The 144179-nt window shown below is 34.6% G+C and overlaps 1 protein-coding gene and 4 non-coding genes across 5 annotated transcripts; 3 read left to right on the forward strand and 2 right to left on the reverse strand.

Annotated features, from left to right (window-relative positions):
- Positions 1-1801: 1801 nt before the first annotated feature.
- On the reverse strand, positions 1802-69482 carry LOC120631713. The gene is made up of 4 exons (XM_039901394.1): positions 69000-69482; positions 5719-5778; positions 4229-4303; positions 1802-4061 (listed from the first exon to the last, which is right to left on the reverse strand). Exons 1-4 carry the CDS (start codon positions 69129-69131, stop codon positions 3075-3077), a joined length of 1254 nt encoding a protein of 417 aa, XP_039757328.1. The 5' UTR covers positions 69132-69482; the 3' UTR covers positions 1802-3074.
- Positions 69483-97720: 28238 nt separating this feature from the next.
- Trnam-cau lies at positions 97721-97792 on the forward strand. Its single transcript has one exon. It is a non-coding gene; the product is annotated as a tRNA-Met (tRNA).
- A 2955-nt stretch (positions 97793-100747) lies between these two features.
- Positions 100748-100819, reverse strand: Trnam-cau. Its single transcript has one exon. It is a non-coding gene; the product is annotated as a tRNA-Met (tRNA).
- Positions 100820-102729: 1910 nt separating this feature from the next.
- Positions 102730-102801, forward strand: Trnam-cau. The gene has a single exon. It is a non-coding gene; the product is annotated as a tRNA-Met (tRNA).
- A 279-nt stretch (positions 102802-103080) lies between these two features.
- On the forward strand, positions 103081-103152 carry Trnam-cau. Its single transcript has one exon. It is a non-coding gene; the product is annotated as a tRNA-Met (tRNA).
- Positions 103153-144179: the final 41027 nt, after the last annotated feature.

Raw genomic sequence — 144179 nt, forward strand, 5'->3', positions numbered from 1 at the left:
CGCATTCAATCTGTGGTTCATATTTATTTAAGGGCTTTCTCAGAATTATTGCTTTCATTGAACCCATCCATGCAAAAAATTCCTACAAATTGACGACTTTTGTTCTAATATTCTTGTGTTAGATTAATACACTAAATATTTCAATATGGCTATTACACAAGTCAACATTATTATATTATTGCCTTCGATTACAACATTGGGGTAGGTTTTTTAGTCAACTGTGTTAATCTTCATATGTTTGGAGTAATTACAGTTAAATCAATATTCCCAGTTAGAAAGCATTACAACTATTTTAATAAAGAGATGGCCCACCCGGTTTGAAATAGAAAACCGTCGCCTATAAACAGAGCAACATATTGCAGGACATGCAAATGTTTTAGCGGTTGCCCACCTAGATGACCTATGCTACGCCATAAACATGTTGTGACGTCACTACAAGATTCATTAATATATAATTGCTTTACTAGTTCTATTTTGCTTTATATATTTCATAATAATACTTATCTAAATATTTAATGTTTCACCAAATATAATAATCCCTACTAATATTATAAATGTGAATGTAAGTTTGTTTGTTACGCTTTCACGCATAAACTACTGAACCGATCTTCATGGAACTTTTGATACATATTGTTGGAGGTATTAGAAATAACATAGTATACTTTTCATTGAATAAAACAAATTACGTAAGATAAAATTTTTTTTGTGAAAAATCTCAAATCTTATATATGACTACCGGTGTAGACTATGTAGCAAGCAGTACGATCTTAAAATTACGCGAGCGAAGCGCAGGTATCTAGTAAATATATATTTTGTGAAATAACATACCGTAAACTAATATCCTAAAATATTATTATTGGTTCGTTTTGTTGTTAACATTGTAAACGGTACCTGAGCCGTATAAAAGTAGAAGCATTATCTTCTCAAGCATTCATTCTGTATCAAGTAATTGTAGGGGGGAACTCTGCCCGATTATATGTCAAATGTAATAAGTGAAAACTAGTATTATTCCAAGACCTATCCCCACGGTCTCCAACACAAGGAAACAAATTACAAAGTGCTACCTTGTATCTATCACTCTGGGGCCATGGCATTCGACCGGAAAACAGCAATGCTGCTGGCGGCAAAGATATGTATAGTGGTAGTAGGTAGGTACTTTCCCGGAAGAGCTCTGTCAATTTAGTTGAGGTTATGGAATTCGACGGCCGATTGGCGCAGTGGGCAGCGACCCTGCTTTCTGAGCCCAGGCCGTGGGTTCGATTCCCACTACTGGAAAATGGTTGTGTGATGAGCTTGAATGTTTTTCAGTGTCTAGGTGTTTATCTATATATTATACGTATTTATGTATATCATTCATAAAAATTATTCATCAGTTATCTTAGTACCCATAACACAAGCTACGCTTACTTTGGGACTAGATGGCGATGTGTGTATTGTCGTAGTATATTTATTTATTTATTTATTTATTTAATTAGGTAGATTTGATATACGAACAAAATTAGAAAAGAGGACGCATTATTATTTTATCACAAAATTTATGGTGAACCAAGAGGTGGAATTAAATAAATCAACTTGTAAGGATAACTTTTTTCCATCTACATAAGTTAGCCCTTGGCTGCAATGTTTAATGTTTTGTAATCTACCAGCAAAATATATTCGAGGTCTCGTCGGAAAGATTCTTGAGTCGTTATTCCTGTCCTATTAATATTTGAAACTTCAAACATAATAAAACGTTAATTAATTATTTTAATTAATATAAATAACTAACACTGTTGTACTTCTTGAAATAAAACTCATTATAATTTGGCAGACATATTTATTCATACTTGTTAAAGTTTAGCTGCGTCAATATAGCAAGTAATATTTATTTACAAATTCGAGTGAAGGTACGAAATTAATCACAAAAAATAAATAAATTTAACTAAGCACTTAACTTATACTATTTTCAAATTTGGTCATCAAAAACCAAAATATATTTGTTAAGAGCACAAAGTCATTTTGGCCTTTTTATGTTATGCCCTACGAGAAACTAAAGTTTTAATTACATTGTTTAAAGCTAAACATCAACTCCAAACAAATTTGACTACACCATGATTCAACAATAATTACAGTAAGTAGTAATTTAATGTTCGCTTGACTAACACCTAATTTAAAACAGAACCCATGTAGATTTCGAATAAAAATACCATTCAATTTATCCATTTCATATCATAACATTTAGAAATATGTATTTATGTTTACGTCCAAGAAAAATATAACGCCTCTGTCAGTTTTTACAATAAATGCTTCAAATATTTACAAATACATACATACTTTTTATTGCTGAAGAAATCCTAAGTTTCTAGAATAAGTAAGATTCGCCATTTAGATTAAAATATAAAGTATCTAATAGCTATTAAAAATGATAAGGACTAGCTGTAAAAATATTTTTATTAATTTATAAGTCTATAGAATGTGTTTCCAACTGTAGAAATGAAAGAAAAGTGACAAGTTGTCATGACTGGTTACTATGAAACACTTCTAGATTATATTCTTGTGACGAAAATTAAATTATTGGGAATTATTACTTAAAAGGGATAAAATACCTAATCGTAAATTGATAGAAATCGATCTTATCACACTAATAATATTATATTTACAGTACATTTAAAACAATGAATATTTAGAAAATTATGGTTTACCATGTCGTCATAATATTTACAATGCTAAGTTTTCTGGTGTTAATCTTACTGTGAATCATAAATACACTTATAAGTACCTTTTTCAATTTACAATTTGCCTAAGTCTACGTACCGAAAATTATAATATAGGTAATTTCTTTATATGGTTATATACCATGACTTCGAGAGTTCATAATAGATATAACAAAAATCACGAAATATAATAATTGCTCTTAAAGACACCTTTCGCCATATTTCATTCACTGGCTCAACTTATATAACTGTATCACATTCTTAAATCCATTTGTTCACTACACTTCACTCAAAGCGATCGTATATATGCGAAAACTTCGTCCAATAATTTTAGGAACTGAAAACGCGGTCTTCAAATGACAGCATGTCAAAACTATGACGTCACACAACGACATCCCTGGAAGCTGTCCCGTTGCTAGGAGTTCCTGGAGTCAGTACAGGTTGAAAACAGTGTGGTGCAGGGACGAAGTCTTCAACCAACTTTCGCTTTAACACAGAAGAAGAACCAACGTACACGTTAGTCCCAGGAAAGGTTCCTCGTCGTCTTCGCCTCCATACGATAGCAGCAAGTACTGCTAACCCAAAAGCAACCATAGCTGATAGGCAACCTAATACTAATTCTGAATCTGGAGCACGTTCTGATACACGCTCGCCTCTCATTGAACTAACCAGAACCGACATGAGCCGATCGCCTTCACTTACTTCAACATCCTGAACGCTTTCAGTTGAAACTCGTTGGGCATGGCTTGTGTCTATGGTCATAGTTTCAGATTTCTCATTATCTACACCTGGAGTCCTTGAGACTAATTCTACTTGAATATGGTATATTGTATCGGGCCATAATGACAAAGTCACTCTAGTTGAATCGGTAAACAGATTTCCTTTTAGACCACCACCATCGACTTCCCAAGTCACAAGGTACACACCGCGCGTTATCCTTGGTTCCCAGGCAATTTCGCCTATTACCAATACCTTCTGATGGATGAGTGATATTTCTTTGAGAATCCACCTGTGCTCGTCATGGTTTGATGTATTAGTATCATGTGCAACCCATGTCTCGTCTGGACTATAAATGGTGATAAGACCTTGTGGGTCGACGACTAGTACTCGGAGTAAAGCACCTTCGTTGTTAGAAGGAACTCTTGTAGCTAAAGCTTGGGTTTGTATAATCTGTCGCCAAGGGCCTTCAGCTGCACGTCTCATGACGACGTAGACTAAAGGCGCGGGGCGAGATGCTGGAGGAGGCCAGCGTGCCAGGGCTCCACTGACCCTCATAACCCCTTCGCCTTTGGTGTGGATTACCGGTTGAGTCTGAGATGCTCGGGCCGCTTCTGTATGAAATTCACAAGCAACTTTGCAGCCGGGAAACTGTAACAAACAAATAAAATATTAATACTCAATCTTTTAATCTATATAAAATAAAAAGCTGGAACATTTTTTTATAATGACCTTTGATTTCCAAAAATAATACTGTATTTTTTTATTTTAAACAATAGGTACATAAGTTTATAGTAGATAGTAAATAGAACACTTACACAAATGTCTTTTTCGTCACACACTGCACCCCATATTTGATAGTTAGATTGGAGAAGCTCACAGTTTTCCCAACACTGCAACAAAAATAATATTAAATGCAATTAACATATAACAATCATACAGTAGGTAGAAAAGTAATAATAAATAGACTAATGCCCATTGTCACTAGGAAACTAGGATCACTTAGTGGTTTTGGTGATTTCTAGACTATAAAAACGTTTCACGAACTCTCATGAGATGTTGTACGACGTCTCCGCCTAAAATTACAAATCCGATTCGGCTGATTGTTGAGTTTAGAAGACTCGTAAACTGACACTTGACAGATGAAAACATATAAATTAGCTTATTTTTTAATAACCTACAATCCATTCGATAAATGAAATATATGATGATACCACACCTTTTGGCGGGAACCATAGACAAGTTAGGATATATAATTAGCCTAGTGAAAATCGATTAAGAAACGAAAGTGTATGTGTAGTATGTCTAGGAATCTTCTTTGATCAGGCGTTAGTTTTTAGTCATTGCTTTGTCCGTCGTTAGTGAAAATGGGAAAAAGACTAACCCACATATTAACCTTAAATATTTATAGGCTATCACTTCTTAACCATATCACCACCGTTTTCTCATCAGGAGTTCTATAGAAATATCAAATGGAATTTCGAATGTCATTCTTGTAACGATAAATAAACCTAAAACTGCTACATAACAATGATCAAACAAATCTTTAGAACTGACGTTCCTGGACAAATCTGTTTAGCGACTAACTCAAATGCAGCATTTGTCATCCAAAACACTCATTAGTTGGAGTTGACGTTAACTTGACTCCCACTCGACTCAGTAAGCTTTAATAATTATGAGCCGCGGTTATTAATTACCGGTATTGACAAAATGTCCTGTCGTCTGGAATACGCGGCACCTTTCAAGTGGTAAGTTTATTGATTTTGAGCTGTATTTTCATTAGTACTTTATGGTTTCACGGCCTAGTGCGAGCCAGTATGATAACTTTGACATGTCATTATTACCAAGCTATAACCTAGTGTCTTGAATTTACAGTTATAGTGTGACCTTACAATGTTAGGTTCTTTTGATTCAATGCATACATGCCAATGCTGGCTTGGAAGCAAATAAATAAACATCTTTATCTAGTTTCACAAATATAATATAGACAAAAGTTTCAGTACTGGCAAAATGCAGTTTTTCTTGATTCCCTTTTATTATTTATTTAAGGATAAGAAGTTTAGGTTTATTAATTTACATTTTGGTAATAATTAAGGTCGCCATCGTCGCCTTTTTGAAACAATTAAGCTTTATACCTAACCAATTATTATTTATGTTTTATATTATAAAGTAACTATTCATTAAGACTAAGATATTTTAATTAAAAATATTGTGGTTGAAAATCACAATCGATTTATATGAATATAAATCATCACAATAAATTGTTAATTTCAAACTGAATTATATAAAAAAAATGTAGCGTCCTCACCATAAAACAGTCGGGGCCCTGCAAACACGAAGACTCCCCGCCAGGTCGAGGTGCTGCAAACTGTGAACAAAAAAGTCGATAAGCAAACTTTAATTTATACACACTTGTAAATAAGATATGGCGATCCACAAATTCCAATAGCAATGCATGATGGTTATAGCGCTGTTTGGAATAATCTTCCTTTTAACATAATATTTCAGAATATTCATTTGTAATATTTTTCTCAGCTTCATTATATGGCGGAGTGACTACTTTTTTTTGCATAATATTGCTAAATGACCTATTTCTCAGTTGGATGGACTCCTAAGTTTTAGTGATCTAAATAGGATTATTTATAACAGTAAGTAAGAATTTATTATAAGTGACAGCTTTGCCTACACTTAGTTATTACTATAATAATGTAAACGTTTCGCAATATTTATTTTGCAACGAAAAAAAAAATTAAAAAAAATCATGTGACGCTGTTAAGGAGAATAACGTCTAGGTAGTAAGAAATCAAATGATTCGATTTATACATATGCATAGTAAATAAACTCGGCAATCAGACAATTGACAAGACAAACACTTCAACTAGCTAGCGTAAGGTCAGTGGATGTTCATCATAAGACGAGATTTATATAACAAAGACGCTAACAGATAAATGGTACATAAAACAGATGGACTGTTTACGACTCCTACGCAGACGTATGGAGTTTGTTTGTTATACAATCACTTACGATCTGTCACTCATAATTATAGCCAGGAGGCCATAATGTAATACTAATGATAATAATGTTTTAATTATTGGATGTTCATTCATCAGTGAAACTTAAATTACATACTCGTAATAGTTTGACACATTTGGCCTTCCAAACGATAAAAGATAGTTAATAAAAATAAAAAAAACATAGAACAACAACAACCATTGAAATTTAAGCTCAAATTCTAATGCATTTCCTCAAACTTCATAGAGTAATGAAGGAACATAATGTTAAAATGTAAACAAACAGACAGACGGCAATAAACAGACTTCACACACAGTAGTAGTCTAGGATATAATTTCGCAACTAGGAGCGGTTCTAACCACAAAGCGCTACTAAAGTTAGCCTTTAGCTCTATTCTGTGGTTTTATGCCGCTCAGGAGGATGGAAATTCATTCTTACATAAAATGGCCTCCTCTTAAGGCCTTTGGCCGTCTTCATGAGAAAACCGGATCATTAAATGCGCAGTAAGGCATAAAAGATCTTTCAAGGGTCCACATTTTTCCCCTGAAATATGAAGTCCAACGGGAAACTCGATTTTCTACGAGAAACATTTTTACCTTTTTCACTGTGCATATAATTACGAAACTAAAAATCTGGTGGAATTATCCCAACAGATTGAATCTTTGAGTATGATACTAAAATTTTAAATAATAAAATTTTGAAAGGATACAAATACTATAATGAAGTATATTCAATAATTAACTATAGGCTATGTGATAGCCTGGTCGGCAGGACCTCGGCTTTACTTTCGGGGGGCCAAGTTTGAATCCCGGCACGTATATCTAACATTTCAAAGTTATGTGCGTTTTAAGAATTAAATATTATTTAACGTTGAAGGAAAACATCGTGAGGAAATCTGCGTTAATGTTCTCCAAGACGTGTGAAGACCACCAATCCGCACTTGGCCAGCGTGGTGTGAACTACGGCCAAAACTCTTCTCAGTGAGAGTAGACCCACGTAGTGGGACTGTAATGGGTGATTCATCATATTGATGGTGATAATTGCAAATTTTAAAAATTTGGGTTAAATATACATACAATGTATATTTAGCCCAAATGTTTCATGTGCAATAACGAGTGAAAAAAAAACTAAACTTAAAATACCAAATTATTATTAAAAACCTTGTTCAAATAAAACAAAATAAATGCACAAAATCTCCACCACAAAAGAGGCTACAAAACTTTTTGCCTGTAATTCGACATGCAATGGACCGGTTTTTTGTAATGATATATGCCCGATACGAAGACCTTTTTTGGAATCGTAATGAACATTCGAATTCTTAATTAGCGCATCGCACTGTAATAATCGATGTAAATGTAAAAATGGACTTTTAATTATTCCCCAGAAGCCAACGCATTATGCTTATCTAAGTCAGGAGAAGGTTTTATGTGAACAGAACGAAAAACAAAACGTCTGGAGTGCTCAGTTTAATGTATTTGATAAGGTGACGGCATGCGGCATCTACTGTTGATTGTGGGTCCATTTTAATTGCATGATATGGCAAAAGGGACAGCTCTCGGAATCAACGGGTGCACACAGTGGCACGAACACGTCAAATCCTTCGTGACTTGACGAAGGGTTGTCAAAAGTTAAGGTCACAATGATTGACGACTTTTTTCGAAGATTAAAAAAGAAAATTGAATTTACTTTTTTTTTCGTATTGGTCCTTTGTTGCAAAGTTGATGAACCGTAAAAGCAAATGCAAAGTGGTTTTTGCAATTATATTTTAAATTGTTGTTATTATTGCTTATTTGTATTCGTACTTACTCAATTACATTCAGCCCGTACCCAGAGGCTTTAATTTAAATTGTTCTTTATTTAAATTGTGACTATCAAAAATGTTTTTAATTAATATACATTACTTCTCTTATAAAAAACTGAATGATAATATAATAAACAGGAAATGTTTATTCAGTCAGTTCTAAAAAACATTGTAAGCATTACATAGTCTTTAGTGGTTTTAATCTCACAGATAAGTGCATGTACACTTATGCATATTATTATTTTACAGTATACTAAGTAATATCTGTTAATGGACTCAGTATCTGAAGCGATAGCGAAACGTCTCATTACTTTTAGTGCCGTCGGATATTAAAATGCAATAAAATAAGTTATTTATTAATAAGATAACGTTAAAGCTTTGACTTTTCAATGTGTAAAAATAACATTTGCATACAATTTCTATCTACATGATTCGTATTTCTCATATCGCAGGAATACAAAACAGTCTATATTTTATTGAATGTTCCCGTAGGTAGAGTAATAAATACTATATCTGTCTCTGTCTCTCTAGGTCACCGGCATTGCAGCTAATGATGCCAATCTGACAGTGGCCATCAAACAACTCCGACTACCATTATTAGATGTAATCATCGTAATTTTTTTACACAATTTATTTTTTTGGTTCACGATACAACGCAGAAGTGTTATTTCACGTCAACTAATGGCAACAAAAAATGTATGCGAGAGTGCTTCGCTTCGCGTTTGATACAAAAAACTTAGTTTATTTATCCAATGAGTCATAAATCATAGCATGCTGTCTAAATTGCTATTGAGGAACATGATAATAAATGTACATAGCTGATTAAATACAAACGATTGTTAAATGAAATTATCTAACTGGTTCAAAAGTCAACAACGTTTTAAGAAAAGCAAACCAATCTAGCCTCTCCTCAAATAATCCAAGAACTTTTAACCAATTCAATCATTTCAAGCATTGTATCGCCTGACTTTCCCGAGGAGTTTGAAATATGAAAGTTAAACAAAACACAACGGGCGAATACACTTCGGCAAATGCAAAGGAAGTGAGTGAATAATGAATGGTGATTGAAATCAGGTCGACGAGTGGTTCGTATTTGTGTTAGATGCCGCCACAGATTACTCTTTTGTTAATCAAACAACGCTTATTGAATATTATTTAATTAATCTCTCGTATTTGACTTCGAACGCCGTATAGAAAGCGGAAGAAAAATGGATTGTCGAGAGCGAAAGCTAGTTGTCGGCTTTTGAGTTATATAATCACCTAAAATATTTGGTTCTGACAACGGGACTTATAACGGTCCCGTCAGAGTTATTGCTCCAAGTCATCTATTAGTGTCGAAAAAAGGACTACATTTTAAACGATAGGATATCATAAGCCAACACTTAAAGTTTTTGGAAGCCATTAAACATAATCGTTTATAAGCGGGGTCTGGAGCTCCGCTTGGCCAGGAACTAATCGATTGATGGACACACACAGCCGCTTACAATCAATCCATCAGCGTTTATTTAACCATAACTACCAATGATCTTCATTTATCATTTTGTTTATATAATGTAAGCAGATTACTAAGGTTAGATATAAGAAGATGTACAAAGTAAATGATTTCAACAACAAGAACCCTTTTATTGTACGATTTGTAATAATGCAATGGAATGGTACACAACGTTTCTTATTTTACTCTATTTAAAATACGGCATGGCAGTCGTCCAATGTCGCAAGGTTATCTAACAAAATAAAAGAGAGCCAATATCTTTATCTGTAGAAGTAAAATCTCAGAGTTCCATCACATGAACGATATCAAATGTAGCGATCTAACGGAGTTTAATAAACAATAGTAAGTACGACAGTTACAGGGAATGGAGATGGGAGTGGAGACCTTAAACACCTAGCAATATTCTTTAGAGAAAGGAGCAAAACAGCATGAATTATGATTACACATAAAGATAAAACACAATCTAAGTTAGCGCGCCAAATGGCGAGAAAAAATGTAATTTTCTCGGAGGAAAAACGACCGCGACGAACAAACAAAAGGAGAACGAATGCGAAGGCAAAGTTTACTCCATAGTAAAAGATAGTTGTTATTCAAAAAAGATTTTATGTACTTACTGTTCAAAAATTTATGAAATAAAGCCGAGAGTGTTTGAGATTTTGTTCTAGATGGGGTAAAACCCGCCAGAATAATATTTATTTTTAGAAAGACTATTATTATTATTTTTAGAACACTATAAAACTACTTGGTGCAGAATTATGTATATTAAATGTCCAACAAGACTACAAAAACAGAGAACATAACTTCTTTTTCCATAAGTTATATATATGCAACTCAAATTTTGCCTCTTACTCGCATCGCGTTCGTTAAACAGTATCTTTGTTTGATTACAATAGCTTTAAATGATGCTAGACTCGGTGGTATTCAAAATGATAATTTAATAATCTAAATGCAAATGAAATTATAAATGTTGAAGGGTCTATTTTCCTTTAAAATTACATTTAACAGCTTTATTCTCAGGTGTTTTAATTTTAAAATAATATTATGCAGTGGGATATTTAATTGGAAATTCGGACCAAAATTCAGGGCTTTCTCATCTTAGAGGAATCAAGTTTAGTGAATATGAATATTATATGACTCATAATATGAAGGTGAGTTTCACATGAAGTAGAGATAAATTGAGAGGAAAAAACATGTACACGTTTGAAAGACCAATCTGAACCTTTCGTTCTTACAAATCTTATTTTTGCTTTTAACGCGTGAAATTATGCTTAATAAGTACATTATCCTTTCTTATTTTGCTCTACTAAACCCTTCTTTTTCTGAAAGAAGTGCCCTGTAGTGAGCCAGCATTGGGTTGATTTGATTGTGATTAAAACACTACAGTTAAATCAGTTGTCATCTTCGTCGAATATTACTTTATATAAATTAAAAAGAAACATTTATTTTAATAGAAGTAACGAATACTATTGTAATAATTTATTTCATTTTTCAAATAATAATAATTATCGCAGTACATATACATTACTGTTAAATATATTACAAAATATCGGTAAACAAATAACGTAAAGTTTTGAAACAAAAAACATTTAAGGAAATAAAAACTTAGCTTAAAGCAAAAAGGAACTATTAAATTCGTGAAGTATCTCCAATACGTTAGTTGTTATTTTATTTGATCTGAAGGTAAACTCTATTACCGGTTTTTACAAGTCAAAATTCAATTTCCAGCATTCACCGTGTTCTTAGGTGAAACTGAGAAACTGGTGAACTGGTGAAACTGAAGACAGAAATAAACGGAACTCATTTATGTAGGTATATTTGGGAACAAAATAAACATACAAACTTTATTTTGTTTACCCTATCTTTAGAGTTTAGTTAACTTGTTCTTGTTCCACTAATCTGTACTGTAATCTGTAAGTATTCTGTAAAATTGAGATGGCCTCGTTCATCTAAATTTTTCATTCGCATATTTTTGGTGGCTTGTGCAGCAAATGTGTTCTGTGGCCAGATCTGTATCTCACTTTTAGTTCAGGTTATTTTGGGTATTTACAATGTCTACTTTAACTCCGGTATAGTCTTATAGTCTAGTCTTTGGCCCAACTTAGTTACTTCCCAATCAGCAAATACGTACCGACATATAACTTTGCATGATGAAAAACCTGATGTTTAACAGAAGACGTCTATAATTGGAGATAATTATGATGACGAATCAAATTTTCGGGATTTTATCTTAGACTGCACCACCTTGCATCAGGTATAATTGCAGAAAAGCTATAGTTGCCATCAAATAAACTAAATTACAACAGATAAATAAAATGAGCGTGTCAACATTCGGAATAAACGATTAATGAAAGATATATCCCCGTCGGCAATAAAGATGGCATCGCCATCATTAGGGCGCGGCCATGGTATGAATTTTTCATGAAATATGAACTCGTACGGTGTTTATTGCCCAGTACATACAACGCACAGTGCTCTCAACCTTATTGTACGCAATTTTTTATCTTAAAATGACTTTTTTCACTGGATAGATCTTAACATTTTTATCTCGTTGGAAACAGGACCTATAAAATGAAACACGAAACCTTGTTTGGTCAGTTCAGATTATTGATTTTAATTATTTGGTCTTTTACTTTATTTTTATTGTTGATAAGGCAGGTGAAAGAATATTATTCTTGTAAGAAAGTGTAAATAATGTAACATAAAATGATTCTATATGTGAATTTTTGTGTGCTTTTATTGGTGCTTCATCATGACTCATGAATCATTTATAAAAATGAATTGCCGTACGTGTCTCGTAAACGGTTTGAAATGATATCTTGGATTTATTATTATTATTTTTCTATTAATTTATTGTTTATTTTGAAGAATTAAGTAAACTTAAAAAAAATTAAAATCTAAAAGGCTCAATTGGTAATTTTGTAAGGGAGTAAGTGTGAGGCCGCCGATTCGCGAGATGCGTTGATTAGATTTACCAAAATTATTTAATATGTAAGTACCTACTCAAAATTTTAGACAAGCGAAATCATGCCATTAATAAAAATAATTATGAGTTTCATAATTTTTTAATCTACTTTATTTTCCTTTCACGAAGTCCGTTTGTTTTGAAGGTGGTCCGTTTTGCTTTATGCGGACACGATGACAATGTCTTTGGCATACGCAAGTTCGAATTCTTTTAATACGCGTGGTATTCACTGGTGTTAATACCACCAACTCATCACTACCATCTAGGTGAAACAATCTTTAGATAGAATGACAATAGATTATATTTTACTTATTATTTCTTCCCTTCATTTATTGCGTACTAAGCTATAAAATGACTCTTGATCGAACGGAGAAACGTGAGTTGAAATTAATGAGATACTGGTAATAAAAGTACCTATTGAAGTACCTATTTTTAATAATTTAATGACTGATAACTCTCCCACCCGCACTAGACCAGCGCGAAGAAGCTGTACTCCGAATTATGTCTGCTCAGAGTGTCTTCCTCTCTTAGCAAACATAATGTCCAATAGTAGGAATTGACGGGCTCATCAGTTCGGTACATTGTCATTTCTTCTGCATTTATAAAGAGATTGAAACATGCTACACAATGTTTTTTTTTTTCGAGCAAACTCGTAAAATGGCTTTTGATAGAATGAAGACACGTGAGATAAAATTGATGAGTTACTCGGTATAAAATGGCCATAATGTTTAGCTCAAGCTTATGCCTTTCTAAATATGAAAAAGAAGCTAAAAAACAATACTTTGTTTGCAGTACAATAACCTTGCTTACAATGGAATGACGTGTTACAGAATATTTATAACGTATTGATTACAGAGCAGCAATGGAGATGATATTAAAGTAATATATCTATCTACCTTTAGCTTTTTTAAAGGGATAAGTATAGGGTATAAACAAACAACCAGGCAGTCAGGCAAAACTGGTTTTTAGTACGCTATCCTTCAATTAATTACTGATATCTAATCTATAGCAAATAAAACCAAATCACATACAGACATTTACGTTTATTATGTTTAACATGGCATATTCTATTTATAAATGCAGTAAGAATGATTTTATATAAATATTACTGACAACGATTGACTAAACTTACCTTTTTTTTATTTAAAATAATAATAATGCCTAGGAACTAACTTGCGCGCTTGCCTAGAAACTAACTTAATTAGCTGCAATATACTTTATTGCAGAAGCTAATTAAGTTATACATGGCTATAGAACTGAATACTGGGCTAATTTCTTATTACCCGTAAGGGGAAAGGTGTCCTTGATGCTTAACTACAATAACATAATGTGTTATTAATTGAACTTAATTTCAATATAACGAGTGTTTTTGTAAACTACCGCCGACCGGGCGGAATGTTGACCCATTTTCTTATCCTGCCAATTTACTTTATTGATAGAACATTAAAGCATCATTTAGTTTTTATAACTATTACCCTACCAACCGTCCCACTGTAATTACCACGATATCAAGCTATTCTAAAATTGCTCTACAACGTTCTAAAAATCTATTTTAGTAATAAAAGGATAATGGGCATGCGCTAAGGTCCACAATGACTTGATTGGCACCTTCGGAGTAATAAATAACCGCGTGGCTTTATAGAGGAATTATTTAGTGATTACGTATGGAAATAAATAACTATTGAATGCTTTAATAAACTCTGATAATACGGTTACGAAAAAGCTTAAACGTTTAGTCAACATATTAGAATTGTCTTGATAACAAGTAGGGGAAAAAAATATCTTTAACCACAGAGAGTGACCTAAAATTCTAGTTAATCTTTATTGCAGCTTCATTTTATTTGTTTGACAATTTAGAAAACATTGTTTTCAAATTAACCACGAGTTGAAGATGTCCTTGGGTTCCACGCGTCAACATTTTGATTAAAAGCCGTATAAATTTAATGGAAACACAATAAGGGATTAAATAACAGCTTCATTCCGCCTCCCATATGACCGTGAGTTTCTATCCACGCGAGAAAAGCGATAATTCGCCCTCCGCTCTACCGATAGTTGAAAGTTGCAACACTCTGGGTTTTAAATGAGAAACCGCTATTAAACATTGGAATACCAAGTTTTTATCTCATGCCTAAGTCATCCTTCTAGCATTCTAATATCCTCGGCTTGTATTGACTGTGGGATGTAAGCTGTTTCAAGATTGCTTCAAATGTCTAGTTGATACCTATGTCATATTAGTGGAAGGAAGAAGAAGGTGGCATATGAATCGTCTTTCTTGTCTTACTACTTTAATCCATCTGTCGTATCTGCTACTAAATATATGGAGTTTAAATATTTATTTACGGTGTAGGTGCCTAACCATATTATATTGTGGCACAATGTGCGACTCGGCGACCGCATATAAATGCGCTGAGAGCAAATAAAACGGTGCTATAATTTCAAATCATACGGACAGAGAATGGGTGTGGACGGCGCTCTCATTGTGTGGAAATGATGTAACCGCTATTAAAAGTGTGGGTTGTATCCCCTGAATATTTCTTGCAACGAAGACGTCGTTGGGTCATATCGGTATTTTATATCTCGCCGGAGACAATAGCATACATTTCCAATAAGAAAACTGGCTTTACGTTAAGTGGTTATGGACTCGCATTTCAGAATCAACGTCAAACCTCCAGCAGATTGCCGTTCGTAAATGTGAATTGGAACGGAATAAAATCAAATGAATTCTGTTAACTTTCAAATTTCAAGTGGAAAAGTGGTTTTGATACTTAATGAAAAAAAATATAATTTTCTTAAAAGATTTATTTTGTTAACGTTTTAATTTAGTAGAAATATATTAAAAAAAACAACAAAACGGTTGCAAAATTACCAGAATCCAGAGAGGATTACAATTACCAATTTCAGAGGATACCAAAGATATTTGTGTAATATCACACAAATATCTTTGATCTGCACATTTACCAGAAGATTACCGATAACGATTATTACTTCTTCGGAATCCGGTAAGAGTTTCTGGGAAGTGTCTCAAATAAACCAACCTAATAATATCGAGCCGGGTTGTAAATATAAAAAACTTTGTTATACTTATGGATGGCTCATAATTATTATTTTTTATATGAAAACTTTTTGTCAAACTGAAACGAAAGATCATAATCCAAGCATCCTTTATAATTTTAAAAATTCTACATTATATATAGCTTACTTATAAATTCCTATTAATGTAAGTTTTTTCGAACCGAACATAAATCTTCCGAATCCATCGAAGTTGAAGGACAGTTGTACCCCCGTTAGGGATTAATTTATTCTGGCTCCTTCCCGCTTGGACTTGCACTAATGCTATACGGCTGTCTCACTCTCGCTGGCCTCGTCACTTTTTGTAAGTCTCAGAAGTTCTGTGGACCATACGACAGATGTGCGCATGGATGCGGCCCCTAACGATGCGTATTTCAATTGGGATAATCAATCAAATCTTTGATTGTTTGACCGGTGAGCAGATCTTTGATTTCGAAAGTCATATCTGATTACGCCCGGATGAAATTTTTCATTGCTAATGCATCGATTGTTTAAATCTATTGAGTGATTAATTCTTTGCCTCTGTTAAAGAAACGTCTCGAGGTTGCTGTTTTTGTTTGTGAATGAGTAACATTGATTGTAAATAGAAAACCATCGCCTATGAACTGAGAAACACTTCCCAGGGCATGTAAAGAACACGTCCTATATAGTACCACACAGTATTCATGAACCTGAGGCGCATGCGTTAAGCACCATGCTGAATGGAACCAGCAATGCTGTTTGATGGCAGAAAAAAGCAAGGTGGTAGTACTTCGACGGCCGATTGGCGCAGTTTGCAAAGACCCTACTTTCTGAGCCCAAGGCCGTGGGTTCGATTCCCACTACTGGAAAATGTTTGTGTGATGATTTTGAATGTTTTTTTTTCAGTGTCTAGGTGTTTATATATATTTTCTAAGTATTTATGTGTATTATTTATAAAAATATTCATCAGGCATCTTAGTACCCATAACACAAGCTACGATTACTTTGGGCTAGATGGCGATGTGTGTATTGTCGTAGTATATTTATTTACTTCCCCGGTAATTCCCCTAAAACGAGCTCTATCACAAATAGCTCTACTACTGCTCAAATTATAATCATCATAATCATCCCATTTGTGGCCCAATTATTTTGAGCACACGCACCATCTATTATAGTAGAATGGTAGACCATCACGTTGCATTAATGTGGGTCGGAAGACAATTATTATATGTGATAATATCTATTGAGACTGTTTATTGCGAAAGCTCAACGTCCTCTCCGAACCCCGGGTAGATACAACCTATTCTTAAGTACCTGTTGGTACTGAGAATCTCTCCTTAAAATTCCACCACTTACACAAACGAATGTTTGCCCAGCTGTAGAACAAGAATGAATGAATTAAATAAGTTCACATCAATAATTAACCATTGGGTAGTGATCTAATAATTGAAACGTCCTTTTAATTGTGTATAATTTTAAAATAAGGTGAAATTAGGGTGAAATTAACCATTCAGAAATGGGAAAAGTACACATATATTTTATTTTCCAGTGGGTAATAAAACTAATTGGCGTTTTTGCAACCACAGTACATTCTATTTCGTCAACTTTGTTTAATATAGCCTTTTATTAGAGCAGCCTTTAACTAACTGGGGGTTGGTAAGTTAAGTATAACTTAAACGGGAAATTGAAATTAATGAGTATTTGTAACAGAATTTGCTGAGTTCATATAGCAAAATAGTTTTCTATCTATCTATTAGAAAGTTGGCCCCATTCAAACCCCAGATCCTAATACAAGTAGGCGCACCGTACATTGAATATCATATCTTATTCAAGATATTAGATATCGTCATTGCAACCACGTTACAAGCCTAAAGGAAATATGTAGAATGCAGCTAGATACGAAGACCGTTACGAAGCGTTATCGACACCGAATCCGATGGCTGCAATGCGAAAATTATCCACAGTCACTCTATACAATTGGGTATTTCTAGTACAAAGGTAGCTATGCTTGCTTGTAGCTTGAAAAGACATACCGTTTCCTACGGAAGGTTAAACGCTAAGTTTAATTTTTATTAAACTATGTATAACTGGGATTACAATTACTAGTTAAGGATATAAAAATTAGTATAGAAAGCATCAAGATAATTTCATTCTCACCATCATCATCGGCCTATCAAAGGTTCACACAGCTGGGCATCTTATTGAACAGAGAGTTTTAAAGCAGCTACCCACCACGCTGCTCCAATTAAGATTTGTCCACTTCAACTATTATTATTATACGTTTGTTTGCCGCGTGGTGACGTCAGATCAGAATACCCGTTCTCTTCCCGCGGGCGTAGTAAGAGGCGAGTAAGGCGAGTAAGGCATTGATTGGGCAGTGACGTTATCTACTACTACTTACCATCTGCTGCGATCACCAAGTCCTCCCGTTGAGATAGGTATTTAGGCCAGCAGAGGACTGTCTTAGGTTATAATCATCACATGTAATAATAACAAGGGTCGACAACTAAACGTACTCCTAGAGGCACGGGCGTGGATACAGCCAATTTACTAACTCCAAAATTGAGACTTTGAACAAAACATTATTGACCCGACCCGGGATTAGACGCAGGAGTTATACTGAAATGACAAAAATATGTTTACGTATGACCTTACACAATAAAACATTTTTTTTAAATTTAAAAACGTGAAACTGGGGCTCAGCTAGATGAAGTTACAAACATAAGTATAGAAAGCATCAAGACTATTTAGTGCAAGTATATCATGTTGCTGTGACAACATGCACATTGTTCAAATTACAATGGCGCGCACAGAACACCCTGTTCGTTCACAGCTTAGCTCGAAGGCGTAAAGACGACATCGAAATGGTTATGTTCCTCTATGTATCTGATTTAAGCTGTGGCACGTCGTTTATTCTGCTTACGGTTTCATGAAAGCTTAGATTTGATTCGATATATCGTTTTGAATTCTACGGTCATGTTGGTTTAACTTGAACTTCTAACGAACGCTCTGAGTGCGCTGTTGCTTTGTACGTTTTGGGTTCGATTTTCGGTGAGACTCGTTATTACGAGTTAGTCAAGAAATTCTCACCTCGTTATACTAAACTCCCACTGCATAGGCCTCTAGCAGGCGTTACTTTGCGGAAATCCATAATATATTATGAAAATTAAGTTTAATTTGCTACAATCCGCGAACAGCAGCAATAACCAATATATAATATCTAATAACCAAAATATGGTGTAAAGTATAATTACTTCAATCCGTATACTCCACACTTAACAATTATTCACTGTAAAGTCAACATCTCCTGAGGATGCGAAACGTGCGTAGAGGTACATTGCCGAGGATCTGTTTGGTGTGGAGTATACGGATTGAAGTAATTATAAATTACACCATACATATTCTGCTGCTGTTCGCAGAGTAGGTATAGCAAATTAAGCTTAATTTCATAAACTTCAAATTGTTTATTGGAAAAAAAGCGATAAACAATCGTCGATATAACACAACCCTTACATCGTAGATTTTTTTATGAAAGAGCTCGTCTGGGGAAGTCTACCGCCATGCGTTACCGTTACTGCATACATTTTCTAACTTATTTCCTACAATTATAATTTTATACAAAAGCTATTTATTTAATTTCAACGCTTTTAAGCGCCTGATAAACAACTAAGACACCGGGAGGTATCGTTTCGCATCGTTCGAGTCCATGTAGGACGGAGGTGCATCGATAATGCAGTCGTATTTATATCAAAATGCCCACCAACTCAATGTCATGAACATAAATATCTGGCGAATAAGAATTTATAGTTATCAAAAGTTTAATTATTTACCAGCTTTATAAATTGACTGTAACACGCGCGTTAAATAAACGACCGCATGTATCTTAGGTAATGTTAGACGACCTATAAAACGACAAGTGTCTAGTCAACGATCATTGTTCCAAGCTATCATTACACAAATTATATAAACAGTTGAAATCAGTTCCAGGTAGCAAGCTATTATGTACAGCTATCTCACAACCGAACGGTGTCATGCTTCAAGACTTATTCAATACACCTTATTTGTGATTTCCGTTACTAGCTACTGAGCCATCATTCCTATATCAATGGGATACCATTGATATAGGAATGATTCCCATGATTATGCCTTGCATTAGCATCTAAAAGTATGAACTGATATAAGAATGGCTAAAATTTAAAATTAAAGTTTGTCATCTAGGCATACAGAATGTGACTAATTTAAATTTGAATTAGGTGTTAAATTGGTTTACCTTTTGATGTAGATACAGTAAAAAAAAAAACAAAATCATACGAAGGAGTCCTAAGATGTCCAATTGCTTTGTGAGTCCAAGGCCGTGGATTGGATTGATCCCACAACTGGAAAATGTTTTTGTGATGAACATTAATGTTTCTCAGTGTCTGGGTGTTTATCTGTATATTATAAGTATTTGTTTATGCTATTCATAAAAATATTCATCAGTCATCTAAGTACCCATAACACAAGCTACGCTTACTTTCGGGCTAGATGGCGATATGTGTATTGCGGTAGTATGTTTATTTTTTTTTTTTTTTAATTACATTAAATTACTGAATATAGATTGAGGAAACTTTACATGTTTTTAAGATATATCTTCTATGCATAACTATATAAAGTTAATTTTAAGTTAATTTTTTTTTAGTTATCAACTTAAACTATATTTATCTGTTCAACATTCATATTATAGATGACTTATTTCCTTTAATTTTCTTAGTAATTCTTCCTTAAAAAAATATTGAAATTCTATTGCAATCCGTTGTTCGTAGCATGTGGTAATCAGCAACAATAGAACTGACAATGACCCAAAAAAAAACTATCAACATCATCATGCATGCATCTGAAACTTTCTAAAAAAGGCCTATGTCCATCGGTGTACGTTAATCTGTATAAGTTATGAATGTACGAGAAACTTTGTACGGATACTTATATCGATCACATTTCTTCACAATTGTGTATGTATGTTTTATGTATATCAATGGCCCATCTATCTAAAACGTGAACAATGATATCATAAGCCGAATGTATTATATAGACACTCATACCGTACTGTTGCACGAAGCACTTATATCGATCTCGGGAGGCATTTCCTTGATCGAAATCGATGAGAAACGATAGGCGACCCACATCAAACTGAGCTTCATAATTCGAATGATGTCGAATATTACATTTATTTTTGAAACTACTGATATGCCGCGGCCTCTGCTTTATGATTACAACGTACACGTATTTGACTGCATGTAACTACGTAATACTGAATATTAAAAAGGTTCAACTTTGATCGTGTACGTGTCTCGCAAAAAATCTAAAATGGCTCGACCAATAAAAAGCTTTCAGTGTTTCGCTTTAATACTGTAGAAGTTAAACAAAAAGGTCAATTAGAAAAATCCAAAGTAACAGCTGAAAAGTAGAAAAAAATAGAAAATGGTAATTTTGTTTGGGGATGGCCATTTATCTTTCCGAAGATGGCGTTGTGGATTTATAATAGTGTATGAATGGTTACAGTAAATCGATTTTAAGTGGTGGGAAGTTTACCGGTCACTTTACATTTTACAGTTGCAATAGTTATCTTTACAGAATCTAACGAGAGTTGGAACTGATTTAATGAAAATTATTTTAAGTTCTCCAGCATATGCATCGGAATCGCGTGGATTTTTCTTTCCTATTATGAAGGCAGGCGACTAGTGTCGACGCGTGGGTCCTTAATATTTAGGATAATGAAGTTGATAAAAAGAACATACAAACAACTTCAATAATTATAACGCTCAATAGCTCAAAGGTTTAGAGGTCAGCTGTTTAAGGAACTCAATTTGAGAAATCGTGAATCCTAGTACGTACCTACTTTTAGAATTAAAAGGGAATGGACTTCACTACAGAGCTATGAAATTAGGCAACTAGATAAGTAGGTTCAAGTAATTAACAACAGACAGCCTCAGTGAGTTAAATGCGGTATACCTACCATCGTTACTCGGCAATTTTTTACTACACCTGTTACAATTTCAAATTCATTTATCAGTAACATTTTTGATAATATTGTTTATTTATTTATTTAACTAGCGATTGTCTCATCGGTTGAGACAAAGATGTTAACGACACCATAAACATAAAACTTCAGACCCGTAAAATCTGTACAGGCTAAACAAACAGACATAGAAGTTAGATTTTATGTATATAATATGTGTAGTATAAAGAGTATAATCTGGAGCGTTCATTTTTTACGAGCACGTTTACGATCGCGGCGGCTTAATTTTATCACGGCAGTATTTCAAAAGTATAAAATAAGAAGAGCAATTAAAGGGTTCATAACCGAGAAAGTAAATGGCCGCATTCTCTTACAAATATTTATATAGGCGAGCGAGCAAACAGTAGCGTTAAAAGCAAAGACATGCGTTTAATCCAAGACAAACAGGCTGAAAGAATTACACAAGCGGGACACAAACACCATAAAGGCCTTGCGTTCCCCGAGGGCAAACAGGAGAGAGGAGCGAAGTGAGGTAATCCCTCCTAGTTCAGACCGTAGTACGGCTTTAAGGCGAAGCACCGCAGTTCAAAATGTAAATGACTTGCTTAGAAACTCTCAACTGGATTAAGATGTAATCTGCATATGTATGATATCATAAACTGTTACGTACTCGGGAATACTTTCGGGAGGTTGCTGTTAAATAAAAACATTACGTACACACACGTCTCTGGAGACTGTAATACATTAGTTATTATGATCACATTTTTATATTCAGCAATATGATAACTGAACACATTTTTGTGTACTCTCGGGCAATATGGGTAATACTTACCCCCGTAAAGCTAGTTGTAGACATAAGTCAAACACGAAGACGCTTTGCAGAAGAATTACTCATATGATCGTTTTCACAAAACATAGGAAAAACGTAAATCGGATGCCTAATGATTTAGGTTATGCAGAGAATAAAAACGTTTCGCTTATTCTTAGAAGTTACGAGACTGATACGGCGGTTCTAACGTTTAGGGAACTCGTAAACTAATACTTGAAAGATTAAAAAAAAAAGTTTTTTTTAATAACCTTGAATTACTACGAAAGATGAAAAATATGATAATGCAAACCGAAAATACCACACCTTGAAGCAAGAGTCATAATCAAGTTAGGTTATGTGAGTTAAGGTACCTAAGATTTACCAAGTACTCTTTATGAGGGCAGAAAGTCTAAAGCGCGCACTACAAGCTTTAAGTATGTCTGTATTTATATAATGTTTTGCTAGCTATATGTATTAGTATATTAGTAATTAATGGTTATTGGGTATTGGGTAACCCCTTAATTTATGTAATTCCTCATCATCATAACTCTTCTGCAAAACCACTGACATAATAATAAATACGTCAGTGTGCTAGGCATATGTCTTCGCTCCCATAGAAGAGAGGAAGTTAAATAGAGACTATAGTCTCAAATACACTAAATTATTTGACAAAGCTGAATACCTTAAAACATTGTAGGATAAATACAAAAAAAAAATACAAGAACTGGTGCGCTGCATACCGCCTTAATGACACAGCCATCTTGCGAAATGTAAAAATGGGCATACATCAGACACTTTATGCAACAGTCCTGCCGCTAATTGTGACTCTACCTTGTGTTCAGTTAGCTACCCTTACATGAGGAGTGCGAGTAAAATAAGAATGTGCAATTTGCGTCATTGTACCTACGCTCGTATATACATTGTGTATATTCGTATTCGTGTTCTACCCACAGGGAAAATGAGAGGGGTAAATTATAATGTGCTATTTTGTGCTGTATACCATTTAAACCTTAACTTACCTAGATACATAACTACAGCATGCGGTTTCGAAATTGCTAACCACCTTGTTTTTATATGAAGTAATGTTTTCTATTATTTTTACAGGTAAGCCCTTGACAGCATCACCACCAGGAAGGTTATGATGTAGTTTAAGATGGTAGCGGGCTTTCCTGTTAGGGTACATGGACATACACGGACGAAGCCTCCCACTAGATCAGACAAGTGAGATCAAACCCGAAACGTCCGCTTGTAAGACCAAAACGCTCACCAATACGCCAAGGAGGTCGTCAAAAATACTGTTTATATATTATGAGTGACTTTGTTCCACCGTAATTTCTGAGTTTTATATACAAAAATCTGTATAAAAAATATATATAAAAATCTGTTAAGACACTGATTTTTATATATTTTTATTTATAGTATAGTTAAAACCCTTCATAATCATGAGTGGCATTAGCTATAACTTTGAGAAAAATAATCAGAATTACCGCTGTATAGCGCCATTTTTAAATGTGAAAATTCTCGCAGAGTGCGGCAGTCGTGTTTTTTAATTATATAATTTTGCAAATGAATAATTAAAGAGCGGAGAGCAACACAGGCTATTATTATTTAAGGCAGTTAAAATTAGAGTTAGTAGTAAGTACCTACTCGTATATCCACATGTAACTTTTAACAGTAGGTAGTTATATACAGGGCTTGGTTTGGTTTCTTCTCAGAACAGGGCGCATTGAGAACCTTCATAGCTTTAAGATTAATCATAAAGCCTTAAAATATATTTGTTACATAGTATTTACCGGTTACATATTATTCAGTAGGTAAAATAAACAAGCATGATAATTAAAAGTTTGTACACAGGTTAGCTGTGATAATTTACTTACTTATATTGCATTACTTAGAGTACCTAAGACCAACTTCGTATTGTGGCTTGCACTCGCATGTCAGGTCTGGCTTACAGGAACGTAATTGGCTATAAATTAACTTCGTACGAGTTGTTTAGCTCCTGACTTCAGTGCACTTACTTCGGTTAGATAAGGTTGCAGAGATAGTGGAGAAATTTACATCGGTCAACTTGTAGGTTACTATGTTGTCGATAACTTTTATATGAGTGCGCGAGCTCACCTCTACGGTGTCGCAGCGCACTAAAGTTTAAACTTACCTTTAGTTCAACTTAATTGATTTTGTCACAGTAATATTTGTCGGCACAGAATTGCGACAATGCTGTGCCGACAAATATTAGTAGTAGTACTTCCCCGAACGATATCTGTCACGAAAACATCTACTATGTACTTTTTAAATTTAATGTTCTTATTGCATTATTGTAGATGCGCGAGAATATGATTAAGTATCGCTTTGTTTTACACAACACTAGAAAATTCATATTAGTGAAATCTGTTACAGATTCATTAATAGATCCTTCGACATAGGAAAGCCACCATCTATTAAGTTTGTTAGTGTACTTTCCCGTTATAAATTTATATAAAGGTATATATATATATTACACATAACATATACAATATTCACTTAGTATAATATAGTTATTATTTGTGCTATAGCCGATAATATGGTCGATATGAGTAAACTTGTTGCACTTTATTATAGTTCAGAACGTGGTCTGATAGTGGGTAACGACTGTGTGGACTGTAGGCAGTAGTGGTCAGAACTCACCAGTTTCCATTGCCAAGCACTGGTTGAATTTCTTTCGATCTTTTCTTTAGAAGTTTTTTATCCAAACATTATTAAAAGCCATTGTGTTGCAGATCATTTAGATCATCGTCCATGTAAAAACTTTTTATGTTAAAAGTACTCGTAGTACTTGCATTCTCCATAGATGCGTAATGATATAAAGAAATTCTAGTAATTTAAAGAATTCCTTTGTCCTCCTCTTCATAAAATTAACATAACTTTAGTTATAAATAACACTTGCATAATTAATATGTCTTAATTTAAGTGCTAGGTAAATTCCGAGTAAGTATAATATAAGTCGTGGAATGGTACTAATTAGCTAGATGATTGTTTGCTACAAAAACGAGTCAGTCATCTTGTCGCCTGTAGCAATCTAGTAATTATGTTTGTCGCAGACAAGTAGGTACTTGAATCAAATTTATTAAATTTTAAACTTCTGTAAAAAAAAAACTATGCGTTGATAGCCCAGTGGTTATGACTTCAGCCTCCATTTAAGGGGAAATTCGATCCCCAGTACGTACATCTAAATTTTCAGACTTGTGTGTAAACCTGAATGACTAAAAGTTCTTCATTATATTCGATGATATTCTCAAAAATGTGATTTCTACCAATCCGTACTTAGCCAAATTAGAAAGGTTTAGAACGTTCTCAACGTACGTACGTGAGAGGAGACAAATCTTTTCCTAGTGGGCCTAAAACAGGTTGATAATGATAATGATATAATATCTATCGAGCCAATGCGCAGAGGCCTTACTTTTATCAGTTAAAACAGTATTGTATTAATATTTTTGACGCTTTTGTTTGAGCGTTATATTCCTTATTAAAGCAATTAGCTTATTAAAATAAACTCATCAAACTGCTTGTTGAAATTGAGCTTTTCAATACAAAGCAATTCATTTATAAATAAGAGAAAATGACTTTAGCAGGAATGCTATAACTATTTACTGTAGTGTAAGTCGAAGCACTCCTATTTGTAAGTAAACAACTTAAATTTGGCTCTGCCAAGCAAACAATTATCTCTATTGGCTCTTTTGTAAAACACTTCCTCCAGTCAATCTTACTTCATCAATAAATCTAATTGCTTTTAAGTTCGTACTTAGCCTTATTAATGCTGTTAAACCACAACAAAGACTTTTGCGAACGACACCAAAATGAGCCGTCACCGTAAATTTCCGCCTTACGCTTCCTCTGAAGTCTTCTATTGATTTACAGCTTTGTTTTAAAGGCGAACTTTTTTACAAAGCAACTTGGTACCAGTTGTTGCCAACTGTCTGCGGCATCTGGCTTCTTCACTCTGAGTTTTTGGCCATTAGGGAAACTTGTCGTTTTAAAACAAGCGCTTAGAGTGTCATATAAACTTTATAATATCTCTGTTACGTTTAAGATCCTTTAAAAGGTGTATTTTTATGTTTAGAGAAGATCGTAATTTTAAGTAGCTTCGTAAGATAATGCATCGACCGATTGCTTTCCTCGGATATTATTGACCGAATTTAGCTGTTGGCTATCGAAATTGGATAGTTATACGTTCTCCTAAATTTTGATATAGGCACCAATTTTTCCTAAATTCAGGGTAATTTATAAATGTTATCTGCTTAAAAAAAATTAGCTTTGGTAACCTTATTACTACTTGAGATAGTTTTTATTCCGAAATTGTATTTGAATTCCGCGTTGCTGAAACTAGCATAGTTGTGGTAGTCTATACTTATTTAATATTAATCATTTACTAGAGTTCCTAAGTGGAGAACATTTCCTGGTTTTGATATTAAACAGCGGTAGTATACAAAGTTAAGAAAATTGCCATAAACCTGGGCTTAATTGAAAGAGATGGACGTATGAATTGTAAGCCTCTACTTACATTCAGACATAATGGCATTGATGAGTCAATAGAAAGTTTCCTTCGCTTTCCAACATAAATCCTTATTAATCCTCATTTGGTAGTCCTATCTGTAGCAGTAATGAAAGACGATTCGTCCAATGCTGTTATTTGTTATTCACTGCTTTTCAGCTTTCATTCAAATAATACGGTTCTGCTTTTATGCGGCAGTGGAACATTCAATTTATTTATATTTAACCCATAGTACGATACGCTGACTTTTTTACATTCTATACTTTTTACCCTCTTCCTCGTTTAAAGCAAATTTTAATAATGGCTACGACTTTTACCTCTAGAATTTCTGGTTCAGAGGAACCTCAAATATATCCGTAATACGGCGACCCGTTTGCTGAAAAGGGGCTGTTATCCCCGCTCTGGGGATTACCCGGACCAAACTTTGTCCCTCGCTAAACAGCGTGGCAACGCTGCCAGTCTGATTGGCACTTTTGGTCATTGAGTAACCATAGCTGGGGCTTTTGTAAGAGGCGTAAGCCTATTCTACTTTTTTATTATTATTATTATTATTATTGTTCATGAAATAAACGAATTAATTAAAAAAAAGGTTTCAAGGTTCAAGGTACTGTTTTATTCAACTATAAGATAATTTATTGATAAAATATCTATTACACGACTAGACTTTATAGTTATCATTATTTCGATTACCGGCTTACTACGGGTCTCCTCTGAGAATGACAAGAGATAGACCGTATTCCTCCGCACTAGACAAACGCGGATGAGTATACTACACACGCCTTTGAAAACATTTAGGAACAGAAGAACTGTCAGGTGTGCAGATTTCCTCCATATGTTTTTCTTCACCGTTAAAGCAAGTGATATTTAATCATAGCTTCAACTTAATAGTAAAGATGTGAATAGGGCGAAGCTTTTTGACTTTGTTCAAGTACATCTCGTAAGACACATTGCAAAACTTTCTCAAAAACTCGAGGATTCATGTATTTCTGTTCTGTGACCGAAATGAACTTTTATTAATAATGCACACGATTGTGTTTAAAGTGAAACTATGCTGTACTTATCGGAGTTCATTGTTTCAAAACTGTTCACAAAAATCGTTTTTGTTATCGAAAAAACATAAATTATAACAACACAGTTCTTTTTAATCAACTCATAATATTTTTTCATTTGTGCGATCAGAAGATAAGACGCGAGGAGGCTCTATTGTGTACACAAAATTACGTAAAGATATCAAAGAAAGGGTTACTTTTTTGTTAGATAAAATCGTTACGCTTCGATCGGTATCCAATTTACTTAGAAGAGGCCACCGTATGATATAGGGTTGTCACCTTGTGTTCGTTGGATATTAATAGTAGTCTACGTAGTATAAGCAAACAGTAAAGCAACTTTTACGTCTAATACATCCATCGATTCATCTAATACTTCAAATACCCATCAATATGTTGAGACCTAAAAGAGTAACAAATACAGTTTTTAAAAAAGATATGTCAAAATGCATTTAGAACTGTTTATAACAAGGAATGTATATTGTTAAATGTCAAAACAAAAAATATTTTCATTTTCTTTCGTTTAATCTTAACTTTATTCTTGCTGGACAAATTAAATTTTACCTAAATATTTTGTTATGAACCTCGGAATTCCCTATATGACAACCCTAAACTGATACCTAACGCATTGTCGCATGGTCACGCCCGCATTGACGTCCGTTTGTACACGTAATAGACTCTTATTTGAGTACTTTCTAATTAAAATATCTCAGCCATAAAAAAACGCTATTAGTCCACTTTGATGAAAGTAAATTGGATTGGATGGAACCTTTTGACTTTGTAGAACTGTCAGGTGGTAATGGAAAAGTCAGTTTACATATTATATTAACAATATCAAAAATAAGATAGCGACAAACAGATAACGTAGGTATTCAACCTACCATAAGTTTTGACAATTTCGGAATTAATCTTGAACAGACAAGTCGCCCGAACAAAGTCAGTTTAGAATATACATGTTTGTTGACGCTCTTTTGAAAACGATGATAATATATATTATGTATTTGACTATAATTTACAAAACGTAAAACTGCGAAAGTTTCAGTACTTTACACGTCTTACTCGTCTAGGTATGTATATCCTGGTTTCGAAAGCTGTTCAAACTCTGTCCAAATCCCAAAAAATTAAATAAACTAATTATTCATATTTCTGAGCTTTCACAGACGAAGCACTTAAAAATATGATAATCTAAAGAAATCTCGAGAATCATGAGAGTGCAAGCGAGAAAAAATCACGGGGTACTTATTTAAACTCCAAACAATCAAGGGCTTTGAATAGCCTCTTGAGAATGTGAAGCAAAAAGTAGCATTAACATAGTTACCGAGTCCGACTAGCCACTTCAAGAAACACTGCATAACACAGCAAAAACAATGGAGTAAGTAAACGGTGGACTGCTACTTAGTACTACTTGCCTACTTATCTGAGCTACTTTGCCGGCTTTGCCAGTTTATACGGTCTTGCTTTAACACGAATTGTCTTGGTTGCTTGTATTTATATTCAAACTAACTGGCGCAGCGGTGTAAGCTGTGGCTTTTGAATTCGTTGCCGAATTTTTTTTTCTTTGGTTATTTAACTAATCTTATATCTTTAAACATATATATAATTTTTATATATAATATCTTTATATATAGATATATAATTGGAATCTGGGAATCGGTTCCAACGATTTTCATGAAATTTAGTATACCCCCTGTATACGGTTTCGGGGGCGATCCATCGATCTAGCTACGATTCAGTTTTAGAAAATGTTACTTCATTCGTGTTTAATACTTGGAATTACTATATTTACATAATTGGAATCTCGAAATCGCCTCCAACGATTTTAATGAAATTTAGTATAGGTTGGTTGTTTCAGGGGCGATAAATCGATCTAGCTAGGATTCATTTGTATTGGAATCTCGAAAAAACTGCAAAAAATATACTTTTTGAGAGATTATGATGCGTGCGATGCGTGAACGGTAAACGTTACGCCAAACGACGGAAGTATATAGTAAGTATATTGGAATTGTTGTTTAATTAAACAATCCGCGACAACATACGAATATTTTTTTAAGTCGGCTCATTCGCGGACGAAGTCGCACGTGTCCTCTAGTATATTAGTTTCTAAATAAGTTTACACTTACTTTTGACGAAACTTTTGACATTTGATAGACGTCCTGTCATTTGCGATGAGAAGGTAACCTAAATGCAATTGCATTCGTTTGAGTTGAAAGGTTGTTATAATGAATTAGTCTTACGATATCTTGAAATAAAATTCTGGCAAATGATTTTCTTTACTGTTCAAAATGGATATTTTATCTGGAATGATCTATTTGAGTTGCTTTAAGATAAGACAATAAATACGAAACGATAAACAAGCAAATTGAAAACTTGGCATGTAAATATGCAGTTGTAACTTATCTTTAGTTGAAGCGAAATAACATCTGGCATTTTTATTTCCAATCAGTTTATTCCTCTTCGAATACTCAGCGTCGAGTCAGTATTCAGCAGATACGATGCAATCTAAATTCCGCATCCTTAGATAAGACTAAATGCAGTTCAACTTGACAAATGGCTGCTATCTGAGGTCATGATTATATCGACGACAAAATTCTACATTCCAGTTGAAATTTAAAACAAACTAGTCTCAGTAAGTAATATTATAACAAGCTTAAACATTCTATTATTACCATGTACAACTATGATGCCCTTGTTGATTCTGGCAATCATTAGGAGGGACCGAGTTTGATCTCCGGCATGCATAGCTAACTTTTCGGCGTTATGTGCGTTTTTAATTTTAAGCAATTCCTATATCACTCATTTTAACAGAGGTTAAACAGCGATGATATTTGCACTCCTGAGAGTTCTCAAAGGCGTATGAAGTCTTCCAATTCGAACTTTGCCTCTTATACATTTAAAACTAAAAGGAATTTGTTTATCTCTAATGATTTGGGCGATGGGAAGACTTTTTCAGTAAATATTATTTTTAATATTCGGCTAAAATGTTGTACTAAACAGAACAGCGTTCTAAGATAAAGCTCAATGCAGCCAAACTTGATAAATGATTGCGTCTATGACGTCAGACAATAGATACCTACTACTGCGCAGAATCCTAAAAGAATTGCAAGAAAGGTTATGCTTATAAAATAAAAAAAAATATAGCACAGTTTTAACCTAATTTAATTCAATACCAAGTTATTATCTACTATTGGTAAGTTATAACTTTTTTTTTTAAACAAAACTTTACTTTTTATTACTTGTTGCTTGCGCGCAGTTTCACCTTAGATATTAATGCTCAAAATATATTATACAGACATACATACAAGCTTTTCAATTTTCAATATTCAGCATCCTCATCAGTTTATTTTAAAGCTGTCGGCTTCAGGCGTCCTCTCTACTAAGGCTGATGGTTTTAGAGCCATGATGACCCGCCATGCTGCTCCAATGATTGCTCTCAGGTTATATTCGGGTCAAAAGACTTTATTTAAACTACCCAACTTCCCGGACCGTTATACTTTCAATTGTTTTGACATAAGTAGATACAAACTGAACTTACAATTTATATCTGGACCTGGAATCGAACGTAGGACCTCGTGATCTGTATTGAAATATGCTTATCACTGGAACAACTAGGCAGTTAAACGCTTTCCTTTTTACTCCGTTCAAATAGAGACGCATATCTACTATCAAGCATAATACAAACGACAGTGGAGCATCATCATTTTCACGACGATCACGACCACGAGTGCACGTTGTGCTAGAGAAAAGTGTGCATTTACTTTGTGACTGCAGTGTAATTGACTCGAGTTGTAATCAAGATAGATGACAGACTATGAAGTCTATACCAAATCAAATTGAATTTTCCCCTTCTTTACAAAGTTTGCGGGACGGTTATCGCAAGTCATCTAATATTCGCTCTTGAGCGCTTGCAAAGGTCGGATGGCGGTTGCTTTAAAACGATCCAGAATAACTATGTCAAAATAGAATTTGGTAGTAGGTAGATTAATGCCCGTTTTTACAAACGAAGGATGAGGCTACGCCTAAGTAAGTAACGCTTAATCAAAGAAGATTCCCAGCCATACAGTTATCTTCTACTTATCCATTTTCACTAGACAGCTCATAGATTCTACCTTTTCTATGGTTCTTGCCACAAGGTGTAGTAATTTGTGTTTGTATTATCACATTTTTCATTTTTCGTATGGAATTAAGATTATTAAAAAAAAACGTATTAATATTTTTTTCATCTGTCAAGTGTCAGTTTAAGAGTTCCCTTAACTTCACGATCCGCCTTATCGGTATCGTAACTTTAGACGCCACCTAACGTTCTTAGGCGTTATATTAGAGTTCGTGAAACGTTTTTTCTCTACTAATCATCTAAATAACTAGGCATCTGATTAAGGCGATTCCTAGGTTTAGTGAAAACGGTAATAAGTTCTATATAAGGCTTCTATTAAAGATATGGCTCTAAACATTATATCAGAAAAAAATAAGTATTTCGAAAAAATATTAGAAATGAGTAGTAGTTGTAGAGTATGTCGAAAAACCTTTAGTAGAACTGCATCAAAAATTTTTTCTTATAGGAGTTTTTTAGGATATCTGCCAAACATATTCACGGGTCAAGACATCTAATGAGTGAAAAATGAACCCTTGTATTTACAAGACACTGACGCCCTCCCTGGAGCAACGGTGAGCGCTGAGAATTTAAGTAGGAGTTCCAGGGTTCCATTCCCGGCAGGGGCAAATTTGGAATTTATAATTTCTGAATTTTCTCTGGTCTGGTCTGGTGGGAGGCTTCCGCCGTGTCTAGTTACCGCCCTAACGACAAAGACGTGCCGCTAAGCGATTTAGTGTTCCGGTGCGATGTCGAATAAAAACCTATCAGGGGTATGACTACCATGCTCCCTAACAGGTTGGCCCGCTACCGTCTTAGACTGCATCATCACTCACCACCAAATGCAGACTGCAGCCAAGGGCTAACTTATAGAGGAATAAAAAAAAAACAAATAGTAAAGCAGTACTCGCCCACTGCAGAATTTGGAAGCAAATTAATTGACGGGCCCCTTTCAACCACGACCTCTGACCTTTTTTACTCTAAATAAAATCTGTGATGACGTGTTCCATCTTTTAATAGACCTGGCTAGAACCGTTACACTGGCGCCCAACGTGGGGCAAAATAAACTACATCGTCCTACGCTACTTACTCAAACGCAAATTTTAACGTTACATTTGACAATCTAGCTTTCCTAACAATTTCAAATGAAAGTTTTCAAGTCAGAATGCTGTTAGGATGCCTAACATAGGTATTTTAGAACAGATAATTATCACTTCGTGTCCATTGACAACTTATAACAAGCGGGAAGCTAATACTGGTTTCTCGTGCAATGTTTTCCCAAGGTACATTGCTGGTATAAGGTACCAGGGTACACGACAAGGCTATGTTAGCGTAACCCGTTTGACCTCGGTATATTTCGTATTTCAATTCATTAGCAAGCCCGAACAGCGGGAGCTACTTCCGAAACAGATAGTAATCTTTTCGGTCATATTTGTAATATTGGCTTATATCAAAGGTGACTATTTTTTATACTAATATTAATACTGTTGCCCTTAAATCTTTCGGGTTTGTTTTAATTTTTGAAGTATCCAACAGATAACTGTTTGTTTTTTTCGAAACAAACAATTCTCTGTTGAAACAAAAAAAAAATACGTCTTTGTCCAGAATACAAGCATAGTAGCATTCATCGAGAGTCATCGATCCTAACATAGCTAACAAATATATATTTGTCGTAAGTTTAAGCAATGTGTTATTACAATAACACATTTTTATTTAATAAATTGGAGACCAGTTACTACTAATATAATACAACTAATAATAATATGCAAAAAGGATTTTTAAGCCCAGCCGTGCGTTGGTTAATAAACTGATGATGACGATAATGGAAATGATGATGAGAGATAGAAGTATTATAGGTATAATATGTCGATTTGCAATTTGCAATCAGCACGATAGAATTATATTGATTGTTAAGTTGTTGAATGATATTTGAAAAAGTTTTTTGTATCAATAGAAATGAGACAAAAGGTATATACCAACTTATTAATAGTAAAAGATTTTTCATTGTATTGACGAACAATACTTGCATGGGCCAAAACTTAGTATGTACGACAATTGTTAAATGTCCCGTAGTTTCCTTCCATCAACTCACTGGAGTTGGAAGCAGCGACACCAACTTTAAAGTTCAAAACTAGAACCGCGCTTCAGTATAAGTATTCTCTATTCTATGCAAACTTCCACGTAGATGTACCTGCATTTCATATTAAACTAGGTTTAATATGAAATGCAAATCTTTTAAAACTCTATGTTGGTAGTTGATAATATTATGGTATGGTTGCGTTAGTGTATTAAACTTATAGACAAAGATTCATAAGTTAAATTTGTATCGTTTCAGAGAACTCTGGTTCGGGTTAGGCAACCCTTGCTTGACTACACTAAACTGTTCTCATTTGTTGCTTATATTATCCTATTTTTTGTCCCAAATACGAAATGCGATTTGGCGCTCCGTTACTATCTGGTTTAATGTTACCTATCTTAGGACTGCATCATCAATTTTAATTTGCACAACCTAGTTCGATAGCATAAAACTTTGTAACAAATTATGAGTCCCTGCAAGTACAAAGTAGGTTCTTTCAAGATGGACTTTACAACTAATCACAGGTATAAAATTTCACATAAACATGGGTTATATCCGCCTATAAATCAACATCCTAAATACCGCATGGCCTTTACACTCAGTTGCAAAAGTCATTTAGAAAAAAGCGTATCCAACACGCGCCCGCCACAATGGCCGCTCGCGTTCCATTCCCCGCACAATGAACAAATTATAAACAGTCCACTTGCTTCAATACACGAACTCGCATCACTTCCTGTGGCACCCATTGTCAGCTTTCAATACAATAACTTTTATTGAAATGATCCTAGAACGTGGCGGTTGGCATCAGAATAGGAGGCGGCCATTTTATTTTGTGGATTCGTGCGACATTGTCGTACCCAATTTCAATTACGTCGATTTCCGTTCGGTATCAAAAGAACGGTACGGATGTCGGCGAAAATATGTTTGCGAATGCTTTCATTACAAGCTGAACACAATACTAAAGCAGTTTACAATCGATTATGTCGTGACAAATTTATGCCAGTTCACAATAATAGTATACATATAATCGTGTGGTTACCTTATCCCCCGTTTGTTACATTAGCAGGGGAAGTTGTCCATAGAAATATGTATGTAAGTACCTGTAACAAAAAAATATATTATTAGTCGTAAAAAAACTAAATTAAAAATAATTGAAGTTTACTACACCCGTAATAAAACTAAAACAAATTTCTTCGTTAAGGAATTTGTAAGCAGATGATCAAACTAATTTACAATTGGAATATTTTTTATGATGCATACAACGACCATAATAATTATTGGTTGAATTGATTCGCCGTCGCATCGCACCACTGGCACTTGATATAGGATGCTTTCTATACACGAAACTATGAATTTAATGTAATATTTTGTTTACCTCTGAATAGAAAGTACCCAAGTATTGGACATATTAAATGATCTGTTGTTGTATGATAAAAAAAAGTCAATGTTTATGTAATAGGTACCTATTGGATGCTGGTTTGCAAATAGTAAAAATAATTTCACTCATAAATAAAGAACAATAGCCAAAGTTCGCATTAGTCGTGCTCTAGAGTTGCCAGTTTATCGACAAATAATTAACATGCATGCCTCGCAAGTACTTAGGAAGTCGTTACGACCCATAACTTCGTGTTGGTACGGTCGTCCGATCATTATACTATGTAATGACAATTGCTGTTCATTCACAGCTGTGATACGAGGTCACCGAACTTCGAGTACCGTTATCAAAGGCCAGGTAGGTACTGTTTTTGCACGTATGACAATTAGAATGTGCAAACACAATGTGCAGTTATTCTGTTTTACACAAAAGTCTATACTGAACTACACTGACCGGTCACGACCACGTTTACTGTAGAAAAGGATGGCATTATTTTGAGATAAAAATTAGGTGTGTGTACATACAGCAGAAACGACACAAATTCGTTAAAAGTATTTAGTTGTCTAACTGCAAGTAATGCAGGTCAGGACTATTTTGATTCTTTGACAGCCAATCAAACTTGAAAAATGGGTTATAGTTACTAAGGTAACGTTTCTTTTTGGTACAGGTACTTACATACATATTTCTATGGACAACTTCCCGTGCTAATGTAGCAAACGTTAACTTAGCAGTAAGACTTACTGTTATAACCAAAATGGTGATAGTAAGTCTGATAGCTCTAATTTAGCTCGATGAGAGTTTACTAAGTATCCTATATGTATGTCCATTGCATTATACAAATACAAAATCATAAATTTAAAGTTTAAACTTAAATTTTAAGTGACTCGACAATCATGAAATATTATTTCGATCGAATGAATAAACTCAGTTCAGTTCAATACACAATAATTTTACAACCGATGGTATTACTGATGACCTACTTGCTTATCTAAGATGGAACACCTTGTGACCTAATTCTCAATCTATTAACAGCTACTTGGGTATTATTTTAATCATTATGATCACACTTTTAATATCCCACTTCTGAACACAGGCCTTCATACCAGAGGGTGATCTCCATAACGTAATAACAAATACGTAATTATAAATAAATAAAAAAAATTAAAGTCAGGAAGAACAATTCAATATGGTGTCATGTTGCCACCATTTTAACCTTCTATCAGAAAATTAAAGTCAGTTACACTCGGGATGATACTTACATGAACCCCTACAACAACTCTATTTTTGTGTAATAAGTAGTTCTTGATATATTATCAAAATTAAGCTTAATTTGCTATAGGTACTCCGCGAAAAGCAGGAGAATCTGTGTGGTGTAATTTGACGTGCCTAGAGGGTATATTGCCGAAGATCTGTTTGGTGTGGGGTATAAGGATTGAAGAAATTATAAATTACACCACACAGATTCTCCAGCTTTTCGCGGAGTATAGCAAATTAAGCTTAATTTTGATAATATATCATGGATTTCCGCAAAGTAACGCCTGCTTCTATCCAACAGTTCTTGATAGATTAATTACATCATCATTATCCAGGGCACGGGTCTCTTCTCAGAATAAGCAGGGCTTAGGCGTTAGACCAACGCCAATGCGGGTTGGTAGACTTTGCATGCCTATGAAAACGTTAGGGAACGTTAACGTCAAGCATGCAGGTTTCCTCACATTGACGTGGTGGTATTTTAATTGCTTAAATTATAAAGATTACTTGGAAAATGCCGATTCGCAATGTGATCATTGTTGATAACATTGTTTCAACAAAACAATGATATAAGATATATGAATGTTGTATATTTTAAACTTTTTTGTGCATATAACTTACAAAGATGTGTAGAATGTTGGTTAGTGATAGATAATTAGTAGTTATAACTTGTCGTTGTGAGGAAATATGCGAAGCACGCGTTTCGCTTGAGCGTGATGAGCATAATGATCGGCTTATTTAGTTTTGCAGATCCATGATTGCGCGTTTCTATTTATAACTATATATTTGATATAACACTAGGTATTGTGCCCTACCTCGTCTGCATCTTTTTAATTTTTTCTTCACTCTACGGGGCCGTTGTTCGAACTAAAAATAAATCATATAATATAGATGATTTATTTTGATTGTTTACGGCCATTTCAGGTAACAAATATTCAAACCGATTTCATATTGCTCTGAATTTACTTACATTTGAATGAGGCTTTTAAAAAGTAGTTATAAGAATAAAAAACCATTGCCACTTTCTAAAATTAAAACTTTTATTACCACATTGGTGTATTGTGATTTGACCTAAAGATACCATTCAAACATAAATAAATTAACTAGAAACTTAACTAGCACATTGATCTTGTCCAAAACCGTAAGCCAAACGTTAAGTTAATATATTAAGCCGGTCGCGTTTAGAGTATGTGTTCCGAATTAGGCGACAAATTACGGAGCTTGTTCTAAACTGGTCAGCTGGGCACTTTGATCATCCGGCACTGGACGTAAAACGTAATGGATGCCATCAATTTGGATAAAACTCCAACCTTTTTAATAAAGCCCCTATTTGCCCGACGTGGCGTATAACAGAAAGATTAATAAAGTAAATCATTGTAAGCCGGTCAAATTAAACAAACCTACTCATACTAAACCCGGCAATTTAAGTCCTTAATTAAAATAAAACCTTCGTATAATTTATGCAATGCTGCGCAACAATGAAAATAATTAATTCATTCTGAACTAAACGTCACATAAAGTCGTGGGCCAAGGGACCGAAATAAAAAACTCCTTTTTAAAGAGAACAGACAATGAACAAACACAGCTGGTGGAATGCAAAACGATGTAAGAGAAGGAACCCACATGTAGGGAGCAAATACTTTAAAGTGAAACATGCTTTCTTAAGGCATGCACACTACCGAATTTCCAGTGTTAGTTTATATGTTTTAACCAGAGTTTATCCCGAATAATTTGTTTTTATTGTTTTGATCCCACTGCCTTGTTTTTCTAGCCGTTGACATGTTTCACATCGTGTTCTGTAAAGAGTGTGTCTGTGGATATAGTGAAAACATGTTACGGTTTATATCTTATAATTTCAGTACCTACTAAGTTCTAGGAAATTGATGATGTCCAACTCCCGTGCATCGAAGTACACTTGATCGCTGATAACCTGAATTTGCAGTGTCTGTTAACGACTGTGCTGGTATTTTGGTGTGGCTGGTGTTCAGTGTCACTGCACTTAAATCGGTTAAGGGTGATGATAAGTATCTATATAAACAAGAACACGTGTAGTAAATTTTTTACAAAAATTTTGCAGATGGAGGATTTAAAAACTTCCCACAATTATAGTTTATTTAAAGAAGAAGTGCAGAGTGCTATTCTGATTTAAATCATTCATAAAAATACATTAAATCAATAAAAAAAAAACATTACACACGCTATTATGTATTTAACACACGCGCATATATACTCTTTTTCAGTAGTGAAATAAGATAAATTAACAATGAAGCCTTGGCGAAATATGTGAGTCTAGAAGTACAATCTTTGACAACAGAACCTTAATAATAATTAACTATTTTATTGTATACCACAACATTAACATACACCAACACAAAATTAAAACAGAAACATGAAGAAAGAAGTAGAATAGAGAGGCGACCTTTGAATTAGGAAAAAAGAAGAAGAGAATAGGCTGCTAATAATTAAAATTAATTAGGCGACGAGTAAGTTTAATGCTATCAAAATTTTAAACTACCTTACAGTAACCACTTCCTGTTGGTGATTAGTGGACTGGACTATTAATTTATATTTTTTAATAAGCCTTATTCATCTCAAACTACCATTGTTTGTTCTGCTAGCAAAATAAACAGCAACGTAACGGACGACAATCCGATTGCACCGATACCAGTTGCAATATCAGATAAGTTATCTCAAGCTTGGAAAGGAAACGCACTGCTCAAGACGTATTATTGTTGTGACTATTGCCAACCATAAACATTGGTCACGAGTCCTTAATTAACAACAAACGGAAATGTATTGGGCATTATCCTTTGACGAGAGTGGCTCTTACTGAGAGGGTAACGTTATATGAACATGGAAATAGCGGGAATAAGTATTATAACGTTAAAAGGTACGTAATAAACACTGAACGTGAAATGACGTCTGGAAATATCTTATCAATGATTTCAAATTTATGAATTCTTGCAAAAGTTGGTTTCATATGGCCAAAGATTATGACAGGCGTATCCAATGCTATATACTTTTTCTACTGATGACTGCTGTAGCTGTAATTGGTAGCTTCAGTAGCGTAATGCGTGCAACTGGCGATCCTTGGGGTACAGTCAAACCTGGGTAAGTGAGAACTGGATAAGTGAGAAAACTCTATAAGTGAGAGTAATAGCCAGGACCCGTGATTTTAAGCTCCCAAAACCTCTATTAGCGAGAAACAGAAACCTTTGTAAGAGAGAGTCGTTTTTCCCTCACGGACCTCCGTAAGTGAGACTGCTACTTATCTATACCTCTATAAGCGACAGTCGAGCAAGCAATATTCGACAAAATTTATGAGTTAGAGAAAAACATTCAAAATACAAAAACAGAAACCCAAACGAAATTCACGGATTTTTATAAATGTAAATAAGTTCTAAATAAAATAAAATTACATAGTGCATGAATATGTCTTGTTATTGCTGCGTACCTAGACAAACGCTACCCATGTACCTGCATTAGCGAGAAACTCGGGTTAGTGAGAAACCTCTATAAGCGAGAATGAGATTGTGCTCCCTTGAACTCTCGCTTATCCAGGTTTGCGCTGTAATGTGCAATCAAATTTCACAAAGCCTTAGGTTTTTTTTTGTTTTTAGAATTAACATTAAGTTAAGCCAAATAATAAAAAAAATAACTTTAACAATATAAAGTAATTTAAATTATTGTTTTGAAATTCGAGCTTATAATATCATCATCATAATGTAACGTATACCCAGTGGCGTGCACTTCATACATGCACAAAAGCTCTGCATACCCTAAAATTTTTGTATAACCCATTAATGCGAAGGATTGTTCCATTTTATGGCATCTGCCTTCTTTATGCATACCCTGGTCAATAACTCTGTGCACGCCACTGCGTATACCCATAACCGGCCCAATACAGGACACGCTGGCCCACCACGGATTGGTGGACTCTACACACCTTAGAGAATATTAAGGGAAATCACAGGCATGCAGGTTTCCTTGCGATGTTTTCCTTCACCGTTGAAGCAAGTGATATTTTTATTGCTTAAAACGCATAAATAATAAATGTTAATGGTTCATGCTGAGATTCGAACTCTGTCCCCCCAAATCGAAGTCCTATCTTCTGGGCTATCGCTTCAACGTTTCTAACAATCATTAGATTAATATGAGCTTTTACCTCTACAAATCATAAATAACGTACTATAAGTATTTTTCAAGCGGTGTATTTTCCATAAAGATACACGTTAAGAAAAAAACAGAAGGAATATAATATCGAGTTGAACGAAACGAACGTTAAAAGCAAATAACCAAATTGAATTCGAGTTACATGTATAAACGCTTTTCAATGAAATAGTTGAGGTATTCAATTGTTGGATTACAGACATACGTTCCGACTCTTGAGTGCAGACGTCGCGTCGCATTATATTTATAGAGTTTTGTCCGCTTTACTTTCCGCACCCGCTTACGCCGCCTCAGTGATCTTGCTCTCCAATAAATATGTCCGATTAACGCGATTAACGGCCGAAAGAACAATATTTAAGAGTCAATTATACATAAACATGTAGAGACGCCCGGCGTAGCTCGCATAAAGTGGAGCTAATAGCCGTTTAGATGGCAACACTTGCCAGCAGGAAGTCTTGTTGGGACTCTGCGGTATTCACGCCGCGGGCATCCAACTTGGGCGTGTTTACGACACCACGGCTGTTACTAGTGATTGAATCGAATACAAATTAAAACGCTTATCGACCGATATTTCTAATCCCTACTTCCCTACTAATATTATAAATGTGAATGTAAGTTTGTGTGTTACGCTTTCACGCAAAAACTACTGATCATGAAAATGAAACTTTGGAAACATATTCTTGGAGGTAATAGAAGTAAAGGGTACTTTTTATCCCGAAATTAAGCTCAGTTCCTTTGGAAGAGGTGATGAAAAAGTTTGACGATTTTACACAAGGACTACATAAAAAATGATAGAAATGTTCTTCGTTAACAAACTAACAATGCGATTTCGATTTGTCCTATACGATTACTATCTTTTGTAAGTGACGGAGTTTTGGAGGAGCTGAGACTGGTCAGACAATTCTTTTCAGATATTGTTTATGCGAATATATTTTTTTAAAAGAATACACAACTTAAAAATTTCAGTACCACTACACCTAAATTGAATGTCCATGTGTCTCAAAAAACAAGTCGGTTCAAGTTAAACGGTTTGTAGAAATATAATACATCTTTAAAGCTTAACATGCCATGACTTTATAATGTACATGTTATGGCAGTACCATGCTACATGAATGAGCAGTGTTTTATACCTTGGAGTGCTATTCAAAACGTATTTAATAGTGTCTACTACATTATAAAAGACTAGGCAGTTGTGTAGACATTTTAAACTTTGCAAAGTATCTCAAAAAATACAGTTTTGCACCGATTTATTGCGCTATAATAATAATATTTTGAGCAAGTTTATTGTGATTTGCGTTTCATACCCGACACTACATTTTAAAGTTGTGACTTACTAATATAATAGCATTGCGAACTCATCTATACACTAGCTCAATGACTAAATCACTCACTGTCTTCATATATACAAAATGCTTTAACATTCATGGAGAAAAAAAGCTTTAAGTCTTGTCTTATGTTCGTCTTCAGGATACAAGTTATCTCTGTGCCGTACTAGGTGAATTAGTTCATCCAAAAAAGTTTAAAAACGAACGAACAGACCTTTTTGTAATATTTTCCGTTTCCGTTGTGCTAGTCCTGCTGTTCGTTTTCCTTATTTTATAATACATTATGCCTATTTGTAGTTCTAGTAATAGGTTAAGTTAATATGTTCGGAAAATCCATTAATTATTTTGTATTATGTTTGTAAAGTTGATGTGTGGGAGGTCTTATTATTTTGTTCCAGGAACAAATAACTCCATGCCTTGTGCAATATTACCGCTTCGTATAAATTACAAGTAAATTGTAACAATGGGAGAAATAGAGGGTTAATTTCAAATGAAAAGATATCAGCAGCTATTGTGTAACGTGATATTTTTACGACTTAAGAAGCCGTATGAATCCGACAATGCATTGAGGTGTCGCCTTTAAAACTGCGAACAATACGTAAAATCTGCTGCGGTGAGTCATTTATACGAATGACTGCGTCTGCCCGTATAAATTGTATTTTATCCACCTACGACACACCTTTAATTAACTACACCAAAAAAAGGAGATGAGTTGGTACCAAATTGTAAGAAATTTTACTGTACGGGTCAATGTTTTTTGTTCGACATTTGTTTTGGTTCGCAAGCAGTCTCAGGTTAAAATACTCGTAATATGTAAATATATCCCGTTCAACGTATATTTTCCCCGAGATAAAAATAACAGCATATAAAATCAGACAAATTCGACTCAACAATCTCACCGAGCGCAAGTTGTCTCGTAAATATTTAAAAAAGCCTCAAAAGACGTGTCAAATCATGGAGCGGGACTCCCCTTCAAAGAGCGTATACGAACACGTCAATTTGTTTACGAATTACGCATAAATTCGTCCACGAAGACAAGACATCTCGTGCGGCGATCGTTGTTGCGACGTTTCAATAAAATTTACGATTGTGACTTAAATGGTGTGTTCGATGAACAAAAAATGTACCGACATATCCCGCTTTTATTTCAGTTGTAACTCGACTTCGTTAAAATAACCAACGGAAGATAATAAACCTGTCTATGCTTCGCGACTAAACAGCAATGAAATGGATGAATTATTGATATGGCCACGGATAATTAAATGTTTGAGTAATGATTGTAAAGTTTATTCATATTTGATTTACGTCTATTGCACACTAGGGATGTAAAGTAAAGACTTTCTTTTCTCATCCGATTATTGTATGTTGTAGGAGTTTCTCATTAAAATTATTACACTATCAGGTTTCGATTTTTAATGAAATCTCTTCGTTTAACTTTACACGTAATTATTTAAATTACTACACACGTTATATTGACATCATAAAGTTGTTTTTTCGGTCTATTTATAAGTGCCTGGACGCCAAAAAACTAATTTAAAGTTTTATTCTTGTTTGGCCGCGTGGGATCCTATTTTATCGCATCGTTATTTTTGAAACAAAACGTGATTATCATAAAAAGTGACCTTCGTAAATTCTTAAAAGACCCATTGCAGATAAAAAAGGTTTTTTTTTTCGTCAAACTTAAACCCATTGCGATCTATATATTAAACACCTCGTAGCTTTTAGTTGTGATGTGTGATTGCAAGGCATGTTCGGTGGCAGGTCACGAGTTCCTAGGTTCGATCCCCGGGTCGAGTGGATTAGTAGTATTCACCGGCCGGTAAATAGTATTTTGCTTTTCTATCCAGAAATGATTTTCCCGTGCCTCGGAGAGAAAGAACTATAGACTATCTATAACAGATAGATTATCTGACCAATGGATTTCGTTACTTAATACCTTGCCCAAACTGTTAACCGGTTACAGTTAACTTATACTCGAAAAAACCTCCATTATTATTTACTTCCTCGAACGGAAAGTTCGAAAAGTAAACTGATTTTTAAGTCCTACTTTCTATCTTAGTTTGGATTAGATAGTGAATTCCATAGCTACTTAAACCAACGTAGCATGTTTAGTCTCACAATAATAATAATTGTAGCTATTAGCTAGTTGGCGGTACCAAAATTAGTTTGTGGAGTGGCGTGGCCAAATGCACGCTACATTGATATGTGTTATTGGCCATGACAGTAGTCTTCGAAACATCGCCGGGCACCCTCATTGGTATTTTTGTCACACTATTAACGTAGACTGTCTTACTTGTTTACTCAGATGAGACCAAATATCTAATTTGGATATATTATTGCTGCCGCTTGGAAAGCTAACACATTGGGAACGAAACTCTAATTAAAAACGATTTATACGAAATGTAACTTCGTGGTAGAACGCAAACGAGTAGGAGAAGAAGATTGAAATAGAGACGAATTTGAAAAAGGAGAATGGAAAAAGAAAACGAGACTGACATTGCGCTATACCTAAAATAATAACAGTAACCAAGAGAATCAAAATAACAGTCTACACCGATTCGGAAATCCCAAAATTTTGACGATCGACTTAAATTGGTTTCCACATAGGCTATATCAAATTTATAAGTTTTTGTTTTATAGGTTCTTAGAGTCGCTGGATCCAAATCAGTTCCGAAAAATTTTATGTGCATTTAAACTTATAAATTAAATATTGCTTTTCCAGCCCAATGCTGATTTTTTTTTAACAATTAGGCGTTATCTTATAATAAAAATTTAGCTATTGGGGATTTTTAAGCATGTCACGCCTCTAACAATTTAAAATCAATTTCTTCCGTATGTGGTAATAAAGGTGTCTAAAATCCTTAACTTGTATAGTTGCCTAGTTGTGATACCATTATTATTTTTTTACCGTAATACTGATAAGATTAATTAATGACATAATGTGTACGACATGTACCGTAAATAACAAAAAAATTTCATATGCAAATACCATCAAATTTTTATTTAACAAAATTTACCTTTCAATTTAAAAACAACGCATCTAAATTTTGGTCTTTACTGCCGTCTTCATTTTAAATACAACACTTAAAACTCTCAGCGTTTAACATAAAAAAAGGCTATAAAAAGGCATATTTCATTATTTTTCCCACTAAAACAACAGGGTGCCTTCGCGTTTTTGTATAAAGAATACCAACTGTGTCACGGCCCACGCAACTCCCCTATGATCGTTCACACTTTAAGTGGCTGTGCAGTAGTGATATATACATACTTGAGCTATTATTGGAACTTCTAAGAAGGCGGAGACCCTATAAAAAACTGTTACTCCTAAAGACGTGGCATAATACGCTCGTATTAAACTTTTAAACCTCATTACTTGTAGCGCCTCGGTTCAAGTCTCGTTCAAATTACATTTGAATTAATAAGACGTTCAAGTTAATACTTTGCTCTCGTCAAAGGTTAAAAAGTAAGTGATTATAAATTGAAATAACGATCGTTCAAGTCTGTGACATACCTTTGCTCTGTATTGACACCTCTAGGAATTTTGATCGTGAGATTTGAGAGCTCGATAAGTGAAGGTCCCCCATTAATTTCGTACAAAATATTTGGTAAGATCCGAAGATTTGTTTTTATGGGTTTTAAAAGATTAATGCGGAGATAAAAAGATTTGGGCCGTCTAAGAAAAGGAATTTAACGGGGACAATAAATTTTGACACCTTATTTGCTTTGTGTAAAAATAAAACGCCCGCGTCCTGCGGGAATCGTTTTTTTGTTTTATGGCGTTCTAGATGTGGGATGATTAATTGGTCAGAAAATAAAGTCTCCCCACTTATGTTCATTTGCCCACCCCTTTATTATTATCAACTGGCATGGTGCGTATACGCACTTAGCCCCGCCTATCCACGGACGTCCTACTGTGCTTTGTTTAAAATTACTAAATTGCCCATCCGTGAAGCTCGTTTTACCTTACCCAAGGGCCGAGACACATATTATAAAGCTTTTAAAATTATGCATATTACAATGTACACATGTAAAGTTAGTTTTCCATAAAAAAAATTTCCTTACCTTAATTAGGATTATTTAATAACGTACAGACGCAATACATTTTGACGACCTCCATGGCGTAGTGGTATTTTAAGAGAGTACTGGGATCGATCCACGGAGTTGGCAATTAATTTTTGATTTTATTTCTGGTCTGCTGTGAATGCTTTGGCTTAGAAAGCTTTGGTCGAGGCAACCACCCTACCGGCAAAGACATGCCGTAAGTTCCGGTATGATGCCATGTAAACACCATAGTGTGGTGTGGATTTAATATTACTATCATCCCTTTAACAGGTTATGCTGCTGCCATGTTAGACTGCACCATCAGGTCAGATTGCAGATTGAAAGGCTAACTTACACTGGATTATAAAAAATACAAATTTGAGTATGGATCACTAATTTCAAATTCCAGAACAGGCATGAGTCTATTACGTAGATACAACCTATATGGTTTTCTTGCCAAAAAAATAGTTCTAGGAGCTACGAAGTAATAGACTTAAAGCAGCCGTTCCTGGTTAAAACTCAATGCCCGTTTTCACTAACGACGATCAAGGCCAGAATAAGAAACGCCTAAACTTACGAGATTCCTAGGCATACATCAACCGTTCACCAATAGTTATCACCTAAGAGTTGGTGAAACATTTTTTTAATCGACATCGCCTAAATCTTTAGGCAATCGATTTAGGAGATTCCTAGGTTTAGTGGAAACGGGTATTAATCTGTCAATCCTATATAGGATAAGGAATGCACCCATAATTTTGACATGTTGAAGATGACTACATAGCTTGTGCATATAATATACCTAACACAAAACCGTTAGCGTTTTACTTTAGGTTGCTAGCGGCGGAGCGTAATTATTTGTTCGGAAATTTCAGTAACGAAGTTAGCCAAACATTCAAACGAGACCGATTAGTTGATCGAGCTCTCGACTCTCAAAACAAAATTTACGAGCATTAAAACTATCTCTATTCCAACGTCCAGGGCTTACTCCAGGGCAGCTGTTTTTAATCGAATCCCAATCAACTCTAAAATGATATCAAATAGTTTACTAGAGTATTAAATATGTAATCAAAATGCCGCCGCATTCACAAAATTGTTACTTTAGACCATATTTTCGTAATATAATGCTTTCGAAATTTCCTCATCAGCGCTTAACGAAGCTTTATTATTTTCACAGTTTTGATGTGAAAGTGTTATTATTATTGATATGTAGGTACATGTTTAAGAAATTGTAATTTTGTGCTACATAATATTTAAAAAAGCGGTGATAGCTTAGCGGATAAGACATCAGCCTCTCTTTCGGGGGGCTCTAGTTCGAGCTTACGCATCGTTTCAGAGTTATTTCCATTTTAGGCTATTAATTATAAATTTAACTTGTTTTAACGGTATCGTAAAACATCGTGAGAAAAAATTATACAGTGATGATACAGCTTGATCAAAGATACAAGGTCCTACAAGGAAATAGGTTCCTTAGTACAAAGGTAGGTATGTTAAGAGAACAGGTATACATTCCCTTCAAAAATTCTGCAATCCAAACATCAGACAGCCGATGGGCGCAGTGGGCAGCGACCCTGCTTTCTGAGTCCAAGGCCGTGGGTTCGATTCTCACAACAGGAAAATGCTTGTGTGATGAACATGAATGTTTTACAGTGTCTGGGTGTTTATCTGTATATTATAAGTATTTATGTGTATTATATTCATAAAAATATTCATCAGGCATCTTAATACCCTTAACACAAGCTACGCTTACTTTGGGGCTAGATGGCGATGTGTATATAGTCGTAGGATATTTATTTATTTATTATTGTATTTGTTATTGAGTTATTCACTTACTTTAAATATAAGACCTGATTAATGGAATACCTTTTATTTTATTCCACTGCTCGTTAGCCCTTGACTGCAATCTAAGATGTCAACGGGCTAAACTGTTAGGGGTATGACAGTTATATTAACCCCATACCCGTTTCAACGCCTCCCACCAGACAAAATATAATAATCAACATTTAATATTTAAGATCAAGTCTCTCACGGGTTTGTCAAATTCCAGCACGCAAGCTTTAAAGTCTCTGTCCCTTATTTAAAGATCAATATTAAAATTTAAGACATCTTTATAATATATTATTTTTGGCCAGACCGGCCAAGATAAGATACAGTTAAAGATTAAAATTTAATAATCTAACATTGAAAGAGTTTTATTATCAGTATTTAAGATTATTTATGGAAATTGATAAAAGATTTAACACTCGATGTCACATTCCAAACAGATCAAGTGTGATACGAAGTGACGGATGGTAATTTTTTAAAAGTCACAAAACACGTCTCATAAATTAAGCGACGCTCGGAACAATGTGATGGCCGTACCCCGATTTGATAAAGTCGTAGATTTTATTAGTATTAAAACGGCCCTATAAACGATAAGGTAAAACGACCTATCATTAGATATAGGTAGGTAGATTGATCGTTAGTCAAGATAAGGAGGAGAGGTCCATTAATTTGTTATTAAGGTCATACGCACATTAACGGGCACGGAGGGGCAAAGGTTTTTAATCTCGCACATATCGTGCATGATGTTTGCCTATAACATAAAACATTTGAAACCTACTTGTAGTTTAGGTTCTTTTTTTTGTATTAATAGCGGGCAAACGAGCAACCTGATGTTAAGAGATGACCGCCGCCCTTAAATATATGCAAAACCAGAGGAGCCAATGCGTTGCTGGCTTTTAAGGAGTTTGTTTATCCGGTCTCAGTTATCTATTTCTACCTAAGTATAGGACGTCTAGTTATAGGAATTTTCAAGGGTTAATCAAAGATTACTTTAAATCGCTAACAACGGCAAATAGCTTCCTTCTGCTGTACTGCTTGGTCCAGACCTCTCTGCCATATTCAGATTAGGGGTGGTATTCAGAGCATAGACTCACCATGCTTTAGTTTCTACGGGAACGGGAATTAATATCAGACGTTTAGTTATAGTTAGTTTTTCATGAACATACATGTAAGAGAAAATAGTGTTTTACATCGAAATTGTCAAGTTTGGTTACACTTTTCTGTAGACTAAACCATGTTGTTTGTGCTTGCCTTTATAACTCGTAGGTGTCGTCGAGTTGGCTATGAAAAAAATTGGTCAACCCAATGGTGTTTAGGATTAAAAGCGAAACTGTGTACCAGTAGCGTAGCCATCATTTATCAAAACAAGCCTTCTGTCGAATACAAATGTCGGAACGTCAAATTATTATTATACTAGCTGGCTCCTGCAACTTCACCCGTGTTGGTTTCGGTTATTGAAAAAAACCAGCTAAAAGTATAGGTTTCGGTTATTTAAATATCCCGATGGAAGTTTTTTGCTGTTAGAATGTATTCTATTTTTCCATTATGCAAGCTATCTATATGCAAAATTTTGTCAAGAGGGGGTTTATGGTTATGTCATCTGTATGTAGGTAACAAAGGCACTTTTTTTAAACCACGGGAACAATTCTGGGGTGCTATTTGGCGAGAAATTTTTATTTCCAATAACCATCTATAGGTTTCAATCTGTATATTATGCGCCATACCCCATCAAGACCGGATCATTGTGGAAACGAACATAGGTGACCCGAAAACAAATAAAAAAAATCGTATATTTTAAAATGTTAGTGAAGGTCATATAAAAAAATTAAGTGTGTTTTTAATAGAATCTTTCCTAATAAGCATTAAAAAAAGGCGAAGGCATAACCCAAAACGAAATATATTTTAATGAGAAAGAATCTCTTACCAAGAACATTTTTGGTTGTCTTATTTTGAAAATACGTAATATTAGTAGCAGTTCACCTAATTGTGGTAGGAATACCTGGAACTAATACCTACTTCGTAACGCAGTTTTACAACTAAAGGTAAGAATAAGTTTTTAAATTTTATTTTTAGGCTATTTGGTATTCCATTTAAATATAAATCACTCGTTTAACTACAGAATGTTAATTTCATTAAGCTATTTAGATCAAACTGTTTTGTGATCAACCATCTAAATTTGTTACCTACGATAAATCGTCAGTAATCAAAGTTGAAGTTACTTTCTTTCCTATTTTGGTAATAAAGGAACTCTCAGAAAAGGAGTGACGGACGAATCCAGCCAAATAAACCCGGAGACTCCACTTCGCTCGATCATTTAGGCATAACATCGTTTGGTATGTAGGTAGATAGGTATAAATCTAAATCTTGTTATGGTTATTTAAATTTTATTTTAATTTATTTAGTGTTAATCCAATTTATGTGTTATGGAAACAGTGGTTTTTAATACCGGATAGCGGTACAATTATTGTGCGCAATGTTGAGGTTTAAAAGCAAAGTTATGTTCCAGTATCGGAGGCATCATTTATCAGGACACAGGTACTTTCCATCAAATTTGTATATTGGGAATTTTTAATAAGATCCCGTTATTTATGCGTGTCTGGTTGCTGGTTTATAAACTTCGTCAAGGAGGTAAAAATATTCTCATTATATGCTGAATAGGTACATACATAGTTTTAGATAACGTGCTATTAATTTATTTTAGGAATATTGAGAAAATAGAATTATTGAAAATACTTATTTCACAAATATTTACTTTGATGATGAAGATAATGATAGAATAATTTATGCTAAGAAATAGATGATATATATTTTTTTAAGTTTTTTAAATGCATAATCATTATAAATCGCGCTATTTTTTTATTTCCTATGATAAAATATGGCATGATCTGAGACTATATCAGAATTTTCCGCTTTTTCTTTTATCAGGGCGTCACAATAAAACTTAAACACGGTTTGATTAACTAGGAACGCCCACCTTTAACTAGTGGGGCTACAATCATGAAAACAAAAAATATATATATACGTATGTATGATGTAAGAATATTAAACTTAAATCTAGGTATGTACAAAAAGGTGGTCTTATCGCTAAAGAGCGATCCCCTCCAGACACCTAAGTATATGCAAAATTAAACAAAATAAAAAAAAATACCTTTTACAAACTCAGTGTAGTAGACATAGCACAAAGCTTAGTTATTATATTGATTATCACCACTTCACTTTACAATGTTAAGCGCATAAATGTAAACAAAGTCAATGCCCCGTCATGTGTAGGTTTTATCATTAATGTTTAAATATTGTCTCTGCTTTAAAATAAGGCGCGACTGTGGTCAAGCACCAACCTGTTACCGTAAATAAAGAACTGGCGAAGTTAATTTTGCTTTTGCACCTAATATTTTAAGTGCATTAATACTTTCAATTTGTTAAAATTAAAATTATATTGTAAAATTAAATTGTTGAAACTCATAATTTAAAATTTAACGTGTATTTTTGGTATTTTTTCTTAATTTTCTATTAACCCCCAATCATAATTCTAAATATTTTTTATTATAGATCAAGTTTCGAAAAACTATTAATACTGTCATATTATGTAAGAATACTCGATTTTTTTCTCATTTATAGCTTGCACATTAGCACTTCTCGTAACACATAAAAGAGATATTTTGCATAAAAGATATTCATCATAATATAATACGACATAATCGTCCAAAATCATTCAACAATACGGGCTTTGGTAATGCTTTCGAATACCTTATAATAATAAGGTACAGGCTTTATCGCCGTATCGCGTGTCATGAGATACTATTTTAAGCTTTGAACTAACTGTACGTCATGTAATTTCCAGTAACGATGTGTTTTTTTTATTGTCAACCTCCGAATCGCTAACTGTATCCAATAAGTCATATTCACGTGACATTTGGATTAAAATATCACCTCGTTCAAATTTCTTTTATAGCTATTATATGCAAGCATAAACATTGAATATCTGATCAACATATGAAACTGTTTAATAAATAGGATTGTCATAATTAATACACATATATATATATATATATATATATTGTCATATATGTGACATATATATGTATTGTTATATTGTCATTGTTGCTAGTTAGCCTACAATCGTAGACTAAGTCTTCCAAATAATAAAGCGATATTAGATATATTACGACAGTGTAGTCGGCTACAAGCTGGTACAATACTACGTTGCCGATTTCTGTGATATTTTAAGAGGTCCTAAGTTCATTCCCCGGCAGGAGCGTTTTAGAAGTTTAATTTCTGAATTTCCTCTAGTCTAGTCTCATGGGAGGCTCTTAGGCCGTGGCTAGTTCATGGCCGTGGCTAATACCCTACTGACAAAAAAGGGCCGTGAAGGTTAGCCCTGTAACATCTTACTGACTGACTTGTAACTTATCATATCAGGTAATATTGCAGTGAAGGCTAACTTCTAGTGGATTAATAAAAATACTTTCTTGGCAGGTTTACCAATAGTATTTTCCTAAAGCGGACGATAATTATAGTCTACATTTTTTGTTGATATGTTATATTACAGTAATACATTAACCCCGAATCCCTTGTAAGCATTTGAGCTGTAGCATAGTATTGACTCTGTAATAGACAAACAAAGGACGCTCAAATAAGACCCGTCGATACGGATCGACTTGTTACTACTTCACACCAAATCCGATTGTAACATCAGCTTATTACCACGAGACAAATAAATTCCATCACCTACGTTATCGGCAATCTTTAGGAGAAATCCGAAACCGTATACATGCGCTGAGCATACAGTGTTAACTATTCATTCGGTGTCTCTGGAGAATATATTGAACAAAAGACGGGCTCAGCATCCGACTACACTATTTCTCACTACTTCGGTGCGATGTAATCAGAGAAGACGACGTGTCGCGTTTATTTATGTATGAACGGGGCGCGGGCGAGGGTGGGCCAGGCGCGGGATACAAACAGAATAATATTGATGACACTACGCTACGAGGGGTCATGAATCATTAATCGTCCGCTCTCGTCTACGGCTCTATTACGACTACCTTGTCGGATAAGCCACCCCTCATGAGGTGCGCTGTAAGATACGTACGCTTGCCTTTTCCATAAATTACGGCTTCGCGTTTTATGGCGCGGTCGCGGTCCGCGGAGGCAGCTATGATTTATAAGCTTTTCTAAAGTTAATATTGAAAATAATGATCAATAGTCTCTACAAAGTATCGATGCTTTTATTAGCACGCAATTTTTTTAACAAAATGGATCGATAGGTGTATTCCCAAGAGTTTAGTGCATACCAAACTTTCTGATTACTTAACTGATTTCGATAAGGTTATTGCATTAATTAGATATCCTGGCATATGTATGAAATCATCGGTTTTATAATGTTTTTAAAGTAGGTATTACTAAATCTACCAAGAACTATGAGCGGACCATTTTGAATTTTTTTTACTCAATGAACTTCACGCGCAACGTTTTTAGTCCTTTTAAAATATTAATTTACATTTCTAATATGTCCAGTAGACCAATTACTTTTTTTCAACCGACACCAACTGTTAAGTTATGACCACAAAACGAGCACAAAGCAATATTCTTATACACAAAAAGGGAAGGCAATTTAAGTTAATTCAGTAACCAACAGACATGGCTACTTCCAAATGAACTCAAACGTAACAAAAACGAAAACAAATCGTGAACAAAAACGCAGGTCATTTCGGTTTGGACTCTGGTTTATTTTTTTCAACCGAGGACGTGCATCCGAACCTTGAGGTGATTTTTTATTTGACTTGGCTTCAAACAAAAATGTTTACCCATTTTGTATAAAAGCGGACGGCAATTATAGACAGAGAGGCAGAAGAGTGAAGTCAGCGACCACATTACTTTACGAACAATAGGACACGATGATGATACAATATAAATATTATGTTTTACGATAAAACATGATCATCATCATCCGCAGCCAATTAATGTCACACTTGCTGGGCACCGGCCTTCTCTCTGATAGGAAAGACGGCTTTAGAGTATAGACCCATCACACTGTTCTGATGCGGCACTTACGACAATACAGACATCACCAAATCTAGCTCCAAAGTAAGCGTAGCTTGTGTTATGGGTAATAAGATAACTGATTAATATTTATGAACAAAATACATAAATGCGTATAATATACAGATAAACACCCACGCACTCGAAAACATCACACAAACATTTACTATTTTTGGTAATTGAACTCATAGACTTGGATTCTAAAAAGCAGGAAACTGCCCACTACGCCCGCCAATCAGCCATCGAAGACATCTATTTACAGAGTGTGATAGCTATTATAATAAATACATTTTTGTTTTTACCAAATAAAAAATGTGCTAGCGTTGACTAGATAATTATTACTCTCTCACTCACCCTTTGGCTATTTGGAGTAGCCGTATAAATTAATTTGTACTATTTGAATTCAAAATTATGCTAACGTCTCTTAAACTACAATGCTCAGATCGATAGAATGGATTTGACCGTAAGAGAATATCGGACCGTTCCTAAAATTATAACCGGGATTTTGTTTTTCGATCATCTAGCCTGTTTTTATGGTTTCATTTTTTACGTGGGATTTTTGGTTTCAAGGTAAAATAGCTATTAGACTTTTAAGAAAATTTGCATAATCTGAGAGTTTGTGAAGATTTATATCGACTATTAAACATTTATTAGTGTACAGTTTAGTCGCTTTTCCTTGGCTGGTGTCCAGTTTTATATTAATGGTATTTTCTTTATTATAATAGCTATAATATTTTTGTTTTTTTTGGGACTAGGGGAGCCTCATAGTGAATTAATGGCATTATTAACATTAAAATTTTAATTTTATTTACACAATAATTTTTAATTTAAGTATTACTATATATTTTCTCTACGGATGACAAGGTATCAATAAAAATCTTAGTAGGGAGTTGCCGGGAGTTAGGAAATTGGCAGTGTCCACTACCATGTCTCGGAGAGCACGTAGAATTACTTATACTTATTACGTTAAAGTCTACTATATCGCATTTGAGCAGCTAGGTGGGTCCATGCTCTAAAACCCATTTCTCTTTTCTAAACCCCAAGTGTACCAGCAGTGGGTCATAAATAAGTTGATGATGTTATCTAGAGTTTTGTGATATTATATTGAGTTTTGGGATGTTATTTTGAGTTTTGTTATATTATTAGGAGTAGAAATACTCAGCTAGTTTAGTCAGAAAAGAATAACAAAACAAAAGGAAAAACACATTGAAAATAGAAATAGTACTTAGTGCAAAGGCGGCTTTATCACTAAAAGTTGATATTGTAAAAGCAACCTGAGAGTGCGAAGCCGATAAAAATGTGGAAGGTGACTGGTGTCTAATACTGTCAGGTACCTAATAACTACCTACGTCCGTTAATGGACAGTACAAAAGAATAATTTAAATAACTAAGTAGCCGAAGAATAGAAGCTTGAAACCTTTTCACCTCCAAATACATAGTTTATGTTTTACATGACAAGTCACTTATGAACTTAAAAGGCCAACCATAACAGTTTTTATCAGTTTCGGAACTTACAGGGTAAGTACAGTCAGCACCAGATATAAATGTACTAAATGTGAAAAAATACCCTTTTTTTTTTGAGGTGTAAATTCATCGGAGATTGACTATTCGGTATTTTTTTAAATTAAATTTTAAAATTAAAATTTTTAAGGTAATTTTTGACACATTTTGATACAACTCCTATCGGCGGTTGGCAACCATTAAGGACTTAGGACTTAGGACGCAACTGCACGAAACAAAGATCGGGTACTTTTCCCCAACCTATGGCGTTAATTTTTAAGCCACGATGTTCTTCGGCTAGGTGGTCTTTTGCCTGCTATTTTCACCTGAATAAAGGGCTGAACGAGTTCATATTTATTGTTTCTCATAATATGAGCAAAATACTCTAACTTTCTTTTCTCAGTAGTTTTAAGTATTTCCAGATTCTTGCCTAGTCTCTGTAATACTTTCAAAGCATCTTTTCCATTTTTCGGTAGGCTGCACGATACTACTTAGAGAAGAAGAACACACGACATTGCATGAACGTGAAGATACCGATACAAAATTATATTGCTCTTTCTGTCCGACCTACGCACATACGTATAATATTGATAACACAATTTAAATGTTAGTCTTTAGCTTAATTTGCTTTGATGAAAACTATTCTAAAAGTGTTTGTTAAAATCGTTGAATTTTTAAAACCTCTTTTAACTTAAGAATATTTCCAAAACAATAAACTATGTTTTCTACACATTTTTGCCATCAGCGTTGTCAAAAAAAAGTTACTAAAACTTTTAGACCGATTTAAAAAAAGGTGTTTTTCTCATTTTGCCAGAATATATTTTTCAAAGTCATGTTTACTCGTACATGGACCACATTATTTCGGAATACTAGATAGTTAACACGGTATGTTATGCCGACTGTACCTTCAATTTAAAATTCATCACATGTACACAAAAGTCCGCGTACTCATCCACAGAGGCACGCTTTTAAAAAAATAAGATAAAAAACCAGTCAAGCGTGAAAGGAACCTGGGTGGTTAAATTTTGCTCGACGGCTTAACGGAAAAAGATCAAAGCAACGGACTTTAATTGGTCTACATTAGGATATTTTTGACTGTAGATTATAGAAGAAAGATGGATTATAAAAGAGGTGAGCTATTTAAAATAAAAACGTTTCGTCGTTGGTATTAAAAAATGGACTTCGGTTGGTCTTACCTATTTCCATTGCAATTACATTTTGTGTATACATGCATGTTAATTACGGCGTTATCGATAATTTTTGATAGGGGTCCGTAGCCGCAGGATGCCAACAGGATCCTAATTTTAAATCTACGCTATCCATCTGTCCATCAGTTTGTCCGTCCATCAGTTTAGGTCCAACCGTAATAGGTACAGAGTCGAAATTTTCATATAATTGCTCAAATATGTTTTTCGGACGTAGCAGATAGGAATTTAGAGCTTAAAGTCACCATGCTGTTTAATGTAGGTAAACGGGCTTTCAATGATTATAATATTAGTAATAAAACCCTGGATAGCCTAACGTGCTAACACTGTGGAACACCAATATCTTAATAGCTATGAGCCATTATATCTTACTATCTAATACTTACGGCATATCTTACTACTGTAATATTAAACATTTGTAACAATCAAAAAAACTAATAATAATTTCTGTGACCTAACCTGGGAATTGAACTCAGGACCTTTCAATAAATATGTATACCCATTTGCAATAGTAATCAGTTAACCATTCCAGCATTGAACCCTGAAGTGTAGAAAGGAAAAATACAACTCGATATAGTATTTAAAAAGGACGCAGGGACAATGCGTACAATAGAAAAAATAGTTTCTGGCGACAACGTACGACAATAACACAATGTGGCCCCACATTTTTTGGTTTCGGTCTTTTTTTCGTCTTGCCTAAATGAATATTTTAAGGGCCGAGGTACGTACATATTGCTGTCTTTTTTTTAATGAAAATGTAAATACGTAGTATAGCCCTTTCATTACCTCGTTGGCTTATTGGTAAGTATGCTAGGTCCGAGGTTTGACTCTAAAGATTTAAATTTTTAGCGGCGTTGTTATGTCAAGATTTTTTTAGTGCTTTTTATGTAGCTACAAGCTAGCCCTTCACCGCAATCTCGCGTGGTGGTGAGCAAGGCTGGCTTTAGGGGTAGGTATAGCAGTTATATTAATAATCTAATCCTATTCCATACTCCACTCATCCTAATCGGTTTCTATATGATATCGAATCGCAATACTAAATCGCTTGGCAGCACATCTTTGTCGGTAGGGTTGGACATCGCCGAAGTCTTCCACCAGACCAGACCAGTGTTTAAAATAGCAGTACATGGACGACCGAGCTTATTTTTTTGATAAGTAAAAAAAAACCGACGAAAAAACGATAATCATCTTGACTCGTACTCTTATTATATTGTAGCAGTTATTAATCGACTGAAAACACGGATAAAATAAAACCTTGGAGCCGATTCAGATTATATAGCTACATACAGCTATATATATACACAAGAATTGCTTCTTTAAAGATATTAGATAGATAACATGAAGTGGCCACTATGCCTTTTTTATAGAAAACGGTTTCTATGTCTTACATTACGAAGTTTCTACCACAATCCCAATACTATTATCTCTCGAATCGGAGAACAGCACGCTAAGATTGATTGTACCACTTACGAATTAAGTTACAAAACTTTTATCAACTTTTAATCTCTAAATTAATTACTCACTCAAAATGTAAGCTAATTAAATTAAATAAACGATAGCAATAATATTGAAAAACGGCTCTACATAATATTTTTATCACAAAATATGGTTGATGTAATAGTTTGTTTGATATTTTATTTATATTTTAAGATACGATACGGTACGCTTATTGTAGCTCAGTTCAAATATAAATATTCCCATGACTTATCATCATAACTTGTCCTCATAAAAGCTTATCTTGTATTTAAAGAGGAAATACACAGACGAGTATAAACTTTCCTATACTGATGTAAATGTAATTTTACCAGACAATCGAAAAAGATACCCGCCATCTCGTTTTGTATAAGTGTTTGTGGGTTAAAGTTCTATATGTAGCCCAGTATCTAATTGAGTCTGACGGTTTCTAATTTCTGAATACTTAACCGATCACGACAAAGGTCTTTTAGTAAGTAAGAAGAGGACTTTACAAGGAGTACATTGGCTACTTAATATCTAGTTTAAGATAATGTCGTTAAATACTTTTACTTTAATAATAATTATTTACTTTGGTAACTAGATAAAAGAGAAAGATAAAAAATCCCTGTTCCTAATTTATCTCCATAATGATAAAGCGACACCAAATTCCTTACGTACATTATCGTACATCCATTCTTCAGGCTCTTAAAGATCCGAAGATAATTTGTGTATTTCCTGACGGCGCGGCGCACTAATAGCGAGTATAAAAGGTGCCCTATCCTTCCGCCCCTGGAAACATCACGGGCGTCCCTTCAAAATAAAATAAAAAAACCTAATGCCGAGCTCATTGTGTTGATCTTAGAAGCAGGTAGATCGGACAAAACCGGCAACTAACACTAAGGCTAGGACTACACGCTCCGATTTCTTTTTTTTTTTTTTTTTCGTAAAAGGTAAAATCACCTTGGATGCTATGGACAGTTCAGACTTAATTTGGAATGTAAACGGATTAAAATCCCTTATTCTGCTGCTGCACATCATCTAGGACAGAACTGTTTTTTTAAGTAGGTGATTTCTCTCTCACACTGTTTTTTTACACATTCTTCAATCATTTCTGGCAACATTTACGCGCATGCTTCCTACTGATGTTTGCCTGCTTGCAATCAGAAAATGAGCTGGCTTGTTGTAATGAGCTTTTTGTCTTATTGATCGTTGGAAATTATAATTTCTAAGTTCTGTTCTACAGTATGTATTCTTCTTCGCAGTACATACATGACTCGCTTGGTGTTTTATATAGTATGTATCTATATATGTAGGTATAGGCCACGCAATTAATGCTTAAAGCTGCCCTTGGCCATTTGAAGCTTGGGTTGTTTTTTTGTACGCCTCCGGTTGTTCTCCGGTTCCATAGGTAGGTACGAGAGCTTATGACAGACACGATTTAGGAGCAGAATAGGACCTGAGCTTGTAGTCCCAGCCTAAAAGTGAAGGCGTTACGCAAAAAGTATTTAAAAAAACAACAACAAAAAAGTGTGCGTGATCGTAGCGAATAGTTTGGATTATCACCAGATGTCGATGTTTGTAATAACTGCCTTGTGATGTGCATGATATGGGGCCTATTGTTTGCGATTTACCAAATACGACGTTTAATAGATCGGCTATATCGATAACATTTGTAAGAAAAACAAAAAAAAAACCCGGACTAAATTGTATTGTTATATTTCAATCAGTCACGTGGTAGGTGTTAGTAACATTGTAAGCTGATGCTCTGACTTAATATAAACGATATTTCTTTTAAGTTATTCGATCCGATATCGTTATGTTGCCTCGATCCGATGTTAACCGTGTGCGAAATATTTCTATCTATATATATATATGTTATTTCAAAGCGTTAATAGCCTTGTCGTTTGAGCTTCAATGACAACATAGGTACTGGGTCGCTAATGGGTTGATAATAAAGATACTCCATTTATTGTAAATAATCAAATAAATAAATATACCACGGAAATACACACATCGCCATCTAGCCCCAAAGTAAGAGTAGCTTGTGTTATGGGTGCTAAGATGACTGATATTTTTATAAATTATTCACATAAATAATTATAAAATACAGATTAAAACCCGGATACTGAATAACATTCATGTCCAGCACACAAATATTTGTCAGTTCTGGGAATCGAACCCACGGCCTTGGAATCTGAAAGCAGGGTCGCTGCCCACTGCGCCAATGATTTTAACAGAACGGAGTGCAGCGATGACGTCCAATACCTTTGTTATGCCCTTTCTTTAAATAACAACTGTTGAACATAATTTATCATTTCAAGTATGTCTCCACTCCGTTTTACTCCACTAAATACTACCATGACTTTCTCCGCTTATAATTTTCGGCAATTTACTGTAAAAGATTTACTTACAAGGTACAATGAAGCGTATCTATTTTTTTTTAAAGTTTAAATTAGTCCACACATTTACAGCCAAAATAAAAACCAGAAGTTCATAATTACTTGGCTAACAACTCAAACATTAGGCTAATTTTACTTCGACACTTAAGTGTTTCGATACTCGACGATTCTTAGACGGCTATCGTGCAAATCTTATCTTAGTATAAGTACTGCACGGTTATCCAATTGACACCCATGCAAGTATTAGATTTCTGGTGGGATGCTTGGGTCAAACCCTCCCACACTCAAGTAGTAAAATCTTAATAGGATTTAAAATATGCGTGTAATACTTCAAGAGATTTACAAAACAATGCACGAAAGCTATTTCGATTGTGAAAAGCCTTTTTATTTGCTACATAAAAATGTTTACGTCTTTACCCTTTTATACATTTTAACGCACCATTGGATGTAGATTCTTATCAAAGGGTTCTTAGAAAATGCCATCTAAATTAACCCATTGTACTCCTTTAGTGCGTAATTTTAGTTAATATAGCTATTTAGTTTATTTTATCGTTTATAGCTTTGCGCTTGTGACCTTACGTGATAACAAGATAAAGTTGACAAACAAAAATCCCAACTACGACATACTTTTATTATTGCTACCATTGATGCAGTTAACCAAATTGTAGAGTTCTGAATTTTCTAATTAATTCAATTATTGAGGGCTATGATTCTCAATTGCATTAAAATTATAAATCAGAGAGTAAATCAAATAGATGGACTTTGTATCAAACCTTCATTGCATTACTACAAACCTTCTTGTATGTTCGTATATGTATATATAGCTAGTTGTGAATATGTTTTGTGCAACATTGTGGTCCACTACAGAGCAAAAGTCTCCTCCATCAATGAGAAAGGTAAAGGCCGTAGTCCACCACGCTAGCCCAGTACGGATTGGTTGACTTCCACAGCTTTGAGAACATTATGGAGAACTCCCAGGTTTGCTGGTCTCCTCACGTTGTTTTTCTTCATTGTTGAAGCAAGTGAAATTTCAATCACTTATAACGCACATAACATAGAAAAGTTAAAGGTCTGGGATTCGAACTCGCCCTGAAAGTGAAGTCGAAATCATACCCACTATCACAGCTTCTATCACTTCTTCTTTCTTAATGCAACTTCTGAGTACTTATTTTTCTATAAATAAGTTGCACATATTCTCCAAGATAAGCTCAAAATAAGCTTTAGATAGTCCATTTTCGCATTCATTCATACACTCGTCAGACTTCAAAATAAGTACCAGTTTTAGAAAATATTCCTTATCTTTTACCATATTTCCATGGTCATTGGTCATTGTCAATACAAACCATTCGTAGAAAAACTTTCTCCGAATGTTCAAACGCGTATCTAGAATGCATCAAAGTGATTCCGACAAGAGAATGGTAGCCCGCCATGCGGAATCGAGAGGCTCCTACCGTCACTCAAGAGATACCATCAGGATTTTGCTTTGCAATTTTAAGACACAGCGACCCGTAAAAGACCAGCTTATTGGCTTCCTACAGATAAAATTCGCATTAGGCCTTTATACCATAAAAATATTTTTTATTTCTAAAACAAACTAACGTCATATACGAAATTATATGAATTAAAATAGGTATCCACTTGTTTTGAAGATATTGGTGCCAATTTTGTAGTTTACGGATTTATAAATAACAAAAAATAGAAAGAACAATATGGAACTACTTTTATACCTACTATTTATACATTGCTGACATTCCTTTTTTATTTGACATCCCTGAGGTCGCTATAAAACCCAGTGAATATAATTTGCTTAAATCTTTAAACGGTTTTTCTAACGAGTAAATATGAAAATCGGTCACGTCGGAGAAATCAGTAACATATTTTAGGTATTCATAATTGTCAAAGAGCGCTAAAGCCAATTTGAATAATAATCGCTTAAAGCAAAGTTGATGATACTAATGCTAATCGTACATGAGCAGTATTAACACCTTCATCATGTATAAATACCTGAGTAATGCAGGGTTCAGATTGAATGTAACTATAATAATCTACATAGTAAATAACAGTTAAAGCTTTCTACAAGTTCATGTCGGTAGGGGCAACATTGACTGACATGTGACCGAAGTTTGATTCGAATGTCTTCTGGTTTTGATTCTATGAATATATATATAATAGGTTCTATTGTGTGATCTGTGTATCTCAATGAAAGATAATTAAAATTAACAATTGATGAAAAATAATTTATTTTTTTAGAACAAATATGACAAAATTTATTTTTGTAATCGTTGATTTTGACTGCGAATTTATTAGAACTGTATATTTTTTACCATATTCTTCATAAGCACGCCATTTTGGTAGGGTCTAGTCTCACTTTAGTCAATCAAGACTAACTAGCGGAATGATTTCAACAATATTTCTATACCCGTAGATAGAATGTTTATTTTTCTTTACTTTTATAAACTACAATAAAATATTTATAACCACAAAAAAATTATGTATAGTACCTATCAAACGCTGATGAAGTCGCGGGCAACAGCTAGTATTACATAATCGATAGATACAGATACTGATACAAGTAGACTCAAAATATAAGTAGTTCAGAGAGCTATGTAGGACAGAGTTATGAAGTCCAAGCAAGCTAAACTCCACTTCTTACAAATAAAGTTCAATTCTCACTTACGTGAGTGTTTGGTAAACCGTTGTCGGACTTATCTATTCGGTTGCCCCTACTGTACCCCTATAAACTTATATATAAACTATGTCTTATCAAAATATATGAATGGTTGGCTTCGTTGAGAAAGATATCATTAATTTTATAAAACAAAGTAATGGCTGAGGAGCGACATGAAAGCACAAATTCTTTTATAGACCCATCGTAAAATTTGAAAAGTTAATTAAAACTCAATCAAGATTCTTTTTAAGCCGGTAGAATAATACATTAATCTCCACGTTGGAAGCTGAAAGATATCAATTTTGTATTATTTAGTTGAGGTTTTTTTTGTTTTGTCAAATGAAAACATTCACTTGAAATATTGTACTTGTTATTATATTTATTGAACTTTCATATAAAAAACTTAAATAGAAGTCAAGTTTAGATGGAGTCAAATTTACAGATGGAGAACGTCTCCAGACACATTCCCAGATGTGTCAATTTGTTTATTTAGGATTCATATATTCAACATAATATAACAGACCTAGAGACCGAGTTTCCTATTCTACAAAAACCGTCACTCCAAGCAATTAAGCTTTGCTTAACAATTTCACTTAACAGCAACACATTATACCTAGGTATAACCCGAAGGGATTCTTGGTTATAGAACTTCCCAATGTGACTAAATCGTCTATTACCTAACTGATAACAGGAAGGTTATGACGACAACCATACTTTAATTTAACATTGTATAAATTTTAATTTATAGAAACGTGAGTGGGTACCTGCGATGTAGCGGTCTTGTTATTTCATTTTAAAGAGCAAAATCCTTCGCGACTATCCATGAATAAATTTGTAGCTCCCTTGTATCACATTGTATATTATCAGGTGGCAGTAAATAGAGAGATACTGCAGAGGTCCTTTTAAAGGTTCACGTGGGCGCGGTCGCGGGCGGCTGCTAGTCATATAAAAGGGATAGTCAATACAAATTACATTTATGGAGGCACAGTTCCAATACAGATAACCGGGCAACCTGTTCGGAACGATTCAAATAAATAGCATAACCCGTTTAGATAAATCGTATCTGTAAATATTGGTAGATATAAATTGAGCCCGCTTATCGCTTACAGAACACCGATACACATTTCTAAGTTACGTAATTGCGTTTCCTTCTGGAGATAGTTTCGCTCAAAGTTTTCGCTATGAATTTGGCAGGTTTAATACAATTTCGAGAACCGAGAGCTTCCTGAGTGGATTTTAAAACTATTGATTTCACTTCTAATGTTATGAAGATTAGGTTTGCTATACATTAACTTTGATATATATTTAGATTTATGGTAACGAAAACTGTATTATATTTATTGTTGTGGTATACAGAGATACACATAAAATACCAAAAGCAAAATGTTGATATTGAAATTTTTTGAAATTTTGAGAGAGCTTAAGGGCAGTTGCTGTTGAGGAGTTTATTAAGTTAGTTGCAGAAACAGCTAAATCGCTAAATATTGAAAGGCACCATTATCTTTATCATCATCATGTCAACCATTGGAAGTCCACTACTGGAGGAAGTTCCAAATACGGTCTTGTACCGCTTGCATTAAGCAGCACCCTGCAGCTCGTTTGACGTCTTCTGTCCACCTAGTCGATCAATGTGATCCTACTATAAACTAAGAATATGGATTTTCATACATAGTGAGATTGCAGCCGAGTATAACTTGTAGTGGAATAAAAAATATCAAATACAATGTGTGGTTTTAAGATTCTAAAGGTTTCTCATTTTTTTTTCACATTTATATATTTTAGGTGCTTATATTAATTTAAATCTTTCGCGCAGTGAAGCGTTGATAGCGCAATGGGTAGGAGCTCAACTTCACTTTCGAGGGGCCGAGTTCGAATCCCAGCACGCACCTGTAACTTTTCTTAGTTATGTGCATTTTAAGTAATTCAAAATATCACTTGCTTCGACGGTTAAGGCAAACATAGTGAGGAAACCTGCATGCCTAAGAGTTCTACATAATGTTCTCAAAGGTATTTGGAGTCCACCAATCTGCACTGGGCCAGCGTGGTGAGCTACGACCTTAACTCCTTCTCATTGTGGGACGAGACCCGTGCCCTGTTGTGAGCCGGTACTGGGTCGATATGATGATATAATTTACATGTTGTCCCTTTCTTCTGCGATTTGATACGTCAACTGGGCTGTTCTTCATAAACACAGCAGTAAATTTAAACTATAGGTATAAATAAAATAATTAAAGGTTGGTGGATAAATATGGATAGTTCCGTGCACTATTAGAAGCATATTACTGAGTTTGTGATGGACGTAATATTTGATAGGGATAGGTAACTTTGGGTTTTCTGTAGTATTGTTAACTCCCCCACCCCCATTAGCAAATTAGCCTATATCTTTAGAGTAACTTCGATGTTATCACTTAATTCCCTCCCATACCGCCTAATTAATTAATGTTGATATGTAGGTTCATATTAACTAAATAAAACACTATTTCAAGTTACTTTTATTATAAATTACAAGCTGTTGTAATTTATAATTTTTTAAATTAAAATTTATTATAAAAGAGAAATTTAAAAAATTTTTTTTTTTCATTTATTCATACTTAAAATATCTGTGCCTTTCATTCTAAACAGTTTAGCCACTCTAATGGGACTGAGTTACGCACATCCTTCATAAGTTTTTAGCATTCATAATAGTAGAAGAGTATAAATTTTAATAAATAAATAAATTTTGCTCCATAGGTACCAATTTTCATTACACCACCCGCCCGTTGCTCGATTCCTAAAAAATGTAATATCCCTCAAGGACTAGGCTTTCAAATACTACTTGTAGTTCCAATGATCAGCGTAAATAGGAAGAAAATATCAAAAAGAAGATTCTTTAGATTTATTATTAGTATAGAAAGTAGGTATTCTTTCTGGGCGTTAGAATTCACTCTTTTACTATAGTAAAATTATTAATTAGAGAGGTACTTAGTGCTAAGACCCTCAACGCTGCACCAATGGCATTTAAAAGGTAACTTTGATTATTATAACATTTTCATCTTAATGATATTAACTGGGAGCATACTTTTTACATCACAAAGCTGGATGACTCCAATTTCCTTACTCTGAACTGAACTTATTGAGATTTTTTTTTTATACATCGTATGATTGCAGCCAACTAGCTATTGGCTGCAATCATAAATAATAATGCATGATGCAATGTCTAAGCTGGTAACGACGATGATAGTGACCTGTAACAGACTGGCTAGCCCTTTGAAGGTCACTATCGTCATCTTGTTTTGTTGGTAGGGTGGTAACTAGCCACAGCCGAAGCCCAAAAAACCAAAATCAAAGTAGTAAATTTGCTGTTATCAACTCATTCATCGAGCCCAAATACCAATAGATCATCGAGGTAATTGTAAATACACGTATTTTCGTAATGAACCATGAAATTTGAAAGCTACTTTAAACCTTTTTTCTTAATAGTAATCATTGACGGATAAAGCAGATGTCCCACCTGCTGTTAAGTGGAAAAACACCGCGTATAAACAGAGCAAAACTTCACAGGGCATTCAAGGAGCCTGTCCTGTAACAGACGACCTGTGTCCATTAATTTGAGGCGTAGGTGTTTAGCCTCATGTGCCTGTAGCTCAGTGGCGTGCACAGGGTTTCTGACCAGAGTATGCATAAAGCAGGTACATGGCATAAAATGGAAAAATTCCCCTCCAATACGGTTTATATAAAATAATTTGGGTATGCAGTGCTTTTGTGCATGTATGAAGTGCACGCCACTGCTGTTACTACAAAAACAGCATTGCAACAATGCTGCGTAGCGTAGCGTAATACGTATGGTGTAACTTCCCTGGACGAGTTCTATCACAATAAGCTCTACTACTACTAAAAACTACATTACTATAAGGCTACATACTGCTACATGCTAAACTATAGATAGATAGGTAAGTAATGTTATTTAAAAAAAAATCCATCGATAGATAATTAAATACTTCCATTATTTTAGATGTTCGTTGAAGTTATAATTTTTTTCCATAGAAGTAATATCACATCTCACCACACCAATAAAATATTATCCTGTAATTATTCATAAAAGCTTTACTGCTCTATAAAAACGCTCCTCAATTTATTGAGCTTACGGAGTTTGTGTTCGGTTAAATTTATTTGCGAGCCGTCGGGCGATTGGAGTACACAGGGTGATCGATTGAGGGACAAATGAACAATCTATCCGCGGTTCAGAGTGTGTATCGTGCAAAATTACATGCAAATTGCAAAAATGCATTCCAGCTATACATAACTAACCACATAAGTGTTTCTGTAATTATTTTAATCATTGGTATCACTGTTCAAAAATACCGACAAATAGTTGCTCTACTTACATTGTGGAAACCAAAAATAAACAAAATAGGTATATAACCAGTTCATCTACCTACCTATACTTTATTTTTTTCTAGAACGTAAATTTTTAAAAGTTTCGTTGTTTGTATGTCTTATTAACTTCTAAAGCGCTGCAAAATCCTACAGAGCTTACGCATTTTAACGAGAATATCCCGCGTCATATTAATATTTTGGCATTTTTTTTTACTTATAGAAAATTACTAACTTACTGTCCAATACTGCACGAGTTATCTTAATTGAAATCGGTGCTACATTGAATATTCAATCAAATTAAAGTTGTATATCTGGGTATGATCTAACTATACCCCATTTATGTAAACATGATCAGGCGCGACGTGTTCAAAGTATGGTGGAACAGAAAAACATACATACATAGATACACACATACATACATGAACTCTGAAACATCACTCTCTTATTTTTGACAGTCGTGGAATAAACCTTATGGCGACCCACAACTATTATTATAGCGCTTGCTACGAGTATGTATAAAATTACATGGACAGTCTACTTCATAAGGTATATTATATAACTTAATTGGTAACTACAAAATATAATAATATGTTGAAAGGTTAATCAATAAAAATATTATTAGAGTACAGTAGACTATTTCCAGTGTTAGCTACGGATAAAAGCCAAATCGTAGTACTCTATCATTTACTATAATGGAATATAAAACAACTCTAATATTATTAAAAAAGATGAATCGATTTACTAGATTGCTATTAGGACTTTTCTGATTCGTAATTTTCCAGAAACTACGAATAAATACCGGAGCGCTTTAAATACAAAATACTTGAATTTAAAGCGCATCTTTGTCGATAGAGTTGTAGAGCTAGAGCATGTCCAGTGTCGACGTACACTTATTTAGTTAGAGTTAGCACTCTAGCTACATCAAGAACATAAAATTTTCTACCCTTAGGCTAAAATTCTCTATTGTAAAGCTTGGCTAGAGAAATATCCCTATAGATAATGAGAAAATCCACATAGGTAAATATAAATGGGAATTTTAGAATCGATTTGACTATCGGAATAATATTTCAATTTTATTAAAAAATATAACGTATAGGTCTGAATTCTGATTTATGTGTCGAAATGTAAATAGAAGGAACGTACCTTTTGTAAGCAGGTTGCTCTACATTGGGCCACTCTCAAAGGAGATGACACTTCCTCCTCGGCGAGCACTCCAATCCAGGTAACGATCGCGGAAAACAAGGAAAAATTATATAATAACATTTTGGCACACATCTTCTTTGGTATCCCTATGTTTTACTACAGCGTCCTAGTAAAGTTCTTCTGTTATCATAACCGGCACATAAATCCAAGCGATATCGACATAATAAAGTTTTCAGCCGATAATACCAAACTTTATACAATGCGTAAGTTTGGTAGCACGTTGAACATGATAATTTTGTGTGACAAAGTTTTTCGTAATTTTGCCTCTAAAACTCCCTTCTTCCTGGTTCGCAGCGATGCAACAATTGAAACTCAAACGCAACAAAAACTACGATATCAATAACGTAAACGCACAAGAAAAAATATTTTCACAAGTTGATTCGTTCGCCTTATAACATTCCACGAGAGCCGACGCTACCGCGAGCGCGGTCGAAAGCGGACTAACCACCCCGCCTGAAGAAGCTCTGTTCCTCTCCCCTCTGATAGTTAATTTTTATGTCTTTCTCGCTCCCGCACGAGGGTTCCCCTCCTCTCCTTCACTCTCACTACAAAGTGTACGTCCATACTACTACGTATGCGGCTCTCTCTGTCCTATCGGCTCTCTACTAGTGCATATATTTTATTCTATCTCGTTTCATCTCGGGTGGTTTTACGTTGTTTTTCCTTGATGCAGTTTAACGGATGGCAATGTGGTGGTTATTGTTAGACAAAGACGGTGGTAGTAGAAATTTTAGGGTTGTTCAAAAGGGGTGACAAAGAATCGAGCTAATTCAGGGCTCAAGTTTTTATGGGAGTTCGGGCGGTAAAAAGTATCCCGCCTCTCTCGTTTGTTCAAGTTTATGGTTCTCGCGTCGTGAAGCCATATTAATAATATTAATGGCTGTCGTATCAACAATAATTCCATTTTGTTATAAGAAGCTTTATGATTTTTTTTATGTCTTGATAAATATTATCAAAAAGATTTATTACTTGTACATTTACAATACATAAAGTTATACGGCATTAATTTGTATTTTTGTTTTCATTATAAAACCTTAGGAACGGAGACTTTCGTTGTTATTATACACGAGATAATATATTTGCAAGGGGGAGAGCTTTCATAAAACCTCACCCAAAAGGATTAAATAAGAGTACAGTGTACGTGACAGAACAAGCCTCTCTACGAAAAGGCATTTTTCGTTTTCTTTCCTCGTCCCAGCTTGTATTCATCTCATCTTTAATCTCGCAGACTTTGTCTAGACAAACCTGGACGGCTGCACACAATTTTGATACGGAAAGAACGCTCTAACGGACCTACGTCGTCGATCGAAAATTGATACTTTGAACATTTTTTGCTTGGCCTGCGGAAATACCGCCTTTGTCCTCTTGAAGATTGGCCAAAAACTTGTTAATGTTTTAATAATAGGTGAACCGAAGTTTCGGAGAATTAGGTTATATCTGATGCGCATTTTTATGGGTTTAGATTAAGATTTTCTAGGGTGTATTTATATGTTCCGTATAAAAATAGATGTTTGTTAACACTGTTTTTAAATTCTGTAATTATTATTTACCAACTGTTTACTTTAGTTACCAACTGACATTGGAGCAGCGTACCAAGTCAAAGCTCACAATCTTCCCGTCCTTTACGTGAGGCGGTTTGTGCCCAACTGTTGAAGAACAATAAGGGGATTTTTTATATACTTAGTAATAATTGACGGACCAAGCAGATGGCCCACCTGATGGTAAGTGGAATACCATCACCTATGCCTCATGTGCCTGCCTGTATTTACACCGGCAACCATGCCCTTCAGACCGGACTACTAACTATGACATTATTAAATATATTTTTTATAGGTATTTCTATTATTTAGGGTAATTCTTTTATTGATGTCATGAGCTGTAGAAGTATCTTCTATTATTCCGCATAAAGGTTGAAGTAGCGTGTTCAAGATACGTAAGAGTTAAGTAGGATAACTTCTATTTCTAGGAGCAAACAATTGTTCTACTTTCTACGATTAAGTTATGGAGTTAAGTTTATCTACTCCTAGGAGTTTACGGCTTTATCTTCGCTAAAAGCATTATTATTTTTATGTAGTTAATGCTCTTGTTTCAGTCCGTAATTTTTGGTACGTCAAGGTATTTTTATATAAAACGGTAATTTTTAAATAATACTGCTTTCGGATTCTACAATGCGCATTCTCACCTATATTTTACCTAATATTACTTGGGACAGCGGGATCTGAGAGATGCAGTGATTATCAAATATTTAGAATTTTTAATTATTCTGGTTTTTTATGATATTAAAATTTAAACTTAGTTAAATTCAGCATGTGGACATCCACTGCCTTTCCAAAAGAAGCGCCACCTCACGCTGTCCTCAGTGTCTTATGGTTTACGTTAAGGTTTGATGGACGTTGGACCAGCAAAGTGCTAAGTTTATATGGATATATATTTTAAGTATTTTTGTATATTATTCATAAATTATTTGATTCGTTATCTTATTCCCATAACACAAGCTACGCTTACTTTGAGGCTAGATGGCGATGTGTGCATTGTCGTATAATATTTATTCTTTTAAAAAAAATCATGTTATAGAATCATTTTCATGATTGTCCGTTTCAGGTTATAAAGGGCTCCGTCCGTCCGTCGGTAGTTTATAGACAAGCATTCTCAATTGTAGACAACGATGAAAGGTTTACAGGCTCGTAAATGCGACAGTATTTTAGGGTCAAGGCTTTAGGAAATTGTCGCAAATAAAGCGGTGGAAAAATTGATGTCCATTCTCTGTGCGCTATTATAATAAGAACAAGTTTTATAATTTCCATTTCAAACATGAGCATTTTTCAAACGGTGTTTGTGTACGAAAGTATCCCACAGGTAAAACATAGCCTAGCTACTACTAAAACTTTTCATAACTGAATTTTTTGGTTGTCAGAGTTTATGTTTATTTTATCGTGGTTTACATGTCTGTTTACCATCGCTATGGCTGCAGTGGTGATGTAAATGCACTTTGCTTGAAAGACAGAGTCGTTCTTACCAAGTGGGTAGCTGATCCTCATGTTTAGCTCTGGACATACTACACCGGATCCTGTGCCTGTTTTGTCAAAGTCAAAGTCAAAGTCAAAAATATCTTTATTCAAGTAGGCCCACAGGTGGCACTTTTGATGCGTACATAAGAATTACACGGTAGTGAGATGATGGCGATAACCACATTCGTAAACTTAAAACTAAAGCTACGAGGGTTCCAAACGCGTCCCGGTCTAAGAAGAAGCCCACAACAAACTTAGCCGGGTGTTTTTTTTTTTTTTTTTTGTTATCGCCATCTCACAATGTCATTTTAAATTATTAGAAGAGCAACCTGGTTAGAGCAATAATTTACACCCAAGCTTTTTTATCGTTGACGTAGTCCTTTATACTATAATAGGACTTTTCTATAAGCTTACGTTTAATACAAACTTTGAACTTTTTAAGAGACATCTCATTGACACATCATTTGGTTTTAGAACCGTCCGTGTATACTTCGATGGTTTTTTAGTTCTGTGTTGCTGCTTTGTTCTTTACTAGGTTTATTTTGTATTGTCTTTCTAATATGTAGCGTTTACTGATCCTGTCGCATTTCCACCCTAGTTGTGGTTGCCTTTTGTACGCCTCCTCCATATTGGTATGTGCTGTGCTTGCGTTCTTCCAAAGTCCTGAGGTTTTGTGTGCTTATGTTATTCGTCGATTTAGAAATTAATAGTTCCTTAATTTGCTCATGTCGCAGGTTCGCTCGGTTCCATTTAGACTGCAACGTCACTAACTACTCTAGCAGTAAATCACGTACTTGCTCTTTATTTATATAAAATAATGAAAAAAAAAACTATCCTGTAGTAGTATTAGATTGTTTTATTTCACTACAGGTTAGTGAGTAAATGCTTATGCATTTACTGTTAATTTATGTGATTTATTTACTTGATGGTAAGACTTAGCTCATAGTGGATGCTGTATTAGATGGTAGCGGGCTTATCTGTGTGTGGTTTCTATGCGATTCTGTACAGGAATATTTTGCATAGAAGCCTCCCATCGGGCCAGGCCAGATATAATAAACTCGTTCCACTTAATAAGGCAAAAAAGTAATGGTAGTCCTTCAAAAGCCACATTTTTTTACCCAACCAACTGATACGAATGTTCAAAGTTACTGATATGAAGGAAAAATTATTATCATGAATATTGCTTCACTATAAAGGAATAATTAATATCATGAATATTGCTTTCAATAATTCCAACAAGCAGTTATGTTCCAACATCGTTATCTGAGAACAATCTAGAATCATACCCCTTATTTAATTTTATCTGTATAGATAAGGCTCGCTACTGACTAATCATGAGTAATAATGCAAACAGCCTTAACGTTAGTCCACCTGAGTCAACGCAACTTAATCTTGCTTAATCTAAGTTATCGGTCGATTTGCACAGTTGTTACTGAGCTTGCAATATTTTTACCTTATATTAAATAGAGAATTACTAATTAAAATAAATACGTAGAATACGTAAGTTCACTTCAGAAATTAATTCAAAATATATTTGTATAGTTAGCATGTTGTTGGTTACTTACTATAATTATTTTAATGTATTTAGCAAATATTTTCTATATAATTGTTATAAGAATACTGCTAACAGCATATTAACAAATTATAAAAAGTAGCTTCCCATTTCTGTTTGTTTATCCGCCATCTCCTATACCCCGCAAAAGATTTTGATGCGGTTTTAACCATCGTTTAGATACATTTTCACAGATGCAAAAGATAAATAATAAAGCCTATTTCAATATTTTTTTAAGTATTAAAATAAAATTTGCCTCCAATCGCCGAAAGTCAAAATTTCTGCAAATATGGTTTATAAAAACTTCTGAAATCAAAAGCTTTATCTCTAGGTCGGCTCATGTACCTCCACTCCTACATTTTTTATATATAGGTACCTGTGCGATGCCTGGGAGGATCGCTAGTCTTTAATAAAATTATTTAAGTAATATATAAATAGAATTGACTGTTACATTTTTTATAACAAATCGTCTGCGGTTTCGGTACCTCATCTAATTACATAAATAAGTATAGTCGTACGATTTTTCGTAGAGACTTGGTAATCGGGAAAAGTCACATTTCAACACAATGTAATGTAAACAAGTATGGCGGCCAGTGCTTGACGATAATTTCCTTACTAAGCAGGATGGAACCAAGCGATTCGCATTGCTCTACGTGACGATTTTAACAGATATCACCGCAAGCCGCGATAAGCAACTTCGTTAAAAAAATACAACCAAAAAGAAGGCAACTCGTTTTTTTGGTCTTAAAATATTTTTTTAATCAATAATTGGCTCATATCAAATTAATCAGTTGAAAAATATAACAAAGTATCACAATCATTCCAACAAAATAAAGTTCTCTGCCACTTGGTTTTATATGTTATCGGGGCTATTAGTTGTCCATAAATACTCCAGTTGTGAATCGGTTCTTACTAATTAGTTGCCTTGTGCGTAGTTACAAGATCTTTCTGAACATGCTTTTAAATTTTTATGAACAGAATGGGACAATTTTTTTTTTAACCTGCCAAGTTCGAATATAACAGCGCGCTGAGGGTTCGTAGCGCGCATTTAGCCTACAGTGTACATAACGTCATTACCACCTAACATTATTAAAAAAACTATTTTTAAGCCAGATAAGCCAAGTAGGCCTACTTGGTTAAAGAAATTTAAAAAAAGTTCAAATTAAAAAAAAAAGTTTCAAAGTTTTACGTAATGCTTTAACTTTCGTTAGTTAGGCTGGGCTTCTTACAACCAGCATTTAAGATGCTTGTTTTTCTTAGCGATTGTTCTATTCACCTCCTCTAAAGTTTAGTTACGAGCCGGGAAAATACATTAAAGAACCTAACTACACTTGTGGCTACAAGTTAGTAGCCGCCAGTATAGTAATTGTACTCTACCGTAGTAGTGAAGTAGGTTCACTGTATTAGGAGTAGGTACGCTGTATTACTTATCGGTAAACCACGAACTAAATAGAACTTCAAGCTATATTGCAAACTAGATTTTTTTATTTTATTTTCTTCTATTAGCTATTGCCCGCGTTCTTCGTCCGAGTTTATTACGGCTATTTAAAAAAATTGTAGGATTGCTTGCTTAGTGAGGATGTAAAGGACAATTATTAAGTAAACAAACAAACATACTTTCGCATTTGACGGCCGATTGGCGCAGTGAGCAGCGACCCTGCTTTCTGAATCCAAGGCCGTGGGTTCGAATCCCACTACTGGAAAATGTTTGCATGATGCACATGAATGTTTTTCAGTGTCTGGGTGTGTTATGTGTATATTATAAGTATTTATGTTAATTATTCACAAAAATATTAATCAGTTGTTTTAGTACCCATAGCAAAAGCTACGCTTACTTTGGGGCTAGATGGCGATGTGTGTTTTGTCGTAGTATATTTATTTATGACATTAGTATATTTCTCTAAAAATAAGGCCACTGTTATGTCACCTCTGTATGTGTGTTTGGGTGTCTTAACACGACAACAACTTAACAAAGTGAGTCTGATTTGCTAACATGCTATAATGTTTGTGGGTATGGCAGTTATATTAAACCCATACCTCTAATCGGTTTCCACGCGATGTCTTACTCATCCACGCGTCTATTCTCGGTAGGGTGGTAACCAGACCAGACCAGACCAAATAATAATTTTCAGAAATCATTAATTCCAATCATTATTTTTTTTATTATTAGTGCTTGTTTGTAATCTTATCTAATAGTATGTGACGATTTTGTATAATATGGCACGATTACTTCCTTACGCTGCGTACTGAAATGCATCATGTCCTTGAAGGTAACCAGGCTAGGCCACTTAAAAGATTTATTAATGTGCTTTAGAAATTGTTTGTTGTTTCTTTTGTTATAATATTGGGTATGGCATCCCTTCTGTACCGACACGTAAATCGATTATAATAGGTTAACCTACAGTTTTTCCCAAAACCTGAGAGTATCATAACAAAACTCTGACGAATAAACTGCCAATTTTCAATAAACTACCAATTTCAATCACGAAAATGTAAAATTGAATTAACGAATTGGCTTCTTAACCTAACTTATGATGAGACTGAAAACCTTATTCAATAATACATACAATCACACCCTCACCCTCACCCACACTCACATACACATACACATACACATAAACACACGCGCACGCACACACTCATATTTAGTTTTTTAAGTACAATTAATTATATTTAAAAAAAAAAAAAAAAAAAAATTATTGATGTATTTATGTAAATGTAGAAAAAAAAAAATTGAGTTTATCAATGCTTTCAATTGAATTTAATTCAAAAAGTTTTTCGGTTTTTATTTTTATTAATCTCACTAGATTTAATTTAAGTGTATGGTTCTCGCTCCAGAGACGGGCGATAATAACTGCGACTCAGTCTTGCACTATAGCAGTATTATCGAATTTGGGTTTCATGATACACATTACCTTATGTTTGCCTTATTTTGTACTATTTTTAATTTGCTGTGTAACTGTTAATTGAAATAAACTTATTATTATTATTATTATTATTATAATTGACATCTTGGAGATGTCTCTTAAAAAGTTCAAAGTTTGTATTAAACGTAAGCTGATAGAAAAGTCCTATTATAGTATAAAGGACTACGTAAACGATAAAAAAGTTTGGGTGTAAATTATTGCTCTAACCAGGTTGCTCTTCTAATAATTTAAAATGACATTGTGAGATGGCGATAACAAAAAAATAAATAAATAAAAACACCCGGCTAAACGCGTCCCGGTCTAAGAAGAAGCCCACAACAAACTGTTGTGGGCTTCTTCTTAGACCGGGACGCGTTTGGAACCCTCGTAGCTTTAGTTTTAAGTTTACGAATGTGGTTATCGCCATCATCTCACTACCGTGTAATTCTTGTGTACGCATCAAAAGTGCCACCTGTGGGCCTACTTGAATAAAGATATTTTTGACTCTGACTGAAACAAAAAAAAAGAATGCTCCTGCAAATAAATTAATTTAAATTGCAAATAAATTAATATTTTTGTTTTTCCTAGTTCAAAGGTTGCCTGGCAGAGATCGCTATTAAGCGATAAGGCCGCCTTTTGTATTACTACTTCTTTCTACTATATGTTTCTGTTTTTGTTATGTTTTATATATGTTAATGTTGTGGTATACAAATAAAGAGTTTAATAATAATAATATGTTCTAATTAGAAAATATGTTCTTAATTTTTATCAACTACTAAAATAGGGTATAGTTAATAATCACGGTAAATAGGTGTTTTTTTCGGTAAATTATTTAATAGCAGACTTTTATTTTCGGTTAACAATTCGTAACAAACACAAAAAACGCTTAGCCTTCATCTTCTTATTAAAGAACTATGTTTCTCTAAAGAATATTTGTTCTCTACAAACAAAGAAAGTATATTAAACCAGCTAACTACACTTGCGGCCATAATTTTTTCGTCGTTGCTTTTACTCGATGCTAACACAGCTAGTAAGTAGTCTTTAAAGTTTCCTCTAGTTGCGAACCGACCCTCCAACTACTAATTAACTTCCTTGTTCTTCTATCGTACACCACTCGGACACTTTAGTTTAAGTGTAGCGCAGATACTGATATTTTTATTCACAACGGAAATGAGACAGTAAATTAATTTTTTTATTAATTTTGGTTCACAAACAACGACATACATATACATAGTACAAATATTCACTGCTGCGTCAACTGCGTACACCACATATTACAAGAAAATTTTGCTAAGTGGGCTTATTCAAAACCTAATAAAACATTATTGTTGCAATAATTTCTTCCAAAATACAAACAAAAAAATGTTGGAAAGGAATCTTATAATTATGTATTTACTAATATATTGTGATCTCAAAACTTTATCTGTAACAGTAAAACTAAAATTTAGGGTTAGTGCTTGCGTTTTTTTGTTTTGAAAAATTTGCTTCAACTATTAATTTGCATATTATTATGATTATTGTAATACTCTGTTTGTACATCACATCAAGAACATACACAAGAAACAAAAAATAGAAACATGAAGAAAGAAGTAATATACAAAGGGCATATTGTGGAAGAAACTAAATCCTTACCAGTAACAGTGCTTTGCGGTAATAGAGATCCAAGTTTTGTTGAAGAAAAAAATATAGGAAATTTAGAGCTAAAAACTAAATAAAATCTAAAATGTCTTCGAAGCCATCGATGCGAGCCATAGTGGCTAAGATGCTGGCAGCAATGATCCTTTGAATGGCCCAAGAATCTTCTAGGAGAATTCTAAGAAAATTAAATTTTAAAATTTAGTGCTCGCATGCTATTACTCGCAGGGCTGATGTTTATCTATGGCTCGCTATTAGGTATGCTGGCTAGACGCAAGATTTCGCTAGACGCTAGAAGAATGGACACAATCGCCTCTAAATAGTAGATTGCGAAAATCTCTTCAATACCTACTATCAATGTCTTCCAGTGGAAGTCCAGAGATTAAAACAGGATGTAACTTACTCACCTACGAAATAAATGTATCTAAAACTTTACTGATTTGTTAAACATTTTGAAAAACGTTTATTTTTAAGTTTATCTATTTACATTTCCTACAAAAACTTTAAGCTTGACAGTCCACTTACTGCGCTTACAATTCTTTTGCAGTAGCTCCGTATAAAGGCGCTATTCCACTTGAGCTGGTGTATGTGCTGAGGATGCATTATTTTTGATGTGTTTGATATTCCTTTGTTTGAATTATGTATATAAAAAACAAACATTTATATAAACGAAACTTAAATATATTGTCTACCAATTTTAAATAAAAAATAACCTAATGAAGTAGGTATTACTAAAGTTTTTGGATAATGCCCGTGCTCGTATTCCAAAGAGCCAAACTTCGGCAAGCCTTGATAAAAATGAAGCTAAGCCGAACCCTTTTCTACCAAAGCTTATAACGTCAATATAATGATTTAGCTAAACTTTAATTAAAACGTTAAATTAATGATTCTGCAGTATGAATGAATGAATGAATACACTTTTATTGTACACCAAAGAAACAAAAAGTAGTTACAAAGATTTAAATACAATCAAGAGAGTACAATTTGGTGGCCTTATCGCTACATAGCGATTTCTTCCAGGCAACCAATGGCGTAAAAGGAAAAAACGTAGAAAAGAGGTAGGTGGTGCAATAAATAAGATTTAAAAATTATACAAATATATAAATATAAATAAAAAATATATAAATATATATATATATATATATATATATATATAATATAACTATAATATATGTATAAATATATTAAATATAAATACAAATAAAATATATAACATAAATATCTATATAAATATATTACATATAACATCCCCAATTAGTATGAAATACATAAATAATTCAAATTACACACTTAAAATGATTCGCTTCAGCGTTGTTCGGCTGAAAGAGACAAATAATGATCCTTCACTAGTTTCTTGAAGGTCCCAATCGATTGTGCCTCACGGATATCTAACGGCAAGGCGTTCCATAATTTAATAGCCTGAACCGTAAATGATCCGTTGAAGAAGGAGGATTTGTGACCAGGCACCTTCAAGACTAACTTCCTCGTAGAACGAAGTTCGTCTGGGAGTCCTACAAATTTAAACCTCTCTTTCAGGTAAAGAGGAGTAGAAGGATGAAACAAAACACAGTACAGAATAGAAACAATGTGCAAATTCCGGCGAAGTCTGATAGGTAACCACTTGAGACGAGACCGAAATTGAGAAATATGATCATATTTGCGCAACCCAAATATGAAACGAATGCTAGAATTCTGGAGTCTCTCAAGTTTATTTAACTGATCTTCAGTTAAGTTAACATAGCTTGCGTCAGCGTAGTCAAGAATGGGAAGGAGTAGAGTCTGTGCGAGCATAATTTTGGTAGGTATAGGAAGTAAATACCGAAGACGACGCAAAGAGCCTAGAGCTGCAAATGTCTTTCTGCTGATCTCATTAATATGGTACGTCCAACTTAAGGTTCGGTCAAGATAAATGCCCAAGTTCTTTACATTTTCACAGTATGGGACTGTGACACTATCAAACTCAATGGAGGGGAGGGAAAACCAGTCAATCCTTGAAATCTGCCTTCGACTGCCAATAACAATAGCTTGAGTTTTTTTTGGATTAACGTTAAGGCCATGCGCTTTACTCCAATTTGAAATAACGCGCAAGTCTTTGTTAATGCTAGCTATTGCGATTGGAAGATTATCAAAGGTTGACTGGGTGTAAATTTGGACATCGTCAGCATACATATGGTAGAGAGAAGATATATTCCGAGTAATGGAGTTGATGAAAATAGAAAAGAGTAATGGAGATAGCACGCCGCCTTGAGGTACGCCAACAGTAATATCACACCATGAGGAATGAGATTCCTCAGTGTGAATACGCTGCCGACGACCATGAAGATAACTATGAAACCAGTCAATCACTGATGGAGATATGTTAAGAGAACGCAACTGACTCAACAGAATGTCGAAATCTACCGTATTAAAAGCATTACTGAAGTCCAGCAATACCAGAACTGTGAGCAGTTTATTGTCCATACCCCAACGTATATCATCGGTAACTTTAATAAGAGCAGTAGCCGTACTATGCCCAGGACGAAAACCGGATTGGAATGGATTATGCAAGCAATTTCGATTAATGAAAAGGTTCAGCTGTTGGTAAATGAGCTTTTCAAGGGCTTTGGAAAGAAAGGGTAAAATAGAGATGGGACGAAAATCAGAGAAGCTAGCTGGAAGAGCCTTCTTAGGAAGAGGTATAACATGAGCGCTCTTCCAAGCCTCAGGAAATTTGGAAGTGAATACAGATTCATTTAATAAGTGAGTAATGACAGGAGCTATAACATCAAGAAGAGGAACCAGCATATTACGGCTAATATCGTCGCTACCGACAGCATTTGAGGCAATGGACAAAATGCTCTTCTTAACATCACATGCAGTAAACTGACTAAACTCAAACGGAGGATAATTAGAGGTTGGAATTGTAGATAGAGAAAGAATAGTACGCATTTTATCTGAACTATCAAAAGAGTTAGAAGGGTTGGAAAAATATTGATTTAAAAGTTCAACATCAACATGAGAAGGTAAAGAATTTCTGGATGATTTACCAATTCCAACAGTTTCAAGAAACTTCCAAACTCTGGAAGAGTCGCCGTTTTCGACAGATGTATGAATATGGCGTCGCTGTGCATCTCTACATAATGTATTGCAGCGATTCCTGATCTTATGATATTTTCTTTCATTTTCAGCAGATTTTTTGCTCTTAAATTTAGACTTGGCTAAATTTTTCTTTAAAATTGTATTTTTTAATTCATCAGTAAGCCAGGGCGCAGGTAAATGTTTAATCTTGACAGATTTAATAGGTGCATGTATGCAGTAATAGAATATAACTTTAAAAGTTATATTTTTTCAGATTATTTTGTTATTTTTATATTTTATTACTCACATATATGTTCTTCCACCACCTATTCTATAACAGTTTGATAAAATACTATAAGAAATCAGCAAATGACACCTGTCTATTCTCTGTTTGTCACACGTCAATCAAATAGTTCTTGCCCCGCTAGCATTTGCTACCTTGTGCGTCAGTCACATACCTACCGGTTCCCGCGTAAATGTAGTTGTAGTTTCATATCCTTTGCATCCTCGCATTCGCCAACTACGTCACGAAGGTCTAGTGGAAAGGCAGCCTTAGTATTTAATCTCCTAACGCTAGTTCGCTCTCATACTGCTAATTAGCTTGTCCTCTGAAACAAATTGCCTTTCTCAAATCCGATTGTTTTACATTTTTTATTACAGCTCGTTTGAGAGATAATTAGTCTGTTATTATGTTGGAGATGTTAAGAATTCTCTTCAAAGAAACAAAGGGAAAATTACTCAAGAATAAGTACACTTAAACGTCCTATATTAGTTGCTTATGCTTACTTGAAAAAGCTTATATATTTCTCAAAAAATTATAGACCATTTGAGTGGTTTATGAATACAGGCTAAACTAAAAATTATATATGAGTTTTAGTTGTTAAAATTATTCTTATTGTATTTTTTATTTTGAAGTCATTTTATCGGTAGCTTAAGTATTATGTAGTAATCACAATTACTACACTGGGAAAACTCGTATTTAGGTAAGTACGCATGTTTTCTTAAGAGGAAGAAATCTTTAAGATTGAATTTGACATGTGTCGAACTGAAACTGACGCCTGCTGTTAATTATTATTATTATCCTAAAATGAAAAAATGTATTTAATAGAGAGCATAGGAACTATATTTTAATTTGATTTCTCAATTAGTTTCCCCCTATTTCTTCTAACTAATTTATGAATTAAACTTAAAACTATTTTAAGTGTACCACAACGGTTAAAAAGTTTTCCAGATTTTTTTAAATATACTAAATATATAAAGTTCTGCCATATAATATATAAAGCCTTCAACGTAAGGACTCAATAAAACTTTTCAGAAATTTATGATTAATACATATTAATCTTATAGATAACTAACTCTTTTTGATATATAAAAATCGTTTTTATTTCAATATGACACAGTACTTGGTACTGCAATCGAGTCCTAAGTGTCTTCAAGAAGATTTTTCGCAAACTAACGAGGTGTGTTTGAATAGGTTCCTGGATAGTTTGGATTCAAAGTTGCACCAGGGTTTTAGAGTTGTTTGTGTGGGTACCTATAGTCCATATACTCGTAGTTTATCAACAAAACTGGACCCGCGGACTGCTTTATTTAATTTTAAGATATAAAAATTAAATTGAAGCCGTTCACATTCTGCCTATTATGCGTGCAAAAAAACCACATTAAAATTATTAGTCCAACAATCTAGTCACAATAAAATAAGAATAATAATAATATTAAATCTTTTATTTGAGAAAATAAATACACATAGGATACACGCTACACAAAAACATATCAATGAGGACTTAAACTAAAAAAAAAATAAAAAAAAGGAATATTAAATTAATATGTATATATATTTTATCAAAGTTCATAAATAAGTCACAATAAATCAATTTCAATATAATTAGTACGTACTTAAATCATATAATTTGATTGTTCCCATAATGTCACAAAAAAAATATAAGTTCATCTAAATAATACAATATATCCCGCTCTTCCACTTTCGCTTTGATCGCTACTTAGCGACAAGGCCGCCTTTTGTTTTCCAGTTTTATAAGATTATTTTTTTTTCATTTTGATGTCCTTAACTTTGTGTGATGTAAAAATAGACGCTTGTCTAAATAAAATAAAAGAATAAAAGCGCATAACAACATACATAATCTAGGTTTATTTAATCTAGGGTGCGATTTGAGGCGCCAACACCTTAAAATGACAGCGTTGATATTAAATGGTTGGTAAAACTCAATCTACTAGTAGGGCAAGTCCAAAAAGCAAACTCATTTAACCAGCATCCGACAAAATACAGACAATCGTGATTGCGAAAATACGACACTGTTTTCTAAGGTGGTACGATTCGCAGACCACGGGCTTTCAGACTAACAACCCTATCTAAACCTGTTTCAATTTAATATTACTTTCATCCCTGCAATAGAGGTAATCAAAATTGTATTTAAACGCCTATAATAGACGAAAATTCTCATGCCAAGGATTCTCAACAGCTTCCCTGTCTGGAATCGTCATCATAATAATGCATACTTTCGTTTATTTCTTCAGTCTCGGCATTTTTATTTTACTCGTTCTTTCTGCTATGCAGGCACAGACGTCTGTAATGTCAGAGGCTGCATAAAAGATAATCTTATATGTAGGTTTATACATACTGTGGTTTGATGTGTGTTTTAATTAGTATGGCACATAGGCCGTATTTAGGCGGAAGTACTAGTCCTGTTTTTGTAAAGATTGTTTGAGTTCGTATTTTGTGAGTTCCTTTGCTGATTTCGGAGGCATTGTATTGTGAGCCAACTCACGACAAAGCATAGAAAAGAACTTTATTTGAAGTAACATACAAGAAATTTTACTGTAGCGACATAACACTTTCCTACTCTTACTCGTAGTATATGCAACAACATTTTTGTTGATTCGATGAAAATATTAAGAATGCAATAACAAAATGCTTACTTATTTGCTTAGTATAACAATAATGATGTAAAACCAACTAGAAAATACTGAAAATTCATTAATGAAACCTACCAAAATATAAATTAAAATAGCTGGTCTCTTTAGAAATAAACATTCTACAAAGATATCTTAGGTTAGTCGATTTTGTTCAATTTAGATAGATCGGTATTATTGGTTTGTGTTTATAAAATTGAATTGTTCAATAGCGTATAATCTACTTTATTTTACTCTGTACCTTTAAACGTAGAGCTGAAAAGATGGAACCGTAACTCTAAGAGAAGGACATAGCCGTATTTAACATTTTTTATACTATTATTTTTGTACTGGTATGAGTCTTGAATTTTTTATGCTCATAGTTAAAAAAAGTCGGGTATCTTTAGTTATTAGACGTGGGTTTTTTTACTCTATTGTGCCTTTATGACAAATAGTCAAGCTTAGTTTTGCGAATATCCTGTTAACTAACGGGAGCTGACCCATTTGCCATTTTTTTGCAGAGCTTTTTGTAATTTGTCTCGCTTCTTAAGTGAAACTTCTTTCTATTGTAAACTTTGTTTGTGTTTATTGGCAAATAAAATACAGTTACCTAAACTATTAATGCTGCCAAGCTTGTAAAGTTTCCAAAAAGTTTTGTTTGTTGTGCATTTCGTGCTGTAACAAAGTAGTGTTTTAAATGTGGGTATTTTTGTGTAAAACAACGATGTCTTTATAATTATTGTTTTGTTTATTTGAAACCTTCTATTTAGGTATAGGAAAATAAAAATATCGACAACCGTAATAATAGCTTTAGTTTATGAAAGGGCTAGCTGTAGTCCGCGACTTTTTTTTAACCTTGCCAGGGTTGTTTATTGTTCCGGCCAAAGAAAGCTATCTACATCTGCTTTCAGGATGTAAGTTTGCGCTCAACAAAATTCATCATGATCGGTTTTTCTGTTAAACCTTACTGCACTCGGGGTGATCTATATATATATATAAGGCAAAGGTGACTTACTGACCGACTGATCGACTGACTGACTGATCTATCAACGCACAGCTTTTTGCAGATTGTTATTACAACGTAGGCATCCGCTAAGAAAGAATTTTGAAAATTCCAACCCTAAGAGGGTTAATTAGGAGATGAAAGTTTGTATGAAATCCTTCGTTTATGAATTTATTTTTCAGTTTACATCCATATAACTTTGATTTTAGGTTTTCGATTAGAAATAAAGAAATGTATCACAAATTAAAAAAAATCCACACCTAAGGACATAGAATAGGGGTGAAAAATTATTTTAAAGTTTCTGATTTTTTAAATAATTTACGTTTATATTTTCTTTTAGCAACAAGACACTTTTTTAAACCTTCGTAGTTAACATTTACCAAATCAAAAATTTTACTTAACGTGAGCGAAGCCGCGGGAAAAAGCTAGTAAAGTATATTTTTTCATCACCCGGGAACGGTTCTTAATTCCAGTACCGTGATAAAAAGTCCTCCAGGATGCAAGGCTTCTTCGCCAAATTTCTTCGGGTCTGTTTTAGTGGATAAACCGAAGAAAGGTAATAAACAAACAAACGTCATTATTTAAGTAAAAATTTAGTAACTTATCTAACCACTAATAAAAAATTGTACACTCGTTTAGTCTGTTCGTATAACAATACGAAAACCTCTCCTGATGCGGTAATTAGGCAAAACTATTAACAGCCGAAACAAAAGTAGAGTTCATGGGGTTAAATTGGTTTTTTTTTTCGTATTAAAATATAAAAAAAGTTAGTTTGAATTGTATTCAAGGGACCTAAAACCAAATCCCTTGTGTTATATACGAATACAAAACAAAAGGTCAGAATTCACGACCGTAAAAATTTACTTTTCATGTTCCAAACTTTAAACAGTTTTATCCAATAAGATGTTACTTTTAGAGGCCGTGGTCATTTTTCTCAGCCCATTAATATCTCTGCTAGGTACAGGATTCCTCTCTTATATTAGACCAACCTCGCAGCTCCAATTGGGATTGCCGGGGTTTAACAATTAATAGCACAATGAACAGTAACCGGGGCTTACAGCGTAACGTGCTTGCAGAGCCGCAGGAATGAATACAGTAAATTCCAAATCCCAGGCTCATGTTAAAAATTTCTAGGCAGTAAACTTAATACCTAACATGCACTGGCCGTACCTGGTACTCATGACACAGTACCCCATGATTCGCAATAAAACACCCCACCGACTAGATCATCGAGACAGTAGTTCCGTATAAAAGTCCTGCAAAATCAGCCATTAAGCCACAGACATCCTAAATCCTAAATTGATCTTACGACGATATGCGCGATAGAGACAGATATCCTGTTTGATTAAAATGTGAATGAATTCTACGGGGATATCCTTCCAGAGGTCAATGGTGTGCACTGGATGTCAACCAGCGAAGCTTTAAGAAGACAGGTGATATAAAATGAATTTTAATAACTTACAGTAGAGCTTATGAAGTGCAAATTTGTTCCCTTACAACATATAAATCTTTTTTGAAAAAGTAATATTTACTTTGTTCCCGGGGTATTTAGGTATATGTATACATACATATATATACATATATAATATAATAATAGTATATAATATATTTGTACTGGGATACCAAACTATAGTGATCCAAATTGGGCACACAGTATTGCTAGGGGTGATAACATCTTATTGGTTTTTGGGGCAAAACTACCATTGTTTGTAGATATAAGAGTTTCTGGTACAAAGGCGATGAGCGCGCGTCGTTACTTCGATTAGAACTTTGTTAGCCTGGTCTGGAAGTTTGACCAGCAATGCCAAAAAGTATTGTATCAGACTATTTTAATGTTTATAACCAATGAATAGGGTTGAGTATTACTTGACGTATGTGTTTGTATCAAACTTTAGTGGTACTAAAATGGCTTCAGCGTGTTCTCTGTTTTAAAAAGTTTTGGGGTTTTTTGCATGATACTATTAATTTGGTTTTAACGGAGTTGATAGTGATAACTTGTTGTGTTTTACGTATCGTTATGTCTAATGGTACTTATGACAATTTTAAGAGATATATGTGTTCCTTACCCCATCCCCTTACCTTCCTGTTCTGTTGCTTCACAAACCACCTTAAGTAACTTTCGAATTATTGCTGTTTGAATAGGACATTTTAGAATTTTTGCTTGATATATATATATATATATATATTATGACGACAAATCCTTAAACCCTGAAGTACAAAAAAATTGTGCCTCCGTTTTAACAAGCTTGAAAAGTTAATATAAATAAAAAACTTCTAATATACTGCCTTTTAACTTTACCAGCCACGTATTGTATGGGTCAGTCGTATTGAGGATGAGATACCTACAAGCTTATAGTATACTCCGAACTCTGGTCTTTAGTAAACGGTTTAAACTTCACTGGTCTTCCGTAGTATAACTTGCCAGAGTATCCTTGGCTAACTTAAATGAGTTTCCTTTTATTACTCAAGACTTAACCCAAAGGATCTTTGTTTATGATTCCGTTATAAGTTTAAAGAGATTGCAACGGGCGCTGTGTTTATTTTTTTTCATTTGGATCCAAAGCGGTTCGCGTTCTTTGAAATTTTTTAATAAGTAGGTAACTTTTGTACTTGTAATAAGAATAAGTAAACGGAACTCGTTTTAAGTTTAGATACTCACTACTTTAAATAAACTGTTTATGGTTTTAGATTTACCCAGAAATACTTTATTTATGTGTACGAAGAACATAAGATGACTAGGACTGCTGTTCGTTGAGATCCCATAATAGAGCTCGAATCTGGAAAGCTCAAGGTTGGTATATACTGATCTTGTAGTTAGGTGGATGTTCGATATCAGAGGAATTCGCGAGCGAGGGGAACAGAAGACATCAAATTAGTCACTGGGAGCCGCTGGACCATGCGGCCCAGGACAGTGGATTTTTTAACTCCCTACAAACGAACTTTGCCCAGTAGTAGTTGGTTGAGGTTATGATGATGATGATCCAAATCTTTACACGAGCAGTATGTTTATAAGTTGGTTCAGCAAGTTTGTGAATGTTGACTAGTAGGTAACTAGGTAAACTTGTCAGTGTAGAATATAGTGCACTAATTAAGATTAGGATTTATAATTTAATGTACTTTGTTGCGGTTGACATATTATGGACATATATAAGTACAAGTTTGCAAAGTTTTCGTAAGGGAGTGTTAATGTGTAACCTCGCGAAGTAGAAATAATATACATTTGGGCTTTGTTTCTAAACACTGTTTGACTCATAAAAACACAATATTATGTAGGTAAGTAAAGTTCGTTTTGTTGTGTAAGTGAATGAAATAACTTTTGATGTGTTTTTGTGTAAATAAGTTTTTCCATTATACTTATATGTGATGATTTGGTGTAACAGAATGATTCAGACCATACCTAATAAGTTGTTAACGTGAACTATTTATTTATTTTTATTGCGGATTAATATTATAGTACATAGGGTCGAGATGTATCAAACAAATATTGCAAATTAATATATAGCAAAATACTATTCACTGACTCACTCAGATACTAATTACGAACTGTCACCAGTTAGAAGATGTTTTAACGTTCCTGGAGGAGACTTTAAGCCTATAGAAACGTAGAATCTGAAAAGAGAGAGAGAAGCCACTTCTTTGTGTGCTCATTGAATGAACCGGCGCGCAAGCAAAGCGGAGTTGGACTACCACAAACGTTGTGGGCAGAGGGTGGACTCTGTGCTCCTAAAGTTGACTGATTTACTCATAACACGTTTTGGAAACATAGTTAATAAAATGTTAAGTATTTTAAAAGAGGTTAGTAGAAACAAAAACTTGACACTTTTTCTATTGATTTTATATGGGATCCATATCTAGAAAATTTAAAATTTGAAACGCTTACTAGTAGTACCTTTGTTATATACGTGTATACCATCCGTTACAAATGATACTCAAGGATTGCGCCGTCATATTTCCACAAAGCTTTCGTAATGCCTCACCCTCCTGTCGGACATAATGCGGAAATGCAATTTCCATAAATTTCACACACGGTGAGCATAGTTGCCATCCGAAAAGATTGGACGTGACCACGTGATTGTGACGAAGATGGCCTTCTTTTGTGGGTACCCTCTTATTTTACGTTACTTAGTAAAGTCAGGTGCTACTTTTATTTGCCCAATATTCTGATAGGAACTTCTCCGACAGGGTAAAGACCTTACCCCGTTGAACCGAAAGGTAGCGGTTGATCCAAAACATTCCCAAGGAAGGTTTCTGCCATTTTAGTCGTTAAAATATGCTAAGAGTCTTTAAACTAACGCAACAAGTCGATCTTGAAGTTTAAATGCTGTGACACCCACCTTTACTAGGATGAGGATACGAAGAAAAAGTTTCTGGTAGCTGGTAACAACATCGGTATGTCTTTGCGGATTTTATCAGAGATAGCACACACTGCCATTATCGTGAAATCACCATTCGAACTGCACTAACATCCAGGGACTTCACTTTTCACGAAGGAAAACACAAAAATATAATTTAAGTCGGTCAAGCCGTTTTAGAATAATAATTAAAGATAAAAAAAGGATAACCAAAACAGAAATTTTTGCAGAAAATTTCAAAAAAATTCATCATCCATTTAATTGTACTCAGGCCTTCTATCAAACAGGGGACTTACTGGTGAAACAAAAGTTGGCCACACAGTCATTGGAAAAACAATAGATTTTCAGCACATTTTTGAGACAGAGCTTATTAAGCTTTTTTTATCTTGCATGAATTGTTTGTCCATGCTTTTATTATAATGTACAGTGCCACAATCATTTCATGGAGAAATCCCTCCAACAACACATATATTATTTTCATGGAAGCAACAAGGACGTGCGGTCGTTACAAACCAAATAAATTATAAAAAGAGATCTCGGGTGGGAGACAAGGCTTTCCTTGGGACAAGTCGTAAATTTAACGGTCGAAGAAATCCTTATTTCCCCCGGCTTCCCGCGATCGTGTTAGCAAACTATCCCTGTTTATGACTAACAGTATCATTTTGGAGTTAACACAATATTACTTTTTTTTTCTACGAGTAACCAAAAGGATGTTATTTTTTTTAAATCTGTGATTTCTGTAAAAACTCTTTCGCTTTATAATTTTATAATATTAGCTTTTGTAATATTAGAATAGATTACGAGATTTACACTTTATATTTGTGGAACATTAATCAAAATGTATATTTGAGTTTCGATTATGCTTTAATCGGATATTACCCATTGTTTTTACACCAGTGGGCTCATTAAAATCGATTAAGAGCATGATTAACGTGAATACCGGATTCGATTTCAATATGCGTCGTCGCAACTCGCAGTTTTGTTGTTTTTCTTTCCATCTTGTTTTGATGTTTTCTAGTAGTGGTGGTAAATGAAATTTTATATTATTTAAAGTATTTTTACCTATACTTGGAGGAATTTTCATTGTAAATAAGTTTTTTTTCTGGATCGCGAATGAAAGTATAGTCGGAAATATGGTCAAGATTTTTTTTGCAGTTAAAAACTACATAGTAAACTATTTCTTTTAAGGAGTGTTTAAATGGCATATTTTGATATAGCAATAGTAGTTATAATACTACTTTAAATGATGGAAATAAGCAGCTCAACCTTAGAAATCCATAAAAAACAATATTATATATTAAAAAATATTCATTTATAAAAACAAAGATTAACTTTATTTTATAATATTAAGTGAAACGAATTAAAAAGTGTTAAGATCGCTGTCGGGTTTTTCGGATTTTGAACACGATATGTCAAAAATGACACGCCATATTGTAAAAATAATCGAGTTTCTTGGACAAAATAGGTCTTTAAGATAAAATACTTTTACAGTAAATAACTTTCAAACAGATTTTATTGACTGCTCAGAATCAGCAAGCCGCATGCAATCGATTTTGTGCCTCAAGTGCCACCAAATTTAACTAGCCATTAATATAGTTTTTACTTGATAAATCGATATTTTGTATTTTGCTAAGTTTCCAACTGATTTAATTTGAACTCGGTTGGCAGAAGTAATGAATTATAATAATTTTAGTTTTTCTTTCTTGATAGCAAGTTTCTACAATGGCAAACTAAATTTGATGTAGACTGAGATACAGAATAGCCCTTCAGGTGAAAGTGGAGATGACCGAGACATGCTGCTTTTCGAAAATTTTTAAGGCTTTAAATAATACATTCAGAGTTCTTACCCAAAAAAATATTAGAACACACATACATACAGTAAAAGACTACCATAATCAGAAAATCATATCAGTCAGGTTAGGTTAGCTTAGAACATAATTATTCAGTTGCTTATCATATAACTTTCTTTTTGGGTGAAATCCTCCTATACTTCGGAACAAATAACCTCTAGGGCCTGTTTTTTGGGATTATATGTTATTGACTCTTAGTCAATTCTAATATATAAATCCACCGGTTGCAGTGGTAATCGGTATGGTTTTCAATATTATTTTGATACATAACAATATCCCCATAATCGGTTTGAGCTGGTGAGTTGTGTATGTTAATTCCGTAACATATAAATAGAAACTAAACTTTGTTAAAAAACATAAAAGAATCTGGAAACCTAATAGTAACCACAGTTGTAAGTTCTCAAACAGTTCGATTTTATCTTGTTTGCTTACACAGGCAGATTTATCTTTACCAATAAATAAAATTGAATTAAAGTTCTTATATTTCAAGTAGCCTTATTCTTTATGCACGTTGAAAACCTCAAGTCTGTCTGTTTGTAGAAGAAGCCCGAAAACTCAGCAGTTGCTCTATTCCGACATCATTTACATTCAAAATTTCATTTTTCTATTATGTGAGAGAAAGCAGAACCTGATGCTTCCTAGCAACCTTGTTATAATTCATCAATTTTTAAGCCCGCCAACCCGCACTGAAGTAGTTATGGGTATTTGCTCTATCAGAAAGAAAACCTGTGCTAAGCGATGCAACGTATTAGGCTGCTGATGATGTTGAACAAGCTCATTTGAATATTTGCATGATAATGTGAAATAAAAATATTTTATTTTATCTCCATCTGGCTATCCGAGGTTGATGGACGGTTTAACCGATTTTTATAAGTATTTCATAAATCTGCGGAAAAATAAAACAATGAGAGATCTAACTTTTAATACGGTAATACTTAAAAAGAGTCAAATACGGAATGAAGGATTGCATAAAAAGTTTAATATACAATTTGCAGCTTTAACATTAATTTCAAATAGTTATTTATTTTTTAAGAACATTACGAAAGTTTGAGTAGGAATATAAGATTTTGAAGAAAATTTAACGGCGATCTAGTTTTAGGAGTTTTCTGTGACTAGATCGCCGTAGTAGTTCATATAGAACACTTTGAAAATGTACTGTTTAACGGGCGCAACCTTAGTCGAGACCGGTTCAAGCTTAATCTCTTGTGTAACACCCTTAATTAACGTACTATTTCCCATTCGCCTCAGAAATTGCTCTATTGTCTAAAATTTGTAACGTACTAAAATTCTTGGACCGCAACAAAGTTACTGGGGAATTATGAGTTTAATTTAATTAAGACATAACAGCACCTTTAATACCAATTAGTCACACAATCCGTGGTTTGGGCGTAGAGGGTAATTTGATATCGTAATGGGTTTACATCAGATTTGTATACCTCCTACTCTGGGACGGCCAATCACGTTCGAAAGCATTTCAACGTAGATGGCTTCACTGACTCATCATATTATATTTGTCACTTGTTGTGATTCGTATTTTACAACTCTGCGACATTTATTTCATGTCCTTCAACGCTAAAGTTAATTGGATTTAGTGTCAAAAGTTAAGCATTCTAATATAGATCTATTAGTATCAGATTTTTAGTAACGTTCATACTTCATCATCAATGTTAACAGGGTACGAATGAGCACAAGACTTCTCTCACATATTAGAGAGAGTTAAACTCTCTCTTATTTTGACAGCCGATTGGCGCAGTGGGCAGCGACCCTGCTTTCTGAGTCCAAGGCCGTGGTTTGGATTCCCACGACTGGAATATGTTTGTGTGATGAACTGTCTGGGTGTTTATATGTATATAATAAGTATTTATGCATATTATTCATAAAAACATTCATCAGTCATCTTAGTACTCATAACACAAGCTACGCTTACTTTGTGGCTAGATGGCGATGTGTGTAGTGTCGTAGTATATTTATTTATTTACCACGTTACCCCAATGCTTAGGTTTAACTATTATTAATTATTATATCTTAATTAATAACCGGGATAAAGATTAACGTGCGTTTCTGAGGCACGGAGTACACCGCAAATTTCCAAACCCCGGGTCGATACTGATTGGGTGGTTTTTTTTAACAATAAACACAATATTTTACAATTCTCGTCGCGACCCTGGAATCGAATTCAGTACCTCGAAATCCATAGTTTAGCACGCTTACCCAAGAACAACGAGGCAGTTTATACTTTTAGTAAAACTGAGAAATAAAATAATTCTATGATAACCGGAGCAATTATGTTCAATGCAATTTTGCGTATGCCGAAGACACGTGGACGACACGTGGGCACATCATTCGTTCTTTGTTCATTCGTAAAATTAAAGCAGAGATTTTGAAACTAAAGTTTGATAAAAACAAAGATAAATAATGTTGCATACAAAAACGAAACCCTGTAGTTGATTTATTGTGAATTGAAACAAAAGAGGGCCTACTGTCCGTCACGGCAGGCGTGCTAATAAGCTCCTTACGTCAGTTAACGCAGGCCCAGTATTATTTTTCTAAACTAAAAGATAGCATTGCGGGAGTTTTCAATATAATTGCCCCGGTTCCTTCAAGAGGCTGACAGCTCAAAGGGCACTTTGTGACGTGCTCATTGTCGGAACGCCCACGGTTTACCTTATTCAAAGATTTCGAAGTTTTTTTATTTAAATATTTGCGAGTCGGCAATAACCAGTCTCTGTTTTGAGTATGAAATTTTAGCTTGATGATTATATTATGAATTATATCTTCGTTCTCAGTGAATAATAATATTTCATATTATGTTAGCCAATATTTTAAACAATAGGAGTGTAATCGTTGCTATTAAAATAATATAGTGTAAATGTGAAATCTGTTTTATAGTCTTTAAGGGAATTTATGGGAAATGATAACGAGAGAATAACTGAATTCAAATACAAATTCATTTATTTCAAGTGGGCCTACTTTATAAGCACTTTTGAAACATCAAGTATGTATGTTTGTGTGACTCTACCACCGGATCGGAAAGCAGATTCTACCGAGAAGAGCCGGCAAGAAACTCAGTAGTTGCTCTTTTCCAACATCAACATTTACAATCATATTGCTATCTTGCGGGAGATGAGAGCGAGGCTGGCTGCTTCCATTCTACCTTGTCATTGAGAAATTCATCAAATGTATAGTAACCTCGCTGTACTAGATGCGTTTTTACACATTTTTTAAATGTATGCATTGGTAGGTCAAGAATTTCCTTAGGAATCATGTTGTAAAAGCGTATACTCAACCCCACAAAGGAGTTCTGCACCTTTCGCAGACGATATGCAGATATCACTAATTTATGACCGTTTCTGCTAAGTCGATTGTTAATTTCAGCTTTTGATTTATAAAGAGTAATATTTTGCCTCACAAAGACTATATTATTATAAATGTATTGCGAAGCTACTGTAAGAGTACCTATTTGTTTAAATTTTTCACGACTAAATAATCTATAAGTAATCTTCAAAGTACCCTCTTTATTACAGGATTTTTTTTACAATAATCCCCTTGACTGCAATCTCACCTAGTGGTAGGTGATGATACAGTCGGCATATGACGGGTATGGCAGTTATTAAACCTACCTGTAATTGGTAGCATTTGCTTACAGGTTATGTATCCCAAAAACATTATTTAAACCCGCGTCTATCGAGACGAGAAAGCCGAAATTATGATTATGACTATTTGTTTGTTCTCTATTATGTAATCCATAAAAAATACAGTTACAAATAATATCTAACCCCACTTTTGTTTTATTTTAGCTATCGTTTTATAACGTGAAATTAAGGGATACCGTAATAATTCCTTTACGATACGCCGGTACCGTGTTTTAGTTCTCAAATATAAAATGCTCCAATGGCAATAAAACTAAATTGCAGCTGTAAAATATCGTAATTAATGCAACTAATACCAGTAATTGACTTCTATACAGAATCGTAAAAGTTTCTTCTGATAATCATAATATCAATTTACCATTTAAATTAATTAGTCTTTTTGTGTGTTGGCTAATAATTTATGAGTACAAACAAAGGTTTCATTCGGGTCGAGCTTAGAGATATTATCGGTTGTCTATATGCTCAAATTTCTAAAGAAATCGTTTGACAGAGCATACAAAAAAAAAGCAAAAGTGAGACCATTCTTGGGTGTAACTTGATATTGCTCATTCGGTGGTTTTCCGGCTGTTTGGGTATAAGATTACAAGCAATTTATTTCAATATGGCAATTGAATTTACGAACAGCACTCAAACAGTTTAAGGAGCGTATTTTATGGGTTTATGTGTTTTATTTTGTTTGCAATCTCCTTCAACGGGAGTCAAATGATATATATTCATATTTGGAAACGAAAAGTGTGTGTGTAAATTTTGTATGATAAGAATAAACTGCTTCATCATCATCTCCAGAAGAGTATTTTTTTTAATTTTGTATCAGTTATTGCGAATAACTAAATTTGCTCCCCGAGGCGTGGGCTTGGAAATGGTTAGAATCTTGACAAAAACTCACCTACTTAAAAGATTTTGTTAGACCCAAGAATTATTTACTAGGCTAAGAAGGCCAACCTGCTACTTGGTACTCAGTTTTACATAAGTGTAAATATTTCGCAAATAACTTTTTGAAATAATCTTATTTAATCATATATCACTAAAACAACACAAAACCCAGAAAGTTATGAAGTAGTCTTTATACCTTACTAAAAACTGGTGCTTCTACTGCACTATGGAAATTGGTATTACTAAAATTGTATATTGTTTGTTTTCTTATGCTTCGTGAACTCATCTCCCAATTTCTCGTTTTACGAGGATTATCATAACATAGTCGGAGCTTAAATTGTAAAATGCTGTTATTATACAGAACCAACTCTGCTCAAAATCGATTAACACAAAATCGAAACACAAAAAAGTCATAATTTGACTTGTGCGTTGTGTCAGATATTATATTTAACACATACCCCAAATAGTTTTCTGCGCGACACCGTACCTAGCCTGGTAACTAGCCAAAGCCAGACCACTATACAGGCCAAACCAGAGAAAAAAAAGTTTCCCTGACGGGAAACGAATCGGAGACCTTCAATTTAGAACCACAGCGCTTACCATTGCGCCAGGAAGGTCATTTTAGTTTTATGTTACGAGACTAGAAAATCTCTTTAACAAATTTCATATTTCTGGCTGCTGCGGTGTAGCTATATAAAATTCACTTATCCTGTCTAGACTTTGCTATTAATATTACAGACACATATATGACGTCCATAAAAATATGACACCTGTTATCTAACACAAAGTATTAGTATGCCCACCTACTTATCTACCAACTATTCTCCTATGATAAGTAGGTGCTATTTTCTAGTAAATTTTTGGTTATATATTACAATTTACTCTAAATTAAGTTAAAATTCAATTACATTTTATCTTAGCCGTCCTTAACGTTTTTCTCCGTTTCCTCGATTATCTATATCGTTACAATTATCGATGGCTTGCGGACGGCAGATTGCAATCTCCGTTGGGTTGGTTTAATCCATAGATTTATGGCCCCGACTACCACACTTTAATCCGTTCCTTAAGAAAAACTAAATTACTTTACTGAACTTTTGTAATACGATTTTGGAACCGGGTTTGCAAACTCGGGAAACCTAATTCCAGAGATGAAACTTCTGAGATTTGGGTTAGATAAGAATTGTTTCATACATAGACTTTGGGAATGTCACAACTTCATAATTATACTAGTGAATACATATAAGACACCTTACTGGCGCAACTTTTTATACCACACCAGTTATTGCCCGCGACTTCATGCGCAGTTTTTTTGGTTTTTCATTAATCCTGGAAACCTTTCGCATTTATAATATTAAGTAGGATTTAAAGATAGTTTTTATTTTTGGTTTTATATAGTTATTTATATAGGTATTTGGTTTTGTATATTATTAAAATTGACACTTATTATGATAGTACTTTTCTGAGTTATGAGGTTTTTGAAGTAATTAAAATATCACTTGCTTGCTAAAATATTACTTGCTACTTGAAAACATCGTAAGGGAACCTTCATGCCTTAGAGTTCTCGATTATGTTCTCAAAGGTGTGTGGAGTTCACCAATCTGCACCAGGCCAGCGTGGTGGACTACGGCCTTACCTTCACATTGTGGGAGGAAACCCGTGCCCTGTGGTGGGCCGGTAATGGATTGATATGATGATCACGATGATAGTGTTTTGATTTTAGCTGACAGCAAATTATTACACCTTTTTATTACACACATCTCTGTTGTTAGCATGAATTTCACAATAATTATTGTTGCATTTCAGTGTTAAGTTTTTATTAGCTCTCCACATTATTGTTACGACAAATTTCGACAATAGCTTACACAAGCAGAGTGGCGCAGTGGAAGCGTGCTGGGCCCATAACCCAGAGGTCCGTGGATCGAAACCATGCTCTGCTATTATTGGTAGTCGCATTTTTTTCTTCATCATAATATTTCGGTATATACAATATTTTTATTATGTCTAGTAACTTAGATTTACTTGGTATAGGATTTCATACAAGCAGAGGGTCTCAGTAGAAGCCTGCTGGGCCCATAACCCAGAGGTCCGTAAATTGAAACCATGCTCTGTATGCATGAATAACTCAATTCTAGCAGTTATTTTCCTGTTCTCAGTTATAACTGACGTAGACTCTCAGTAGTTCATCGATGTAGTGCATTATGGACAGCAATTTTATAAGAATTTAATATTTTCTTGTCCAGTTAAATTAAAATAATGCATTATATTTTCAAACTAGAACTCTTATCTATTAACTTCAAATAGGCATACATTCTCACCACTTTGGGTTATAAAAGTGCTAATAGGATTCATTAACTTAAGTCGGTTAAAGTTTGCTTTCTTACTTATTGCTAATTAACACACCTTGCATTTATCCGGTAAAACATCTTCCCATTCTTATTAGTACACTAGAAATACCCGTTATTCGCTTTCGTCAGCGGAGAGCTTTGCGAACTAGATGCTATCATCATCATCATCATCATCAGCCATTGTGCGTCCACTGCTGAACATAGGCCTCTTTCAAGCAGCGCCAACTTTTAGGGGCCTATTTTTTGGTTGTGCTACTCATAAGGATAATGCCCTAATCACCACGCTGGGCAGGCGGGTTGGTGATCGCAGCACTAGACTTGATTGCGCTGATATCGCTGCTGCCCGACATCGGCAACTGTCATTTTTTCAAGTCTAGCTAGTTTAGTTTAATGGTTATCCCGCCACTAGTCGGCCGCCAGAGCCTCGTTCGTCAGTCAGCAGGTGGTACCACGAGCAGGTGAGGTTGGCATTTGGAGTGTCTAGATGAAAGTGCACTCCCTTACCTCCCCCTAGATGCTATATCTAACAATTATTCATTCATATATCCCGAAGGTCTATAATCGCGTAGGATGTATTCATTAAGTCTGTGATTTCAATATTTGAATGCTAAAATGCTGAACCATGCTTACTCGTAATTCACTAGTAACCCAGTAGTTCAACGATTCTACTGAGCAGTTATTATTTTTGTGCATCATCATCATCATTTCAACCAATGGACGTCCACTGCTGGACATAGGTCTTTTGTAGGGAGATCCACAATCCACGGTCCTGGGCCGCTTGCCTCCAGCGGCTCCCAGCGACTCGCCTGATGTCATCTGACCACCGCGTTGGTGGCCGGCCTACGCTGCGTTTACCGGTGCGGGTTGTATTTTTGTGGGAAAATGAAAATGTAAAAAGGCCAAATATTATTTAATTTAAATGAATGGTATACAGTAAGTCATATCACAAAGTTATGTAGATGAAGAAAGAACCTGCATCTATTACCATTAGTATTCAAATTAACATAAGTATTTAAAACGGTTTTTTTCAATTGTTTCTTTAAAAAAAATCATAGATTGGTTATATTTTAATTATATTATGTACTTTTGATGTATTTGTGTACCTACACTAGTTTATGTATTAGTATGTAGTTATTCGCATGTATGTATTTTAAAATTTGTACCACCATCAGTCTATTCTCCTCTTCTTTTTTTTCCAAATTCAAAGGTTGCCTGGAAGAGATCGCTATTATGCGATAAGGCCGCCTTTTGTATTCTACTTCTTTCGATATGTTTCTGTTTTTATTATATTTTATATATGTTAATGTTTTGGTATACAAATAAAGAGTTTAAAAATAATAATAATATTTTGTCGAATATTTTAAGCAAGAATATAGCCCGACTGTCTTTAAAAGTGCGTCTCGTAATCAGAAATCTTTTGATCTATTTAAGGGACGAAATATTATGGATTCGCTATAAAAGTGTTGTTTGATACTAAAAACTTCCTTTCATGTCTTTATAATAAAAAAAATTGAGGATTGGGTTCACATTTTTAGATCTTTTATGACAAACAAGCTTGAAACTGCGTTTAGGCTATACTTTAATGGCAGGTAGCTATTGTTGTACTGTAAGATAGTACGTACATACGTATTTTATGTTGAGTTTGAGTAGTCATACCAATTTTTTTTTACAAATAATATCGTATACATTTATGAATATTGTATTTCGTGACTTTTGTGCCTTAAAAAATATGAATACAATTTTAAAAATTCTTATTCGAAAATTAAAGCTAAGAAAATTACTCTCGCAAATCGCTCTCGCAACACGCTGTATACAAACAAAATATCGGTTATTATTCACGATGTAGTGCAATTTGATTCCGACGTCGACAAGACCGCCGCTTATGATGTTAAATTGTGAATAAAATGGGGCGTGATTTATTTGAGACGCCAAAATATTCGCACGTGTAATATTTTTGAAGGGAAGTGAGTTGTGAAATGAGATCTGAGAATTATGTATTCCTTTTTCATTATTGTGTAAGTGTATTTCATTATTTATTTCTGTACAAACGCATAAAAGCGTCCATAGATCAATTAATACTTCTAACAAAAAAAAATCACTGCTTTTACCCAAAGTTACTTATTTTTTGCTCTTCTGTTGGTGTTTATCTACCGCTTGCCTCGGAAACAAAGCAAGCTGTTTTATTATCCTTACCAGTAATGTGCATTTTAAAACTTGTGTAGGTACTATAATATTATAGTCGTTGATTGCTACGAGTGCTAGCATGGAGAGTCTTAAAGTATAAATCTTACACAGGTCTGCTGTTATAAATTACTTGAAAAATAACTATCAAAAATAAACATAACCACAATGCAAAATAGTAGCCAGGTTTGAACAATTAGCATGGTGTCGATTCACGAACCTCTGGGTTATGGGCCCAGCACGTTTCCACTGCGCCACTCTGCTTAGGTTAGTTCATTGCCATTAGGGACTACGTAAAAATTAAAAGAGCCTTTCAAAATTATTATGCAGATCAAATTAATGCAAAATTATTGTTACTATCAACATTAGCAGAGCATGGTTTCGATCCACGGACCTCTGGGTTATGGGCCCAGCACGCTTCCACTGCGCCACTCTGCTTATGTAGGATGCTTGCCAAATTAAAGAGCACGTCAAAGTATTTGTACTTAAAAATTGTACATAATACAAAACTGACGCAAAAAAAATATGACTACCAACATTAGCAGAGCATGGTTTCGATCCACGGACTTCTGGGTTATGGGCCCAACACGCTTCCACTGCGCCACTCTGCTTATGTAGAATGCTTGCCAAATTAAAGAGCACGTCTAAGTTTTTGTACTTAAAAATTGTACATTATACCAAACTGACGCAAAATAAATATGACTACCAACATTAGCAGAGCATGGATTCGATCTATGGACCTCTGGGTTATGGGCCCAGCACGATTCCACTGCGTCACTCTGCTTTTGTAAGATCCTTGCTTAACTATCGAATATTATAATTACTAGACAGTTACAAAATTATTGCATATAATATTTAAATTACGCAAAATAAATGTGACAGTTCCAAAATTATAATACATACGAAATTAATGAAAAATTATTGTGACTATCCACGTTAGCAGAGCATGGTTTCGATCCACGGACCTCTGGGTTATGGACCCACCATAGTTACCACGCTACCGACAAAGACGTGCTGCTGAGCGATTTAGTGTTCCGGCCCGATGTTGCGTGGAAACCGATAAGAGCTATGACTAAAAATATAAGTAAGTGCGTTTCAAACAAGTACCTTAATGTAGAATTATAAGAAGTGTTTGGTTTTAACTAGGTTCCTTTTTGTTCAGAGCCTAGCAAACTTCTATGTAGTCACTACAATCATTTTGCTTGGAAAATTGTCATCGATCATAAAATGATCACTAATTCATTTTTATTTAAATTAAAACCCCCATCAATGGTGCTAAATTAATTAAAAAAATAAAAGATTTAAAAAGCATAATTTATCCTGTACCTGAATAATTGTTAACTTATTAATTTTAAATCCGTTCCTAAAATTTTAACATAGGTACCTCTAACTCTTATTTAATAAGTATTTCAAACGATGTTATCTTTTCTTAAGGCAAAATTATTAATACATCCATTGTTTAAGGAACTTGAAAGTAACAAAAACTTAGACAACAAAGAAAGGTAATTGATCCTTTTACAAAAATAATTTTGGCATTGTTAGTTAAATAACAAAAGGGTTGTTTGAAATAGAATAGCAGTGGCAAACCAATTACCAACTGCCTTTTGTTTAAGGTATATAGTAGCTTAAAGTTATTATTTTGTACATCTGCCAATTTCGTGGTCCAATAAGTTTGATGAATATGCGGTTGGTCCCAGTAAATATTAATTGTTTGATAAAAATACCTTCCCTGCAAATGCGAGTGTTCATCAAAACTGCGCTTTGTTAAATATTGATAGCAAAATATCAATTTTTATCCTCGGCCTATATATAAAAGGTTCTCAAAACCAATCAATATATGCTTAAAATTAAAATTAAGAATCTTTTCGAAGCTTGATGTCGGTGTATCAGTACGAGCTTTACTGTCCCATTGCTGGTCTCAAATTTATGAAATACTAATCTTTTAACTTAAAATGACATATAAAAGTATTCTATACCTGCGTAAATAACTTTACCTTTTCCCACCTAAACCACTGAATTGTTTCAGCTAAATTGAGCAAGTAAAGTAGCTTGAAGAAACGACTTAAATTAACCAAACATAATGCCAAATTACACTCCTCAAAATCTAGGAATTCTTATACGTTTAATTATTTATATTAATTTTAACGAACATGCCATGTTTTGCTTACACAAAGCAGAGTGGCGTAGTGGAAGTGTAATGCGTCCATAATACTGAGGTGCGTTAAAATAAACCATGCTCTGCTAATAATAACATCCTCTTATTAATTTGCATAAATTTTATTTCTAGAAAAATTTTTGAACTGTCTTATAACTTTTACGTAATCTGTAGTTTAGCAAGAACCAATAACAGCAGAGTGGCGCAGTGGAAGCGTGCTGGGCCCATAACCCAGAGGTCCGTGGATCGAAACCATGCTCTGCTAATGTTGGTGGTCACAATTTTTTTCCTTCAATATAATATTATATACGTTAATTTTATAACTGTCTAATAACTTCAATATACTACTTTAGCAAGAATCTAACACAAGCAGAGTGACGCAATGAAAGCGTGCTGAGCCTATAACCCGTGGATCGAAAACATGCTTTACTTATATTGATAGTCGCAATAATTTTGCATTTATTTGACCTGCAAAGCTACATAATAATCTTGGAAATGTCTTTTAACTTTTACCTAGTCCTTAAATTGGCAAGAATCTAACATAAGCAGAGTGGCGCAGTGGAAGCGTGCTGGGCCCATAACTCAGAGGTCCGTGGATCGAAACCATGCTCTGCTAATATTGGTAATAACATTTTGTGTTCTTCAGTATAATATTACGTACGTTAATTTTATAACTGGCTTCATTCTTACACAAGCATTGTGGCGTAATGGAAGCGTGCTGTGCCAATAAACCACAGGTCCGTGGATCGAAACTACTCTCTACTAATATTGATATTAGTAATAATTTTGCATTAATTTGACCTGCATAATAATTTTGGAAATGTCTTTTAATATTTACGTAATCCATAATTTGGCTAGGATCTAACACAAGCAGAGTGAGATGAGATTTGCATCTTTATGTTACTGCTGGTTAGAACTGTCATTGTCATGGATATAATCCATATATTTATTATTGACAAGGCGGCGTCTTTTATGTTAACTAAAGTGAACTGGTATTTCCTGTAGTAAGCATTTTAATCATTTCAACGTAATTTTGTTTACGATACCCGTCTGCATAGATACAATAGGATTACGCAACCTATTTCAAAGAAGTAATAGTTTAAGCATATTTGCTCGATTTAGGCTTTTATTGTGTTTAAACCGATTCCTGCGATTTATTTTTTCTCGTCCCACCCGTAAAGAGCGGCCACATTGCGCCAGGAGACCGTAATTATTGAAATGTCTGGGCTTCAGACCACCCGCGACATACAGATAAGTAGTTGAGAAAGCATTTTTTGCGTTAATCCAAACGCATACATACGACCACAAAAGATAAGCAGCTATAGGACAACTTAACATGACTCATAAATTTTCAAAACAATTTAGGAATAAGATAGGTACATTTTAGACCGTACTTTAGTATCAAAGTAGGTATAAACCTAACCTAACCTAACCTAACCTAACATAAGGTATAATAAAGTAGGTTTTTTATTAATTTCTCAAGTAAGTTATGAGAAAATAATTTGCGGAAGAAGTTGCGGGTAACTGCTACTATATCGATTCTGTACTTTTAATTCTACGTTTTCTTGTTCTACATTTATTATCGCACACTAATCTCAATGACTCTTTTTTTTCAAAAGTCCCTACTCTTTAAAAACGGGTCATATATTTGTTGCTAATGCATTTTGTTTGGCTACATTTTGAGGAAAAACTTATTAATCGGCTTAGTTTGTAAACTATAGCGGTGATAGCCTAGTAGTTAGCTTCGGTCTCTTACAGGGTGACCGAGTTCGATCACCGGCGCGCACTTATAACTTTTCGGAGTTATGTGTGTTCTTAATTTAAGAAAGTACAATATAAATTGTTTTAACGGTGAAAGCAAACATCGAGAAGAAACCTGTATGCCTGAGAATTCGCAATAGAGTTCTCAAAGGTACCAGTCGGTGATGTGTTTGTAAAAAAGTTAACTTTAATCGTCATATTTTAAGTGATTTTCTTTTATCATTGACTCGGATGACTAGCAAAAAAAAAAAATCAACATCGCTTCATCCGTTTGGGAGCTACGATGCTACAGACAGACACACACATCGAGCCAAGCATACGAAGCATACACATCAAGCTTATAAATACCATTAAAAATGTGAATAAGAGCTTTATAATCGCTGAGCCCGTATGTTCTGTGATTCGTTGGTGGGCGCAGACGAGACTATTCCAAATATTTTACAAATTGCAAGATTGTTCGAGCGACGCGATGCGACATCACGACGTCGGTAATGTCGATAGATCGATTCCCTGGAAAGTGGTTTACTCTGTAATTGCCTAAAAAGGCTTTTACAATCTCTGATGGAAATGTACCAAATACATATTGTATTTTAGCTTTAGTATAAGAAGTAACAGGTTTTTAGTAAATATTATTTTATAAAAGAGATTAATTTATACGATTATTATTATTATTTATGTTAACATAGCTGTAGTTTTAAATTTGGGAGGTCCCGCGTTCGATTCCCGACTGGGGAAATTTGGAATTTATAACTTTTGAATTTCCTCTGATCTGTTCTGGTACCGATAAAAAGTTATTTAACTTTCCAGTATGTCGCGTACAAATCAATTAGGGGTGTTTATTGAATATTACGAATGTGGTTATCGCCATCATCTCACTACCGTGTAATTCTTATGTAGGTACGCATCAAAAGTGCCACCTATGGGCCTATTTGAATAAAGATATTTTTGACTTTGACTTTGACTTTATAACTGCCATATCCTTCACATGTTAGCTCGTTCCCATCTAAAAAAATCTTACCACAACGTAAGTAGTGCAGTACAGTAGTTTTGAATTTTGAATTTGAAGGGCTAAATTATAGAGGAAATAAAGAATTTTCATAATGTAGGTACTTCGGTAGGTATTTATATGTATAACTGCCTACCAAAGTTGGGGTTATTTTACGAATCTTGATAGGAATGAATTAAATTACTAGTACCTACCGCAAATATTTACAAGACCGCTTTAATAAGAGTTCACTAACTTCGTAAAAAAAACAACGCAATATGAGTATACGCTTTTATAATATGATTCCTAAGGTAATTTTGGACTTACCAATGCATAAGTTTTGCAAAATAAAGAAGGTAAAGTGTTTGAAATTAATGTTACAATATTTTCACTTAAAGAGTTCGCAATAAATCACGTTTTAGTTTAAGGAGAAATATTCACAATTTCCACTTAGGGTTGTAATTTAGCGTACATAAATATTTTTAAGGTGTATTTTTTAAAATAAAATCATTATTTGTTATCGCCTTTTTGTTTTTTCTACACGATATTAATGTAATTTCATTTATTAAAGTTCTGCTATCTATTCAGGTATAAACCTATTTCATATTCAAGTAACGACTGTACGTCAAATTGTTATTTTTTGTATCATTACTGTACTAATCTCACTATGATTACTTAAAAAAAACCTAACTTTTTATAGAATTTAAACTATAGTGAGCAAAGTGTGTTCTTAGTGCTTAACAGACGGCTGTACTCGCGTTTATTTTTTGGAGATTGCCGGAATACTTTTGAACCTATCCGGGTCTCTTAGTCATGAGCTTGTTCGCGTGAGTTCTGCCGTCTTTTAAAAAGTAAAATTAACTTAAGAAATTTAATGATTATGTCTTATTATAAAAACATACCAACTCGATTAGGCTATATTGGCTCATGCATTTACATTCAGGAAACATGCATACCCGACAAACGTTACCTACTTCATTTTTGGTCATGCATTATAAAAATAATTCGATGATCCACAAAATTAAGAACACAAACACCCTCATTCAGCCATTTTTGTATGCAGTGCATTGTTTCCAAAAACAATCAAAACGCCCCGCGCACATCTCACTTAACTTTTTGTTGGTTTACAATATTTTTTACTTTTTCCCATTTTATGTAAACGTTTATAACGTTAAAAGGTAAAATAATTACTGTCAACTGGTAAAAGGTATGAATTGAGTTACTCGTTGTTCGAGAAACACTTCTAAAGTGGAATGGTTTTGATGCTTCATTAGTCGAGTACACGGTGTCTGTTTGTTCTTTATTCTTAGCGATGATCCTAATATTAATAAAAATGTTATATTAAGTTATTCTTATTCAGTAATCTACTTAAGTCATGACATATAACGAAAATTTACTGCCCCCGGCTTTCATCTATCATAACTCTCCGAGAGTGAAAAATTAGTTCAGAAACTCATGAACTAATACAACAACTATAAGTCAAGCCCTAAGGAACGATAAATCTTAGTACACGTACTAGTTTATCGGATACAATATCTGTAATATACATTTGGCAGCGAGTTGATTAGATCTTATAAATAAAAAGGTTTTCGATGCAAGATTTCAATTCCGCGCGCGGAATAAATCAAATAACTCCGCTGTATTTGCCGTCGTTGGCAAATGTGTCTTCATTCATGATGGCGTCCCACCGCATTGGGAAAGTATGGAGTGTTTAGTAATACTTTCTAACTAATTTATGCAAATTGTTCCAATAATCAAATTTAAAGTCTTAGAGTGTAATACTTACGAAGTTTTTAATACCAGTTACCTGACATGTTTAACAACTGCGTTCATAAGGTTTTTTTTAAGAGTTTTGCCGTTGGTGTTAATATACGTGAGGCAATACTCAATTTTTATGGATTTTTGTTTCTTGGTTTTATTTCAAACAAAAACAAACGAACGGATTTGACTAAAACTTGGAAAAGACGTACGTTTTAGGTACCCTGAATTAACATAATATGCTATTTATGATGTGATACAACTATAGTCGGAGGGTAAACCTGATTTTTGGCGTGGCGACACAGGCCGTGGCGTCGCATCGCCACGCTGTATGATAGAATATATGTATAATAAGAAACTTTTCAATTTAAACTTTTTGTATATGAAAACAATAAACGTATATTAAATAAACAGTCATCATTTTAGATGATTGGAGCAGTATGCAGCGTCCCTTTCTGAGTCCGAGGCTGTGGGTTCGATTCCCACAACAGAAAAATGTTTGTTTGATGAATACGAATATTTTTCTGTGGCTGGGTGTTTATCTGTATATAATAAGTATATATGTATATTATTCATTAAAAATATACATAAATTCTTATATATACACAAGCTACGCTAACTTTGGGCCTAGATAGCAATGTGTGTATTGTCCTAGTATATTTATTTATTTATGTAACTGGGTTAAATATGAAGGTGGTCAAAGTTGTTAACTCTGGGCTAGCACCAACTGAAAATTTCTCGATAGACAAACCTAACACATAACTCAATTGTTTGGAATCCGCAATCAAACTCTCAGATCACTAGACTAACGAGGAAGTTATGTCTAGAGTATTCTGATAGCTAGGCAGGGGCTTAAAACAATTTTTCGAGGTCTATGATTTTCAATGCTTACTATTAGAATGAATAGACCGTTCACTTGGTTTACTAATCTCAGATCACATTATGTAGTGATTGAAGTTTGTGCTCTGGAGCTTAGACATAAATACATTTACTCTTACAGCACTCGTTTACAGTGCAAGCCATAGATCTGTGGAATGCGCTCCCAATCGACGTAAGGCAGCCTCAACCACTTGATATATGTAAGAAACCTGTCAAAAATCACAAAATTTTACATTAAAAACGACTTGTAATAGTAATATATTAAAGTTAGTTTATTAGTTTATAATTTTTTTTTAAATATTTATTATATTATGTATTATTTTATTTGTGTAATCTAGTTCAAGTAGGAAAATTCCTGTAAAACTAGTCGTAAGTTGGAAGAAAAAGAAGTATGAAAATTATTACACTGTTAGTGTTCAAGTTTTAGGAACGGAAATTAATCACTCAGTTTTGAGTCTTAATAACATTGATTTAACACGTAACTATCGTCGTTATAATATAAAACTGGATTTAATTATTATTAGAAACACAAACACAATTACAGAAAAAGTAACTAATGAATTAATTAAACTTTTAAAATTAATTTTAGGTCTGTTGTGATAAAAAGGTTTGAGAACATTGTTAGAGTCTAGACGCTTTAATTAAAAACAATATCTAGATACTATTGGTAGCAATGTATAACAAACAAGAGTCCACGAGAGGTTTGCTACCATCGTTTAAAGCAGTATTATTTTAATGTTTTTGACTCTTGTTTCACAATTAAAACCCTTATTTTAGCCTACGCCAAAATCTTACGTATAAAACTATCATTAGGTAATCTAAAGCCTCTAGTTTTCAGAACATCTTTGGTTTAAAGTCATTTAGTTGTAAAAAACGGAACGTAAATATTTTATAACGAAGCCGATTCATAACTTTTTATCCATGACAGACGTGGACAGGTTCGAGTAAAAATAGTCGTCAGTGCAATCGGTACGTAGTGACGGACAATGCATTCATTATTGAGATACACGCGCGTCTGTGCGCCTAGATACCGGCCTGGAAGCGGCTTTCTGTTAACGATTATTCCCCTCTCACCAAAATGAATCCAAACGGTTACACGATTCGCCATTCGACCTATATAATAATATTTTTAACATTGATAAAATTCTTAATTACTTCAATTAAATATAATTTGCTTTAACTGTAAAGGAAAACAGCGTGAGGAAACATAGATTCAGTTCCATAATGTGGTCAAAGGCGCGTGAAGTCTACCGACCTGAACTTGGTGAGAGTGTCTGCAACCTAAGAAGCCCTTCTTATTACTGCGTGGAGACCGTTGCCATGTAATGGGGTGGAAAAAAATTCATATTGACTATGATGATGATAAAAATTTTACAAAGCAAATTTTTTAGCAAACGTACTGTGCGTACTGTAAGCTGAGGAAAAGAACTTCCTTTGTAAAGAGGTTCCTCAACAAAGTTCATACGGTGCCTTTCGTTTACATTGTCTATCTCAGCCTATTAATGTATCACTTCTGAGGATAGACCCTATTCTTCTGTAAAATATAGGGATTTAAATTTACACGTTGCTCGGAAGCGGGTTGGCGGGCTTAAGCGATTATTACTACTTCAACACTGGGTCTGTGTTTTAATACCTGCTTATAAATTCCGCTGCTGATGATATTTACGGTTTATTGTTATTATTAATTTCCCATAATTTTCTATACGAGCGTGGAGTAGACCTTTTGGTAGCGGTTGTAAAAAACGCGACTACGGAAATATATGCATAGCTTTATGTGGATTTAAGAGAACGTACGGGAGAACGTGCGATTTTATTAAAGCTGCACCAAATTTCAGAATTTCGGAACCCACTGTTTAGAAGAAAAAAGATTTGCCGTAACAAAAGTGCACTAGTTCGTGAGGTATCGATTGATTCCTTTTTTTATTGTTTTTCAAGCGCCGATGTTCGGCTGAAGCTTTTCAGTTTTCGGTTAAACATGAGTCGAGACAAGAACTCTTCGTTGAATTGATGCATATGCTATAATAAATAATTAGAAAAAAAATGCTGGCTATCCTTTTGCGTAAATAAGATAGCATGCATGGCTGTTTAGCGTTAAATGCAGCCAGCATTTTTCGCCTCTTCCTACGCATGACTTGTATAGTAATTATTTAGGATTCATCATCATCATATCAACACATTACCGGCCCACTTTAGGGCACAGGTCTCCTCCCACAATGAAGAGGGGTTAAGGCCGTAGTCCACCGCACTGGCCCAGTGTTGGATTGGAGAACAGTATGGAAAACTCTCAGGCATGCAGGTTACCACGTAGTTTTCCTTCACCGTTGAAGCAAGTATTTTAATTGTTTAAAACGCACATGTAAAGTCGAAGTCCTACCCACTGGGCTATTGCCGCTTGTATTTCAGTTTTTCATAGTTAAAGTTATAGTTAAATTTGTAACATATATCTTTCTATATATTATACAAAAATTTATGTAGCCTGGATTCACTGTTAGTGAAAAGATCACCTTTGGTATTTTCTGCGGGTCTACTGGTGATTCTAGAGCTGGCAGTTACTTAGGCGAAAGAATTAGTTTGCTCATTCAAAGGGGCAATGCTGCGAGCATCTTAAGCATCATGCGTCGTTGCGGTAATTGCGAAGACGTTTTAGATCTCATTTTGTTTTATTTTGGTACATAGAATAGAAAAACTTTATTGCAACACAACATAATAGGAAAAGCACAAGGAAAACAGTAATAATAGGTTATTTTAGGTCATTTTTGATTATGCATATACAGGGTAATTTTCTTTTCAGTGCGGATGTTGCACGACTCATTATGCGAAGCATCAGAGAGTGCTTTACGATCGAAAAATTTTTTTCGCCTCATTTCGGCGGCTATTTTTATTATTATAGCCTTGTTAGTTCACGGAATCAAGATATTTTGCATGATATTTGTCGAGATAATTTAATGGAGATTAATTCCATACTTTTAAAAAATTGATTTACTGCAATAGAATTGGACAAAAACACCAAAATAGGTTAAAAAATTTTCCTGTCCGTCATGTGTGAAACCCGAAAACAACTTGTGAAAAAATCTATTATTTGAGTTAAATTTTTTTTTTTAAATTTTAATCGACGATTGTAGGTCACTGAATGCGAATGATTAATTCAGTGTAGTTTAATTGCAATTAATAAAATAAAAAACGAAAACTGCAAGACTGTATATCTATATATATCCATGTAAAATTAACATGGATGGTGATATATCTATATCTATAGATATTATGTACATTTTATTCCACCAGGGGCGCCTGTGCATCACTTTCCTAGTACAGCTTTTTTTTTTTTTTTTTTTCTTTTTATTTTGCACGACTCATGTGTTTTTTTTTCGTTATTTATTGACAAATAATTGGATAGCTATTTTATTAATGAGTCGTGCACTTTTGGATTTTCCAAATTTTTTTTTTAATTTGTCATACAAATTTATGAACATATATTTTTTTTATTTTCATGTTTTTCTTAACGATACAGAAATTCACGATTACAAAAGATTAGTCCCCGGAAAAGATAACCATAGGCAACCTACAATAGCTCTATAAAATAAAGCATAATAATAACTTAAACAATTAAATTTGAAAAACCCATTACTTACCTATGCATGCCACACATTACGATAATTTTTTTTTAATCCACTACAAGTTAGCCTGTGACTGCAATCTCACCTGGTGGTAAGTGATGATGCAGCCTAAGATGGTAGTGGGCCATTATTTATTTAGGTAGATGCCTATTACGAGTAGACATGATTTGTTAATTTTATGCTCGGACATAGTAAAAAAAAAAATCCGCTGTGGTTTCAAAATTATCCTGTATGTTAAAAAATCAACAAAAAATATATGTCGCAGCCGGAAATGAGTACGGACACTAAAATGAAACGCAAACGCGCCAACTAGCGGCTAGCACGCATCAACAGTTTTGGCGCGCTTCAACAGAGTCGTGACGGGGTCTACTGACTAGATTGAGATTATTAATTAGTTGGGACTCAAGGCAGAAAGACGTCGTCACGGAACTGTCCTACGTTTCTCTTAGTGGTTATTATTTTAAAAGTTTGCTATTACGATATTAGTTAAATTCAGTGTAAGAAGTTAAAATCAGTGTTCGAACAAAGCGAGTCAAATTTAAAGGTGTTCTTATTGCACGATACCTGAAAATTGCCCACACGATGTCGGACGGATCAAGTTAAAATCCGCCCGATCCTACATATATATAAAACTAGTTAATGTAAATTATATCGGTATTCGTTAAACAGATAAATTACCATACCTATACTTTCGTAAACCAGGTTTACGAAATTTCAAGTTTATGAAACTGTAGTTTAAAACATGTTACAGCTAAAAATTATTATTCACGAGAAATGCATTCCAACAATTTCCTTTATCTAAAGCACCTATAGTGAATCGCCATTCCATCTGAGAGCTATTGCAGAACAAAACAAAATAAGAGCTAAAGATCAGTATTCAACGACCAAAATAGTGTTGGAGAGTATACAAAACTCTTTGGAATCACTATAGGTATACTATTGTCTGTCTTCGCCATTCAGTAACTCAACGCCGCTCCGTAATCTATTGCTGGAGAAATTCAACAGTTATTAGAAATATATACCTATGTATTAGATTAGGTAGTGAAAGTTTAAGGTGAATACAACAATTTATACTGCACCATTATAATGAAATATTACAAAACCGCAATAAAACCAAATACTTAATAATATAATTTTGTTGAAAATCTTTAAATTTCTAAGGTAAACTGGTTTTAGTTAATTCATGAATGTATGATTTACAAAAATTACTATTAACAATGTAAGATTAATTAAGAAGAAGTTTAAAATAATTTAGCTCAAATTTATTTGTATATACTCGTAAATATCTGTGCTAAACTTAGCTAATAACTAGCTAAATTTAGTGTTCCACATTAATGGTATACTTTTAAAAATAGTCTTTAAACAATGAATTATACTACTTTAAGACCTGACAATAATTTAGTTTTCTCAAAATGTTATTGTAGCAACTTTTCCAAAAATGGTTTATCCGAAGCGCTTGTAGTGAATCGACATTCCATCTGCGAGCTTTCGCAGAACAAAACAAAACAAGAGTTAGAGATCAGCATTCGTCGACCGAAATAGTGTTGGACTGTATTCAAAACTTTTTGGAATCACCCCACTACTTTTTTGTCTATCCATTCAGTAACTCAACGCCTCCCATCAATGAATTGCTAATAAAATACAGATAAGTAAAAATAAAGATTTTTTTTAAATTCTATAATCAGGATCGGCAAGTATCTACCTAAAATAGAAGCTTCATTATAAAATAGTTTTTTTTTGCAACGCCTGCTTTATTTTTTATTTCCAAAACTAAGAGATGATAAATAGTTACATTTAAATCAATGGATGATAACATATAGGTATAATATTATAACGTTACCTATATTACATTCGAGCCTTTCTAACCTATGCAAAAAAAAACTTTTAAAATCGTTGCATTGACATTGATTGTTAGAAGCAACAAACTTTTTTCGCGTAAGTATATAGTAAATAATATAAATAAATAAAAGTATACTTAGTACGCAATAATTGGCATTTAAGCGAAAAATATTATGTATAATTAAACTTGATAAAATACTTAAACCATCCGTAAAAAATATCTTAAGGTTGATGAAAACTCATGAAAATACGTTTAGGACGAGTTAGCGAATAAACAGATAGACCCGGTTTGTGTTACGTTGTTTCATAATAAAGAGAAGAGAAACGCCATCGTATTCACCTTAACTTGCCCGTTTACCAGCCTATATTGGAACGTGATCGTGTTAGTTTTAGAGGTTATTTATTAGCCGTTCGTTCGTCTACTAGCGAATGTTTTTGGAAGTCGGTGTCGTAAAAATGCCATACACGTAATTCTTGAACTAGTATACGCTTTAGTAGGCCCTTCCTTAATATAAATAAGGTATTTAGCCCTTCCTTAATTTTTACGGCGTGATTTCACGATAAACCGATTTGTAAGGCGTCAGAAAAGATACTGTATTTAACAAACTTGTAGCTTTAACTCTACCTTAGATGAAATTATGCATTTCATCACGATCAACCCATTCATTGCTGGGCACACTACAGGGCACGGGTCTCCTCTAAAAATGTGGAGGGCCATAGTCCATCATACTGGCCAAGTGCGAATTGACAGGCTCCACACACCTTTAAGAACGTTATAGAGAACTTATAGGCATGCCGGTTTCCCCACGAATGTTTTCCTTCACCGTTAAAGCAAGTGCAACATTTTAAATTTCATAAGTTAAATTATGCAATAAATAAAATTTATTATATAAAATAAGTACCTAGAATCTAACGACTAAATAACTAAGTAACTATTAAATTTCAAATGATACCCTAAAATTCCTATATTTGTTAAATATCGATCTTGAGAATGTTGTAAATTTCGTAGAATGTAATACGGTATTAGCACCGCGTTAGAATCATTAGGTATATAGAGGTATATTATTTACTTTATTATTAGCCTTTTGGCAACCCACTGCTGGACACATGTCCTATGAAAGTTCTCTCTCATGGGAGAGAGGGTTTTTATATCACACCGCCATCACGCTGCTCCAATACTGGGTGGTGGGCTTATTATTCCGACGTGTTATGATAAACCCTAACTGACGGCTTAACGTGTTCTATGGGACACGGTGATCGATGACACCAATTTCCTAACTCCGGGCTGGTACTGAGTTGTTTTAACTGAAAAACCCAACACTGTAATCGAACCTAAGTCTTTTTTCAATTATTCCACCTAAAGTTAGCTTTCGACTGCAATCTCACCGGTGGTAAGTGCTGATGCAGTAAGTTACCGTCCTAACCTGTTTGTGCAATAACACGCTAATGTACACACGGCATCGTGCCGGACCGCTGAATCACATAACAAGCCACGGCCGAAGGCTCTCAACAGATCACACCAGACTTTAAAGGTTGACTTATACGCGGAAAAAGTCGCGAGAATTAATTCCTGAATAGATCCCGCCTGAGATCTCCACTTATGAGACTACAGCACTAAATTGAAACCTTGAAGAAATATAAAGCCTTACAGCCGTCTAATAAACCCTTGCATTATCTTCGTTTGAAATTAAAACCGCGTATTCAATTACTGGGTTTCGCTCATCTGTAATGAAGTTCTCATTGCAATGTTCACCATTACTCCTTACAATTAGCGTGGGTACCTCTCTGACATTAATTGCTCGAAAGAGAGCAGAGCGGGCGATAAACAAAAGGTAATATAGCCTCGCCTTAATCTGATTCGTATTATTGCGGTTGTAACGCAACATTCCCTGAGATTTATTACAAAAGAGCTGTTAAGAAAGTACTTTAGGTACGAGGACGGCATCGGAGGGTTGGATCTGTAAAATGAAGCGTTAGAATGTTTTAAACGAATACTACTAGAGCTGGCGGTAAAAGTATCCAGGGCTTATCCACTTTTGCTTTTTTAAATTATTAATTTTCAGACCAAGGTTCATGTTTTCCACAACCGTTAATTACGACCGTTATTTATTACAAAAAAAAAGTTTACTGGTACATTACTACTTTATTGTTTATCCTTCTTCTCATATTCCTTTCAAATCACCATAGCTGTTCACTCACTCACACTCATAGTTTTCTTTTACGTTATGTTTTTGCTTTGTTTTTAAATATTCCAAATCATAATTTTACTTAAACATAGCTGTACTTATACACACGACATTAATGCCCTATTTCGCCAAACCTAGCGATCGCCTAATTTAAAGGCCTAATTATTTAGGCGATTAAAGAAAAAAAAAGTTTCAACAACTCTTATTTGGTTAACGGTTGATGAATGCCTAGGAATCTCCTTACATTAGGCGTTACTTAATGACATTTTCGTCGTTAGTGAAAACGGAAATGTAGTTAACATCAATAGCCTATGAACTAACGAAAATGAGTGTAAACAATCAAAAGAGGCCATGCAAGACATTAACACACGACTGACAACAAAACTACTACAACTAAACTGGGGAAAACTAAGGATAGTAGTAGCCATAATAACGGGACGCTACCTACTAAACAGTCCTCTGTGCAGAGTATGCATAAATGCGGATGAAACACCCTCTGACCGAATTATCGACACTGAAACACGTTATGCTCCAATTCCGAGTAGCAGAACAACGTTCAGCATACCTTGGCTCCTCAGCATCACTACCTGAAGCACTCGGCGATCTGTCGTACCAGTGAAACTACTTACGAAGGAAGGTTTATGGCTACAAAGGACAAATACAGGAGAAGAAGAAGCCTATGACAGTTCACTGCTGGCTTCAGGCCTTTCCCAACAGGCCCATAATCACGACGCTGAGCAGACGCTTCTACCCGTTCTCCGTAATCTTCCCTTAGTCGCCTCGCACGACACCCGTGAGAAGTGAACTGCCGTTACCACTAAGTTAATATTTTAACGCTAAATTAAATATTTAACAAACCGTTATATAAAAAATTGCAAAATATTATAAAAAAGATCAGATGCAATCGCATTATGAATTGGGAAATTCGTTAAAATGTTGAATAGATTACTAAGATTTTTTGACTATTTAAATGACATTTTATTAGTATTGCGTTCATTAGTCCCTCACTCTTGTACCATGATTTATCGAGTCGGCTCGATTTAAGAGTATTCGCCTTTGATGCTTACGCGAAAATGTTGCTTCGTGCAAAATGGAATTCTAGTTTCACACGCAACAAATGTAGTCATTATCTGATGAACTTTGCGAGGTACGCCGTTGGGCGGACTATCTAAACATATAGATCCACCAATACTTACAAGTTACAACTGGGGAAATGTTCTTGTTAATATTGCTGCGAAATAAATTGGTGTTATATTTGTTGTGAATTTCGACCACCTGTGGATTTAGCTGGTATGGGTGAATAGTTTGATTAGAGATTTAACGACCTCTCCGGTTTAGTGGTGAGCGCTGTTTTTTAACATAAGTGTTTGAACCCGGGATGGGTTTGATCCCGTTTAGGGCAGTTTGAAAATTTATAATTCCTGAAGTTGGTCAGCTCTGGTGAAAGACTTCAGCCGCATCAAGTTACCGCTTTACTGAAATAATCATTATACCAAGAGATTAGGCGTTCCGATATAATGCCTCGTAAGGAGAGCCAAGTCTTAACTATAAGACTATAATCCCTTGTCATGCAATCAAGGTTACGCAAACGCAAATTGCTAAAATAACATAAGTTTTTCTTCTTGCGGGAACAGCCCAGTAGGCTGTTTTTCACATGAAACTCTTTGTTTACTGTCCAGCCTTCTTACTGTCCTTACTTGTCCACGTTGATGCGCAGTTCAGTGTTTATTAGTCTCTAGCTTAGTTCAAGCGCATGCTTTTCCTCAAATTCGTTGCATCTCGCACGCGTATTAGACACCTAGTCCCATTGTACACAAGTCACAAGCAACCCATACCGGTTGACTAATTTAAGTATCTTAGTTACTACCGCAAAACAATACATAATATTACATATAGTACATAACATAACTATCTTTGTGCAGTATTGCATCGAAAATATTTAGTTGTTTCCTTTCTTGCAATAGTCACCAATATACTGCGGGTATCGTATACTTAAATCTTCTTATGTCCGACGTGCTTAAAAGATTCAAACCTGCGTACAAATCGATAGTCTTATAATTTTTTTTCGAAAAACGACTTCTCATACCCGCACCAGGTGGGAGCGGTTTGAACGAACACATTTCGAAAATTATCTTGAGTAGATTGCGCGCAAATGTCACGTGCAATATAAAAAAAAAGAAAACAATGCCCACTGACAATAAATATTCGAATTTACAAATCATGAAGCTCTTGTAAATATATCGGCCCGGGTGATCGGAATCACATAGTGAGGCCCCCGGGCATAATTACTTCGCGCCCTTTGCGTGACGTGAAACGATTCGTGAACCAGATTGCTCTTTAAATGATTTTGTTAGCCAATACACGGACACTGATATCATTGGTTCATCTTGAATGAGTGTGCATAAAACACTTGTAAACAACCCTTTTACAACTTTGTTTCTTCTCTGGTAAAATGAAACTACTTTTGTAAATTAAGTTCGTATTTAAATAGGGTTTTAAATGGGTATACTTGTTTATAGCGTCCATGCACGGAACTGCGTTTAATTATTTCAAACATGTAAAAGGGAGAATGTTAATGTACGAACCAATAACTAAAACTGTCTTTGAAATTTTTTCAACAACTTTAGGTTTAACTTTCCGACTTAAGAGAAAACTTTCGAACCTGTGGTTAAAAAAAGGTTTATTTTAATTTAACTATTTTTAAGAAAAAACGCTCTAGTTAAAGGCTATATTTTATTTCAGTAGTAATAAAATAACAGCATGGAAAATCGGTATTTATAATACAACGGTTCTTAATTCTATGGTTTCTGCGTAGTATCCCACAGTAGTTTATTTTTTTTTCTTCATTATAGTACGCATAATAGCTAATCCTTAATTTTATCACGACAACCTTGTGTAGATAAATCTTAATCTTTACATCATGTTAGAAAGATAAATCAAGATACGTATTATAGAGACTCGGTCGCCCTCGGAGTCCCTAGAGTGGAACTCGGGGTAACTGGTCAGGGCGGTGGCCCTTTTCAGTGGTATCAACGCCGCCTGCAATGGCGGGGCGCTGGGTTGGAATGGTCCGTGACGTCTTGTCCGAATGATGTCGCGACAGTCCGATTGCGCCTGCGCTGCGTTTTCGTGCGACTAGCCAACTGCGGGGGCCTAGGTAGTCCTGGATTTGCTTGCGCCCGGCGCTCAGCGAGGTCGAGCTCGCCAGTGTGAGTCTGGTGAGCGCCCGTCAGCCAGAGGCGAGGAAGCGGTGTAGAGTCAGGTGAGGTCTGTACGTATTATATTGGCTACCAGCTCCTTATATACTGGCAGTTGTTCGCTTTCTTCGCCCATGTTTATTACGGTTTTTTACAAATCCCGTGGGAACCGTTTCTTTTTCGGAGACAAAAAGCAGCCTAAGTTACTCTCCGTCCTTTCAAGTAACTCTATGCCAAGTCTAAAACAAGGCGATTGGTTACTTTATTAAGGCGTAAAGTAAAGACAAACAACCGAATACGTTTTCGCATTTATAATACTAGTCTGGATTGAATAGAAAAACCTTGAATGAGTCGCAGATGTAAAAAAAAAATTAAGGTGCCTTAAATTATTTCCAAATCAAATTCCTCTCCGAGTAAATAATTAACAAACTGTTTAGTGGGCAGCTACCTTAATAGTTAATTATACAAATAATTAATCGGATAAAAATAAAAGATATCAGGCTGTGTGCATCAGTACCTTCTCACTAACTAGTCGTTCCCTACGGCTTCGGCTGCGTTTGTTTTCGGTTCGAGATAAAAATTGCAACATCAACGAAGAAAAGATACGTAGTTATATATTTTTACATTCTTCGCAAATTGCTATAATTTCTGTTAATACATAGAAAGTTTTGCTGAGCATCCTAATTCCGCCGCCGGGTATAAAACATAGGATCGGGAGCGTATTCCCAAAAACTTATAATGGAGTTAACTTGAGCATAACATGCACTTCGAATGAAATTGTGAGAAATTACGTAAATTATCTCAAATTATCGGAGATTCTGACTGCTGTCTGCTCATCGACGGTGGAACATTATGAGTTGCCGCGGGCTTCCCTCGCGTGACAGGGTATTAATAATTATAATAAGTAATTACTGTGCCCCTGAGTTTTGCACGAAATAAATCTCTATCTTATGTTAACTTGTTTTTATAGCCACCATTTTACAAAAGGTAGCTTGAGAAGATGTTCGTATTTTAAAACCATAAAACAATTATTATTAAAAAGCAAATAAGTGGGTACGAAATCTCATTTTAAAGATTCAACGTGTGGTCTATTGATATCATATAGTTTGGTCCAGATATAAAGTTCATTTTTGTTGTTATTATGTTATAAGATTTTATATAACGGCTCCCTAAGTATAATGTTTTAGTGTGACGCCGTATAGAAACCTATAAATACTACATGGATTTAATAGACGGCCGATTTGCACAGCTTGCTGTGACCTTGCTTTCTGAGTCCAAGCCCGTGGGTTCGATTCCCACTACTGGAAAATGTTTGAGTGATGAGCATGAATGTTTTTCAGTGTCTGGGTGTTTATATGTATATTTTAAGAATTTATGTATATTATTCATAAAAATATTCAATAGCCATCTTAGTAGGTACCCATAACACAAGCTACGCTTACTTTGGGGCTAGATAGCGATGTGTGTGTTGTCGTAGTATATTTATTTATTTAACTGCCATACCCATTTTTGACGGCCAGATGAGATCAGAGTCAAGGGTTTAGTGGAATTTTAAGGGGAATAAAATGTTGTGTAACGCTAATAGAGCTGCGACGCTGTCGCTACGTTGTTGGATAATTTGAATGCGCCCTAATAGAAAATTTTACCAACAATAGATATTAAACTTTTATAATGTGTTAAGACGGCGGTGTTAATACAAACAACAGCTGTCATCAGATTCTTCCGGCCCTCAACCCGTTGCGCGTATAATCATATACTTAGCGAGATTTTGTTACATTCCACGAACACCAACAATGGTATAGACAAACACGTCAGTGTTAGATTAACCCACAAAAGGGAAACAGGAAACCGCCGGTACGTCATACGTATCCCATGAAGCGTAATGATGCTTACGTATTCGTTTAAACAACGAGACAGCTAATGTTTATTATAATTCAGTCAGGGGTGAGTAGGGACTCCGGTGTTCCGTGAGGCATAACCTGCTTGTTCGCTGACGATGGACCCAGTTGGATACCAATTGACGTACAGAGCTGGGCATGTCATTTCTATACTCCTCGGTCTTGTTTCTCTTGTATCTTTAGGCGGCACTCCTACTAAGTCTCCTACATTTTCACGTCATTACTTCGCCTTATTGCGCGTGTTTAGTCTGATAATTAATCAACTACTCATTATTCTTTAACTTTCATCACTATTTAACTGTGCTTTTGAGATGCAGACATACCATGAATTTGACGGCCAATTGGCGCAGTGGGCAGCGACCCTGCTTTCTGAGTCCAAGGCCGTGCGTTCGATTCCCACAACTGGACAATATTTGTGGGATGAACGTGAATGTTTTTCAGTGTCTGGGTGTTTATCTGTATATTATAATTATTTATGTAAAAAAAGTCTTCGAACAGTGCGTGTTGCCAGTGATGACCTATGGCTCTGAAACATGGTCGTTAACTATGGGCCTCATAAGAAGGCTCAGAGTCACTCAGCGGGCGATGGAGAGAGCTATGCTCGGAGTATCTCTACGCGATCAAATCAGAAATGTAGAGATTCGTAGAAGAACCAGAGTTACCGACATAGCTCAACGAGTCGCGAAGCTGAAGTGGCAATGGGCCGGGCACATAGTTCGGAGAAAGGATGGACGTTGGGGTCCCAAGGTGCTGGAATGGCAGCCCCGAACTGGTAAGCGCAGCGTTGGTCGGCCCCCAACGAGGTGGACAGACGATATTAAGCGCGTCGCAGGTAGCCGCTGGATCCAAGCGGCTCAGAACCGTGAACAGAACTTGGAACTCCCTACAAAAGACCTATGTCCAGCAGTGGACGTCTATCGGTTGATGTGATGATGATGATGATGATGATTCATAAAAATTATTCATCAGTTACCCATAACACAAGCTACGCTTACTTTGAGGCTAGATGGAGATGTGTGTATATTTACTATATTTATTATTTATAGTGCACCGACTGACAGAATAGGACTTGTGTTGACAATTATGTTCTAAACTGCTTTTACCACTCGGAAAATTCACTTTTATTAAAACGATTTGCCAAAAATAGGTAAGCAGATGAAAAATATTTTGTCTAACGAGTCCATAAGAATTTTCTTCCGGAACACTAAAAAGGTATCATGTGTGTTTATTTGTGTGGTCTGTTAGAATATTTACTTACAAGTGAAGGCCGACTGAGGGATTATGAGCATCTCGAGTTTTGAAAGAGAAAAAGTTTAATGTAAAGATCACTGACAAATTTGTAACAGAACAATGAATCGGATATTAAAGTATCTCCTTTCATGACACGGGCGAGCGGATGGGATGATAAGGTAGGGGTCACTGTGGGGCAATACCTTTATTATTTATAGATATATGAACAAATGAAATCGTTCGTGTTGCCAGTTTTTTTAATCTTAAAAATAGCAATGTGGCGCAACCCGTAAACACCAAATATGTGGGTAGCTTATTTTGTGACCTAGGTCAGCTAGTCTTAAACATTTCTTTTTTTACAGAATTTTGCGTTTAATTATGCATCTTAATCCTATGCAGATTTTTAGGCAGTTTTTGCATTATATAGTTACCAGAGTAAGTTCTGAGATACATTGTTAGGCTTGTAAGACCAACGGGTTGGGGAGGTTGCTGTAGATGTTATTTTATGCGTGAGTTTCACATTTTATTATTTGTACTATTACAAAGTCGTGAAATACTAAACTTGGATACGATTTTACTAGTTGAGATTAAACAATAGGGCATTAAACTTTTATTTGCTGCTACACAAACGTAAAGGTTTCGCTATTTAAAATAGCACTGATAGTCAAATGAGCAATTACAGTAAATAAAGATATGTTAACGAGATAAGTTAGATAGGTTTTCTCTGGTCTGGTCTGGTGGCAGGCTTCGTACGTGGCTAGTTACCACCCTACCGACAAAGACGTGCCGCTAAGCGATTTAGTGTTCCGGTGCGATGTCGCGTAGAAACCTATTAGGGGTATGTCTACCATACTCCATAACACGTTAGCCCGCTACCATTTTAGACTGCACCATCACTTATCACCAGGTAAGATTTCAGTCTAGGGCTAACTTGTAGCGGAACATAAAAAATTAAATAATAAAAGGTATAGCACTTTAAAAGGTAGATAATATGCACTAATTCGATTTGGAAACCCGTTTACTTACTAGTGGGTCCTAGCTCTATATTTCTCTCTTCTCTTTTAAGTGAGGTCTGATCAGAAGTGTGACATAGAGCTGTTGATGATTCACATCAGCGATCCTTAAAGTCTACTATTTGCAATTCACAAGCATAAATAACGATTTGACATGAAATAGTTATAATGTACGCATGTGTAAGCTAATATGCATAAAGTTATAAATATTGCCACCCAATAAATTTATCATGTAGATCTTTCATGGGCTTCGAGAATATATTTCAATCGGATTACTTGATAATTGCACAATAAATTATTATCTATCGACTTACTATCGGAGAGCGGATAAAACGCTTGAAGTCTAGTAGCCTTTAAGATTACATCATACTACTAAGTACTTAATGCAGTCTGTACGTAAAGAGATTTTCCCATCATCTTAAAAAATGAGTTACCTTCCAATCAGTAGTAAATCTCAAACTCGACTTCTGGACTAATACGCTCTACGTTAGGTTACATCATCAATTACTAGTGTTGTTAAAGTCAAAGGCTAGTCTATATATTTCAAAAAAAATGGTATTTTTTATGAATTCTTGGAATAATTCCTATTTGGCATTTTTGAGTTTTCTCTTTAATGGAGGTCACAATAAATAAGAAAGACTTATTGAGTTTTTTTGATTAAAAGTCAAAAAAGATTGGTATATATATAATTAAAATCTTTATCTTAAAACATGTCTAAGAACCTGTTTCTAATGTACCTATTATGCAAAACCATCAGCTATAATTCGCCAAGTAGTTTTTTTAGGTAAATGGGCTTCATCATCATCATCATCATCATCATCATCATCGTCATCATCATAGGAAGAGGTTAACATCCACTGCTGGCCAAAGGTCAACAAACCAAAAGATAGAAAAATGGACATAATTAAATAAACACATATAATACTTGACCCGATGATGCAAAATTAATTATTGATTCAATATTCTTTTGAATCCACAAGCTTTTAAATAATAACCTAACTTGATTCAACAAATTTCACAGGGATATTGTTAATGCGAAACAAACCCGGTATATCAGCTAGTACGCAAAAGCTACGTGAGCGGAATCGGTGTCGTTCGAACGCGCATCGCTCATCGCTGCTCTTAATGCCCTGGTCTCACGCGATCCGACCACTTGCGAACCTCTCGCTGGTGTTAAATGTATCCGTCTGCTTGTATCAGGTTACTGTACCAAAGGCGTGGGCATTGACATGCCTTACTTGTTTTGTTTTGTTCACTCGACCGTCGTAAAGGTTGACTTTTTACGCGCATCGATGTGACGTCGCCGCCCGGTTAAATTACGTTAAACTTGAGGACCTGTCAATGTCGTCTCGACAAACTGTGGGACAGGTACGGGGAATTTAAAAGGCTATCGATATGTTCTATTAAACTTAAAGGAAAGGGAAGACATGTGATACGATATTGTGTTACAAAAAGTTTCTCGCAATGTAACCTTGTGATGTCCCACCGGCCAAAGACCTTTTTTCATTAAAACGAGGATCTTAAGGTCTAAGAATACTTTGTCTAATAAGCCAGCTCCATAATTTAGTTATATAACGCGATGCGGACAGATTCTTACAAGAAAAGGAGATTAGTATCATCGATTTATTTTAACGTTACTAAAAGCATAAATCAATGTCAATAAAATTGGTTCAAGCTTTCCACTGTTTTAAAAGTCCCTCCTGATTTGTCTGACCATTTAGTCCTAAGTGAGGTATCGCGTGTATGCATTTGAAAGTCTTAAATCAAGCTTTAAATAAATCTTCAAATTGACATATGAATATTATACCTCAAAAGTCACACTTGAATATAGTGTAAGGTCATGAGCATGATGTTATATGTTTTAATATATTATTGTTAATCAGCTCAGGGCTGGCCTAGACAGACGTTTGCTTGCTGCTGTAGCCCACCACTCTATCGCCAATGTTGTCGGTCGATGTGTTATTCCACACAGGTAGGTAATAGATAATTTGCTTAGGGCCTATACATAGACAATCTATATATAGGCCCTAAGCAAATATCTATAATATCTATCCTAGACTACACCGTCGCTTAATAAAGTCCTCGTTTGATTAAAACACTTCTCATACCCATACGATAATTCCTTAGAGGTTGTATCCTTGTACCCTTTCTGCATCTTTTACGAACTCTCAAGGCATTGTGGGCTCGGGGTAACTGATATCTATTAGGGATGCTGAATCAATATTTTGTTTTCAGACTTACCTTATTGTCCATAATTTTCACACGTAGTACGCTAACTTGCATGACACGACGGACGCATTTTATTTGTCCTTGCCTTTTTTCATACAGGCGTCTATTGTGATTAACTTTGTTAAAGCAAAGATCACACCAAAACACCTACTGCGTCTGAGATGTCTTCTCGAACCGTTCAACCATTTAGACTGTAGCTTAAACTTACGCATATTTAAATCATCACTTGCAGGACCTATTTTACCATCACAAGTGAAATTTAGTTAACAGGGCTTTGTCGCCTGCAGGACGCAAGCTAATACGAATGACGTAAACGTGCACGCTAATGCGGACGCAGTTTTGTTAAGCCTTGCCTTTATCTTACTACAAAGTAACACCTTGATAAATACATCCTTAAATTCCGAGTGCCCCTAAAGCTTCCACGAGGTGTCACTCGTATGAAAAATAATTACGGTTGTTGGGCCGTGCGTCATGCTGTGCAGACATAACCCTCGGATATTAAGATGTGAACATTTAACAGGTTGTCGCTCATTGTTAGCGGAGATACGCCGGGATGATAATCGCAACATCAGAACTGGCGACGACTTATTTAATGCCTGTCGCTTCGGATAAACCGGGTTACGTAAGCGTTATTAATATTTGACGGTCGGACTTGTTTTTGAAGCTTCGTATAACTTAAATAGTATACGAGCGATCCGCGTTTAATTAAATACTTAATCCGCGCGTTTAATTATTCGTATTATTTGATCTTATTTTATTTTATCGAAAACCAATAAACCTGTTTTATTGGATTTTTAGTTAATAAAATTCATATAAGAAGAAGTAACACTTTATTGCACGCAAAACATAAAATAATACAGATAACACAAAATAACAAGAATAAGAAATAAATTAAAGGCGACCTTACTGCTGCAAGCATTAGATATCATTCCAGACAGTGATTTAAAGCTTAGAAAACCACCAGGCTTCTGCGATCCGTTTTGGGGGGCCCTATTTGCGGATGATTGTTTAAAACTTATTTCTTCGATACTTATATCCCGAAGTCATTAATTACTTAGTAAAAAAAAGATATATTTCTTTTAGCATAACTAGAAACATTTATTCTATTTCACCCAAATCTTTAAGTTCTAGGGTCTTTAAATTACTTATGTGCCTTTGATTTATTAACACACATAGTCACAAAAAGGAATCCCGTCATCCGTTAGTAAGCTTAACAGACTCGTAAGGCTGAACAAGTCCTGATACAAATATAGGCAGCATCATATTTCAGAAAAAAGTTCTGTATGATAAATATTCTTTATGAACATTGTTTAATGCTATAACGAGGAAAGCTCAGCCATAGAGGGAGTTGTTACGATCCGCCACCACGCGGCGCCACTAGCAAGGACGTGAGAACATTTTGATTCCGAAGCAAACTTAATAAGTACATTCTTATTCAACTTTATGTGGTTGACATAGGGCTCAAATTACAAATGAATTAGAGTCAATAAAATGTTTGTAGGCATGAGTTGGACTAAGCACTTCGGTTGAATACATATTCTGTTATTATGTTGACAAATATGTAGCAACTCAGTTAGAACCGAAACGTGACATGATAGGAAATATTATAATAATGGGTATGTAAAAACCACAGTTACTTATGAATAAAATATGTCCGAAACCTAATCATTAGTCCGTGTAGATTCTTAATGTTGATAAGAAATGACAATTATTCTATTGTTATGATGATTTACCATGTTGTAGGCGAACCAAAGTCACCGACATAGTCCAAAGAATTAGCAATGGGTTTGTATGATAATGATGACTAGTGGATGTCATGTCAGTCGTAGGACCGATGTCCGTTGGGGCAGACGTATTCTTAAGTGGTGAGCGTTAGTCGGTAAATGCAGCGTGGGACGACCGCTAGCCCGCTGGACAGATGATCTTAAAAAGTTGGCTGGAAGCGGCTGGAAAAGGCGAAGGACCGGGTGTTGTGGTGCGCTTTTGGAAGGCCTATTATCAGCAGTGGGAGCTTGCAGGATGTTGATTGCCATTAATATTAACCTTTTAATAAAAATTATCGGCCCACTACAGAGCAAGGCTCTCATCTCAGAATGAGTTAGAGTTACCTGGCCAATTTCGCTAATTGGTAGACTTAGCATGCCTTTGGGACCGTTATGGAGAACTCTTAGGTATGCAGGTTTCCTCCCGATGTTTTCCTAAACCGTTAAAAGAAGTAATATTTTAATTGCTTGAATTTAAAAAACGCACATAACTCCGAAAGGGTAGAGGTGCGTGCCGAGGATCGAACACAGTCCCCCCGAAAGGCAAGCCGAAGCCTTACCCACTAGCTGCTTTTAGTAGTTCAATAGGTTTACCATTAACACGTGGTAAATATAAGTACCCATCGGATATAATAAGAAGACTAGAACTTTGCTTTACGTAGCCTTCGAGTAGAATACAACCTTGCTTACGTATTATAGGTACAATATTATAATATAAAAAGTACTTTTACAAAGTAAGATATCTCCCGAGTGAGATTCTTCTATTCTCTGAGATTCTTCCGCGCTTATTACAGTTCTTATCTTCTTTTTTAAGATTATTGATCACATACAACTCCCCAATAAAAACACTTTTCACTTTTATAACATTTAAATTATAGTATTAGTACCTACGCCCATTTTATTAATTAAAATATTAAGCAAAAAATAATGTTGGCTAGCTTTTATTACTACATTTATTTTTAGACTTTTTCTTTCTAGGAAATGACAATTTAGTGCTTCTCAAACTAAGATAAATTCGAATAAGTGACGTCAGCTAGTGGTCCTATCTCACTTTATAAAATCCTGTTTATTTATTCAATAAGCGTGCGCTGTGGGAAAGACATTTAAGCCACTTTGTTTGGAAGAAACTACGGCTATTTATCAAAGTGCATCTGTATTCTGAAGAATCTAAGTGGATTTTGTAGTAACGCATTTTCTATAATTTGTATTCTTGGGGTTACATAGCGATTGAAATGATGCTTTTCTTAGCCTATAGGTTTGTCCTTGCAGCTTGTTTATCTCCTTGGTATAATGTAGATATCTTGTTTATATATTTGAAATAACCAAAAAGTACCAAAAAGTTTTACAACGGGGTAAACTAATATTGGATGTTTATAATCATACCGTAAAGATATTGCGTCAACCTTCTCCAATAATGAAGAATGTAAATACTATAAAAAATATTTTTGTTTGGTTATTTATGTGAAATTTACTTTAATATTTTCAAATGACACTTGACCAATTTACATGCGTTTAATTACAAAAGTACCTAGTCCGGATATTATGTCTACTAAACTAATAATTAAGCGGGACAGACTGTTTTTTGTCAATTTGTTAATCTTTGTGTTCGTGCTCATCTCTGTAACTACTAATTTGAAACTTATATTTTGTATTTCTTAAGGAACATTAAATTTACTCCATCTTAACATAAGGTTACGCTACTAACCATAAGATCGGAGGAAAATGGCATTGCTCTTTCATAAATTTTAAAATAATAAATATGAGGGGGGGCTTTCACAAATAAACTAATAAAATAAAAAAAAGATCATTGTATGTAACTTTGCAACAGAAAAGTCCTGCTATGTTTGAATATTGCATAGCAATTTTCGCAAACACATTCAATCTATTGGCAGGACTGTTTCACGCTTTATTTCAATCCTTTATTCACAAATTGTGTGGAATTTCATTTTGATTGTAAATCAGATCGCGTGCACTTTTGATAGTTTATTTATGTAAGGAAATTTCATGAATATCGGTGCAGCGGTTGAACTGAGGGTAAGCATCAAACAGAACATAACAAACAAAGAAACACATAGATACAATTTCGTATTTTTATTTATTACTATAATTATAATTTTATTTATTAAAATATGAATTACTAGCTGTTACCCGCGACTTCGTCTGCGTTTGTTTTTGTTTTTCGAATGACATGTGGTATTCAATTTAGGTGTAATTCTACTGACATTTTTAAGTTGTGTATTTTTATATCAAAAAAAAGATTTGGTGTAGTTTATAAAATATATTCAATTCATATTATCATCATATTCGACGGCCGACTGGCGCAGTTAGCAGCGACCCTGCTTTCTGAGTCCAAGGCCGTGGGTTCGATTCCCACAACTGGAAAATGTTTGTGTGATGAGCATTAAGTGTTTTTCAGTGTCTGGGTGTTTATATGTATTTTCTAAGTATTTATGTATATATAATTCATAAAAAATATTCATCAGTCATCTTAGTACCCATAACACAAGCTACGCTTACTTTGGGGCTAGATGGCGATGTGTGTATTGTCGTAGTATATTTATTTATATTTATATAATAAACAATCTCTAAAAAGAACAGTCTTATCAATCTCAGCTCCTCTTATCACTTACAAACAATAGAAATCGTTAAAGGAAGAATCGAAATCGCATTATTAGTTTATTCATATGCTAAACGTAACGAAGAACATTTCTGACAACTTTTATTTACAGTGAGAGCCTCATAAATGTGGCAGCACTTTATGTATTTAGGATAGCTAAGCCTTTCGGGTTCGGCCTGACGGGTTTACTGCTGTCCGCTGAGGAGTTCTGTCATCTGTCTCCGATCACATTCTTCAGATCTACGCAAAATTAAATATACATTATAACCTCTAAAGTACAAAAGTAATTATTTAAATCGGTTATCATTTGACCGTGTTATGGTGTACAATCGTCAAAAACTTTCGTCCCCTCTCCCAAAAGAACTGAGCTTAATTTCGGGATAAAAAGCATTCTACTAATACCTTTAGGAATATATGTGCAAAGTTTCATGATGATCGGTTTAGTACTTTTTGCATGAAAGCGTAACAAACAAATTTACATTCACATTTATAATATTATAGTTAGTTAGTAGGGTAGGGATATGGATAGGGATAGGGATTTTATGAATAACTTTATGCTTTGCATAAAATTATTAATTGAAATATATATTACCTTATCGATCTGCTTTAATTACGAAATATAATTATTTTTCAAGTCCACCAATCCATACTCACCCACATTGGTAAAATGATGATGATTATTTTTTTTAGAAAGCAAGGATCAAGAGGCTCTTATTTCGATTCCCGGATAGGGGCTAAAGTTGTTAGATAATCAGGTTTTTAGTACTACGTCGAAGTTAGGAAATGGTAGTAGTTCACCCCATGCCTCGGAGAGCACACTCCCGGTTATAAATACTAACGTAAATGGTGCAAATAATCGTTAATAAGTATAGGTACTCTTTCTAGCTCTGTCTTAGAAAGCCTAGCACTTGTGCCCGGCAGTGGATATACGCTGAGAATAATATATATTTTTTTATTTATTTTTATTATTTTCACGGCTGTAGATTCCTGTTTTCCAGCAAAACAAAATTCAAGGAGTGCCGCAAAGTGTCGCTTACCAAGATAAATAGCACACTATTGTACCCCACTACATATAAGGGGGAAGGAAGTATCACATCTAAATTTCACAGAGCGGCTTTTGCAAACAAATTCAAGCTATTCGCGGTACAATTTCACGCCCTATTTTATTCCTACGAATTTTCACAATTGAAAATCGACCGTAAAAGCGTCAAGGCCTTTGTATTTCGGGTTTTATTGCCGACTATTTTAGTATTTTGTTGATAAATTATCTTCATTCTTTATCCAATATTGTCGCGGTGCCAAATGTTGTTGTAGATATTGAATAATGGCTGCACATTATAATCTATATGTCCCCTTCATTCAATTTGAATTGAGAAATATTACGACGTCTTTGTAGAAATTGTTAGTTTGGTCTTTATTTTCTTGAAATTTAACTCATAGCTTCCTAATTTTAGAAAATGTGTTTATTTAATCTGCCTGCTATGTCTGTGTTTATGTATTTAGACACGACCGTCGACCGACCGATCGATGTAAAAGTAAATAACACTATAAGGTGTACCACATATTTATTTGGCCCCACGAGTAACAGGAAAAAAACATTATAAAAAATAATAATACTCTTATCATTACTTTATACATTACTACTGGTTTCTACCATCGATATAACTAAATGGATATTATTTTGCGAAGTAAGTAGATGAAGATGAAGTTGCGATATATTTTATACAAATTCGACTCACATCTTCATATTTTCTCTTAACGCTCTTGAACTAAAATAATTGACGACTAAACCTAGGTGCCCACTAACAATAGTATTTTTTTAGAATTCAAGTTACTCGACATAACCATATCAAAACGACTATTTACGCATTTGCCTACTGACAGGTGAGGCATTCCTTGTTCCACTCAGTTTAATGATCCAATCAAGTTGGCAGTTCGAAGTAACCTCGCGCGTGCTCTTTTAAAGCTAAGCACCAATCAATCCATTATGCAGATGTCTGCTATTTGGATTTATCTAAGACCATGCTAAATAAAGTTGAGAGGCTGCAAAACTTAAGTATACGACGGTTCATCTTCGGCATACGTAAATTTGACCATGTGTCTCCGTGCTCAATTAAAGTGGCTACCAATTCGTTCTCGTAGAAACTTACACGCTCTTTCTATCCTTTTAAGTGCCTAAGGAAATATTAGGACAAAAATTACGTCTAAGGAAATATTATTAGAATGCTAGTGATAACATATTGTGTAAAAGAGACAGACATATTTGTTAATAATATTGTTAGTTAGTAATAGTTACAATTTGATTAGAATGTTAGCATAAGTTTTTAGTTAAATTCGCATTTTTGTTATATAGTTATAACAAAAATGCGTAAATAAATCATATTCATCCCAGAGCTAAGATATGTTCTAAACCGCTCTAATTCCGACACGGTTACTCGTGGAAAACCAGCCTTACTGGTAGATTTTCTCCCCGGGACGCCACTCTGCGACTAAGTGATTTTATTTGTGTCCACATTCCAATGTGTATCAGATTACGTGGCCTTGCTACCAGCTGCTTGATCGATATCACCGGCGTCGCTAAAAGCATAATATTTACCGAAATAATTATCGCCCACGGTAAGAAAACAATCCTTCATGGCTTCCCATTATTGTTTCAAACTATAATAAAGCTTTAACCCCTCGAAACTTCATTGCTTTCTACAATACTAGTGGGCCCACTTTAAATAAATATTAAAACTTTTCATCTCAAAATTCAGAAGTTTATCAATTCGATATTTATATGCATATATTAAATAATATACAAAATTGTATTGGCGTATATAATATGTATAGGTTTATTCAATAAACACTATTAACAGGAATGTCTTCATTCTTTTTTATAAATTTAAAATGCATATAATTTTTTTTTTCCGGAACCGACAGGATTTGAACCTGTGACCCTTGGGCAATCGCGGCCTATCTTCATTCTTATTCTAAAGGCTTCTATTAACTTAGGGAATTCAAAATCGGTACAGCAGTTTTCATGATATAAATTAAAATACCGGAAACGGCTGTAAAATTCTACGCGGAATTTGTCATTATTGAATTCGGTGAAAATGTTATTGTATTATGAACAATTTTTTTTCATATAAACATTCTGAATTTGATGAAGGCTACTGAAGTATCCGTCACATGGCCTTCACAATATTTTCGTATTTTTGAGTTCCGATGAAGTTTTTACGCAGACACTCAGATACAATATTTTCTATTTAATTTTTTTATTTTCTTTATCTCTGTCTTTTTGTATTTAAGCAAACTCGGAAGTGGGCGTTAATAGCTGTAACAAAGCTTTAAACTAATACACTTGATACTGTTCTTTAGATTATAAGAATCCTTTGTAAATAAACACAGTTATTATTATAATGTTGGAAGACTATCCTCATAAAAATATTAACAATCAATGTATAAGCTTCGCACTACAACATGTGTGTTTTTTTTTAAACTAATAATTGATGAGCCAGATGGCAAATCTGAGTTAAAACATTCTGTTTATATCCTCATTGCTATCAAGTGTTAATTATTCTGGTAATTTAATTCCGGAATAGTCGAGAAAAATTTAAAAGAGATATTTATTGTAACGCAAGCCCGACTTTTCTGCTTGTATGGTAGTACCGCCACTGGCGGTATTCATTGAATATAACTGCCATACCGCTAACAGATTATACCACAATCGCAGTACATAACAACATCACTTACGACCAGGTGGCTTAGTCAAAGTGGCGGGCAATCAGGGTATGCACTAAGCGGGCAGGTTATATAAAATGGAGAAAATCTCCAGTGAGAGTTACAAAAACTTAAGTTCAGGCTTTTGATCAACTACAAAGCCTATTTTTAAGATTTTTATAACTCTTACTGGATTTTTGTTTTTAGTGCATAACCTGCGCATATTCTATATGCACGCCACAGGCACTAACTTGTAGTGGATTAAAAAATAGCGAATGAACGCAAACCATCTGACTTAGCCGGGGAAGGCGGCACAAGGCTAGTCAAACCTTGTTTTCAGTTGCAAAAAGTGTTTCCCCAACGTACTCAAACCGTTATCCAAACTACATTTCAACCATCGCCACGTGACCTCCTTTCTTGAGCTACAAAAAAGGGATTTTCATTTATATATTCCATTCAATCTACATTCTTTAATGCAAATCTCAGAGCTGAGCATGTATGCCGTATCCTCGGATGTCAGTTTCAGCTGCGAAATCGATTTGGAAGTTTATTCAGGCTGACAACGCACGGAAGCGTCAAGCTCGCAATCTAGCATTCTATATCTTAAATATATTCTCGTATACAGTATAGAAAAAGGATGTGCTTAGTGAATCTCTAACCCTTCTTCTTAAACAAACTCTTTGCTGTATTAGACAGGTGTAATTATATTATTATGCTCCCAATTTTCTAACGACAGATATTAATAATCCTTTAAGGAATCTGATGAGTTATAACAATTCTTAATATAAATTTTGCTATAAGATGTATTTGATTGAGACAAACTTAACACACATTCTCAATTTTTATCATTCAATTAAATTTCTCAAAAACACAAACGCGCAAATGCAATCATTACCCGGCTAAGTTTGTTGTGGGCTCTTCTTAGACCAGGGCACGTTTGGAACCCTCGTAGCTTAAGGTTTAAGTTGGACAACGAAGTTATCACCATCCCCTTACAATTATGTAAACATGTATGTATGAACGCTTCATAAGTGCCTGTGATAGGCTTACATGAATAAAGAAATTTTAAATTTGAATTAGAATACACACAGAAATACACTCACACGCTCACACAACACACAAAAATATGCTCACTACACACACACTTTTTCAATTAGATTTTATTGATTATTGATTTTAATTTTTAATTTTAGGTGGGTACGGCTACAGAGTGAGGAACCTCCTCACAATATGCGCCGTTTCAAGGATTACTGATTATTATTATTACTATGTACCTATTCCGTTTGTGTCGGACTTGGAGAGTGCTGCATCCTATAAACTAGGTTAATTCCTAGTATGAGGGCAGAAGATTTTCCCGTACCATATCTCGATAGAATTTAACTATATAGATTGTTGTAACAATAGCTTAGCACATTCAACTGATAACTAATGTGTCTTTTTGTATACCACTATAATTGTAGTACCTACTTTTTTATTTGTGGACAATGAAGTATTAATATTATTATTATTATTATTATTATCCCGGAAATTCAATCGGTACACGTTCTCGCTGGGTTAAAAATGGCTTTGTTGGCTATCTATCTATCTAGATTTGACGATTTATGTTGCATCTAGCCTCCCCTCAAAATTAAAAAAAAAACAAAATAGACGCAAATGAACTCGCGGGATGTGGTAAGTTTATAACATTTGTAGCAATTTACTTCTAGTGCCCTCTGTATTTTCGTCATGCAAATCACGGGCGCAAAAACGTCGCCCTGTACTGTCACCCTCAGCTGTGGAACCGATTTGGAAGTTTATACAGGCTGACAATTCGTGACATCGCGACGTAGCGCTCTACTTTCATTCATGAAATACTGACAAATTTGATAAACGAAGGGGGATGGACAAATACCCATAGTAATAACAATAATATATAATAGTATATTTTTTCATTTCATTTGTTAGGAGCATAGCAGTTGTAGAAACCGAAAGGGATTGGGTTCCTGCACGACACTGTACTGGAACGCTTGATCGGTGGGCGGCACGTCTTTTTCGCGTAGTTACTGCCAAAGCCTCCTAATATATCAGACAAAATTCAGAAATTATAAGTAAGTAAAAAACCCGCGGGTTTAAAACCCGCGACCCCAACTCATAAGATCAGGGCTCACCACTGCGCTAGGGAAGTCGTAAATAAAAATAAAGGAAGTATGCCTTATGATCAACCCAAGGTTTAGGCACTTGTGCATAAGACTGAGTTAAGTCCGCCTACAAATGGCCTAAACAACGACTTTAAGAGCATAAGATGTGAAAAAGTTATTTAGTTTAGTTTTACAAGGATTCTAAAGAAAGTACAGACCTCTGAATACGGACCGTAATGCTATAAAAGATAATATTTAACACAATATTGAAGCTATGCTCCTTTACCTATCATATTTTTATTTTTATAAATTAGCTTCCACCGAAATAACAATAGGTTGAGGCGGTACTATGAACCTAAAATATAAATGTATATATTGATAAATAATTCAAAAAATAATTAATGAAATTATTCAAAAAAAAGCAGACACACTAAAAACCTGTATGCTAAAATCTAAGGACTTTGCAAACTGAGTCCTAGGTATAAACGAATGTCATGATAATACATTCGTAGCTAGAGTGCATTTCGTATTCCAATCCAATCTCGCAAAAACCGTAATCTGCTCTGTACTTTGGTTGTTCTAATACTGTTCATAAGTTTTTAACCTAATTTTTTACAGTGTTTTGTTGAGCTATGAAAAACTGAACCTAGAAACCATGTCTCTTATAACCTTACCTATAAAATTTTTTCTTCACTGAGAGACTGACAAATAAGACATGAGAGGGGTGAACTAGGATTTTTTTAATTCGAATTTTAAGGATCCTAATGATGTTTACACATGGGATAAAAGTTTGTATGAAAGTCAGACAGTCTCCAAGTTATATCCATGGCAAAAATGGTATGCGGGTTTTTGGTCAAAAATAGGAAGTTTGTTTTTGAAAATAATATCACCAATCTCTTTATATTGTGAAACTTTGGTGTGGGCGTACCCGTGAAGGTTCCTGAAACACTACGCCCGCAGTGGGCACATGGGTATTTCATAGAGGCTTCATGGCCTGTTGGTAACAAAGACCAGACATGATCATAATCTCTATAAGGAGCAATACAGTGGCAAGGAATGGGCACTCAATCATTTGATTGGTCTTTTGAGTGGAGATCAGTCATAAAATGTTCCATGATAACAATAACACTAAGCCTCCCACTAAAGATCTCTTTGAAACATTGATTTTAATTATTTGCATGCATCGATTAACTGCATTAAAAGATAATAGCAGATATTATCTTTTAATGCAGTTAATCGATTGAAACTACAGTAGAATAGCGTCCTGTTCTGGTATTCATGTCAAATTTTCGATTAATTCTCCAATAAATCTGCAGCACGCTAGACCCAATATTTCAAGAGCTTGGCAATAAAACACATATATTTTTATATTATACTCCAAAAGTAGTTAAACCAACAAAATACATTATTATGTGGTGGCATTTGATAACTTCCAAAGTAATTTTAAGTTTTGAGGGTTTAAGACCGAACGAAACTTTCTATGATGAGAATAGTTTTATAAGGGTTACATTGTTTCTGAATTATTATGAGTTACGGGGACACAAGAATCTCGAACTCGCGTTTTTAGTAAATACCTATTTTACCTACCTATTTACCTATTTTGACGACCTTCCTGGCGCAATGGTGAGCGCTGTGAAATTTGGATGAAGGTCCCGGATTTTATTTCCGGCAGGGGCGAAATTTAGTGTTTCGGTGTGATGTCGCGTAGAAACCGGTAACAGGTTAGCCCGCTACCATCTAAGACTGCATCATCACTTACGAGTACCACCAGGTGAGATAGCAGTCAAGGGCTAACTTGTTGGACTTTGACAAAAAAAAATGTGAAAGAGTGTTTGTTTATTTATTTGTGTGTTACCTATCTTGATGAAATTTTGCTCATACCTGTAGCTTGCATCCTAGAGATGGATATAGATTTATCCTGGAAACCACATGGGATACGTTCCCGGAGGATTAAAAGACATGCAACTGCTAGAATCTGTAAAATACTAATTCAAAATATCTATTTTTTACAAATTCAGTATAGAATTCGAAAAGCAGTTTATGCATCACGCCGAAAATAGTCATATTGTTTGCAACATTCGTACATTTATTTTCCATAAAACTGCTCGCTATATATAAACTATAACTCCAAAGCTTTGTGGTGTCAACTGACGATTTGGTGACAATATGAGAGTCTGCCCATTATAATATATGACTTTTCTATATCTATATATAGTGGTAACAATACCCACTGTGATCTGCGAGTAAATATCATATAATTTACACTAAAAGTAATAAATAATTGCCTTTTTCATAAGTCAATTAAGAATGACTAGACTGTAAATAGAAGTTACGTGGACCTAAATAATGTTATGGTGTAAGGTTTGTGGTGGTTTAGGTTGTGTCGATTCAGTAAGTTATCTACAGTTACATGGTTTTGTGATTGTTTAACTAACTAGAGTTCCTGCAAACATTATTTATCTTTAGCAGAAGCTGATTATCATATAAATTTATCATTAAAATTCATTTATTTTAAATGGCCTAAATATAATCACTTTTGAAACGTCAAGTCTGTATGCTTGTAGTGACTCTATCACCGGTTTAAAAGGCAGATTCTACCGAGAAGAAGCCGGCAAGAAACTCAGCAACAGTACAGATAATGTATAGTAAGATATTGTCGGGTTAGACGTTTCGGCCGTGGTCTTACCCTACGGACAAAGACGTTAAGCAATTAAGCGTTCCGTTACGATGCCTTAAAACTTATAAGGGGTAAGAGAACCGAGAATTTGTAGAGTAAAACAAAAAAAAAAAAAAAACTATACCTACTCTGCACTAAGAAGTAATAAAAAGATTGTTCGCATCATAAGAAAAGTAAGAAATAATGTACTATAAATAGAAGTCACGTGGACCTTTATAACTGGTGTGCACGTTTTATGGCTGTTTAGGTTATGTATGTCGATGCAGCAAGTTATCTTTAGCTGCATAGTTTTCTGATAGTTTAACTAACTAGCTCTAATGAGATAGACGTCATTGGTAATACTCGATGATAAAGTTCCTTAACTCTATAAACCTAACTCTCAAACAAATTAAGCAAATATTTAGCTTGCTTTAGTTCTAAGTTAACGAACGCAGTTATCACCATCACTAACATTAGTGTTACATGTTAAATGTGAACGCTTCATAAGTGCCTATGATAAGGTCGACATAAGTTGTATTTGAATATAAAATGAAGAAAATCTCCAGTAAAAGTGAAAAATACTTAAGGGTAGGTTTTTTATAACTCTTACAATGCCTAACCTTAAGTTTTTTGAGATTTTCTTTATTTTATATCATCTGCATACCCTGTGCATACCCTCAATGCACGCGACTGAATGCCACCAGATGCTTCCATTACATAAATACCAAAAGTGCCAGGATTACGCTTGTCATGTGTGGCACAACCTAGTGAAAGGCTCCAGTTCAGCATTGTGCTACATGCCCTGCTTGGCATAAATTCATGCAGCGCTGATTTTCAGCTGAAACCCTCGTGCAGGTGACGCCAAGCACTAATGAAGCATCCTATTCTAATCTAAATTTAATGTAACAAAAAAGAAAATCATAATCACAAAAGGCTAATGTGCATGGTCTTTTACTCATTGTTTGCATGTAACTCGTATATCCCCACAATTACAATCCCCTGCTTGTCACGGCGGCCTCCGTGGATAACTGTGGGTGGCCCCGTTTTCAAAATGACAGCTACGGAGATACAGATGCGTGATCTCCTATGACACGAATACACAAATTTAATTGGTATTGTGATTGGCTTGTTTAGAAGTTTCTAAAGAGCAGACTAAGTAACCATGTTAGTTAGCTCACAGTTTCACTACGCTAATCCGAAACTAATAAGCGATAGGGCTAATAGAACATTATAACTAATAATTAATTAAGCGTATATTACTTTACTACCAAAACTCTACCATTCTACAGGCATATAAAAAAGGAACCAACCCTCTTAATTAGATGCGTTTTTTATTTCTGTAAGAATGTGTACACATAATATATCCAAAAAAAAGGACAAAAAATCACTATTATTTAAAGGTTTCTAAGGAGCAAACTAAGTAAACATGTTAGTTTGTAATTCATTAAGCATATATAAAACTTCACCAATACCAAAACTCTACCATTCTACAGGCGTATAAAAAGGAAGCCTAGAAATTAGATGCGTATTTTATTTCTGGAAGAATTTGAACATATAATAAAAGAAGAAAGAGACATCACAAGCTAGAAAAAAACCATCAAATCGGCTAAAGAACGTTTGAAGAAGAATTGCTTGAAAAATAAAAAAGCTTGCTGGATTCAGAGTATAATATGAAATCATGTAAACAAACCTAAAGTCATCAATATCCGCTTACATATGGCATAAACAATAACATTAAGAGTGTGAGAAGTAAAAGCCTATAATATTTGACATGACCTTAGCTCAACTCTGATATTTCATCTGCCTCTTGGACTAGATGGAATTATTAAACACGGCCCCTTTGACAATGTCAGCCATTGACATTTATCGCGGGATGGTAATTGCTCCGCGGAATGTTAATTTTAATTGCCGTATTGATTACTTTATACTGTGCGTAACTGTAGCGAAATTTTTGAAGTTGAGTTTATTTTACCTAGAGTTTACTAGCTTATGCTTGACTTGACTTATCCTTAGTGGAAGATTGTTGAGTTTCTTCTGAGAGCAGTACGCGTTTGGAATTTTCGTAGCTGATTGCTATGTGTTTGAAGGAATGCCCGTGTGATGTTAGATTATAAATGTTGTTCATTTATAATATAACATTACTTATATTATATAAGTAGTAGTAGAGATTTCTTTGACAGAGCTCGTCCGGGGAAGTTCCGTAACCATTGTTTCTGCTGATAAGCAGCATTGGTAAATACCATGGTACAATTGAATGGTATCAAAGTATGACTTTGTTTACAAAGCTTAAGTGTGTTTATAGAGTAGTAAAAGTAAGTATATGAGCTAATTCTTCGAAGTAGTTGGAAAATTTGATGAAGCCAAAAATCTGTATGTGCTTCGGGCAAGGGACTGGACAGCGCCAATTAACTTCAAGCTTCGTAACCTTAACCTCGAAGATAAGAAATTGGCCGAAATAACTAACAATATTTTTACGATCCAAGTTTATTTGGTACCTTCGCTTGCTCGACCATGCATTCGGAAAGCGTACACGATCCTTAAGTTTCTTAAAAGTCTTTAAATTAAAATAATGACTCGTTTTAGTAGAAGGATTTATCTCGCACGCAAATTAAGTTGAAAGTAAGTATAATTATTACTGTTTAAATATTTTTATCAAAAAATACCTAATAAAACGTAGAAGCCGATTAGGGGTACGGATTTAATATAACTGCCATACCCCTAACAGGTTCTTCCGTTACTATATTAGACAGCATCATATCTTACCAGCAGGTGAGATTGCAGTCAAGAGCTAACATGAAGTGGAATTAAAGAATAACAAGAACTTCCCCATAATATTTATTAGTGATGGAATATGGGCTGCTCACTATGGGTCTGATAAGACACTGAGTATCTCAACGCGATCAAATCAGAAATTATGAGATCCACGTTTCAAGTAGAAGAACCAAAGGTACTGGCACGATTAACGAGTAGCGTAGCTTCAGTAAAGCTTTGAGAACTGGTCGACGGGTGTCCCAAAGTGCTGAATTGAAAATTGTAAAACCTAAAAAACCTGGACGGACGACATCAAAAGAGTCGCTTGGAAGCACTGGGTGCAAATTACCTATGTCCAGTAGTGGACTTATGTCTGCTGATGATGTATTATGATGATGACGATGATTTTTTGATTATTATTTGGCAACCAATTTAACGTAATGACACAAAGGAAAGGTACCGATATAGTCAAATATAAATACTCATTTTAAACAAAGAAGCTTCGGCAAAATTAGAGCTGTATATTTTCAGAATTCCGAATATCTAGAAAAGAAAACCAAGCCAAAAATTGGAAATAATCCAATTTGAAAAACTCATTCCTGGCTCCTCGCAGAATACATACTCGTAGACTGCGAATATTCAGTTAGAAATAGCTTTTTCGAAAAATATATTTCACTCGTCCCCTGATACCAAAGAAAACAAGGATTCAATTTAAAACTGTTAGCTAGTTCTCTGCGATATGACACGTGCGTTAATCCCCCTTTCCCCTCTATTCGCGTATAAGCCTCCAGCTCAAAGCTGATTGGCCGCTTCTCCCCAGTTCTTTTTACCTATATAGGATTTCATTCGAATAGCACAGCCGTTTGCTCTGTTCTTGCTTAGGCAGATGGAAATGCAGTCAACTGTCGCGTACATTCTCACTGCTTCAGTTTTGCACGTACTCGTAGTTAGGAAATTGCTCGCACAAAATGTTCAAGTATGAATGCATGTTACGAATTGTTCCCGCTCTCGTGTTCTTTGAAAAGGAAGTTAAGCTCACGCAACAATGCAAAATTTAACTTTTAATTCATTTAAATTTTCATAATTTTGTCACTAGCTAGCATGTTTCTCTCGGCAGATCAGATACGAATCTATACTAATATTATAAAGAGGATATTTGGTTTTTTTGTTTATAACCAACGCTATTGGACTGATTTAAGCGATAATTTTACCAATGTAATATAATAATTAAACCATCACGAGATAACATTGGCTATAATTTTTTTAAGAAAATTTTAATAATGAAACCTAAAATTTATCTGACGTTTCATTATTTAGCGTTTGCTGAGAAATGTATTAATGATACATATGTAATGGGCTACATAATTCAAATATAAAAAAAAACCGGGATAACAGACGGTTCCTGTAAAAAAAAATTGGTTGCATGTAAAGTCGGTATACGGGCGAAAGTTTTACGTGACAACGACTTTGAGTGGTAAAATAATTTTAATGTGAATATTCATTCGTATAGTAGGAAGAAGGATGAAATAATAGTAACAATTTAAAACATTTATTTATACAAAGAATTATATTTTAAACATTAATTTATACAAAGAATCTCGCACTGAATTTCATATTAACAAAATTTTATTTTTACCTTTACACATACATACGTATTTATATACAAATATACATACAATAACTTGCAATACATTTGCGTACAATGAAACAGCGTTTACTACAAAGGGACGCGTGCCTTTCACTTCTGCGATGTCTGTCTCTCTCGCTCTTAGGCGGGCGCGTGCCTCTCACTCGCTCTCATTGTGAGCGCATAACGTGAGCGGAGCGTAACGCAGTTTCTTGAAGTGTCACCCGGCAAACCAATTTTAAGACGTTGTCACGTCAAAACCGTAATTAACGAGGAAGAAGTTGCGGGCAACGGCTTATCTATATTCTTTTCTAATATTATAACGAGGAATGATTTTTTTATTCGTTTGTAGGCTACTTAATGGACTCCGAAAGTACTGGACTGATTGTTACCATTTTGCTGCCAAGAGAAAGCTAAACTATCACGCAATAATATACAATTTATTTTCTAAAATATTGGAGATCCTTAAGAAAATTGCAACCAAGGTAACAAAATTTCGCCTATAAAATTCATTAGTTGGCGTGCGCTGAGAAAACTATAGAGGATACATAAAAATTATGCATTAAATTATTTAAGTACTAAGTTACGTCGCAATAGCAGCTTTTGTGTTCTAAAATTTAATTAAATCGCCGGTAGAATCTTAGCTGTGTTACTTAGTATCGCAGTATAAATCAAATTGCAGTGTATCGCAGTAATAATCAATCTTATTTAAATAAATAATTTTATCATCATGGGTATTTATATAGAAGTAAAACAATTTTTGATTCGATCCAATGGGACATTTAATTTAGAAGTTATCTCGAGTTAGAAAAATTGTAAATACTACACCTAAACAAAACAGTTCATTTTTGAAATACACGTGATTGAAAAAGTTCTTTTTAAAACTACAATCGATTGTTTTTTCATGAAAACACAACTTAAAAATATGCTTACCTTTTGGGACTTAACAGTTATGTTAAACCGTTACCAATAATAGGTTTCGACTTGACATCGTACCGGAACGCTACATCGCTTAGCGCACGTCTTTGGTTGTTAACTAGCCACGGACAGCGCCTCCCACCAGACGGAAAATTATATAAATTTACAAAACTAAATCTGCTGAGAGTAGGTTGATTTTCTTGACAAAATTGATTGGCTCTGAAATATTTTTGCAACCGTTCTAAAAATACACAATTTTTCGGTTGAAATGAAATGGTGTGCAATAGATGTCACTCGTGCTTAATTCCCCTTAAGCTTAGTCTGCTCAAAGCTGATTGGCTGACTTTGCCCAGTCATTTTTTTGCAGGATTTCAGAGCATTTCAATAGTATGACTACTTTCTGCGTTTTTTCTTACGCTCACTGAAAACAACAGTCAATCGCACTGTAGAGTAAATAACAATATCATAATATTGCGGCTCGAGAAGAATGCAATCTACTTCATAAAACTGCATAAGAAACTTATAATGATTTTAAGCATAACGTACTTTTACTAGTAGCATTTGAAGTGGAGACAGCCCAGTGGTTAGGAATTCGACTTCACCTTCGGAGTGGCTAGCTCGAATCCCAGCACGCATCTCTAACTTTTCTAAGTAGTATTAAAATATGATATTTTGAAACATCGTGACGAAACCTGAATACCTGACTCACCACCGAAGAAATACCACCATGCTTATTTCTGCAGCAAATCAGCATTGTTACAAGGCTATGTTTCGGTTTGGAGGGCGTGGGTGGACACAGGGCACTTTGTGGGGCGTTTTCTTGCATGCCCTGCCGACGTTCTGCAACACGAGTGTGGCAATGAAGTGAAGTGTTGCAATTCGCGGTGGTGAACGACCTAAACC

This window comes from Pararge aegeria, chromosome 18 (genome assembly GCF_905163445.1).
Source record: "Pararge aegeria chromosome 18, ilParAegt1.1, whole genome shotgun sequence".
NCBI lineage: Eukaryota > Metazoa > Arthropoda > Insecta > Lepidoptera > Nymphalidae > Pararge > Pararge aegeria.

Bases quoted from the DNA above. Each gene is read 5' to 3' on its own strand.
- LOC120631713 (XM_039901394.1), bottom strand. From the start codon at position 69,131: ATGTGTGCCAAAATGTTATTATATAATTTTTCCTTGTTTTCCGCGATC. The intron at 5,779-68,999 runs GTACGTTCCTTC...TTTTGTTCACAG, and splicing joins GAGCAACCTGCTTACAAAAG to TTTGCAGCACCTCGACCTGG. The intron at 4,304-5,718 runs GTGAGGACGCTA...TTTTTGTTGCAG, and splicing joins AGGGCCCCGACTGTTTTATG to TGTTGGGAAAACTGTGAGCT.